At 43.1% G+C, this 144,179-nt stretch overlaps 3 protein-coding genes across 4 annotated transcripts; 2 read left to right on the forward strand and 1 right to left on the reverse strand.

Annotated features, from left to right (window-relative positions):
* Positions 1-10,477: 10,477 nt before the first annotated feature.
* LOC309542735 (uncharacterized protein C9orf85 homolog) lies at positions 10,478-32,759 on the reverse strand. Its single transcript, XM_082241668.1, has 4 exons — positions 32,439-32,759; positions 16,338-16,444; positions 14,180-14,293; positions 10,478-10,838 (listed from the first exon to the last, which is right to left on the reverse strand). Exons 1-4 carry the CDS (start codon positions 32,742-32,744, stop codon positions 10,667-10,669), a joined length of 699 nt encoding a protein of 232 aa, XP_082097794.1. The 5' UTR covers positions 32,745-32,759; the 3' UTR covers positions 10,478-10,666.
* A 25-nt stretch (positions 32,760-32,784) lies between these two features.
* ABHD17B (abhydrolase domain containing 17B, depalmitoylase) lies at positions 32,785-48,882 on the forward strand. The gene is made up of 4 exons (XM_082241663.1): positions 32,785-32,904; positions 38,390-38,864; positions 43,498-43,677; positions 44,245-48,882. Exons 2-4 carry the CDS (start codon positions 38,398-38,400, stop codon positions 44,462-44,464), a joined length of 867 nt encoding a protein of 288 aa, XP_082097789.1. The 5' UTR covers positions 32,785-32,904; positions 38,390-38,397; the 3' UTR covers positions 44,465-48,882.
* An 11,153-nt stretch (positions 48,883-60,035) lies between these two features.
* Positions 60,036-120,270, forward strand: CEMIP2 (cell migration inducing hyaluronidase 2). 2 transcript variants are annotated; one of them, XM_082241499.1, is made up of 25 exons: positions 60,036-60,159; positions 60,601-60,716; positions 73,794-74,136; positions 78,005-78,145; positions 80,270-80,831; positions 87,312-87,481; positions 90,005-90,193; positions 92,946-93,115; positions 93,679-93,888; positions 94,979-95,184; positions 96,185-96,254; positions 98,562-98,690; positions 100,979-101,067; positions 101,850-101,981; positions 102,195-102,230; positions 106,497-106,652; positions 108,045-108,222; positions 108,366-108,581; positions 110,946-111,157; positions 111,929-112,108; positions 114,021-114,240; positions 115,485-115,583; positions 117,831-117,979; positions 119,556-119,659; positions 119,872-120,270. In XM_082241499.1, exons 3-25 carry the CDS (start codon positions 73,806-73,808, stop codon positions 120,066-120,068), a joined length of 4,146 nt encoding a protein of 1,381 aa, XP_082097625.1. In that variant the 5' UTR covers positions 60,036-60,159; positions 60,601-60,716; positions 73,794-73,805; the 3' UTR covers positions 120,069-120,270. The 2 variants fall into 2 exon arrangements, with proteins under 2 accessions (XP_082097625.1, XP_082097626.1); XM_082241500.1 differs by lacking the exon at positions 60,601-60,716 and having other exon boundaries at positions 60,051-60,159.
* Positions 120,271-144,179: the final 23,909 nt, after the last annotated feature.

Below are 144,179 nucleotides of genomic sequence, written 5' to 3' on the forward strand. Positions count from 1 at the left end.
CTCCCAAAGAATTCCCAGCTGCACAACTCCTCTCTGGCTGTTTTGCTGCTACGCCATGCTGAGCTTCGTGTGTCATTTGAACCCTGGCTTGTGGTTTAGCTCTCTGTTGTTTACAGCTCATGGTTTTTCTGGGAGAACTAAACCACAAACCAGAGTTTGGACAGCACACTTAGCTCAGTGCAGCAGCAAAAGAAGTGGATAGAAATGTGGCTAGGAGCCTCTCTCCAGAAGCCAGAGTAGTTTGGCTAAGTGTGGTGCGTAAACTAGGCCTGTCTGAATTTCAGTGGCCACTCATAGCAGCCTCATCTGAAAGGACAACATCTACTTTTCACTTGCTTTAATGTACATTTTTATATGCTTTAATAAATTGTATTTTATGCATGATAGTTTTTGCTGCCCAGGGGCTCCATCCAAGTGCCTAAAGATTAATGAGTTGGAGACAGAGGCCTGATTGACAGCCCTGTAAGATACTGAGGAGCAGTAGCTGCTTCTTGCTGAATTGTGCAAATTGACTGGTGCTGTTTAAATGAGATGGTGTGCAAATGCAATTTTTGCCATTGTGAAGTGTGCTAAGGATAGTGTTCATTTTTAAAAGAGAGAGAAACTTGAAGCTTCACTGTTGCCAGGCCTAAACTGAGGACTGTGTTCAGCTTAGCAAATCTAGGCAGAGGCTTTTTCTTCCTGAAGCTGCACAGAGCAGCCATTAAAATCAATGAGACATTTTGCTTGGAACAAAGGAGCAATGTGTACCTTTGTTTTTAACAGCGTCTTGCATGGCACACTGAGGGTGACAAGAATGCCTGCATTTCTCAATTGATATTATTGAAAATGGCTGCATTTATGAGTGCCGTTTCTTTGGCCTGGATGGGAGCAGATGGCCCTCCAGATGTTGTCAGACTCCAGCTCAGCTCCACCCCAGCCAGCCTGGCCAATGGTCAGGGATCCTGGGAGCTAAAGCACAGTCAGGTGAAGGCAACACAGCCTAGCAGCCGATTTGGAGTGTCTGGTGACTTTAACTATGTCGATGCAGATGGCTTGTGTTGTTGTGCTTAAAAGCTGTGCACAGGAAGCCCCATACATGAACAGCTCACCATGTAAAGCTGCTTCTACATTTCGAACAAGCACCCACACCTCTGTTACCTAATTGTGCCACATTTATTAGGCATTCCAACGGCTGTGCTGGTGCCCACTGAAAATGAACCACATTCGCAACCTGTTTGCATATGCATCTCCCTAAAGGGTTTGGGCAAATTTTAATTACTGCTAGTTTGCGGTCTAGATTTGGGACCAAACCAGCCTTGGTTGCCCTGATTAATTACCTTTATCAAGAGGAGGACAAATGTGGGTGTTGGTGCAACTCTGCTCCCTTTGCTCTCTCGGCAGCTTTTGATACCACGGTATCCTTTGACTCCTGCGGGTGGGTATTGGTGGCGCTGAGCTTGGGTGGCTCTGTTCCCACCATTTTGTCCCCGGTATATGAAGTGACTGGGAGTGGTCACCAGGAGTTCTGGGGCAAAAAACCATGAATATTCTGATGACAGTCAGCTCTATTTCTCCATTATGTTTGAGTCAGCAGACACTGTGCAAGTCCTGGAGCGATGTCTGGATGCAGTGGTAGACTGGATACAGCTCAATAAACTGAGTTTGGGTTTTTTAAAAAAGATATTTATTAAAATTTTCAAAGTATTACAAACAAAATAGAAGTAAAAAAAAAAGAAAAATACAAAATAAAAATAGTTAAAAACAATTCAATCTTTCATTCAAATTCTCCACTTTCATTACCTTCTTTCTATGACCTCCTCCTCCTCCCTTTTCTTGTATCTTGATTAATAGTTGCCACAGCAAATCCTTTCCATAATTCATAGTATTATGTCATTACATTACCTTACTCTATTTTCATCTTATCTTATAAAAAACCTTAAAACTTAAATCTTATTTTTACCAACTTCTCATAACCATTACCTTTTTACCTAATTCTTTAAGCATTTTTACAAGAGCCAAATAATTTCATTTCAACATTTTTCTAACATTCATCCATTTTATAAAACATTCCTAATGATAAAAAAAGGAATAAGAACAATCCAATCTTCTTCCAGCGTCCCTTCCTCCTGGTCCCGGGTTTGTCAGTCCTTTTTATCCCATTAGTCTGGCACATTAACCTGGTGATCTTATATCCGAGGCCTTCAAGTCTCTTCCATGCCGCTTCTGCAGCTCTTCTTCATATTTTCCTTTCACTCGTGGGAACCCCAGCTTGGTAGTGTTTTTGACCCCTTTCAACAAATCAGCCCCTTTCCCATAGTCCAGACTAGACTCCATGTGGTATTTTAAGACATGTTTCAAATTCCCTCCAAAATTTGGAGCCCCCACAGCTCCAAACATCTGACGGCCCATTGCCAGACTCGGAAAGTCCAAACATCTCTGCATAGGGGGGTCAGTCCAACCCCCCATTTCCAAATCAATCCAAACTTTATCTTTCCAAATCTGGTTTTTTCCAAGTTCATTTGTCAAATCCAAAGGCTCATTTTCCTGCAGGGCCAAAAGTTCCTTCCCTTCTGGCACCCAAGATTCAGCAACATCCTCTTCTCTCAACTGTTCTGTCATGGCACACTCCTGTTTGAGTTCCTGGGTGGGCTCCATATAGTTTCCCACTACCTGTTCAAATTTTCTAGCCGCATTAGTCATCAAATCCGTCTTCTGACTTAACTGATCCAATAGGGCATTTATTTTACAGAAAGCACCCAACAGTGCTTCTGAAAACATTGTCCTGCAATGTCACAAGTCCTTTCCCACGGTTGTAATCTGACAGCTGCAAGCTCCCTAGAATTAGTTACAGTTTCACCATCCCCCACAAGGGGAAAAACTTCTGGTTGTTCTTTCTTTTAAGGACAATAGCAACAAAGTTTCTTTTTTAAGATATTTTGTCAATATTTGTTCCTTTAAAATGCGAAAGGAAACAGTGGAATCACAATATTGCTCTTCTTTTAACTGTCAAAAACATTTATCTCTGGTCAATGAGCTCAAACGTCAATTCTGACACCCCGCTCCAGGGTCAGGATGGTGGAAAGTTACTTTACTTTAAACTCACTTCTGCAGGTTTAAACAGTCCAAAAAAGATCCCCCTTCTTCTCCTGCTACCGAAGGGGGTTCAACGGTTTTAAATGGTGAAAACCAATCCTTTGAAAGTAATTTTCTAAGCTCTAGTTTACGTTGTCTTTGCTTTCTTCTGACGGAAGGAAATGGAAGGCTGACTTCCTGTTTAGACCTTCCCGTTTCAGTACCAAATTAAGGTGAATTTTTAAGTCCAATTCCTTTCTAATCGCCAGTTCTTATTTGAAGTCCAATTGTTCAATGTTTAAGTACTCACGGGTGATTATTTTAGATGCCAAATTGTCCCAGGGAAAAGGCAGCGCTCTCCGGCAACGGCTATGCGGCTTCGCTCCACGGAAAAAGCAACTGACTCACAGCACCGTGCCACTTCCCCCTCTTCGCTTCGGAGCCTGTTAGTGGGTTCCTTTGCGGGTTGGGGGAGGCGCTAAGGGTGCCTGCCGAGTCCCACGGTCACAGGCTTCATCCGCCTGTGATTTCTAAAAGGGTCCCTGCTTCGCCGCAGCGGAAAAGACCCGTTTCGCGCCGAGCTGGTCCCTCCGGTTCAGAGGGTGTCCGCCATTGCCGATGGCGCCACCCCGGAAGTCCTCAATAAACTGAGTTTGAATCCTGGAAAGGCAGAAGCCTTGTTGGGTGGGTGGTTCCCGTGTCTGGGACATGGGTCAGCTGCCTGTTCCGGGCAGGGTTGCATTCTGAAGGAGCAAGTATGTGGTTTGGAGGTAGTCCTTGATCCATCTGAGACCCAAATGACCTCTGTGGCCAGCAGTACTGCAATGAGCTCCAACTGCTACACCAGCTGCAGGCATTCCAGGACTGTGACAGCCTAACCACAGTGCCCTCGTAACCTCAAGACGTACTTACAGTAATCAACATGCTTTATGTGGGGCTGCCTTTGTATCTGGTCTGGAGGTTCAGCTGGTGCAGATTGCCAGCAACATGCTATTCTGCTGCTGAAAACTGCACTAGTTGCTAATTTGCTACCGCACCAGGTTCAAAGTACGTACTTGTGTTAATTCACAAAGCCCTACACAACTTGTGAATAAAAGTGCCTTAAGGAATATCAGATCCCCTATCCTCCACTTCACTCACTGAGATCTTCTAATGGGGAACTAACAGAAGATGCCCAAAGTCCCCAAGGCTCAGTGGGCCTTTACTAGAGTGGCAGGCCCTGCCCTGTGGAAGTCACTGCCAGAAGAAGTTTGGCAGGCATCTTCCATGCTGTCTTTTATACTACTTCTAAAAACAGTATTGTTTAGACAGACCTTTGCAATATGGTTTTATTTTTCATTTTAACCAACCAGTATTTACTGCTGTTTTTACTGCAGCATTTACTGATTTCATTATAATCTTTTGTATGTTGCATACTGCCTTGATGTACTTTTATGAAAGTGTGCATTATAAATACTACAATAAATAAAAAATAAGCACAATGCTGCAAACAACTTTAAAAAAGGATGACATGATTTAAATAAGCCGCATATGGAACAACTCCACATGGTTACTTTTTAAATGGGTGTTCACAAGGCTGTATGAAAATTTGATTTGGGGCTATGCCAAAGAAATGGTGCAAGACTCTGCAGCCAGCATTTTGGTAATGTTTCTAGATAGATAATATTTTATATTTACGTATCCATTAGGTTTATGGCAGATATAGATAAAGGGTGTAACAGAAAAGTCACATTGTAGGAAGAACTAAATGTCGTCTTTCCTCCACTCCCAATTCCTGTTTTGGCGTTTGGGGCATGCCATCTGCTTGCTATGCTTTGCCAGCTGTACTAATAGGCTTAGTCACTATTACAGCAAAAAACCCGCACTTTAATTCTCAGAGACTGGCAGTTCTATGATGTGTTTTCCTACCATAGCAGGATTTCCTCTCACCTTTGGGTGTAATGGGCTGCATCATTAGCAGTTTTTTCCAACAATATTACATGGAAAGGATGCTTGTCATATGTATATTACTCTCTTGAGTAAAAAACTGGTTGCATTTGACAGTCAGGATTCTAGTTTCTGAGTTCCATGTCAACATTTCCAAGCAGGTGCAGTTATTTTTCGATACGCTAGTACCTGCACTGATGTAGAGACTGTAGGAAGGTAGGCAATACCTGCTGCAGCCCACGTCAGGAGGACCCCATGGGAGAATTTCTTTAGATAATAGTGAAATTTGTTCTTCAGTGTCAGAGTCCAAATTTCCACTTCCTATTTGACCAGACAGTCCAAGCCATAAAGTGCTGAGTTGTTGTTTATCCTAGAAATGGTTTTAAAAGTCTTTGAACAAATTGTTCCACATTGAAGCAAACTTTCATTTGCTTTTTATCCATAAAAAATATCGTCACCATTTTTTATCAGTTGCCTTCTATACAATCTCAATTAAAAACAGCAAAAAAATTAAAACACAAAAAGCAGATACATACATTTAAAGCAAAACTAAGACCAAACAAAATAGACACTTGAGGCAAAGACCCATTTAGCCAGCTGGGAAAGCCAGCTGAAACAAAAATGTCTCCAGTCATTTCCAGAAAGTGCAAATTAGCGGGGTGGAAGAGCTGGAAAAAATTCAATTTTCTTTCATGTTTGATGCTGTTAAATTGAATGAGGGGGTGAAGGTTTATGATCATTTTGGGGGGGACCAGATGGCCTTTGGGGTCCCTTCCAACTCTATAATTCTATGGTTCTATTATATTGGGGGGGGCAGCTAATCCTGATGTATATTTTGCTCTAGGTGGCTTAGTTTGGTCAGAATCGAGAATTCACTTCCAGAGTTAATGCTAAATACTCACCTGCCGGAGGGCCGTGGACATGTGTCCTGAACTTTTTAGACTCATCTGCCCATGTACTACCTTGGCTGTCAGGTGTGAAATATATTGGCATTATTTTCAGCTCTCTCGCCCCACTAGATAGTGGGTACCTTTTGTATCTGAACAGAAATGCCATTCCACAGAACAAGGACAGCCACACTAGAAGCCCTGGTTAATGTTGCTTCTGAGATCTTTGGAACTTGCAGGATAAACTCTCCTGCAGACTACACATACATGCATTTATTTCCACTGTTTCAAATACTGGAATTAGTTATTTTATATTTTAATGTACATTCTGCACCATAAATGGGTAACTTATGTTCTGAGGCGAACCGGTCCTAAAGACAATTTTAACTCAGCTCTAATGTTTCCTTAAGGGAGGTGGCTGTAAAACTCTCCTTGGAACCACAAGATTACGGCTAGAGGCTTGTTGCCATTGTTCTTTTTCCTGGGCATGTTGCCCAAGTGGTTGCCATGCAACTCCAAACCTCCTGGATTAATTTCCTCCCCACCCTCCCTCTCCCTGGACTCCTTTCAATTAGGCTTTAGGCCAAATATTGGCACAAAAACTGTTTTGCTCAGCCTGGGAAGATAAGGGGAGTGCAAACCTGGTACTTCTTCCTCTTATCAGCTTCTGATACCTGCAATCAAGTGATCTTTCTGGACCAAGGATAAGGAATCTGCAGCCCTCCAGACATGGTTGTACTACTGGTCTCATAATCCCTGACCATTAGTCTGGTTGGCTGAGGCTACTGGGAGTTGGAGTGGCAGCATCATCGGGGGGGGGGGCAAGTTCCCCATCCCTGTTCTAGATTGACAGGTTGTGCTGGGATAGAGGGCACTTGATTATGGTGGTTCTAAGACAACCATTTCCAGAATGTGCAGCTGGGGGACTCCAGGTTCACTCCGTGGATTCAACATGGGGACCAACGTGGCTCACCTTGCCTGCAGGCTTTTTAGCTTCTATATCAGGGTTGGGTGACACACGGCCCCCACGGTGTGCAACAACTCCACTATCGTTGACCCATTAGTCACATTAGATGGGGCTGATGGAGGGGCACAGACACCTGTTAAGGAATGGCACCTAGAGGGTTGCAGTAAGGTACTGTCATTTATATAAATGTTTGGATCAGTAATTTCATTCTTAACATCTTCCTGATCCAGGTAAAAGGCATAACAACTGAACTTCAAATTTGTGCTGTTGCCATATTGGTTGGAGCAACCCTGTCACACCAACACCCCTGGAGTTCTGTATTTCTGTATTATGGAAACATTATTAATTTTCTAACTGTACACATACAAAAGCACACCTTCAAAGTAAATTAAGAAGTCTGGTCTGGATAAGATATAAGGACCTACTTGAAAATAAAACCCCAATGTGGTTGTCACTGATGGAAGCGAAGGCTCAGAAAAAGCTCAATATGGAGGCCAAATGGCCGAAATATTGGGAAATTTTGGAACAAGAAGGAGACATATTGAAATTGCAGAGTTTCAAGAAATTAAAAAACAAAGTGAGAGATTGGTTTCATTATTATCAGATAATGGAGGCATATAATTTGGATAAGAAAATTGGCTTCCAGGTGGAAAAATCAAAACTAGAAACAGAACTGCTAGAACCCAAAACTAAGAATTTGTCAAAAATGTATAACTTGCTGTTGAAATGGAATACTCAGGATGAAACGGTGAAATCTGCTATGATTAAATGGGCACAAGACGTTGGACATAATATTATGTTTGCTGACTGGGAACAGTTATGGACCACAGGTATGAAGTTTACGGCATGTAATGCCTTAAGAGAGAATATTATGAAAATGATATACAGGTGGTACATGACCCCAGTCAAGCTTGCAAAAATTTATCATTTGCCCGATAATAAATGCTGGAAATGTAAAGAAACGGAAGGTACATTCTTTCACCTTTGGTGGACGTGCCCAAGGATTAAGGCTTTCTGGGAAATGATATATAATGAATTGAAAAAGGTATTTACATATACCTTCTTGAAGAAACCAGAGGCCTTTCTTCTGGGCATTGTCGGCCAATTGGTGCCAAAGAAGGACAGAACTCTCTTTATGTACGCCACAACAGCAGCAAGAATACTTATTGCAAAGTATTGGAAGACACAAGATCTACCCACTTTGGAAGAATGGCAGATGAAGGTGATGGACTATATGGAATTGGCAGAAATGACTGGCAGAATCCGAGACCAGGGAGAAGAGTCGGTGGAAGAAGACTGGAAGAAATTTAAAGACTATCTACAGAAATATTGTAAAATTAATGAATGATAGAATGATGTTGGATAGTAACTAAGGGGTTTCCAGCTGTAATGATTTAAGAGAATATGAAGAAAGGGTTATAAATGGGTTAAAATCTAATGGTAAGGATTTGCTGAACCAATAAATTGAAGTGGAATACAAAAAAGGGAGGTATGAGGAGGTCTGGGAAATAAGCTAAAAGAAAATAAGTAAAAGAAAAAATGTATGTTTTTAACTGTTTTTATTTTGTATTTTTCTTTTTTCTTTTTCATTTTTACTGTTATATTTCAAAAAAAATTAATAAATATTTTATAAAAAAACAACAAAGTAAATTAAGAAGTCTGAATATTTTAATTCAAACTGTGAAAATAGAAATTAAAGCAATTACAGAAACTGATCACTAGGTGATGCTCTCACTTTCTCCTTTGTAAGAACATAAGCTGTCAGTGAAGTGATAAGAGGCAATGTCTAGGTAAGTCAGTAATTATTTCAGGTAACCAAAAAAATGTATTTTTGAAATAATCTGCTTTAAAAGGAAAGCTGAATTTAACATGCTTAAAGCCTATGCTTTAATGATTGTCTATCAAACACCGTATTAAAGAGCAGTAGTAAAGGCTGCTCTTCTACACAAGATAAAATGCTATTAGTAATAAAATACAGAACATCAAAATGCTTGACCTATGATGTTATTTCTGAGATATACGTCACAAAGAATAATTGCTTATGAAGGTCAATCAAAAACAGGGCTTTCAAGCTCACAGCACCGTGCAAGCCAACAGAAAGTGGCTCCACAATCCTCTCCAGTTTTCCCCCTGCACATTCCAACCAAGTGGCAGCTGGAGGACCATTTCTCATTTGGCAGCTTCTACTGTGAGAGTGAATAGAAGAATGGTGGTCAGGACAGTGTTGGATGGAGGGACAAGTGGTGTGTTGAAGGACAGTTGAGAGACAGTGAGGGACAGAATGAAAGCAGAGGCAAAAAGAGCGAGGAGAGTCATGTTATTAGATATTAATAATTACCAGAAAAGTCCTTTCTAATGTTTCCCTTTCATCAGGATTAGAAACATTCTTTCCACAGTGGTCCCAAAATGCTGATGACAGGAAGCCTGCTATTCTAACAGGCTTTGGCACTACGGCTTTCAATGGGGTCACCAGCCTTTTTGCATTAGTGGAGACATTTGCAAGCCAGAGAAAACTGCCATGGGCACCCCACACACCATTTGATTTGCTACAACCAATGGCTGCTTTCAAACCCCATCTCCCCAGGGGCAGGAGCCCGTGGGGCCATGTTGGTGAACTCTGTTTTACATCCTCAGCACCAGAGATCTATCTATCTTCCACTTCACTCACTGAGATCTTCCGATAATAAGAAGACAGGTAGGAAAACGAGACAGACAGGGAGGTCAGTAGGAAGCCGGGTCTGTTTCTTTCAGGCTGTTTGTGAGATTCCCAGAAGCATACTTTTGTCATTGTTGGAAGGAGGATGCTGCACTAGCTTAACGTTTGGTTCAATCCTGTGGAGTTACTGTTACAGTCTTATGGCAGGCCTTGATTTTTTAAAAGTAGTGATTATTGGGCAGAGAAAGGGTTGCTAATGACAAAGATATACAAAGATGGAACAACAATGATTCAGACAAGGCCTTGTTGATTTAGTCAGAACAGAGAAGAAAGCTGAAGGAGCAGTGAAGTCCCTTGACTTACCAGGCATGTTTCGCTCCAGGTGCAGGCCCAATTGTGACTGCGTAGAGATTTCTGGGTGTCAAGTTGGCAACTGACATCTCCACTGAGCGAGCCACTCATGGGCAGCAAAAGACACCTGCCTTGTGCCTCTGTGCTGCCACACGAATCATGCACCCCTTGTTGGGCATCTGAGTCCTCCATCATCAAGGAAAGTAAGTGGAGGGCTGAGTATATTTGACTGTGCTGCAGCCTTTCCATAGACCACTCAAATGGAGCTCATAGACCACCGTTAAAAAAACTCTGCCTTAGTCCATTGTCAATACCATTTCCCTTCCTACTGTGTGCGCTTCTCCTCCTTGCATACTGGGACAAGTGATTTGTTGTAAAAGCAGACTATAGTCAAGCAATGTGGTTGAGATTGTGGAATCGTAGCATTGGAAGGGACCTCAAGGGACATCCAGTGAATAGACATTCCATTGTAGCGACTGTAACCGAGGTTTCAGGTGTCTTTGGTGCCTAGCTTATCTATCTGAGCTTCTTCCACTGTCACCTACAGTATGTTTTGGGAAAGGCGAAGGGGCAGGCGCCCGGGGGAATCAACAAGCAATGAAGACACTCATTTGAATGCACAAAATTACTCTAATCCATTTTTAAAGAAAAGTTTATTAAATGGTAGTATTCTCTAACAAATTTTAAGAAAATGCAAGCATAAGGTTTGTGCCAACTATTCCCGATACCATGAACCTTAAACTGCAAAAGTGTCCAATAATAAGCAATCTCCTGGCTGGAAATGGAATTTGTACCCAAATCTTCTCCCTGGAGAGATAATTAGACTCAGGTCTTTTCAGGCTTTAAGTTTATAATTTTCTTCACCAGTAAATCCAGATCTTCATCTTCCTCGCCACTTAAGTCCAATTCATGGCTTTCCTCAAATTCAACATTTCTGTTTCTTGTTTGATCGTTTTTGGAAGGTTCATGCTCAGTGTTCTCTAGACTTGTCTGAATCCTATGACAAAATACACAAAGTATCATTTCTCCAGCTTTCATCACTGAATTTTGAAACTGGGATGTGATGCAGGAGGAGAAGAGACTTTTCATACAAATATTTCATACAAATATTTTTATTTACTTACGTATTTACTTACGTATTTAATTACTTACTTAATATACCGCCCTATACCCGCAGGTCTCAGGGCAGTTCACAGAATAAAATCAAAATATAAAACCACAAAATACAATATCAAAATAAAAACAACCACCACCCAATAACCTCCCCCCCCCTTAAAAAAACCCACATTTTGATATCAACCAAATCAACCAAAGGCCTGGTTAAAATGGAACATTTTTGCCTGGCACCTAAAGGTGTACAATGAAGGTGCCAGGCGAACTTCCCTGAGAAGAGCATTCCACAGACGGGGAGCCACTGCAGAGAAGGCCCCGCTCTCGTGTTGCCACCCTCTGGACCTCTTGAGGAGGCAGCACGCAAAGGAGGGCCTGGGAGATGATCTCAGGGTCCGGGTAGGTCCCTATGGCATAGATTAGGGCAGGCATGTCCAACTTGGAGTAGCCTGTGGTCTACGATCCACTATAAAAACTGGCAGTTATCTACCACCCAGGGATGGGTGCAGGGTGGGTGGGCGCGCACCGCCGGCTGCTTCTCCTGAGGAGGCAGGGATGGGTGGGCGCTGACTGTTTCCCAAGGGGACAGAGATGGGTACAGGGTGGGTGGGCGCTGGCTGCTTCGCCTGTTGCCAGATGCTCCCCCCGCCCTTGTCAAAGGGAGCCGTGCAGGCGATCCTGATCCCGCCTCCCCCCTCAAAGCAGATGGGCTGCGGAGCTCTGGGCGATGCTTCTCCTCTCCCCCACCCCACCCCCCAACCAGCGCGCGCTCTCTCTCTCTCTCTCTCTCTCTCTCACACACACACACACACAGAATGCCTTTCCGTCTGCGTGTGCCTCCTCCGCCCTCTTCCTCCTCCTGCCGGCTTCTCCTTCTGCCTTTGTTGTGCGCATGCATCTTTCACGCCCAGCTCTGGCTGCCTCGGCCGCGATCAACCCCGCAATGGACCAGTCAACTGCGGTCGGCAGGTCCGACATGTCTGATCCGGGGCAACCATGAGGGCAATGCAGCCTCAACCCGTCAGTCATGCTGGCCAGAACAGCACAGTAGTGCTTCATGGGAAGCGAGGAGAAACTGCTGGTGTGGGAGTCAGAAAGAGAGCTGTTCTGCTCTCTGTAGGTCCGGTTTCTCTTTTCTGTTTAATGTATTAACTATGAAGCCTCATTTGGCACATCTAAGGCATTTGTCATCCATTTTTTATCTGTCTCAGGATCGCAGTACCTCAAGGACCACCTCTCCCCATGGGAACCAACCTGCAAGAGGTCTGGAGGGTGGCAACATGAGAACGGGCCTTTTCTGTGGTGGCTCCCCCCTTGTGGAATGCTCTCCCTGGTGAGGCACATTTCTCTTTTCCCAGGTCTTTGGCTAATTAAACAATCTATGGCTTTTTAGTCTGGGGGGAGGTAACTGTTTTTGTTTGTTACCATGTTATTCATTTGGGGTTTTTTATACTGTTAATTGTCCTGTGATCCTTGGCAGGAGGGCAGCAGAAAAATTTACTAAATGAAATGAATAAAGAAATAAAATTTTGTTTAGTGTTTGCATGTGGGCAACAGTTTTAATCATAGGCAGTTGACCAAAATGGGAAGGTATTTTTTTGTTATTAAAAAAAAAATGAGCTGTGCTCTCAAATGCCATTAAAGGAGAGTGCCCACAATTCACACAGCATATCACTGAATACCAGTATCTCCTCCTGGTTTATTTTTTAATGCCTAGATAAGTGCTGACCCTGCTGTAATATTACTGGAAACAATTAGCCTCCAGAACTGGAAGCATTTAAGAACATAGGAGTTCCTGAAATGACCCAGATATTATGTGTTTTGAGTGAGAGAGAAGAGATTGCTCACTACAAGTGAGGTCAGCATCCAGGTAGTTATCAGTCATATAACCAATTTCTGTAAAAATGCTATAGATATGCTAGTTAGGAAGAAAACAGCATTTTTCCAGTAACACATTGTTGTCTGACTGTTGCAAAATTGATGCATATCAGAACAACTATACTGAAAAAACTCATAGCACGTTTTAAAAGCTATTGTGCTAAAAATCAACATTTGGTGAGGTGCTTAAAAATAATTTCCACAAACAGCTCAATTAGGTTAACTCTGGTAGTTCCAGCCTAGGCATGTATATAAATAGATGCAGCCAAGGTGTGAGCATTTGCATTGCTAATGGAACTCCTTTATGTAACCAAACTCGTACAGTTTCATCAGTGTGCCCCATTTTGTTGTAGCAAATTACCATTTGGCCACTTTACTGGAAAAGGGAAGGGTCCAAGCCTGTGGTTAAGATGGCAAACCTAGGCATCCTCATGTGGAAGCACTGAAGTTGATGACTCCTCCTCTCCCACAACTGTCTAGCAACAATCATTCCATCAGGATACAAAGACCTAGGAAGCAAGGCCACTCGGTTGGCTCTACTAAGAGACCAGATTCCTCTGGTTCCCTCACTCTCCTCAAACAGTTTCCATTCATGCTGGTTATTATGAGACTTTGGTGACTTCAATAGCTGGTGCCTGACTTTGTTAGTTTTCCTCTTCCTTGCTCTTCCTGCCTTTTGGATTGAAAGCCCTAGGGGAGGGGATGCCTTGTTCATTACTGATCTTTTGTACATTGCTCTTGGCGCCTATAGGGGTGAAGAGCAGGGTAAAGATGCTTTAAATACTAAATTTAGTGTCATCATTACTGAAAAGCTGAGGAGGAGGAACAGGAGGCGTAAGAGGCCACACTTAGTTCTCCAACCAGCACTGCAACACATCTGCCCAAAGAGAGATGGAGACGCTTCACATGCAGGAACAGCATTTGCACGGCACAAGGAGACCGTGCCAAAAGACACAAGAGCTGCATTTAGGCCGTGATAAACAAGACACATGGAGCATGGCAGATGCTTGCGTTTCCTTCCCCTTCCATCTCACATTCAAAGCTACTCCAAGACCAGTTAAGATGATTATTACACACATCAAATCTAAGGTACAGATCACAAAATAATCCATAGCATAAGCAGGGCTGGACAATTTAACTTTCACTGCCACTGTGAGGAGGAACCTGATACTTCCTCCCAGCTCTGGAGCCTGGTCCAAGCCTGGGTTCTGATGTGGCTTTGAACTTGCTCCTGCCTGCCCATTAGGCAAGGAAGGTCCAGGCATCAGAATGTTTCTGGCTGGACACCAAAGTTTGCCAACACCTGTGTGAAATAAATTGGGATACACAAATGTTAAGTGAAATGCTTACGGAATCACAATTTCTTCTTTCTTTCCACATTTAGCACATAGCTCTAATTCATGAGCACACAGTTTGCAGATGATGTGGTAAGAATCCTTTACAGTCTTCTTCAGACATTTGACACTATTAAAAGGAACACAAAAGTTGAATTAAAATGGTTAACCAGACTGTTTGTTACAAAAGATCGCTGCATATCTTTCAAATTTCAGATAGCCAAGTAAGAGAGATGTTTGAATGATTTTCAGAACCTTTGAAATCCTGTGAGAATGAGAGGGTTTTGCTTGTTTCTTTCTTCTTCATTTTGCAACATGTAATACCCCCTTTCTTCCCAAAGGGCTAGAGAAGGTTCCCCTCTCCTGCACTACATTCTACATCCCTGGCACAAGGCTTCTTCAAAGCAGATTTCCCAGCTGCACATATCCCCCAGATGCACAAAATGTTAAAAAGACAAACCAACACAAAGAACGCTTTGCTCGTTGCTTATACCCTGTATCAGTGGCACTTTCTTCAGGAGTCAGTAGTTCTCATCTTCTCTACAGTAAGGTAACAGTCCAGTATAAATCCCAACTCAGTGACACTGAGCAAGGGCCACTGGCTTACTCTGAAAGTAATCTATCAAATTCTGCTACCGTATTTTCCACCCTATAGGACGCACTTTTCCCCCTCCAAAAATGAAGGGGAAATCTGGGTGCGTCCTATGGGGCGAATGCAGGCTTTCGCTGAAGCCTGGAGAGCAAGAGGGGTCGCTGCGCACCGACCCCTCTCACTCTCCAGGCTTCAGGAAGCTATCCACAAGGCTTGCAAGCCCGGAGGGATGTCCCGCCGGCTCGCAAGGCTTGTGGGCAGCAGCCTGCAGCCCCACAAGCTTGGGGGCTAGGGGGATGGCGGAGCGCCGCCACCCCGCTATTCCCCGACCTCATTTGGAGGCTGGCGGGGGGGAGAAGCAAGCTTGCTTCTCCCCCCCAGCCCCACAAACTCGGGGGATAGCGGGCCAAGCTGTCCCTGAAGGCAGAAGAGGGAGGCGGAGCGCTGCGTCTCCCTCTTCTAGCTTGGGGATGGCTGCGCAAACCTGGGGGGGGGGAATAAATTTCCCCCCCTTGATTTCCCCCCCAAAAAACTAGGTGCGTCCTATGGGCCGGTGCATCCTATAGGGCGAAAAATACGGTACTTCATCAAACTTGGGCCACCAAAACATAGCCCTTACTTCTAAACATAAAATTGCCTTGTACGTCCCAGTGAGTTTGGCAGGACTCACTCCTATGGAAGTGTACACAAGAAAGCAGCCTTAGTCACAAAGGTCGTTTCAAACACACCCTTTCCTCCTCACAATAGAGACTTGGAGTGATACAACACTTTCAAAAACAAAGGCAAGCCCAAAGATTGTTTATAACTGCAAGGCGTTCCTCTGTATGAATCACCTAGTTATGCAAAGTTACAGATAGGTAGCCGTGTTGGTCTGCCATAGTCAAAATAAAAAAATTCCTTCCAGTAGCACCTGTGTTGGTCTTTAAGGTGCTACTGGAAGGAATTTTTTTATTTTGACTAGTTATGCAAAGGTATTACTCCTTCTGAGAAGCAAATGACACATTGAGCAAAAAACAAGTCACCAAGCCCAGATTTTTGTTTTGTATTAATGAAAAGCAGACAGGCTTGATTGTAAGTGAATGGAAAGGGAGTGCTTAAATCTCTGCCTCTCAAAACGGTTTCCTCCCCATGCAGGGTCCTGAATACCCTATCATTGCCCTGCTCAAAACTGCAGACTCCTGAGGCTGCTTCTCATTTAAAAATGAAGCTTATTTACATGCATGCCTGCATACATCATTTGTCTCTGAATGTATGGAAGAGCAACTAATGATTATTCAAGCGATGGAGGTCTAAGATAGTTCAAAGTCCACTGAAGACTATTCACCTAGATTAATTTTAAGGAAGTGTTCCATAGCTCCAATTTAATGACAGTCTTTACTTTGCATGGCTTTTGTATCAGCATTTCTTCAGCATGCCTCACTACTCACAAATTTATTTCATGAAATCACAAGACTGTGGCTGTGTCCACACCTTGGGTCATCTTGACATCTGAATACAGTCAAGTATCTTCAGTACATACTGGTCTGCACTGAGCACATGTAATAACAGCAAAGTGGTAAGCTATGGAACAATATTTACTTACCATTTTTTAGGTTGCGTTAGTGGCTTGTATTTGTTGAATTTTACACGCCATTCCAGGACTTCCTTACAATGCTGACATAGCCCTTCATGGATTTTTGCATTAATTTTCTAAAAGGAATATGAAGAGTTTGCATTTACTTAGTTGAACTTGAAATACAAAATCTCACAAATCAGTGACAACTTCATTATTTCTAGTTTTGAAAACTTTAAGAAACCATATGCGATGTAATGTGTATGATCTATGAAAAGCTGTTCAAAATTTTGTCAGCATTAATTACACTGTTTTCTGGATTGCTTGAGGAAAGGCACATGCTATGATTTTTATGGAAAGAACGAACCAATCTACTTATTGTCTGATTGCAGACTTAGTTGGGTACATTCAAAAAAGCTTTCTGGATTGCAGCCAAAAGCCTTAGAAATACCTGGTGAGATTTCTCACGTCACTCTTTTAACCAAACACACAGTTCCATATTAAACAGCTTTTGAAAATCCCATCAGCTGTGAGTCAGACACATGTTGTCAGACACAGACAGCTGAAGAAAAGAACTAGCAATATTATAACACCACCAAGGGCTCCAAATAAAATCACAACCATTCTCGGCTTGGCCTCCGTCACTGCAAGGCAGAGAGTTGCAAGGATGAAGGGAAGCATTTACAAATGTTCTCTCTAATCAGTCAAAATTAACACTGCTAGCAACTTTCTTATTAGAGATGTTTACAGTAGTGTTAAGCATCATGTATTAGCATGTGAACATCACCATGCTAGGCTAGTTTGACACTCTGGCTAAACATCAGTGCATAGAAAATTTCCCCTTGTACCTACTGAGAGAGAGAGGTGACTCAGCTCTTCCAACAGTGAGCAGGAAGCTACTCATCCTACTATCGCAACATTATCTCCGCAAGAACTCGACTCCTTGTTGACTAATCAGATTTAACTACAGAAGCCTCACTACATATGCCTCATATATTCCAGTATCCTGTTCTCACAATGGCCAACCAGATGCATGTGGGAAATCTGCAAGCAGGATTTGAGCACAAGAGCAGACTTAGGGTTGCCACCTGTATAACACAGGACTGTCCTGTATTTCAATGTAAAATGTAAAATTCAATGTAAAATCCATTGTGTGTCTGTGCATGTGACAAATTCCAGAGGTGCAATCCAGTTAGGTTGCAATAGATTGTAATGGGTTGCTTTCAAGTCACTTCAACACCAGATTTTTTTTAAAAATTGTCCCCCAACCGCACCACCCTACTCTGTCCTGTATTTTGCCAGAACAAAGGTGGGAAGCCTAAGCTCACTCGTCTCCTGTGGCTTCTAGCAACTGGTATTCAGATGTATGCTGGTGTAGTGGTTAAGAGCAGTGGAGTCGTAATGCTCCTCCACATGCAGCTGCTGGGTGACCTTGGGCCAGTCACACTTCTTTGAAGTCTCTCAGCCCCACTCACCTCACAGAGTGTTTGTTGTGGGGGAGGAAGGGAGAGGAGATTGTTAGCCGCTTTGAGACTCATTCAGGTAGTGATAAAGCGGGATATCAAATCCAAACTCTCCTTCTTCCAGCTTTGGAGGCACATCATAGTAAGCTCCTCCGTGAGGAGGATCCTATAGTCCTACAGGTTGGTGGCCATCACTGCTGCCTGTGGGTGCTGTGTGAAGAAGTATTTATTTTTATCTTCCCTGAACCTTCCAACATTCAATTAAATTGGATGTCCATGAGTTGTACTGTTAAGAGATGGATAAAAACTCTTCCCTATCCACTTTTCCATGCCATGGATAATTTTATAAACTTCTCTAATGTCAGCTTATACACAAATTCAGAATTCAAAATGACCATAACAGATTGGAGAACTGGGCCCAAAGTAAGTTTCAATAGGTACAAACAATAGGAGTCAACCTTACAAGAAAGAAGATTCCGACTAAACATCAGGAAGAACTTTCGGACAGTAAGAGCTGTTTGACAGTGGACCGGACTCCCTCAGGACCTTGTGAGCTCTCCTTCCTTAGAGGTTTTTATGCAGAGGTTGGATAGCCATCTGTAAGGGGGTTGTGCTAGATGACCCTTGGGGTCCCTTTCTAACTCAACACAATTCTGATTCTATGAACATTTGGGAATCACATGTGCAGCTGATGGTCCCAAACTGCCAAGCGAAGGCTCTGATGAGTATTAAGATGGCCTTTGCTGATGTATTGCAGAAACAACAGTGAAAATTATATTTCATTAGGTACATGCACAATTCCTTTAGCCCTGTCCTCGGACCGTTAGGACAGCGTGGAGTTAAGACTGGCACTATGCTCTCAAGTTTATTTTTCACAGCCATAAGAACCAGAAACACAGTTTAAGAAACAAAGCAACAACTACTGGTAAATGTGAAAGCTGAGCTTTCACAATTATGAATTCCACATCTGCTACGGTTACCCAAATGATATTCAGTACAATACAGCAGCCCCTTCATGGATCACTGCCTTGCCATGGCGAAGGGGCTTGAATAAGTCGGAGAAGCTATGAGCATGCAGGGCCACCCAAGATGGACAGGTCATAGTGGAGAGTTTTGACCAAACGTGATCCACCTGGAGCAGGAACCGGCAAGCCACTCCAGTATCCCTGCCAAGAAAACTCCATGGACAAAGACAACAGGCATATAAAAGCTATGACGCTGGAAGATGAGCCCCTCAGGTCAGAAGGCGTCCAACATACTACTGGGGAAGAGCGGAGGACAAGTATAAGTAGATTCAGAGCTGATGAAGCGGCTGGGCCAAAGCCGAAAGGACGCTCAGTTGCGGATATGCCTGGAAGCGAAAAGAAAGCCCAATGCTGTAAATAAAAATATTGCATAGGAACCTGGAATGTAAGAACCATGAACCTTGGTAAGTTGGATGTGGTCAAAAATGAGATGGCAAGAATAAATATTGACATCCTGGGCATCAGTGAACTAAAATGGACGGGAATGGGCAAATTCAGTTCGGATGACCATCATATCTACTACTGTGGACAAGAATCCCGTAAAAGAAATGGAGTGGCCCTCATAGTCAACAAAAGAGTGGCGAAAGCTGTACTGGGGTGCAATCTCAAAAATGATAGAATGATCTCGATACGAATCCAAGGCAGCCCTTTTAACATCACAGTAATCCACGTTTATGCACCAACCACTGGTGCTGAAGAAACTGAAATTGACCAATTCTATGAAGACTTACAACACCTTATAGAATTGACACAAAAGAAGGATGTTCTTCTCATTATAGGGGATTGGAATGCTAAAGTAGGGAGTCAAGAGATAAAAGGAACAACTGGCAAGTTTGGCCTTGGAGTTCAAAATGAAGCAGGGCAAGCTGGTCATCACAAACACTCTTTTCCAACAACACAAGAGACGACTCTACACATGGACATCACCAGATGGGCAGCATCGAAATCAGATTGATTATATATATTCTCTGCAGCCAAAGATGGAGAAGCTCTATACAAGTCAGCAAAAACAAGACCTGGAGCGGATTGTGGCTCAGATCATCAGCTTCTTATAGCAAAATTCAAGCTTAAACTGAAGAAAGTAGGAAAAACCACTGGGCCGGTAAGATACAATCTAAGTCAAATCCCTTATGAATACACAGTGGAAGTGAGGAACAGGTTTAAGGATTTAGATTTGGTGGACAGAGTACCTGAAGAACTATGGATGGAGGCTCGCAACATTATATAGGAGGCAGCAACGAAAACCATCCCAATGAAAAGGAAATGCAAGAAAGCAAAGTGGCTGTCCAACGAGGCCTTACAAATAGCGGAGGAGAGAAGGCAAGCAAAATGTGAGGGAGATAGTGAAAGATACAGGAAATTGAATGCAGATTTCCAAAAAATAGCAAGGAGAGAAAAGAAGGCTTTCTTAAACGAGCAATGCAAAGAAATTGAGGAAGACAACAGAATGGGAAAAACCAGAGATCTGTTCAAGAAAATTGGAGATATGAAAGGAACATTTCGTACAAAGATTACCATAATAAAGGGCAAAAGTGGAAAGGACCTAACAGAAGCAGAAGACATCAAGAAGAGGTGGCAAGAATACACAGAGGAATTATACCAGAAAGATACGGATGGCTCGTACACCCCAGGTAGTGTGGTTGCTGACCTTGAGCCAGTCATCCTGGAGAGTGAAGTCAAATGGGCCTTAGAAAGCACTGCAAATAACAAGGCCAGTGGAAGTGATGGTATTCCAGCTGAACTACTTAAAATTTTAAAAGATGATGCTGTTAAGGTGCTACACTCAATATGCCAGCAAGTTTGGAAAACTCAGCAGTGGCCAGAGGATTGGAGAAGATCAGTCTACATCCCAATCCCAAAGAAGGGCAGTGCCAAAGAATGCTCCAACTACCACATAATTGCGCTCATTTCACATGCTAGCAAGGTTATGCTTAAAATTCTACAAGGAAGGCTCAAGTAGTATGTGGACCGAGTTAACTCCCAGAAGTGCAAGCTGGATTTCAAAGGGGCAGAGGAACCAGAGACCAAATTGCAAACATGCGCTGGATTATGGAGAAAGCTAGAGAGTTCCAGAAAGACATCTACTTCTGCTTTATTGACTATGCAAAAGCCTTTGACTGTGTCGACCACAGCAAACTATGGCAAGTTCTTAAAGAAATGGGAGTGCCTGATCACCTCATCTGTCTCCTGAGAAATCTCTATGTGGGACAAGAAGCTACAGTTAGAACTGGATATGGAACAACTGATTGGTTCAAAATTGAGAAAGGAGTACGGCAAGGCTGTATATTGTCTCCCTGCTTATTTAACTTATATGCAGAATTCATCATGCGAAAGGCTGGGCTGGATGAATCCCAAGCCGGAATTAAGATTGCCGGAAGAAATATCAACAACCTCAGATATGCAGATGACACAACCTTGATGGCAGAAAGTGAGGAGGAATTAAAGAACCTTTTAATGAGGGTGAAAGAGGAGAGCGCAAAATATGGTCTGAAGCTCAACATCAAAAAAACGAAGATCATGGCCACTGGGCCCATCACCTCCTGGCAAATAGAAGGGGAAGAAATGGAGGCAGTGAGAGATTTTACTTTCTTGGGCTGATCACTGATCAGCCCATGATCACTGCAGATGGTGACAGCAGTCACGAAATTAAAAGACGCCTGCTCCTTGGGAGAAAGGCGATGGCAAACCTAGACAGCATCTTAAAAAGCAGAGACATCACCTTGCCAACAAAGGTCCGCATAGTTAAAGCCATGGTTTTCCCAGTGGTGATGTATGGAAGTGAGAGCTGGACCATCAAGAAGGCGGATCGCCGAAGAATTGATGCTTTTGGTGCTGGAGGAGACTCTTGAGAGTCCCATGGACTGCAAGAAGATCAAGCCTATCCGTTCTTAAGGAAATTAGCCCTGGGTGCTCACTGGAAGGACAGATCGTGAAGCTGAGGCTCCAATACTTTGGCCACCTCATGAGAAGAGAAGACTCCCTGGAAAAGACCCTGATGTTGGGAAAGATTGAGGGCACAAGGAGAAGGGGACGACAGAGGACGAGATAGTTGGATAGTGTTCTTGAAGCTACAAACATTAGTCTGACCGAACTGCGGGAGGCAGTGGAAGACAGAAGTGCCTGGCGTGCTCTGGTCCATGGGGTCACGAAGAGTCGGACACGACTAAACGACTAAACAACAACAACAACACAATACAGCAGATCAGGAGAAAGTAAAGTAAAATAGATAATAAATAAGAAAAAGTCAATGAAAAATAACTGCTTTAGAATGCAAACAGTTTGTTTCTGTTTGTAAGGGTGGTTTAAATTGCCTGTATTCATCCCATTAAAGTTTCTTCATGGAAACAGTGTAAGCACTGAGAAAACTAAGATGACTCAGACTTCAAGGTCAAGTGTTGGCAGGAAAAACAAAGCAATTTTTAAAAAGAAAAAAATACTTTGCATATTACAAATGTATGCAGTTAAAATTACAAACAAGTCACATCACAGAAAACACAAAGCAAAGAAGAATTTGCAGGGGCATGATAATAGCATCAGTAGAGATATAATGTGGAAAAGAGCTTTTGTTTTTTGCAAAGGCAAAAGAAAAACTTGGATAAGCCCAGTTCAAAAGCTAAGGTTGTAAGGCTTGGAGTGGGAAAGATTAACTGTAAGCTAATTTATTGCAAAGGCCATTGTGGCAATCATGATGGGTACAAAGATTTTAGACTACAAGAGGAAAAGAGAAGTTAGCTTTTAAGTCATTTAATTCACACTTCCTGAATATATTAGCTAGAATTGTGAGGTTTTTATAAGGCACTTAGCTAATTTTAACTGCACAATCCAAAGAAAGATGCTACACAATGAAAACTGTCTAATTCCTTCCTACAAGAAGCCTTCAGTATTTTGTTATATGGTTGTTTCAATTGAACTAATTACAATCCAATAGATGTATTTATGTGATTGCAATCACAATTTGTTATAACAAAATGCAATTTTAAAAAATATGAATTGTCAACATTCTGAGGATTGTAGTCTATACATTTGAGAATTCTACCATGATCCCCATCACTTGATTCAAATGTTGTCACTATGTATTATTACATATTAAGAAAAGATAAAAGCGCTATTCAGTTTGTTAATGGTTCAGAAACTTGAAGGCAGAAGGTAAATGTGGAAAGACTAGAAGCAGGGACCCAAAAATGAGATGCTTAAGGGACACTTGACTAAATGAAGAGAATTGTAATGTCAGCATTTTTGTTGCATTGTTGTCACAGCTCGTGAGAAATGGGGAAAGGGCTGTGCTACCACAAAGCGTGCTGGTAGTCACATTACAGCCTTCAACTTATGCGAGACAATAGAATCAGAAATATTTATTTACCTGATCTACTTAGTGACATTTGCTTGTCTAGCCTTCCAAGTTCTATTATCAAACAAGAATTACAGCGGTAACGCAACTACTGAAGAGCCACTGTATTGCGGTTAAGGCTTACAGTCATACCTCGGGTTACAGACGCTTCAGGTTGCGTTTTTTCGAGTTGCGGACCGCCAAAACCTGGAAGTACCGGAATGGGTTCCTTCCGGGTTTCGGTGGTCACGCATGTGCAGAAGCGCTAAATTGCGCTTTGCACATGTGCAGACGCGTCAAATCGCAACCCGCGCATGCGAATGTGCATTCCACACAGATCATGTTCGCAACCCGAGTGTCCACTGTACAGGGAAATGATACATACAGTGGTACCTCGGGTTAAGTACTTAATTCGTTCCAGAGGTCCGTTCTTAACCTGAGGTACCACTTTAACTAATGGGGCCTCCTGCCCCCGCCGCCAGAGCACGATTTCTGTTCTCATCCTGAAGCAAAGTTCTTAATCCGAACTACTATTTCTGGGTTAGCGGAGTCTGTAACCTGAAGCATATGTAACCTGAAGCGTATGTAACCTGAGGTACCACCGTAATGAAATGAAAAAGATGTTTAAAATAACGTTCGTAAAAAACCCAGAAGCTTTTCTCTTGGGAATTACAGGGACAAAACTACCTAAACTGTACAGAAACTTATTCATGTATGCGACTACAGTAGTAAGAATGTTTTGTTGTTGTTTAGTCGTTTAGTCGTGTCCGCCTCTTTGTGACCCCATGGGCCAGAGCACGCCAGGCCCTCCTGTCTTCCACTGCCTCCCGCAGTTTGGTCAGACTCATGTTCGTAACTTCGAGAACACTGTCCAACCATCTCGTCCTCTGTCGTCCCCTTCTCCTTGTGCCCTCCATCTTTCCCAACATCAGGGTCTTTCCCAGGGAGTCTTCTCTTCTCATGAGGTGGCCAAAGTATGTTAGAATGTTACTTGTATGTAAGAATGTTACTTGCCCCAAAATGGAAAGAAGTAGTTTTCCCAGCAAAGGAAGAATGAATACAAAAATGGAATATGTAGAAATGGCAAAACTTACTGGAAGAAAAAGAAATCAAGATAACCTTTTTATAAAAAAGATAACCTTTTTATAAAAGAATGGAAATGGTTTATTGAATATTTAGATAAATTGTAAGAGTATATTTTTAAAGAACGCTCTATCTCATGAGACCAGGGCCTTGCGGGATCTGATTTCTTTCCGCAGGGCCTGTAAGACAGAGTTGTTCCACCTGGCCTTTGGCTTGGAGTCAATTGATTCCCTCCCCCTCTTTCTTTTTTCCTTTCTCCTCCTGTGATGAGGCTGCATTTTAATGTTTCAATGTTGTATTTTAATCTTGTTTTTAAGTTGTATTCATTCAACTTGTTTTTATTATTGCTTGTTAGCCGCCCTGAGCTGGGGAGGGCAGGGTATAAATAAAATTTATTATTATTATTATTATTAATTATTGTTGTTGTTGTTGTAATAAAATCATCATCGTCAAGGTTGTGGAAGGTGTTTCAACTACAGCTATTAGTAAGCTTCATTCTTTTTTAAAAAGATGCATATCCCCTTTTGTAGGGCATATGTTAAAGACAGCAGGACAAGCCATAAATTCCCCAGTTTTAGCAAGATTGCCAGTCTTCTGAATAAACATATAAGCAGAACACTATGAGAAATAGTTTTAAAATTCACAGCTAACTTCTACTTACTCTTCCTCACATTTCTGGTTTGTATTCATTAGTATGCAAAAGCAAACAAATGAAAAGATACCGTATATTGTATTCCTGAGAGCATTCTGGCATCTTTAACCATTTTAATAGTTTGGGGAGGCACCAGGCAAACTTCAAAACTGTTCTAGGCTTTAGCACAGAAAGAAAACTTGATGTTGCTAAGCAATGTCCTCTTTGAGGGGGGAGAGCTTTCCTTCCAAATACTTTGCTATTCCATTAAGGGAGTATGACATCACAACTGGAAAGGGAAATGTTTCAAGGATAAAGGCAGGCCAGAAACGTTAATGTACTTGGAATGCAAGCAGGCATGGCCAGAAGTGCTCTGTCTGAGCAGCTCTGAGAGGAGTGCAGACATTTCCCAAGGGCTACGTAAAGTCATTCATTACCTACAGCTTGTCAAACAGGAATCTATGATAAAGCAAGAGGATCATTATTTTAATGGTAATGAAGCATGAAATACTGTAATTATGAAACCGAGGCACAACACCCACTTCCTGTTTGACCTATGCTTCCTACTCTAGACCTCTCTCTCTCTCTCTCTCTAGCAATCACTGGATACATGCGTTGCTTTACATTAATAAGGAAGTATGTTTAATTTTCTTTTTAAAAATCAGCAGTATGTTTTTCTTTCTGTAACTCTTCCGTTCATGCTAAGGCTATTCTAAATCTTTATATTTGTAAATTACAGTGGTGCCTCGCAAGACGAAAAGAATCCGTTCTGTGATTCTCTTCGACTAGCGGTTTTTTCATCTTGCGAAGCAAGCCCATTGAAGGATTAGCGGATTAGCGCTATTAGCGGCTTTTAGCGGCTTATCTGCTGATCGGATCAGCTGATAAGCGGCTTAGCGGATTAGAAAAAGGGGGGGAGGGGGAAAAAACCAGCAGGAACTCGCAAGACATTGTTGTCTTGCGAAGCAAGCCCATAGGAAATTCGTTTTGCAAAGCACCTCCAAAACAGAAAACTCTTTCGTCTAGCGGGTTTTCCGTCTTGCGAGGCATTCGTCTTGCGGGGCACCACTGTACAGGAAGAGTAGAACTTCACCCTCCACTTTCTTTTTTTAAAAAAACCCACACACAGAGACACAAAGACAGGAAGATGGATGAAAATGTACAGATTTATTGCAGTTAACACTACAAGTCTGAGAAAGAATATATATTTGAAGATCACACATCATTTCAGACAAGGACTACAATCTCTAGACTCTAGGGCAGTGTTTTCCCCTTTGAGAGTCTTGTCTTCCTGGTGTAACACTTCTCTGGGGGTAGTTTTAATAATACTATTTTATCCTTGAATTGTTTTCTTTAGCTAAAAAACTAGGAAAAATTACAGAGTGTACCATCCAAAACCCTTTCAAATGGTACCACACTGTGGAATGGCATTCTTTTATTTCACACACAGCGAATACTGTAAGACACTTTTCAGACAAGCATCATCACAAACTTGGTATATCTTGCAATTGACTTGAATGTCATACATAATCCTTTTTCTTATGTTAACCCTGCTGTGTTCCTTATATTACCTTACTTACTTACTGCTATATTCATATTCCGTACTAGGGGCTGCCATTCACAACACATCTTGCCCTGCATGTGGCCAACCCCTTTCCCTTTTACATGCATGCGTGACCAAGGCAGACAATGCCTAGTACCAAAAGGATGACAAAAATAGTACTAGGTGGGTATGTCTAGGGAGGGTGTCCTACAATTTGGGAAACACCACAGAAAAGGTTCTTTCTCCAGTAGCCACCAGCATAACCTCTGAAGAAGTTACAATGCTCTTGTAAGCCAATGCAGCTTTCAGAAAAGTAGAACCAAAATTCTAAAGTCAGGTGCAACGGTAAGGATGAAGACAAAAAGTACTGAACACCTGAATGGGGCTATTTTAGAAGCACTTGATTCTCGCCGCCCCATGCCCTGCATGTGCCCAGTAAAGACCAAACCCGGTCTATCTGCACAGCAGAAGTGATGGTTATGGAGCCATGCCAAACACCTGCTCTAATCACATAAGATGAAGTCAGCATAGCTTCTTCTATGCAACAATCCTCCTTATTTGGGCCATTTCTCTTGTACTTCAAGTTTGGTGCCAGCATGTCAAGCCTGGAATGAAAGATGTTCCTGAGCAGATGCAGCCAGGGCCACTGAAGAGACTGCCTGCTATACTGTTCTCATGCCCTGCTTTGTGCAGTAGTGCTGAAAAGTGAAAGTGACTCAAGTCTCAGCAGAGCTCAACTGCAGGATAAACAAGAACTGTAAAGGATTGGTAGGTAAGATATGTGCACATGATAAGACACATGCTTATTAAGCATACAGTAAGTCATATGACAAAAGCGGTTTCTTACCTGATGACATTTGCAATAGAACATCTCAGTTTCTGAGTACAAACAGAAAACTGCCTTGTTCTTTTTTTAAAAGTAATACTATAGTTCAGAGTAAGTCTTAAACTTGCCTCACGGCTACATTTTTGCTTTCAAGAAAGCCAGGTGTACAGCATTAAAACTCAGATTCAAAAGGGGAGTGTACTAAAAGAGGAAACACTAAGATATTGTGCACTGGTGCTCTATCAGTCATGGAATCATAGCAAGAAACTGAGGCATACGCAGAAAAGAGAACTTGGTTGTATTCATCTATTTTAACATGTCCTCTCTCACTACTATATCACAAATCCATTATATGTTCTTTTGGATTATTCGAATTGTGAAGTACAGGCGCAATATTATATTTTCGTTGGAAAATTAAAAACAGAAGCAAAAATAAATAAAAATTAATTACAACCAAATGGCTTATACCAGGGGTCAGCAAACTAAGGTCCGTGGGCTGGACAAGGTCCGAGGGGCTCCTTAATACAGCCTGAGGACCCTGCTGCCCGCCTGGTCAGTCCCCACACTAAATTGGCATTGCGCAGCGACGCCTCACTGCACGGGGACTAACTTCCGCGACAGGCACACAGGCAGCTTCGGATTGGCTCCAGGAAGTTCCCACAGCCAATCCAAAGCCATGGATGCCAACGGTGGCCAATCCGAAGCTGTGCCAGGTTTCCTCAGCACGCGGGCGGCAAGGCTTCGGATTGGCCAGCATCGCAGCCATGGGCAGAGAGGCTGGTGGGTGTGTCGCGGGGCTTCGGCTGGAGGTTGGAACACCTGCTGACCCCACGCCGGGTGCCCAGGAAAGCTCTCCCAGAAACAAGAGGCACCACCACCATCGTCGGCTCCCAACCACTGCCGGAGGAGGTAGGAAAGCAGGAGGAGGGGCTGGGGGAGAGAGAGCAGCCCCCCTCCGTCCGTGTGTGTGCACATGCATGCATGTGTGGTCCGGCCCGCCAGAAGATTTGAGGGACAGTAAGCTGGCCTGCTGGTAGAAAAGTTTGCTGATCCCTGGCATATACCAATTCATACCCAATGAAAGAGTAGCAGTGGTGATGCCCAAATTTACAGAATTTATATGGTTGTTGTTGTTGTTTAGTCGTTTAGTCGTGTCCGACTCTTCGTGACCCCATGGACCAGAGCACGCCAGGCACTTCTGTCTTCCACTGCCTCCCGCAGTTTGATCAAACTCATGCTGGTAGCTTCAAGAACACCATCCAACCATCTCATTCTCTGTCGTCCCCTTCTCCTTGTGCCCTCCATCTTTCCCAACATCAGGGTCTTTTCCAGGGAGTCTTCTCTTCTCATGAGGTGGCCAAAGTATTGGAGCCTCAGCTTCACGATCTGTCCTTCCAGTGAGCGCTCAGGGCCGATTTCCTTCAGAATGGAGAGGTTTGATCTTCTTGCAGTCCATGGGACTCTCAAGAGTCTCCTCCAGCACCATAATTCAAAAGCATCAATTCTTCGGCGATCAGCCTTCTTTATGGTTTATATGGTTAAGTGATGGTAAAAGAGAAGACAGCCATTTGAAATGCTTTAGTCTCCCTATGCTATACTAGATTCAGTACGTAACCGTGTTGGTCTGACACAGTCAAAATAAAAATTAAAAAATTGTCTAGTAGCACCTTATAGACCAGGGACGCGGGTGGCACTATGGGTTAAACCAGTGTTTCCCAAACGTTTTTGGGCAACGGCACACCTGTTTACCGGAAAAAAATCTCGCGGCACACCACCATTAAAGCCCCGCCCCGTGACGTCAGCGCGCAGCGTCACGCCGGGAGGGACGCACGAAAGTGAACGTTTTTTCCCTTCCCCTTGCCGGGGTGGGAGGAGGCAACAGAGCGAGGGACTGAGGGACGGCGGCAGCTGAGGCGGCGGCGGCTGTTGTGGTGGTGGCGGCGATAGCGGGCGGAGGAGGAGCCGTCGCCGGGAGTTGCTGCTGCTGCTGTTGCTGCTGCTGCCCGGACATGCCGGCCTCCTCCTCCTCCGCTGTCTCGCGCTCCTCCCTTTTGCGCGCGCTGCCCCGCCGCTCGGCACCACCACCGCGGAGCCGCCCCCGGCTCGACGCGGATCCTCGCCGCCGCCGCCTCTCGCCGCCCGACTCGCCCGCCTCCCTCCCACGGCACACCAGCCGGTGTCTCACGGCACACTAGTGTGCCGCGGAACACCGGTTGGGAAACACTGGGTTAAACCACAGAGCCTAGGACTTGCTGATCAGAAGGTCGGCAGTTCGAATCCCCGCGACAGGGTGAGCTCCCGTTACTCAGTCCCTGCTCCTGCCAACCTAGCAGTTCAAAAGCACGTCCAAGTGCAAGTAGATAAATAGGTACTGCTCCAATGGGAAGGTAAATGGCGTTTCTGTGCGCTGCTCTGGTTCGCCAGAAGCGGCTTAGTCCTGCTGGCCACATGACCTGGAAGCTGTACGCCGGCTCCCTCGGCCAATAAAGCGAGATGAGCGCTGCAACCCCAGAGTTGGCCACGACTGGACCTAATGGTCAGGGGTCCCTTTACCTTATAGACCAACTAAGTTTGTTCTGGTATAAGCTTTGCATGCACAGGAAAGCTTATACCAGAACAAACTTAGTCTATAAGGTGTTCCTAAACAATTTTTTACTTTTTTATTTTTATTTATACTATACTAGTTATATAAAGCCCCCCCCCATGGAATTGTTCAGAGCTTTATGCTCTGCAGAAATAAATGAAAAATACTTTTAACATGTTTTAAAATCTGCTCCATCTGTGGCCTTTGCGCACGCATGCGCGCACACCCACACACCCCGTGTTTCAACTTTAGTTAAATATCAATGGTGCTCTTTCTTCTTTATTTGAGATATGTAGATTGGATTGCATCCAACAAAGGTGCCCATTAGCACCAGGTGTTCCACCTGCACAAACAGGACCTCCTCTTCCTCTCCTCTATCCCAATTTTTATTTTCACCACCGGCTAAAACACTCCACCTTTCTCATTAAATGCCAATGCCAGAAACTGACCTTTCCCGTAGAATTGTGGTTTAGGTGTGTGATCAAACTGGACTACTGTCTGCAGTGTACAAATGTTTCTCTTTCAAGCCCTGCCATTAAAGTATGCAGCTATAGACCAATGACATAACACTATCCCGCATGGAATGTCATAATACAAGAACACCCCTACAACTGCATCTATTCATGGTCAAAAACATAGTTGCCCAATAAGTAAATAACTTCAGAGGGTGGAATCAGCAACAGACTAACACATTTCCAGAGCAGCAAATGTCAGAAAGTAGAATGTCCACCATTTATAAAGACTCTCTACATATCTTCAACGTGAATGTAGAAATTATTGGGAAGCTGCCCTCATGCAATTGTAGAAACAACAGTTCTATAGTAAAAAGTACTATTAAAACTGTTAAATAAAAATATTACTCATTTAATGTTTGCAGGCTTAGGCAATTCTAAATCTTATTGAAAGCACTGGTATTAATATGAACAGTTAAAGGCCTTAGGCTACATTTCCAAGGACATATATTTCAAAGTACCGGTAAATGCCAACAGGTCACACTATCAAACAAATATAATCACAACAGGAGGATCAGTCATGATGACCACGATACACATCAGGCACACACAAAGAAAAGAGAATTCAGATGACAACAAAGCTATTTATTCAACAGTACACCCATACCACCCTGCTTGTACCTTAAGCTCTGCTTTGGAGGTTCTCTTTGTGTGCCCACCCATTACGTCAGAAAGTTGTGTGGCCATGACGGAGAGATCTTTCTATAGGGTGGCTCCACCGCTGTGGAATTCCCTTCCACTGGACCTGCACCCAATCTCTTTGCTGCAAGCTTTTTGGAAGGCCCTGAAAAATTTTCTTCAATTGATTTTCCAGGCATGATGCCCATTCATTGGGTAAGGTTTTTTTATGTCTAGTGTTATGAATTTGGTGTGTTTTAAATATTCTAGTGTTTCTATCATTTGTTTTTATTACAGTAATAATTGCTTGGAGAAATTGTTTGCTCAGAAAAGAAGCCTAAAATATTTGCATTGTTATCATCTTGCAGTATCCTGAAGTTCATTGCTCAATGAGTATTTGAGGCTATTTAGTTGAGAAAAAAGGTAAATAAAAAGAGCTTGAGACAGACGTTCATGAAATATCACATGATATTATATCACATGCATAGCAGCTTCTTGTGCTTGTAACTGGTTACTCCGATTCTGCCAACTGGGAAACTCAGGTACCAGAGACAGTAGGAATGAAATTAAACCCAGGAATTTGGGCCTGTGCTGCAGTCCCTACTGAAACTCATCCACCCATAGGTGGCATATTGGGAGAAGCAAGGTAGAGGGCCTGACATGAATTTAACCAGAGAGGGCTTTCTCATTTCTGGCACCTAGCTTATGTGCTGCCTTCCCCATTAAGGCTCACCTGGCATCGAAACAGATGCTCTTCCAGTGCAGGTAGAAACTTGATTTACCTAGGCTTTTCAGCATCTGATTATTTTTATAGGCTGCTACTGGCTTTTATTTGTTCTGCCATTATTAATTTACATTACATTTATTACCATTGCAAGCTAGTTTTGTTTAACCATGTAAACAAACTCAGAACTCTGCTTGTTTAAAAAATCCTCCTTGTTTTCAAAATAAAATTGGTAAGGCTCATCATTCCTTAGTCCACACCCAAACAAGAACTTCCACCTTAAACTCCATCACAGGTGCATCTTCAGGCAGCCAACACTTCATAAGGGATGGTTACAGTGATGAGTATTTAAATTACACTTGAAAGATGCTGCTTTCTATGCATTGTGGGTCCTGCCTGACTAGAGAGATCAGCCCCATTCAGCCATGCAGAACAGGAACAGCAACCTGGGGCTGCAGTTCTATGGTCACACACTTGGAAGCCAGTTCCACGGAACCCAAACATGGACAGGCCTGGATTACATTGCATTTTAAATAGTTTGTTGGAATCTGCCCAGAGTGGCGGGGTGTAAATAAATCATGATGACATGCCAGACCATTATTAGCCACTCTTCCTACCGCACCCCTTCAGTCACACTTTCTCAGCTCTGGCCCTCGGGCTGCTGGGGGCTCCAGCTTCTGTCCGCCTGGTTCCACCCAGGCCAGGCCCGGACCACCTGGAGGGCCAGAGGCTGCCCCGGAGCCCTGAGGGGGAGACGCGCCAGGCGCGCCTGCGGTGCTTCCGAGGGGCCCCTACCTTGCGCCGGGCGCTGGCGTCGTGCCTGTCGTTGCGGAAGGCCTGCGCGTTCCGGTGCCGCTGCGGCCTCGTGCGCGCCACGTTCCCCCGCTGGCAGCTCATCCTCCGGCCCGGAAGTGACGCTGGCCGGCTTCCGCCGCTCGGCGCCCCGCGACGCCGAATGGGCCGCGCGCCGCAGTGTCTCCTGAGCGCCCGCATTGGCCCGGGGACGCCGGCGCGAGGCCGCGGATTGGCTGCGCCCGCGCAGAGCCCGCCCTCCCCTCGCCATCCCGCGAGGGCGACGCGGAGGCGACGGCGCCGCTCCATTGGTCGCTGCTCGGGCTGCCTCGCTCGCCCCGCCGCTCCGGCCCGAGTCCAGCCTCGCCTCGCCCCGGCCCGGCCGCCTCCTCATCCCCACGCCGGGCTGCCCTGAGGGAGCGAGCGCCGCGGCGCCCCGCCGGAGAGGCCCCTGAGGCGGAGCTGCCTGGTGAGAGTCGGGCGGGGGGGTCTCGGGCCTGGCGGGGGGGGAGGTGCGCGCGCAGCCGAGACCCCCGCCGCCCCCCCTCAGCCCCTCGGAGGAGCCCCGGAGCCCACAAGGAGCGGCGCCCGCGCTCTCCCGGGGGGGGGGTCGTCGAGTCCGTGAGAGGCCGAAGCGGGCCGGGGCCTCGTTAGCCCGCCAGGCGGCCGGTCTCGGCTTCCCCCTCGGGGCGGGCGCAGGGAGGGCCGCCTCCCTTGCTGCTGGGAGCTGGCCTTCCTGGCCCCTCTCCGCTCCAGGTCCCTCCTTCTCTGCCCCGAGGGCTCTCAAGACTCGGCAGCCCGGAGCGGAGTGGGAATGAGGGCAGACTTGTAAACAAGCATCTTTTGCTGCTTCCACGTCTCCGCTAAAAGGGGCTGGAAAACATGTTAGTGTGTCCTTGCTGCTGCCGAGGCTGTGAGAGTCCCCAAGTCTTGTGATGGTGCGAAGAGGTACCAGTCTGGGATGGTAAAAGGCGCACAATGTAGGATTTCAGCTCTTATGAATGGGCAGATTGTGTGCTCCTTTTTTCTTTTTTTAAACAGAAAGTGCAATAGTGTAGTTCTTTGGCATGTGAAAATGTTGAGTTAGAATTAGTTGCAGTATCATTCCGTTTCATTGATTTTTCTTGGTAACTTCATTCTTTTCGTGGGGAGAAAAACTTTGCTTACTTGAAACAGATCAGGTGTTCTTTAGGACTTTGAGCTAGACTTCTTGTGACACAAATCAGGAAAATGTTTCTTAATATTACTTGCCGTTAATTTCTACAGGAAGCATGTGTGTTAGTTCCCAGTTGCAATATACAGTGGTACCTCGGGTTAAGTACTTCATTCGTTCCGGAGGTCCGTTCTTAACCTGAAACTGTTCAGCCAGATAGTGGAGATGTCAGTTGCCAAATGTGAAAACAAGACATCTTCACTTGGTCACAGTCGTGAAACGCACCTGGTGCCTGGGGAATTTCAAACACTGTGCCTGGTACCTTCCCATCAGTGAGCATTTGTGGATTCTTTTTTTAAAAAGAATAATAGTTTTTTATTAGTTTTACGTAAAGTTATACACAATAACCGTAACCATTCCAAAACATGAAAATAAAAAAGGTTCTTTTGAACCTTCAGACCTCCTTCCCTCCCTTCCATGGATTCCATTTCAAAAGGTTTATTCTTTTTTTCCTGCATCTTTTACCGTTATCCATCTATTACATAATCATAGTAACCAAAGTTCATTTCACTTTACAAGTGTCATTGTATTCCTGCCAATGATTTCAACTGTCTACAGTGGTCTTTTAAATATATTTAAAAATTATTCCAGTCTTTTAAGAATACTTGGTCTTCCTTGTTTCTGATTTTCCCCGTCAGTCTTGCTATTTCTGCGTATTCCATCAGTTTGGTCTGCCACTCTTCTCTGGTCGGTACTTCTCCTTCTTTCAATCTCTGGGCTAGAAGCATCCTTGCTGCTGTTGTTGCATACATGAACGGTCTTTTATTTTGTTTTGGTAGTTCCTCACCTATTATACCTATCAAAAAAGCCTCTTTTTTTAACAAAAGTTTTCTTAAACATTTTCTTTTACTCATTATACAGTGGTGCCCCGCAAGACGAAATTAATTCGTTCCACAAGTTTTGTCGTCTAGCGAATTTTTCGTCTTGCGAATCACGAAATCCCATAGGAATGCATTGAAAATCAATTAATGCGTTCCTATGGTCAAAAAAACAAGGGACGCGGGTGGCGCTGTGGGTAAAAGCCTCAGCGCCTAGGGCTTGCCGATCAAAAGGTCGGCGGTTCGAATCCCCGCGGCGGGGTGCGCTCCCGCTGCTCGGTCCCAGCGCCTGCCAACCTAGCAGTTCGAAAGCACCCCCGGGTGCAAGTAGATAAACAGGTACCGCTTACCAGCGGGAAGGTAAACGGCGTTCCGTGTGCTGCGCTGGCTCGCCAGATGCAGCTTTGTCACGCTGGCCACGTGACCCGGAAGTGTCTCCGGACAGCGCTGGCCCCCCGCCAATAGATGTGAGATGGGCGCACAAACCCCAGAGTCTGTCAAGACTGGCCCGTTCGGGCAGGGGTACCTTTACCTTTACCTATGGTCAAAAAAAGTCCAAACAAAGCCAAATTTGGTACAACAACAGTTTATTAACTGCTCTTTAAAGTCACACATACTGTAAAGAGCAGTTCAAAAATTGAAGGGAAAATAAATTAACTTTATAAACAAAACATGTCTTTGTTTTTAGACAAAGGAAACAAAGTCGTGAGACGTTTTCGTCTTGCGAAGCAAGCCCATAGGTGAAATTCGTCTTGCGAGGCAAATCGAAAACGGAAAAACCTTTCGTCTAGCGAGTTTTTTGTCTTGCGAGGCATTCGTCTTGCGAGGTACCACTGTATATCATTCCCCAGAACACCTTTACCATTCCACAGGACCACCACATATGATAAAAGGTACCTTCTTTTCTTTTACATTTCCAGCACAAATTTGAGCTGGTTCTATACATTTTCGCAATTTTAATTGGAGTCAGATACCAACGGTACAGCATTTTCATATAGTTTTCTTTCAACGAACAGCAAGCTGTAAACTTCAATCCTCTTTCCATAACTTTTCCCATGATGAAAGTTGTAGATTATAACCAAAATCTCTTGCCCAATGTATCATCACTGATTTAACTTCTTCATCTTTAGTAAACCATTCCAAAAGTAATTTATACATTTTTGAAAATAATTTCACATTATTTTCTAACAGATCCCTTTCAAACCTTGACATCTCTGTCAAAACCCTTTTTTATCTACAGTGGTACCTCAGGTTAAGAACTTTGCTTCAGGATGAGAACAAAAATTGTGCGGCGGCAGCAGGAGACACCATTAGCTAAAGTGGTACCTCAGGTTAATAATTGTTTCAGGTTAAGCACGGACCTCCGAAACGAATTAAGTACTTAACCCGAGTTACCACTGTAATTTGAAAACATCATTTAATTGATGATATTGTAACCAATATGCTAATAACTTTCTAATGTCTTCCAAAAATTTCAATTTTAATTGGTCTTCCACTTCTATTAGCAATTCTTTGTAAGTTGCCTAATCACCTCTCATATTTAATTTTTTAACCGATATTGTTTCTAATGGGAAGAGCCACCATGGTGTCCTCCACTCTAATAGATTTTTATACCTCTCCCATACCTCGTAGATTGATTTTCTTATCAAGTTCAGGAATCCCTTATGCACTCTTGTTTTTCCATACCATCAATATGCGTGCCACCCATACCTGTTATCATGACCTAACAGGTCTAATATATCTGTATTTTTAACACTATCCAATCCCAAAGCCAGCATAGGCAGGACGCTTCATAATATAACTTCAAGTCTTGCAGGGAGAAGCCACCTCTTTTTTTAGAGTCTATCAACAACTTATATTTAATCCTTGGTTTTTCCCTATGCCAGATAAATTTAGATATCATTTTTTTGCCATTCTTTAAAGTGGCCTGCCCTACTGGTCACAGGTATTGATTGAAACAGAAATAACATTTTTGGTAGCACATTCATTTTTATAACCGATATCCTTCCCCAGAATGATAAATTCATCCTTCCCCACGGCTCTATTATTTATTTGTTTATTTCCATGTAGGTATGTAATTGTCCTTAAAGATATTTATATTTTTTGTGGTTAACCACACCCCTAGGTATTTGACCTTTTTTACACTTAATTCTGTGATCTGTTGTAGTAATTCTTTAGATTATACTGTCATATTTTTCACCAAAATTTTGTTTTTTATTTTATTAAGCTTAAAACCAGCAACTTGTCCAAACTCCTGAATCTTTTCTAATACCTTTGGTACACTTACCAAAGGTTCCTCCACTGTTATTACAAGGTCATCTGCAAAGCTTTCAGTTTGTATTCTCTATTCCCCACCGTAATTCCTTTTACTCTATCATCTGCTCTTATGTTCCTTGCCAGGATTTGTGGATTCAAATAGTAATCAAGCACTGGCATTGGAAGAAGTTGGTATTGTTAGTGGTTCTTGTAAGCCCTTTTAGGCTGAAGAGCTGGATAGAAAGTTTGCATCAATACAAAGAAACGTCTCGTTCTGAGCTTTCCCCAAATCAGGTTTGTGGCGTTTGATCATGTCATGAATCCAAAGTGAGTGTCTTCTGTTATTTTTGTGGCCATTGAACACACTCATTTGTTGACAGGTGGCACCCCTTTAAAAATGGTTTAATATGTTAATTATCCCGTTTTGCATCTATAGCATAACTTACATATTGTATGGGTTTTCAATTTGAGCTTATTAATTTGGTTTTCAAATTATCAAGATAAGGTGTTTTTGGGTGTGTGTTTTGAGACTCTTACTTGAAAAAGTGTATAGTTCCTTCCAGATGCGTTATCATCTCCAAACTTGATTTACTATGCTCCATTCTTGACTGTTCATCAGTTAAAATAATTCTTGGAAAAGCCGAATTGTACTGTATGCAGAAGAGCCACCTGGGCTGTGAAACAGCAATATCTTTAGAGCAGGGACAGGGAATTTGTGGCCTTCCAGGTGTTGTCTGATTACCACTCTCTTGACCAATGTCCATGCTGTCTGGTAATGATGGGAGTTAGAGTACAACATCTGGAAAGCCGCAGGTTCCCCATTTCCTGCTTCAGAGAGAGAGAAGATCTGTTAGGAAGTTGCCTAAGTGGTTTCAACCTGACTATTTTTTCTTAACTTGGATGCAACAAACAGAGCTGCTTAACAGATGCCTAAAACCATCTTGAATTATTTATCCTAATATTGCTTTTGAAATAACTAAAATATCTCACTTAGAATTTGAACTGCTTTAAAAATTACCAACTTAAGAGTTCATAGGAAGCACTGTTAATAGTAGGTAAGCCCTTTATTTAACATGCTCCTATTTCTTAATATAATCAGAAAGAGGGTAATTTCTGCATTAAAATTCTCTTTCCGGACAAATTATCCTGGCATTGACATTCCTTCCAACGTGTATGCTGATGTTACTCTATATGCTTTCTTTTCTTACCTGACTTGTATGTTGGCTTTTTATTTTGGTAAACAGCTTTCAATAAAACTTTAAGTTGAAGAAATGTGTATACATTTCTTAAATAAGTATCTAGTTTTGTTTGATATTACTGGCTTCTCAGAAAGATATAAGCACTGACCAAGTACTAACCTATAACAACCTAACATTTGCCTAACATTGAAAAAGAAAAATAGAATGACAAGTCTTTAAACGAGAATCAGTTGGGTGATAGCATACTTCACAATGGACCCATTGAAAAATGGACTTAAATTAGTAATGTTTGCTGATTTTGGTGACTAATTCTTGGTTTGATGGAACTTAGCATGTTTAGCTTAGATGTGAAAAGTTTTTTTGTTCTGCAAATGTAGACAGGCAAAAGAATCCCTGGTCTGTTAGTGTTTGATAACATGCATGTATGGGAATCTTGCTAGAAGCTCACACTTTTCTCTCTTATTTCAGATTGGAAGATGAATAATCTTTCGTTTAGTGAACTGTGCTGCCTATTCTGTTGTCCACCATGTCCAGGAAAGATTGCTTCCAAACTGGCATTTTTGCCCCCAGATCCTACATACACACTGATGTGTGATGAAAGTGGGAGTCGCTGGACACTACATCTTTCTGAACGAGCAGACTGGCAATATTCCTCTAGAGAAAAAGATGCCATTGAATGTTTTATGACTAGAACCAGCAAAGGTAACAGGATTGCCTGCATGTTTGTGCGTTGTTCCCCTAATGCCAAGTATACTTTGCTCTTCTCACATGGGAATGCTGTTGACCTGGGCCAAATGAGCAGCTTCTACATAGGACTTGGTTCACGGATTAACTGCAACATATTTTCATATGATTATTCTGGATATGGAGCAAGTTCTGGAAAACCAACCGAGAAGAATTTATATGCTGACATCGATGCTGCTTGGGTAGCTCTTAGAACAAGGTAAATAGAAATGCATTATTTGTATGTGTATATGCATATGTATTTATGTTTAATTTGGATAAATGTTTCCATTTAATCAGGTGAGCTTTGTACATCAGTAGTCTGTCCCATATTTTGCCCTTTCGCCTATCAGGAAGAGAGAGAGAATAATACTAATTCATTAAATAGCAAAGAAAAATAACAGTTTATATTGGCAGAGCCCATAGCAAATGGATTAGTTATTTCGTAATTTTACATCAGGAAGGAGAGCCAAGTGAGAGTCTTCTTGCTCGAATTCTTACTGCTGATTCATCTGTTTAGAAAATATATATTTCTGTTCTGTAACGGAACCATTTCAGTCCAGTGGAGATTGAGTGTTTGAATGTTTCCTTATTTCAGAAAAGAATCTGCAGATATGTAGAGTCTGCATATTAAGAATTGGAATTCTAGCCAGCCTTCTTTCTGGCTTGCATACCTATAGCCATTCATTTGTGTTTACCAACACTGGGGGTCCTTTTCTAAACAAATGGCTCTGAATTCTTAAAAGGCAACCTTTCAGTCCAGCTGACTTTAAGCAAGTCTTGCAAATCTTAGGTTTCCTGTTCGCCGCCATCTTTCCATTCACTTACATTTACATACATCTGTGTATACATTCAGACACAAGCACACCTACTAATTTTCTGATAAATTCCAATTTATCAACTCCCCACTTTCTTCTTGTAATTGTGGTTGTCGCTCCTCACTCTTCAAGGATGGAAGAGACACTTGTTTCTCCATGATGTTTTTGACCCAAAGAATGAGCACTCTGCAGCTGTGTGTACAGCTTCTCTGACCAGTAAGGATTAAGCTGTGCGTGTGTCACACGTTCCAGGCTGGAAACAGCACTGTAGTGCTAATTACTCTTTGAGAGACAAAATAGAGTTTGTGGAGACTAGAACATGTTACTTACCTTGGACCAATTGCTATTGGCCCTAGTAAGTAGTGAAGTGCTTCTTCAACTGTCACTGCAAGAAACAGGCAACATTTGTGAAAACCTGAAACTCAAATCTCTCAAATGTCTACTGAAGTTAGATATTGTTAAAAGTTGAACAACTAAGGGTGCTTTCTGATCAAATAGTTAAGATTTCTTTAATATGAGGAGGCTGTTATTTGTCCTTCATTTAAAGGAAATATACATTTAGACTGGTTGATATTTCTGAGGCATTGTGCAGAGATTAACTACTTTCTGCATTCATTATCTACAGGTGAATTTTTAAGACCTTTCTACTGCCAGGTATTTATCCTCTGCAGTGATCTAACATTTTAATTACTTGAAAATAAATCTAAGAGTAGGAAGAAGCTTTTAGGCTTGGTTCTGCTCTACCTTCTAACCTTTTTTCCACCTGGTAGAACATCTGCATTTTAAATACTTGCATATATATAGATTTATGAGTAAAAATAGAGCTATATTTTTATTGTATAGGTTTCTGCATAAAATAGTGTAGAAAAAAATGTGCAAATTGTATATTTTGCTAAGATTTGTGCAGCTTTTTTGTGTTCTGATATTTATTAGGAACTGGTCATGCACGTATTGACTAGAAGTGTGCAGGTAACACTGGATGTTAAGTGAAAGGATCTGGTAGTTGCACAGATACTGCAAAGCATTCCCTGTCCTACAAGTTCCTGGGAGTCTTTCTCAGAAACCTTTTGAATTCACATGGCTCCAAACATTTAGGGAGTGATTCAGTGTCGTGTGAGTCGGTGTCAGCTCCTCTATTGAGACTTCTCCTGTCTGCCTTTCCCTGTCCCCGTGGGACCATCCATAACAGATTGGGGAGGGCTTGAGGGGGAGAAGAAGCTGAACGTCTGGTTGTACAAGTAGATTTCCTTTGCACAAGATAATGAACATCATTGAATGTCATCTTAAGAGATTTATTTTATAGCAATAAGGGCTAGTTTTTGATAGTCATGAGTAACACATATATGGTAGTTGAGTGGTGGTATTAAAACAACTTGATAATGAGGCAAGACAGGCATTTTTTGGGAGGGTTTCCTATCATTGGTAAATTCAAATTTGGAAGTGAGACTTAAATTTGAACAGAGAAAGTGATAGTTGTGGTGTAGAACATTATTGAGGATTCTGCGTTGTGGTAGACAAAGATCCTAAGCTTAAAAGCTGCATATTGAAAGCTTTGGGTTCCAAAGTTACAAGCCTGCCTCCCCAACCCCACCATTATTCACCTTCTGTTTTTCTTTTTACCCTAAGATTTATATACCTGCCAAAATAAGTATACCAAAGAACATTCACAATATGCACTCATATAGTTTGTGAGGCTAACACCAACATTTTCTTTATTGTTTCCTCCTTTCTAATATGGAGCTAGGAAACAGAAGAGAGAATGGAAAAAATCTTTTCATCCTAAAATTGTTTCCTAAACATTTTTAATGATTCATTATCTACAGTCTGGCTGCCCATAAGGTAAAGGTACCCCTGCCCGTACGGGCCAGTCGTGTGCGACTCTAGGGTTGTGTGCCCATCTCACTTAAGAGGCCGGGGGCCAGCGCTGTCCGGAGACACTTACGGGTCACGTGGCCAGCGTGACGAAACTGCTCTGGTGAGCCGGCACCAGCACAGCACACAGAAACGCCGTTTACCTTCCCGCTATAAAGCGGTACCTATTTATCTACTTGCACTTAGGGATGCTTTTGAACTGCTAGGTGGGCAGGAGCTGGGACTGAAAGATGGGAGCTCACCCCGCCGCGGGGATTTGAACCGCCGACCATGCGATCGGCAAGTCCTAGGCACTGAGGTTTTACCCACAGCACCACCCGCGTCCCCTGGCTGGCCATAACTTTTATAATAAATGGTATTGTCAATATACTGTAGGCAGTGCCATGAGCCCCTTGATTATAGAAGTCTGCCATTTTAGCCAGTCGACATTAAATTAGTATCGCTCTTTCAAAGACCTAAGCACAGGCTATTCAAAATCATTGCTGTAATTTAACTGGTGTGTACTCTGCACCAACTGCCGTGTTCTAATTTTAATTTTATGTAATAATCATTCTCTCCATATTGTGTATGTTCAGGCATGAGTACTCTTGCATAAAACAGCACCTCTCATTCATACAAGGGGGTATTGGTAGCCTTGGGGTACCCCAGGGTTTGCCAAAGTACAATTTCTTGCCTTTGGAGAAAATTAGTTGATGCTGTAAAACACCCACACACACCCTCCCTCACCCTTGCTGCTGTATTTTATTAATGATTGGTTTTAAGTATTGTACCGTATTGGCCTGAATATAAGACACACCTGCAAATAAGCCCCACCTTTAAAAATCAAGGCTTATTTGCGGGTGTGGCCTGCCTCCCAGCACTACCGCCCTGAACGGGGGGTAGCTGGCGCTGAGCGCCCCGCTCCCCAAGCCAGCACCGATGCTCGATTTTGAGTGTCCTGTGCACCCACCTCCTGGCACTACCGCCCTGGGCAGAGGGGGGAGCAGCTGGCGCCGGCACTTGCTTCCGAGTGCGCTGCATGCCTGCCTCCCGGCTCTACCACCCTGAAAACTTAGTGTTCTATGGCCAGTGAACAGTTAGTTTGCAGGTGGTGATGCAATAGAAAACTGGGTGGATAGGAGAATGAAGTACCACGCAGAAGGGATGACTGGCATGGCTAGTGAACAAGATATGGCCAGTGAAACTGCCATATTTTGCTGCCGATCCCACCAGTGTATCCTGCTTTCTAGCTTTGTTTCATGTTTGATACAATGAGTGCCTGTTGGGTTTGAGTTGGTTGCAGTATGAAGGAAAAATGTTTTCTGTGTCTAAAAGGAGCAATTGGAGAGTAACTGGAAGGTTTGAGTCCCTCTTAGTTTGCTTGTCCAACTTCACAAGAGACACCACGCTAACAATAAGTTGCGCCGGTCTCCCGAGGGTTGCGCAGAGCTGCCTGCATTCTGAAGCCTGGGGTGCCCAGGCTTCGCGTAGCTCTCGGATAGCAGGCTGTTCTCGGAGCTGGGATTGGAGGAAGCTCGGGCTTCCCCTGCGCCAGCCCCGCGCCTGGGGGTGAAATAATTTTTCCCCCTTTATTTCCCCCCCCCCAAGAAAAAAACTAGGTGCGTCCTATGGGGTGAAAAATGCGGTATTTGAGGTGTTCTCTGTAGCCTGGACGCAGCCACTTGTAATATTTCTCCATAGAAATGTATTTGCCTGCCTTTTTATTACCTTCCCCTTCTGGCACACCCTCCAAGGTAGGCAATAAGGCTTGGATATGGTTTTGGTTGCCCTTTTTAGACTAGTTTAGAAAATGTGTGCTTGTAAATTTATTCCTGAATTTGAGAAAGAAATACAGACCCTTCTGCCATGCAAATAGTGGGTGCCACTTTCATGCAGAACGCGCAGGCTGTTTTCAAGAAGGAGCAGGCATCTGCTGCATTGATTGGGTCTCAGAAGTAGAACGTGTTACCTACACCTTAAAAAAAACCCTATTTTTTAAAAGCAATTAATTTTATCACAAATTGCAGTATTTGCAGAAATCAAGTTATTTCCTGCCAAGTTTGTTACACTTGATGAAAGAAGGAAAAATGATTTATGCTTTGGAGTTTGTATGAGTTTTCTGAAGTGAACATTTGTATATTCAGTAATTTTACTCATGGAATGACATGCTACTTACTTTTTCAGGTACGGAATCCGCCCTGAAAATGTGATTATATATGGACAAAGTATAGGAACGGTGCCATCTGTGGATCTTGCTGCTCGTTATGAAAGTGCTGCTGTAATTCTTCATTCTCCTCTGACCTCTGGAATGCGTGTAGCTTTTCCTGATACCAAGAAGACCTACTGCTTTGATGCATTTCCAAAGTAAGCTGTAGTATTTTCATACAGTTAGATGAACCACCTAGTAGGCACTTCGTAAACAATGAGTAGGGAAGTCACTAAGCTTAAAATAAAGAAGCCTTAATCAGTTCAAAGCTGCTTGATTTTGAATTTTGCTGTGAATGAGACTGTTGAAAATGTCGTGGTCAAAACAATTCCCCCCCCCCCCCGGTCGTCAAACTGGTAACTTCCATATGAATACTTACTACTTTCTAGTATGCCTCAACAGTCTCCCTGTTGGCATTGTGTCAGTTAAATAAGGCACACTTCAGATAAACAAAGAATTCAAAGCTAACAGGTAGGGTGGAGGGGCTTACCCTTCCTCTCAAGACCCTGCACTCCCCACATCTGCTCTGGATCAGATTTGGCAGGCATACAGGCAGCTGCCAGGGGGCTTGGAAGGGGCACCTCAGTCTTCTCACCAAAGCCCACCCCCCTCACAGGCAGGCCCAGCTGGATATTGCCCAGGGTGCATCAACAAATGTTCCAAGGATGGCTATTTGTGAAGTTGTATACCTTTGCATACTGATTTGTTTTTTTGTGTTCCTATAGCATTGACAAGATCTCTAAAATTACATCCCCGGTGTTAATAATCCATGGGACGGAAGATGAAGTGATTGACTTTTCACATGGCCTAGCATTATTTGAGCGCTGCCAAAGACCCGTTGAGCCACTGTGGGTAGAAGGGGCAGGACACAATGATGTTGAGCTTTATGGACAGTACCTTGAAAGATTAAAACAGTTTGTATCACAGGAACTGGTGAATTTGTAAATTGCTTTATATATTATTTGCTGTTGAATTTCATGGCAGAACTGTAGATCTTTATAGCCACAGCATAAAACCTGATGGTTTTGTTTTCAAATTGGGTCAGTTGCCTTCAAGCGTGTACAGGTAATGATTTGTAAACCTAATTAATGAAGATTTTAATACCAGTATTAGCTGGAACAGTGGATGTTGGGGACAAGCTTGTGTAGTTCATCTATTTTTTGCAAGTTTTCTTAGACTAATACATAAGTCAATTTGAAAGTTTTTCTTAAGATGTACAAAAACCATAGAAAAGAAGGAAAATTTTAATTATGTAAAATCAAATGCTGTAAAAGTGTTGCCAAATGCTTTAGCATATCAAACAAGTTTATATACAATATTTTTAAAACATCTCAAACTGTACTGTGATCTACTCTGTTGCACAGGTATAATTGAAGCAGTTGTAAAGTATAAATAGCCATTATATTTGAAGGAATAGGAAAAAGGAAAAACAACCACTGGAATTTACAGGCCCTATTATATAGGGAGCAAGTCAAAACATGTGTTTTATTATCTTTCATGTCTTGTTCTCAATGTTTTCCTCTTTTCCTGAATGACTAATGGCCAAAAAACTTATTTAGTCATTTGTGTTGCTCTGCAAAACAAAGGCACAAAATTGTGATTTTTAGAACTACCCCTGTTAACAGGGTACATAATAAGCAACTAAATGCGGTGGTTTCTCTTAAATTGGTATGAAATACGAATATCATTGTAAATGGCCATTTTGGAAATCATCATGTAAAGAAACAGAACTTGGATAATAATAAACTAATATTTCTCTAACTTTTTTGTACTGGCAAACATGCAAAGTTGCAGTTGTCATTTCAGATTTGATTTGAATGTTTGTAAGTGTAGGATTAATTGTTTCAATTATTATGAAAAACCTACTAATGTACTCCTATATAGTGAAATGAATGTTGACAACTCATAGTAAAATAAGTTGCCTTTCCCTTGAAATTTTTTGCTTGAATAAAATATAAAATAGACCTAAAATGTAGCCTAATTTGTAAACAAAGTAATATTCAAATACACACTGTGCTTCTCATTTTAAAGCCTTACATAGTTTACTTGTTCGGCTCATTTTTGTGATTGTCTGGGGGAAATGTATTTTGTATTGTGAATGCCTAGATTCTGATATGTTTAACTCAAATAATAGAAATTCCACACACTTGATACTGAGCTTTTCCTGCAAAGCATAAACAGCAAAGTTCCTGACATAGCACAATTCCCTGTGTGACTAAAACATCTTGCCAAAATCTGCTGCTTCCATTATCTTGACCTCTTTCTCCAGTTCTTTGCTATTTTCATAATCCATTTCTGCTTGAGAGAGTCAGCTTGTCTCAGTATACACTTTGCTTAAATGAAGTCATGCTAGCTTCTAATTAAAGCTTAGAGTAGCTTTAATGTTTTCATAAATGAAGGAGTGGACCTATTAAGCATACAGGGTAAATGATTTATGGTTGTCACAGTGCGTAGCAAATATGCTGAAGTTACTGGTTGGATTCAGAGGTGTATCCTATTGGTCCGTTCCACTGTATATAAACAAACATCATGCAGTATAGTAACTCATTTTGTGCCCCTCCCCAATAAACAGAACAAATTATGCCATGATCTCTGTCCTTGTTGCAGGCAGTCCCCCTGTTCCACCTGCATCACACTGAAGTTGTCCCTTGACTATGTGGAGGAGAGTCAGTTGCAGCAGGTGGGGGGGGGATAAACAAGCAGACAGCATCTATGAACTGACCTGGAGTTGTGCTAGTTGAGTTAAAAACTTTCTGCTGTTGCTAATTGAAAGAACACACACTCTGTGCTTAAGACTTTATAGATGCCATTATGATTCTGTTTGTTAAATAAGTTGAGACCACAAATTAGAAATGTATGCACTAGCGTAGCATCATACTCTTTGAGGTCGTTTGACTCGACATAATGTTAAGTGCCTATGTAAATTTTGGCTTACAATACTGCAAAATATGCATACATTCATATTAGTTTGGCCTTTGAAAGAGTCACTGAACTTACTGGAGCTGTTGTATACTGTGAAAGTTGAGTTTTTGTAGCTTGATAAGGAACTATAAGGTACGCGGGTGGCGCTGTGGGTTAAACCACAGAGCCTAGGGCTTGCTGATCAGAAGGTCGGCGGTTCAAATCCCCACGACGGGGTGAGCTCCCGTTGCTCGGTCCCAGCTCCTGCCCACCTAGCAGTTCAAAAGCACGTCAAAGTGCAAGTAGATAAATAGGTACCACTCTGGCGGGAAGGTAAACGGCGTTTCCGTGCGCTGCTCTGGTTCGCCAGAAGCGGCTTAGTCATGCTGGCCACATGACCCGGAAGCTGTATGCCGGCTCCCTTGGCCTATAGAGCAAGATCAGCACACAATCCCAGAGTCGTCTGCGACTGGACCTAACGGTCAAGGTACCTTTACCTTTTTAACTTCACAGGTATCTCTTTACTCCTCTGCACTAGTGAAATCAAAATGTTTAGTTGTTATACTTTGCTGAAAGCAGAAATCTATTTAGTCATCAAACTCCAGCTTCACTCCTGTGTATTGTTTAAACATTCAGTAGTTCTAGAGAAGCTCTGCTAAATTTTCCTCTGTCTGGTCACTCAAACATCATTCCTCAAATTGTTTTTATCCAGATGGCCTGTTTTGACATGAGGGGGCAATTGGCTCAGGTAATTGCTGAGAGAAAGCTTAACAGTTGACTTTCACCTCATATTAGTACAAGACATATAAGACTGTGTTCTTTGTTGTCTGTTCTGTATGATTCAAAACCTTAATAGTTTTTCACATGAAAAGCTGCTCCAATAAAACTCAACTTAATTCCAAAGTACACCATCACAGAAACTTACATTTATTCTAGGGGTTGTTTTATTTTTTTTAATGACGTAAAATCAGGGCAGCGATATAGGTGGCCATATAATAGCTGTTAGAGCTATCCGGGGTTGGTAACTTAAATTAGTTAGTCTACATGTGAAATCCACATTTGTCTTTGGGTAAAGCAGCTTGTAAATTCATGGTAGGATTACAGTTGTATTATTAATATATAACTTATAGTTGTGTAGGAAGCTAACTTTTATTATGTCCACACTATCCCACATTTCTGATTGTAGCTGCGAAGAATGTGGGAGAATTTACCTCACTGTATAGCTTGATGCTACAGCCAGCCACCACCCCCCCCCCCGGATGGCGCTGCCTTACAGTGACTTGACAAGTGGCTGCTATGTGCCATTGTCTTCTCCTGTCCATCCTGGAGGGTGTTGTGGGCAAAATGATCCATTTTTATCAGCTAGTAAAGAGGCAGGCTGCAGCCTCTGGATGTGGTTGGCAAGAAGATAGTAATTATTAGTGTGAAAAAGCATTAATATACTCCCCCCTTTTATATTTAGAGAAGTATGATGTGCTTTGCCATGCCAGGACTAATTCCTAATGATTTAACAAACTTGGGTCATGCCCAACATATTAGCTGTGGAAACATTGATGCAACCTAGTAATCTCGACATAGACTACCATAATATACCTTTTGAAAATACTGGAAAAAAGTTCAAATTTGCTTATGCTTAGGTAGAATCAAATTACACTACTCAAAACACATTTTGCACGAGGCATTGGGGTTGGGCTTTTGGTCAAGAGCGGTAAGTATGGCTTCTAAAAATGTATTACAGTAGAGCTTTGCATGGGCATTAAAGCCAAGCCCTGTCACCCAGCATACACTCCATAGTTCCAAGTAAGGCTTGATGCTCATTCTGTACTGATACTTTTTAAATATATACAGTATAGGGCTGATAGTGGCAACTGGGATAACTTTTGCAAATGATCACTGCATCTTTTCACTGTCAAGTGAAAGGGTAGTGGCCAGAAAAAGCTTGTCATCTTTATTTTAGAAAAAGCAGTATGAACTACAGACTAGAAGATTCATTTCATTCCTGTGCGTTATAAGCTTGGCAACTCTTGATGTTCATGATTTTGGGGGAATGAAGGTGGTTGAGTTGGATCCTATAGCCTGAGAGCAAAATGGGCACATGATGTGTAACTTCAGGCTGAGCACTACCTCAAACTGGTCTGGTTACTTAGGGATATTTGAGACCCTCACAATTGAAAGTGTGCTTCGAATACAATTATGGAAGTGTTGCTTTGGTAAAGAGGTTAATTAATGTTTCTACAGGCAATGCAAGGAATTATCTGAAATGGAAACTATTTGCATTGACTTAAATCTAAACCACGTTAATGCTACTAATGTTTTGCTTGTGTTATTTCTCTTCTCTTAAAATTCGGTTTATCTAAAGTTGGGTCTAAGCTTTACCCACTGTTAACTGTTTAAACATTCTGCTGATTATTGTACATGAAGACAACTCAAAGATAACACAAATAAAGCCTATCTTTTGACTATTTCATTGTTTCAACATTTTTGTTGTGATTCTTTACAGCTTTACAGAAACTGATTGGAGCAATTGTTCATGAGATCATACATTTATTGTATATGAGCCAGTGGATGCTAAAGGTGTATTAGTACAAACATTATTTAGAATATGAAGATGGATTTGGTTGTTGCTACCTAGGAATTAGCAAATCATTTCCTACCTGTAATATATAAAGTCTATACAAAAAAATACCCTTTCCCCCTCTGTCGTAGAAGCATATTAGTATAGTATAAGTGCCCTACTCCATGGCTGATATAAGGTACCAGTATATGTCAGAGATGAGTGGTCTCTGGCCCTCCAGACAACAGACTATGATTTGCATAATCAGTGATCGTTTGCCACATGGGCTGGGGCTGAGGAGCACTGAGGAGTCCAACAGTATAGGGAGGACCACAGGTTTCTTATTCCTATTATCTGTAGTTGAAATCTATTTTTGCAGGAATTAGCTCACTTGCAACATAGAAACGCAGGTGACGCTGTGGTCTAAACCACCGAGCCTCTTGGGCTTGCCAATCACAAGATCAGCAGTTTGAATCCACGTGACGGGGTGAGCTCCCGTTGCTGTGTCCCAGCTTCTGCCAACCTAGCAGTTCAAAAGTATACTAGTTCAAGTAGATAGGTACTGCTGCAGCAGGAAGGTAAACGGTGTTTCTGTGCACTCTGGCACTCATCATGGTGTCCTGTTGTGCCAGAAGTGGGTTAGTCCTGCTGGCCACCTGACCCGGAAGGCTGTCTGTGGACAAATGCCAGCTCCCTTGGCCTGAAAGCAGAGATGAGCGCCACCCCGCATAGTCGAATTTGACTGGACTTACCGTACTTTTCCGTGTATAAGACAAGGTTATTTTATTTAAAAATTATGTTAAAAATTTGGGGTCATTTTATACACGAATAGTGCATGGGAGGGATGTGGGATTGGTTGCTGCCCGTGAGCCGTAGATTGTCAGCCGGTATTTGGCGTGTTATTGGTGGCTGCAGCAAGTGCTGATGTTGATTGACTGTCGCTGCGGCACTAGGACGGGCGAATGGCAGCTTCTGCTGGCGCGGGGACAGACGCTAGGTGTGTTTTGGGAAGCGTGTGAGTGGCACCGTAGGTCAGGTGGGTGAGCTATTTTCGCCAATCCCCCCTAAAATCTCAACAACCCTGGGGCACCCCCCCCTCAAAAAGCTCAACAACTCAGGGAAATCTCCCCCCATTTTAAAAATTTGGTGTCTCCCAAAATAGGGGGCATGTTATACACAGAAAAATACAGTAACTGTCCAGGGGTCCTTTACCTTGCAACATCCACTTGTTTTTTAGCCAATGATCCCCACCCACCATGGCTAACAAATAAGAACTCTGGGAATTGTAGTTTAGTGAGTTGCAGTCTAGCAGCATCCGGAGGGCTCCAGGTTCACTATGCCTAAGCTGCCCCAAGCACAGGATGTAGAAGCAAGGTGATCTGGGAGAATATACTGAAGATCACATGTATACAAGATCGGTTGTATTCTATTTTTTTTTTAATGATATTTATTAAAAGTTTAACAATTACAGAAAAAAGAGAAAAAAAGAAAACAACACAAAATTTAACAAGACATACATTACAATACATAAAAAGGAAACCATAAAAAACAATACAACAATATAAAAAAGAACAATAACACTAAAAATCCAATATTCCATATCTTTATCTTTCATTTACTTGTTTCATCGACCTCCTCACACCTCCCTTTTTGTATTCTAGTTCAATTAATTGTTTCAGCAAATTCTTTCCATCTTTCTCAATTTTTGTTTTATAATTTATCTTAACAGTCTAACCTGTTTATTAACTCAGCAAATCCTTTCCATCTTTAACTGTATTCTGTCATTAAATTACCTTAATTTATTTTAACCTTATCTTACCATAAAAAGCCTTAAAACTTAAAACTTTATACTTATTTATACATAACTCCTTATATCATTTCTACTAAAGCCAAGTAGTTTCATTCCAACATTTTTCCTAACACTCATTAATTTTACACTAATTCTCAAAATGAATTTTTAAAAACTTTCTTCCAATCTTCATCCAACGTCTCTTCTTCCTGGTCTTGGGTTATGTCAGTCCTTTCTATCCATTCCATCTAGTCCATCAACCTGGTGATCTTCTGTCCGAGGCTCTTAAGTCTTTTCCATGTCCCTTCTGCAGATCTTCTTCTTGTTTATACCTGCACTTTACTTTGTCTTTTGCTGATCTTATTCTTAATTTCCTTCCTTTCTCATTGAGGAGTAGGTCTCGGGGAGACTCCAGTCCAACCATGTCTCCATCCCCCCTCGGCAAGTCAGCCCATTCTCCACAGTCAGCACTGTAATCCAAAAAGTATTTGTAGGCATGTTGCAATGTCCCTCCAAAGTTAAGAACCCCCACAACTCCAGACTCCCCCTGGCCCAAAACCATATCCCAAAAGCCGAGACATCCCTGCATAGGGGGGTCCATCCAACTTCCCATCTCCAAACCAAACAGTACTCCATCTCTCCAAATCTGACTTTCTCCAGATTCAGTTGTCAAAGACAGCAGCTTATGTTCCAACAAGGGCTCAGGTCTCTCCATTTGTGTTACTTGAGGTTCAACAACAACCTCCTCTATTATCTTCTGCAAAAGCAGATTCCTGGGTTGATTCCTGAGTGGTTTCTATATGAGTATTCACTGTTTGTCCAACATTACTGACTGCAACAGTCATCAAATCCATCTTCTCATGCAGCTGCTCCAACAAAGCACTTGTCTTGCAAAAAGCAAGCACCAAAACTTCTTCTAAGCACATTCTTATCCAAGGTCAAAGTCTGGTCTCACGATCCTTAATCTCCACAGCTGTGGAATTCCCCAGATCGACTCCAGCAACAGTTTAACAAGCTCCCTCTAGAGGAGACAATTTCTATTTGTATCCATCTTTTGAAAGCAGGTCCAGCAAGAAAGAAAAAAAATACTTTCGTTTTTCAAATGTTTTGTTTCTTTTAAATGCAAAAGGCACATTGGAATCAATGTTTCTCTTTTTTAACTATCTGTCAAAAGACGTTTCATTCACAGTCTATGAACTTCCCCAAAACGTCTGTCTCTGACACCCCATTCCCAGGTTCAAGACAGTGGAAATTTATCTTTCTTTACTCTCTCTCCTGCAGGTTTAAACAATCTAAGATTCCCGCCTCTTCTCCTGCTTCCAAGAGGGGTTTTGGTAATTTTAACTGAAGGAAATTTAGTCCTTTATATACGACTTTCCAGACTTTAGCTTGCAAACTTTTTGCTTCAGTCTATTTACAAAAGCGGAAGGCGGACTTCCTGTTTAGAACCTTCCCGCTTCGGTGCCAAATTAAAATGTTTCGTAGTCCAATTTTCCGTTCTACTCACGGGTAGTTGTTTAGAGTCCAATTGTCCACAGGAAAAAGTCAGCGCTCTCCGGCAACGGCTATGCGGCTTCACTCCGTAAAAGTAGCGGTTGATTCAAAACACTGTGCCACTCACCCCACTTTGCTTCGGATCCCCTAAAAAGGGTTTCCCCGCGAGTAGGGGAGGCGCTCTTGGTGTCAGCCGAATCCCACGTTCCCAGGCTTCCTCCGCCTGGGATTTTTGAAGGGTCTCCGCCTTCGCCGCGGCGGCAAGACCCGATTTTCACGGAGCGGGTTCCTCTCGGTCAGAGGAACTCCACCACTGCCGATGGCGCTAACCCGGAAGTCCAAGATTGGTTGTATTCTAATCCATCTTCCCTCATGCTGCCAAGAGTGGTGAATTAAAGTTTACAGTATTTTTATTCCATGAGTTTTCACATCAGCTGCTTTCTGAACTGAGAGGTGATTTGGGCACCTGAAAAATAATATTTGCAAGCTGAGTAAGAAATGCATGACAAAAGACACCTGAGTGGGGTGCTAGGTTTATTGGGCCTCTAATGGGGGGGCTTTGTTACTATGCTTAACCCATAAGCTACTCTTCTGGTGGGCTAAAAATGGCAGTTTCATAATGGACATCTGTGAATGGATTGTTGCAGACAAAACACTGCACTTAGGTGCCAGCCATGACGGGTGTCAGGGGTTCAGGAGCAGAGGCGAGGGCAAGGGAGGAAACAGAGAGCGAGGGGGAGGAGTCCGAAGGAAAGATGAGCGATGACGACGACCCGAGATCTCCGAGTCTTTCCAGTGAATCGGAAGATTCACAGAAAGGAGCGCCAGTGACCAGAGCAAGGGGGGAGCTTAGGGGGACACCCCAGGAGGAAGGGACAAAAGGGGGTTCAGAGAGCAGCAGTTGGAAATCGGGGCCAACGTCCCCAACAGAGCGCAGTGGGGAGGAAGGGCGCCAGGCATCGGGATCTGGCGGCTCGCCGCAGGGGGGAGGGCATGAGTCAGGAGTGGCCACACCTCCATCGGAGAGCGAAGCAACGGTCAAGCAGAAAGGGGAAGGTTGGGCGCGCGCGCCAAGTTCAAATGCACAGGAAGGCGGCACAGTAAGCAGCCCGGAAAGGGAGCCAGGTCCTAAAGCCCGCCGCAAGGAGACAGAAGGGTCCGGGGGGTCAGCGTCAGAAGAGTCCCGGAAGGAAGAGACCACGGGGGGCAGAGGGACCCAGAGAAGAACGGTCAGGCGGAAAAGGTGGAGTAAGGCTAGGATATTAAGTTGGTGTACAGGAGGCGGGGACTCAGACAGAGCTTCGCCGGTCTAGCTTATAAGACGTAGGGCTGCACGCTGCAGCTTGGAATTGGAAACTGTAACTCAATAAAGACTTTTATAAAGTGAACGCTGGCTAGCGTGATCCTCTGTGAGCTGGGATCTGGAAGCAGCCCTGACAACGGGCATAAGAGTCTAATGTGGGCTGCTTCAGTAATGTGAGCACCAAGCTCAACCAGACCTTCTGGGCAAATAAATGTTCAGAGCTGAGGCAGGTTTTTATCCTCGTCCTGTGCCCACTTCACTTACATTGTTCAGGAGCAAGGGTTGCAATGTCTGTAAAATAACACTCCCAGTAAGACTTCCCTCCTTGTATTTGGTATCCTAAGGGCTGCTTAGACTAAAGGAAATACTTCGTTAAACTATGGAATTCACTGCCACAAGAAACAGAGAGGGCTGTCCAACTTGATCAGCGTGAAAAGGACAACTTCATGGAGAATAAGTCTGTCTATGACATGTTTATAAATTACCTCTGGGAGAGGCATGTTGCACCCAAATCTGGTGAGCTTCCTATAGGCATTGGATTGATCCCTGTGGGAACAGAATTCTAGACTAAGATGAGCTTTTGGTCTGATCTAGCGGGGCTGTTAGATTCTAGCATCTGTTGTGGCACAACCTTGCTTGCACTGGAGTCATTGAAAAGCTCATGTGATGACAAATCTTGCAGCTGTTAAGGCGCCCCAAGATTCATTCTTTTTGCTGCAACAGTCTAACAGCTACCATGAAAAATGACACTGCGCTTCAGAAAGATGGCAAAGCTAGAACTCTTCTCTCTGACTTCTAAGTTTGAGGGATTAACATTTTTTTTCTGAAGCACCTCAGTGAAAATACAGTGTTTTGAAGTGTAGCTTAAATCAAACCTGTTGGGCTTTGTTAGAATGAATATGCGTGCCCTCTGCTGACATATTGCTGGAATGACTAATAATAGTTAACTCTCCTAGAAGTGTTTGTAACCAACCATAAGCTCATGTAATGCATACATGTAATGCATGAAAACTCAAAAACCCAGTTTGAGTCTTACAAATTTAAAACTCGAGAGGGGGAAACTACCCTGTTTAAACAAATTACCAAAAATCCCCACTTTAAATCCCATATATAACTTGTCAACTTTATGTATTTAAAACCAATAAGATTATTTTACATTTTTGTGTTACTATATTTATGGATTTTATAAATTGATTTTTATTCTAAATTGAGGCAAATAGAAGAGAGAGAAAGTATCAATATATCACCCTTATAGCTGCTGTTACAGTAATTTATTTTTTTAAAAAATACCATCTTTCAGTAAATCTTGACTTCCAAAGTAATTTTTCAAGCTAATTTCTTTGCATATAACATATAATTTGCTTATTGGTTGAAGTAATTAAAACTTTCAAATTCACATTTTGTTCTTAAGTAAAAATATTTGCACATCAATTTATTTATGCACTATCTTATGTGAAAACTGTAATCATGCATCCATATTGTTTTTCACTGCTACATAGAATTACATCTAGTTACCCCCTACTACAGTAATTCCTGCATAGCAGTTAATGATTTTAGCTTCATAAGAGAGAGATAGCCCAGATTCCATGTGCTGGTACCATGGGTGTAGTCAAGGGGGTAGTGCAGGGGGGAAACTACCCCCCAGTCAATAAAAATACTTAACTGAGGTTCTGTCTCCCCTAACAAAAGCCTGCCCCCCCACAAAAATCCTGGCTACGCCCATGGCTGGTACACTGTTCATTTTTTAAAAAAGCCAGAAACTGCTTTTTATGCTGATCACCTCCACCTGTCTGCTGCTTAGTTAGATTAGAGGAGTTTGTCACCTGTCATAATGGTTTTGAAGATGATAAGGAGCTGGCTAAAAAGTTCAATAAATAAATGGTTATCTTATCCCCATGAAGTGAGGATCTTTTACTTTACTGAAGTAATATGGTGTCTGTGCTTAAAACCCTTGAGATTGAGGCTAGCCTGGGTTCTATGCAGTGACTGATCACGTAACATATTGGAACTCACAACAGGGCAGCAAATTCACAGCTTAAAGTGGTTTTTATTTGAGAGCCAGGAAGAGAACGAGTATTCTGAAAGAAGCCCATGTACAGTAAGGGGACACAGATCAGTGGGAATTAGATAAATATTCCAGGCAAAGTCATGTGTGTCTTCTAATTAACCAAACAGAGTGGAAGATGAGGAGTCACAGGGGTTGGGAGTGAATATGTATGAATTCAACAGTGCTTACGGTACTTTATTTTTTGGTTGCTGTTAATATTGTTTAAAGGTTATGAATGCTGTAGTACTTTGTGAATCCTGTAATATAACTTTTGTTGAATTGAGCCATTTAGCTTATTTTTTCAGTTGTTTTTCTAATAGTTTTATAAATTGTAATTGTCTAACTGAGAGCCAGTGTTGTGTAGTGGTTAAGAGCGGTAGTCTCGTAATCTGGGGAACCGGGTTCGCGTCTCCGCTCCTCCACATGCAGCTGCTGGGTGACCTTGGGCCAGTCACACTTCTGTGAAGTCTCTCAGCCCCACTCACCTCACAGAGTGTTTGTTGTGGGGGAGGAAGGGAAAGGAGAATGTTAGCCGCTTTGAGACTCCTGAAGGGGAGTGAAAGGCGGGATATCAAATCCAAACTCTTCTTCTTCTTCTTCTAATGATTCGTAATTGCTTAGCCAATTATTTGTTAATTTTTCTATATAATTTCTGTTGTATTTATGATGTTCTATTATGTTATTGTTATATGCTGTTTGTAAGTTGCTTGGCCATTCCGTTGAATGAAAAGCAGCATAGAAATATAATAAATCAAACAAATCCAATCTGTCATTTGTATAACTGCTCTAAAAGGCAAAAATGTTGAGCTGCTAAATAATGTACACCCCTTTCTTTCTGTGTTGTTACCGTAATGAAGGTAGCAGGAGCAAAAACAGTTGAGTATTTTTGTCTTGACATAAAACCACTGGAAGTGGCTAAATGAAATTGAACTGAAACTTATAACCTGACCTGATTCCTGTCAAATTTGGATGTTCAGTCTTTCCCCTTTTGCATATCAAAATGTTTCAGACTGGAGATTTGATAGAAATAGCATTGATCAACATGTGCGCAGATTTCAAGGCCTACTGTGAGATCTGGCTGCCACCAATGTCTGTGATGATGATATAATTTTATTATTTGTACCCCACCCATCTGACTGGGGTGCCAGTAAGCACATTCTGTGGGGGAGGAGGAGGCAAGCTTCTTTGCCTTCTAAAGCAGCAACAGCTCCTGACTTTGCATGTTTCCTAGAGCCGCTGTGGTGTAGTGGTTAGCATGCCAGGCTAGCACCTGGGAGACCAGAGTTCAAATCCCTACCTGACCATAAAGCTCACCTTGGACCTCTCAGGGTTGTTGTGGGGGTTAAATGAAGGAAAGAAGCTTGAGTTCCCTGGAGAAAAGGGTGAGCTGTAAATGCAACAAATAAATAAATACTAGACAAAGCCCTTGCATTTATTAAGTAATTAAGGCTCTATCCCATCATCTCACATGGTGCTCCCATGGAAACCGGCTTGTGGCTAATAGGCATTCTGAATCAGTGGATGTAATCATATGTATTGAGATGGACGATCCTCTCCCCAATCTATTTTTATTGTTGCCAAAACAGCAACAAAAGCTCATAGCTACTGTGCCAAGAAGTACAACACGGAGGACCCACCCTGCTCAACTTCCCGCTTGCTTGCCCACTGCTGCCACTGCGGACTGGAGTGACATCTGGAGCTCCTGTCCTCTCTTCTGGTAAGTGACTGCCAAAGAGATGACTGCTAATCAGCTCGCTGGGGAGACGGGGGTTGCTTTAGCTTTTTACTATTATGTTATGTGTCTTGTGTTTTTATGTTCTAAACAGCCACGAGATCTTTGGAAGCAGGGCGGTGTGTGTGTGTGTGAGGGAGACGGGAATGTGCTCTCCAGCATTTCAGCCTGGACTCTTTCCCCGTTCCATCAGGAGATGCTAGTGACTGACCTTATGCATACAAGGCAGATGATCTACTTCTTAGCTATGTATGGCCTTAATCCCAAATTAGCTCTAATCATGACCATATATTTTCAAGTCATAATAGCCTTTTTAAGAAAAAGAGGAGGAAAATGTCTTTTATGTACATCTTGCATTGCTGTCAAAGAATCCCTGCTTATGAGATTTTTATTAGAAGCAGGAACAGCAGCAAATAATAATATTTTATTGGTTTTGGCATTCTTCTGCATGGCCCAGTGAGTTTTATGGGAGGTAGGAGCTGAAGTTGGTCCATCTGGCTTGTTTTGTTAGTGCATTTTTGTAGCATTAAAACAAGGGATATTAAATCTAGAAATATGAAATGAAAGTTTTTGTAAATGAGAAAACATTGGTTGAAACTGCAAGGAAAAAAAAGCACAACCCACCCGTAGTTAACTTCAAATGCCACTGACTGCATCAGCACAGTGTAGTGGTTAAGAGCGATAGACTCGCAATCTGGGGAACCGGGTTCGCGTCTCCGCTCCTCCACATGCAGCTGCTGGGTGACCTTGGGCCAGCCACACTTCTCTGAAGTCTCTCAGCCCCACTCACCTCACAGAGTGTTTGTTGTGGGGGAAGAAGGGAATGGAGAATGTGAGCCGCTTTAAGACTCCTTAAAGGGAGTGAAAGGCGAGATATCAAATCCAAACTCTCTCTCTCTCTTAAAATCAGTGGGATTTTAAAGTGCTGAACTTTGGCTGAATCATCCACAAAGCAATTATGAAGAGGCCATGAAATTAGTTGCTTTCCTCCATGTTATCTCATCCTAATGAAATTCAGTATTATGCATACCCCCAAAAATAAATTTGAGATTCCAGTTACAAATTATAGCATGCCTCTTTATGATTTTTTTCATATGTCATGTATATCATGAGGCAGCTTTCCTGGGTTTTATTTTTCCGGTAGCTTTACACTCCTCCTTCAAGAATTAAAGGCTAATGTCATGTATCATTAAAAGGTTTGCACATATGTGCAGCTGTATTCAGAGAAGTTCTCTAGGGACTCATGAATCATACTGCATCACAAACATTTTAGCTTTCCAGTAATTGTTGGCATAGTTGCCAGGGACAAGATCACATCAGCAATTATATTCAAACCCTATTTGACTTTTCCAGTTTTATTTGTGGAAGAAAACAACTTATTGTGAAAGAGGCATATAGGTAAAATTGAACAGGTGTGAAGTAACCCGAGTTTATTTCTGGACTGTTGGAGGCGGCATTACCTAATTAAAATATCCCATCCAATGTAGTCAGTACATTCAAATGATATACTGTATGTGAAATTGCAAGAACTGGTTTAAGCACCGTTGCATTGTGATCTTATGTGTGTTTACATAAGTGCAAGGGTCACTGGAACTTTGCAAAGGATTGCTGACTTAGCCTTAATCCGTTTAAAAGAGAGATGGGGAGCCTGTGCCCAGATGCTGCTAGACTGCAACTCCCTTCATTATTGGCAATTGACCACACTGGTTGGAGCTGATGGAATTTGGAGTCCAACATCATCTGCAGGACCAGACTCCTCATGCCTGGAGGGTTCTCTAAATGAGGGGAAGTAGTTGTGTTTATCATTGTGCATATATAAAATTTGCTTTATCACAGTTACCAGATTAATTCAATGAGGTACTGAAGTGTAAAATACTAAAAAGAGGTGCCAGATGTCACGATTCAGATCCTCACAGTAGCCTATAGACTTAATGCTATGTCAAAAAAGAGAACTTTGTGAAGTAGGCATGCATCAAACCCTGAGTTAGAGTCTGCAGATTGCAACATTTAAAATATATCAAGAATCGGTATTTTGTTTGGTTTGAATTTTCATAAACCAGTTTTCAATAAAATAAAATAAAATTACAGTGAAGATAAAACTTAAACTAATGTACTTAAAACGGTTGTTCCCTAAAAGAAATGTTACCATCAGTATCTCCATGCCAACCCAGTGATTTCATTATTTCAGTTTTACACATGGGAAAGTGAGATAGTGATTATCCTGTGAATCCGTGACCTAGCTTGGATTTGAGCCTTAGTCCATGTACAACCTTCTGCCCAATGGTTCTGCATCCATTGTTCTGATGCTGAGCAATTGCATCTCTCTAGACAAAGAGGGATCTATTCATAATCAGCAATACCAAATATATTAGCTCAAGTAAGGGATAAAGTCTTTGCATTTAAGGCAGCAATTGCCCTAGGAGCAAGCCCCACTTTATCGGGGCTACTTCTGCCTAGGACCGTGATTCAATTCATTTTACACTGAAAAGTATCACCGGTAGTAATAAACCATTGGATTTGAAATGGTTGCACAATCCCTTGACCAACAATATTTGGCTTGCATGGATGTGTCACATGAGACAATTCCTGTTTTTGTAAGTCAGAAAAATAAGAATCTGCCGTGACATCCTGAACAGAGGGGATGATAGATAATGCTTTTCCTGTTAGCAGCGTCAAGCCTTTATATTCATTCCCTGAAAGCTTAGATTGTTTGCTCATTTGTTGACTGTCCATATAGACAGAAAACTGCAACTATTGTGTGAGAGAAAAGGATTTCTAGTTCTTTGCAGATCATTAAGTGTTTTGTATACTCCTAACCAGGTAAGTGTAAAAAGTATTTTATTCTGCAATGTTATTTTGAAAGTTATAATGAGGTACTCAGATATTCTATTAAAATATTTCCACCACTGTTGTATCAGAATGTGCAGGATTGTGACAACTGAAAGCTCAAGTGAGCTGCACTTTACTTTTCAATAAATATTTGTGTCTCAGGACCTCTAATTCTCGCTTATGTTTTATTTTTGTTGCATTCTGTTTCCAATTTTGCCTATTTCGCCAACACTTTACTCCCTACCTGAAGTGCCCATATTTGTCATGGTTACTGAACCTTACTATGTTTTCAGTGAAACAAACAATGCTGTTTAAGGATATATGCATCCTCTCACAGGAAGTTAACTGACTGCAAAATCCAGATTTCCACTGACCCAATAGCTACTAGTTGTCAATAATTAAAAAGAGAAATTACACCTTTTTGTATAACAGTTTCCATTGAATTGATGCTGCAAACCTGTGCTCAGGTAAAGGGACCCCTGACCGACTCTGGGGTTGCGGTGCTCATCTCGCTTTATTGGCCGAGGGAGCCGGCGTACAGCTTCCAGGTCATGTGGCCAGCATGACTAAGCCGCTTCTGGCGAACCAGAGCAGCGCACGGAAACACCATTTACCTTCCCGCCGGAGTGGTACCTATTTATCTACTTGCACTTTGACGTGTTTTTGAACTGCTAGGTTGGCAGGAGCTGGGACCGAGCAACGGGAGCTCACCCCGTTGCAGGGAGTCAAACCGCCAACCTTCTGATTGGCAAACCCTAGGCTCTGTGGTTTAACCCACAGCGCCACCTGCGTCCCTTTTACCAGTTGCCTGGTAGTAACTTTTAAATGGGTTTACTTCTGAATACACACAGGATTCCACTGAAAACATGTAAACATATTAAACAATAGCTTTCTCCAACTTTGTAGTGAAGCTCTTTTTAAAATAGTGTTTAATCCACTACATTATAATTGTGGTGCAATTACTGTAACTTCTTATGTTCTAATTTTCAGAAAGAACTCTACTTTTTTGTTTTTCTTGGATCCAGAAGATAATTTTCTGACATGGCATCAGTTCAAACTGTAAATACCAATTGCATACAAAATGGCATTTTGCCATAAGGTCATATAACCTTCAGGAAGAAAAAGTTGAATTCCATGCTGCTTATTTAAGCAGAATGCATATCTGTGCAAATCCTTCTTTATTTGCTTTGGATAAATAAATAGTATGTAGTGAATACTTTGATAATGGCACAGCAGCAGAAAAATGTCAAACAAATATACATGGAAATAGAAGAAAACAGAAACAGGGACGGCTTCTCAGATGGTAATCCCAACACCTGCTTTTCTGAGCACCTGGTGGCAGTTTTAACTTCTACATTTTCAGCCACAGAGCTGTACAAGCTGGCATGTGAAAACAATGAAACAATTATTTGCTTTTACTGGGGTGAGTGTTTTAGGAAAACTTGCACACAATGATCCTGTTCTCTACTTTATCCATGCTGAGCAAGATGTGGCCCTGAAATAGCACAGCATGGCAATGTCCACTGGGGTAATGCTACTCTTGCACCAGAAGCAAGGTACCTTGGCCAGTGGTGAAAGGGGGGGGGGAAATAGTGCTGAGGCGTTTTTCACGAGGAATCCCTTGCTTGGCTGTGTGCCTCGGGAGTCGCTCTGTTTGGGTTCCAGCCTGATGTCTTCCCTGCACCTTTGGAAGCCCAAGCCATTCTTGCCGGCAGACCATCCAACAGGTAAGCTTTGCAGCGTGGGGGGACTCAGCCCCACATCTGGCTGGGCCAGAGGGCCCTTTTCCCAACCGAGCCGGGCTGCTCCTGCTTTCCCACTGCAATGCTGCAGCTGATCCCTGTCACCTTTCTGTGGCGGTTTCTGCTCTTGTGGTCGCAGCCTTTTCCCTAACGCGAGTCCTTGCATGTGCTGGGCGCTGTTCTGAAGGGTGTTTGGGGCGGGGCCAAGTCCCAAGGGAAGCCCGGCCTGGCTGGCTCGCGTGGCCTGGAGGCCGCTTTCCTCTCTGGCCCTCGGGCCGAAGGAGCAGCCCCGCCCCGCCCGCGCTCCGAACAGGCCCCGCCCCGCCCCGCGCGCTCCTTCTGGCCTGGCGCTGCGCTCTTCGCCTTCCGGAGCCGCGCGGGGGATCCTGGAGGGCAGCGCCGCCTCGGGGAGAGCAAGGCGCCAAGCGCGCCGGCCTGCTCTGTTCCCCGGGCGGCCCTGGGAGGACGCCAAGCGAGGAGGCTCCTCCTCCCGGAGGGCGGGGCGGAGCGGGGCCGGGCGGCGAGGCGAGGCGAGGCGGCTGCGGCGGGGGAGCGTGAGGAGGGAGCCCGCCATGCCTCAGCCCCCGCCGCCCTGAGCGCGCCTCCGTCGCCGCCTCTTCCGCGCTCGAGGCCTCGGTGAGTGCCCCCCGCCGCCGCCGCCGGGCTCCAGGCCCCCTTCCTGGCCCGGCCTCCGCGCTCCCCGCCCCCTTGGCCGCCTCCTCCCGCAGCTCCCTCCCGGGCTGCTCGCGCCCCTCGCCCGCCCCGGCCTCCCCGCTCGGCGGCAGCCAGACTTGGCCGGGACTTCTCCCTCTGCTTGGCTGCTGCTTCCTGCCTTTTCTCCTGCTCAGAACTCCTTCAGATCAGTTGGGCAAGAGCCGGGCATTCATCTCCCAGTAATCCATATGGAAAGGAGGAGGGAAGGCAAAGGGGGCGGCCTGGTTCTCTAAGCCCCCCCCCGCCCGCCCCCCGCCCGCGGAAGGAGCATCTTCTTCCTGGAGGTCGGAGGGTGTGAGCCATTGGGTGAGCATTTGATTCCTGTGCAGAGGGGTTAGGTGACATTGCATCCCACCCTTTTCTGTCATCTCCCTCGTCACTTTCCTCATTGCTAACAAAAAGAGTGGAATTGGATTATTGAGCAACACGTCCTAATCAACTGTAATGGCACAGCATGACTTTTAATGAGGTTGAATCCCACCTGAAAGTACAGGCAATGATCATTTTCTGTGTGTTTAAAGCACTTGCGACCATGCACATGCACAGTGCCACAAACCCAGAAGTGGCAGGAAAAGGGGGCAGGGCACGCTAATGTGCATTTATTTTTATACGTGCTCTGCCATCATGCACAATGACCCAGAATGCAACCCCCCTCCTGCAAATTCCCTGTATCAACAGTTCCCACATTCCTCAGCAGTTTCTCATCTCAAACAGTAGGGACACTCCCCCCCCCCCCAAAAAAAAATCTTCCACACTTCACTCTGAATCTGATCTGCTCTCTTGGGGGAGGGACTGTAGAAGTTTGGTAGTAGAGCATATGTGTTGTATGTAAAAGATCCAAGGTTTAATGCCTGTACCAATCACTGGTCTGATATCTGCTGCCAGTTAGTGTAGAAAATACTGGGCCAGTTAGACTTTCTGTCCATATCTGTACAAGACGGGTTCCTAGGTTCCTGACCTTTCCCAGCCCTCTTGGCACTGCAAGAAGGAAGTAATTTACAAGTTGCCTTGTTAAACTGAGAGGGAAGGAACCTGGCATCCTATACTATGTTGCCCATAGGAAGCCCACAGGAAGTTGACTTGCACTGAGTGGGAAGGGGCAGCTAGTCCAGCTCCAACAGTGCAGGAATCACAGCTACATGGATCAGCCTAGTTCAGTATTGTCTTCTCTGACTGGCAGCAACTATCCATGGTTTCCCAGCCTTTACCCAGAGATGCTGGAGTTTGAATCTGGGATCTGCTGCTGCTCAGCTACAGTTCTTCCTTTGTTGGAAGTGGTGATGCAAAAACAAAAACCAGTCACTACAGTAAGGAAGAGACTTCTCCCATCTCTCCAGTTATCCTACCTATGCACACTCCTACGTTTGCTTGAGACTTGGCAGTCAAACTGAAAACTCCCTCCAAAGGTGAGAGCTGGATGGAATAAGCCAGCAGTCACTTACACTTGAACGCAAGTGTGCAAGGATTCTTGGCTTCTCATACATATATGAAAATTCTTGCATGTTTGGCAGTGTCCCTATTGCCATTGCTTGCTGCTCATTTCATGAATTGTCTGAGATGCTGCCAAAAGTACTGATTTTGTTGCTGAAGCCCATTCTTCACCCCACGTTCTCTGGTACCCCCAGACAAAAGTAACTTGCTTGCACTTAATCTGCATTCCCTTCATCAGATGTAAGTTACTAGCTTTCATCTTGTTTTGATCATACTGTTTGATCAAGTATGAAGAATTACATTGTCAGCAAGTATGTTGATGATGTCCTCTTCTGCTAACAGTACAGAATAAAACTTAGTTGGTGTTGTATGGTTCACGTTATTTGAGCCACATCGCATGCATTTATACTTTCGTGAAGCCATATGAAAGCATGCAATGCAAAAGGCATTTCCTATCACCTTGTAGATAACCTTTATGGTATGTGCCAGTTGGGGCAGTGGATATCTCTGATATCTCTAAACGTAGTGCTTTTTCTCAGGAAAAAGTAAAAGATGAATGCCAGGTAACCGATGCAACCACTTACAGGCAAAGTATGTGCAAGTGCACATAACAGTTTGGCTAGTTTGGTTAGTAGTCATAGACCACATGAAATTTAATATTTTAATGAAGTTCATGCTATGCAGCAGTTGCTGATGTAGTAGAACCTCACGTTGAAACTACACTGTAGGTATGATAAAACTGCTTCTTTACTGTGCCATTTGTTCTGGTGTAGTTGTGTCCAGAGTTGTGTACATGCTAGTAAATCTAGAAAGTGCAACTTGGCATCTAACAGACCTCATATGAAATGGTTTGGACACTTGTTAAATTTATTGGTCTCCATTAGCTCTCAATGTAAATAATTGTGGCAGGGCTGAAATAGATTGTTGTTTCTAGGGATGGTTGGACCACAGCAAGCTTTCCTCCTGTATAGCTTTTTCAAAACAATAGAGAAGAGCTACAACAATTATGGCTAAGTAGGAATTAACCAGTGTGCTGGTGCACAGTTAGAAAATCTTGGCCACTTCCCTCCACCCCTGCTCCCAGTAGTGCAGCCGAAGGAGGGGAGGAGAGGAGCAGCCGTGAAGATCTAACTGCACCAGCACACGGGTTAATTCCTACTTAGCCATGGTTTGGTTTGGTTTGGCTTAGCATTGCATTCAAGCCATTTCAAGGTTTAAAAGAATGTTTTTCTTAATACTGAAGTTGTGTCCAGTGGTACATCAAATAACCCATCAAATGTGCCATGGACCTTGTAGTATGAGATTCCTTGTTTTGAAAAGAACTTGATATGGAAAATCAAAATATTCCATTAGGTTGCATCTTTGTGCCCACAGAGTAGCATCACTCCCCCAACTCTCTCTCTCCCTCTTGATGCTACCCTAACACCCCCCCCCCCACTTCTCCATCTCTGATGTTCTTTGTTACAAGTGAAATGTCATTTATTTATCTGGGGTATTTTAAGTCTGCCATTCATCCAAAGGTCCCAGGAAAGAATTAAAAATATCACAATTAATATTTAAGATTTAAACAAAACAACAGTATAATAGCAGAAGAAAAATATTGCCATGTACTTATTCCCTCCCCGTCCCCCACTGCCTGCGAAAGGATGGGGAAATGAGACTAACTGTACCACTTTGAATGAAAAATGTTTTTTTAAAAAACCTACTCTCTTAATTGAGGTTAATGTTAATTGGCAGGAAAATATGTACTGTTGGCTCCCAGTCTCTGGGAATGCCCTTCTCTATATGTCTAGTTCATGTTGTTTTTGAGTGTTCGGTGCCAGCTTAAAAAATATTATTTGCCCAGGCCTCTTAATTCAGCTGTTGCTGTTTTCTTGCTACTGATTCGTATGTTTACGGCATTACTTTCTTTTTTAATTGTGGTTTTTATATTCTAAAGTCTCATTGGAAGTTGTTTTGAGGTGACAAGGATGTAGTAACTTCTTGGCCAGAAATGAATCAGCTGTCAAAGCAGCTGCACAAGGACACTGAGGTCTGTGCCTGGCTGCTGACTTAGAACTTATACTGGTATATAAATATCACAGTGTATTGATTGACATGAAAACGTAATTGTAAGTACAGCTAGATGGCAGATAGATAAAGACATCTATTCTAAAAACCCAACCGTATGCACCTCTGTTTACTCCCAGGTAAATGTAGGATTGCAGCCAAGTAGTCTGTTCCCCAGCCCTATTTTAGGGTACTTAAAATAGGGTACTTTATCTACAGTGATACAAATGTCACATACTGTACTTAAGGAGTGCAGGTGTCTGTACTTTGCTTCCCCTTGGGGAGTGGGTAACTTAAAGGCCAACAAAGGTGCTTGGCAGAAAAAGTCTATAGCAATGGCCTTTAATTTCTGAGGGCCTTCATTTCAAGCTGACCTGCACCAGAGGACCACTTAAAACAAAGTCACAGAGCAAATCTATGCATGAGCTCAGAAGGTGGTAGACTCTTCTTCATTGGAGAACAAAGGCTGGATGGCCATCTTTCAGGGATGCTTTAGTTGTGATTCCTGCATTACAGAGGCTTGAACTAGATGATGATGATGATGATGATGATAATAATTAATAATAATTTTATTTATATCCCGCCTTCCCCAGCCAAGACCGGGCTCAGGACGGCTAACAACCAATAATAAAAACAAGTTGATTAAAAGAAAATTTAAAAGATTAAGACACAACATTAAAACATTAGGATGCAGCCTCTTCACAGGAGGAGAAAAGAAAAAGAAAGAGGGGGAAGGAATCAAACTGATTCTAAGCCAAAGGCCAGGTGGAACAACTCTGTCTTACAGGCCCTGCAGAAAGAAATCAGATCCCGCAGGGCCCTGGTCTCATGAGACAGAGTGTTCCACCAGGCTGGAGCCAGTGTTGAATAGGCTCTGGCTCTGATTGAGGCTAATCTAACTTCCTTAGGGCCCGGGACCTCTAGGGTGTTGCTATATATGGACCGTAACGTCCTCTGTGGGGCATACCGGGAGAGGCGGTCCCGTAGGTACGAGGGTCCTAGGCCGTGAAGGGCTTTAAAGGTCAAAAGCAGCACCTTAAATCTGACCCTGTACTCCACCGGGAGCCAGTGCAGCTGGAAAAGCACTGGGTGAATATGCCCCCATGGCAGAGACCCTGTGAGGAGCCTCGCTGCAGCATTCTGCACCCTCTGGAGTTTCTGGGACAGCTTCAAGGGCAGCCCCGCGTAGAGCGAATTACAGTAGCCTGGAGGTGACTGTGGCCAGGTCGGGGCGGGAAAGGTCCAACTGCTTGATACGGTGAAGGTGCAAAAATGTCGCCTTGGCTGTTGTTGTAACCTGTGCCTCCATGGAAAGGGAGGCGTCAAGGATTATACCCAAACTCTTAATGGAAGGCAATGGCACTAATTGGACCCCCGCAAGAGAAGGGAGTTGGTCCCTCATCCCTATGCCATCCTGACCTGGCCAGAGGACCTCTGTCTTTGAAGGATTTAGTTTCAATCGGCTCCCACAAAATCATCCAGCCACAGCTTCCAAACATCTGGTCAGTGTGTCCGGGATCAAGTCGGTATGGCCATCCATCAGCAGATAGAGCTGAGTGTCATCAGCATATTGGTGACAGCCCAGATAATCTGGGCAAGGGGGCACATAAAGATGTCAAAAAGCATTGGGGAGAGGATTGTGCCCTGCGGCACTCCACACACCAAGGGGTGGCGATACGACATCTCCCTCCCTAGTGCCACCCTCTGTCCTCGACCAGAAATAAAAGAGCACAGCCATTTATGGGCTATGCCCTGTATCCCCACATCGACGAGGCGGTGGTCCAAAAGATCGTGATCGACCATGACCATGTCATGGCTGCTGACAAATCTAAAAGGATCAGCAGTCCTGACTCGCCTCGATCCAGTTGTCTGCGGAGATCTTCTTTTAGGGCGACCAGAGCCGTCCCGGTCCCAAAACCAGGACGGAATCCAGACTGAAATGGATCTAAAGCTGATGTTTCCTCCAGAAACCTACCAAGCTGTTCAGCAACTGCTCTCTCAATTACCTTACCCAGATATGGGAGATTTGAAACTGGGCGGTAATTGGATAGATCTAAAGGATCTAGTGAAGTTTTCTTTAAGAGCGGACACACCACTGCTTCCTTCAGCTCCCCTGGGAATATCCCCGTGCCAAGGGACAAGTTGATAATTTCAACCAGGGGGGTCCGCGTGATATCTGGGCACGCCCTAATCAGCCAAGACGGGCATGGATCGAGGAGGCAGGTGGTGGGCCTACCAGCTTGGAGGAGTCTGTCCACATCAGCAGGGAGTATCCGATCGAAATGGTCTAACACTGGACCCGATGATGACCCCTTAGATCAGGCATAGGCAAACTCGGCGCTCCAGATGTTTTGGGATAACAACTCCCATCATCCCTGACCACTGGTCCTGTTAGCTAGGGATGATGGGAGTTGTAGTCCCAAAACATCTGGAGGGCTGAGTTTGCTAATGCCTGGCTTAGATCCTTTCCAGCTGCTATTGAATACACCTATAGTACATAGCATAAATGTGAACTTTGTGGTATGACATTCCTACAAACTCCTAGGCAATTCTTCCAAACGAGTAATCCCAGATCCTTTCTAGCTAGATAGATGTTGACCTTCATGGGGCACAAGCCTGGGCAGTGTACAGTCATACCTTGTGTTGCGTTAGGTTCATGTTGCATCTTTTCGACTTGTGAATGCGGCAAACCTGGAAGTGTATACTTCCAGGTTTCGCCGCGTGCACAGAAGCGTTCGGCGCACTTTGTGCTCTGTGCTTGCGCAGAAGCCCCGCTCTAGTTGTGGACTTTTTGGGGTGCGAACAGCACCTTGGAACGGATCGTGTCCGCAACTAGAGGTAGCACTGTATCTGGAGGTCCTGGGCCGCTTGGATGACAAAACTCTCCTCTTGGACTCAATGATGTGGTCCAAAGGAAAGCAGAGCAAGACGTTTGGCACCAGCTGGGCTGCAGGAGTTGCCGGAAGGAGGTGTACCAGGCGCCATCTGACCATCTTAGGGATTCCACTCCTGATTTGTGTAGGGTTTACTCCTTAGACTTTTCTTCCCCCAAACATACCCCACAAGGCAGCAGAGGTTTAGGATCAGAGTTGTCCTTCTCAATGATGGGCTGTTTTCCCAGGTTGATGAGCCCGATCTGCCCCTCACTTTTCTCTACGGCACGTGCACAAACTCTTATTGACGGTTAAACCCTCTTTTGGGCTATTCTGCTCAGTCTGCTGGTGTCTGTCTTTGCATGCATGGAAAGTCCCTAACTCACCAAGGGCATGAGACCCATTGGCTACCTTCACCTGGTTTAGCTGGGATGTGACTGCTGTCTCATGCTGACAGCTTCTAGGAGCCACAGGCCTGGAAAAGAGACACCAGGATTTATTTATTTATTTGCAGGGGACAATGATCAGAAACTAACACACACACACACCCCGCCGCCCAAAATAAAAGATTAAAAGGAGAAAGACATTTCTCTGAAATTTTCTGGCTTTTTTCTGGGCCTTCCTGTCTGTTTCTAATAGGTCATTGCCTTCCTTCCTCTAGTCACCTTTCTCTTGCCAAATCAAACTTGAACCTGTAATAGGACCTGAAAAACCTGATAAATTCATTCATTGAAAAGGCACATTCTCTCAGTGGATTTGGAGACTAAGATAATAATCTCTGGGTCAAAAATCAAGCAGATAATATGGTCCCTCAGCCTTTGGATATAATTCCAGTGAATTTTAGTGGCTGAGTCTTATTTTAGACTTTAGCCCATAGATCTTTGGCCTGATTCTGCCGTTATCTGGACAAATAGCAAAAAGTTGGAAGTTTTGGTGGGGATCCTATTGGTATGTTATACTGTCATTTACTTCCTACTGGATACATTTGTCATCTTGTTTGTTTTAATCAAACTATCATTTTAGTAACTGCTGCTCATTTGCACTGCACAAGTTATTAAGAGGCATTAATGTATTCAGGTGTCAGCAAAGTTTTGAAAGCAATGGAGTCCTGCAGATATTTTAATCTCCTGCTCAGTGATCACCTCCCTGTGACTTTACAGTTTTATAAATGTTTCTGATTCTGCATTCATTTGAAAGAGGAAGGAAATACTGAATACTTTATATTCTGAAGTTTCAAAATTAGAATAGCTGAAGGAAGAGAGAATACGTACTCTACAAATAAGTAATCTGGCATAAAAATTCTTTTGTTACTGCTTCAAATTAGGGGGTATGGGTGGGGATTTGGCTGAAATTTATACTGTTTTTTGTCAGGCTCCAGAACAGCACCAACACTTGTGCTGAAAGAGGACTCTCAGAAAATGGCCCCAGAACATAATTTGTATTATAGGTTCTTACTGTTATGAGCATTTGCCACACTTGGAAATGTGCATGCTGAGGCCTGGGCTGTTCAGAGAATTTACTTGACTGTCCTGTGATTTGTGTCTGCTTTGTTTCTTGTTTAGAACAAAGGAAATGGGTTAAACACACCATGTCCAACTCCTTGGTTTTTATACTGGGCTGACCATTTTGACTGAAGCCTTGGTGACACAGGGAACAGGTGCAAGAAACATGAAGGACTTCTGTACCCTGTACTCCTTTTAATGTTTTGATCCTGTCTGGCAGGGCATTGTCTCCACTGAAAGCATTGGGCACAATGATCTTATCGCAGTGATGAATTGGACTCTGCAGCTTTGACATTACAAAGAAAGAGTTCTTGCTATGTTTCTGCATAAGATTTGAGATTAGCTGCTATATTTCATTTGTTTTTATTGTTGGCCCGTTTCAGTCCTTCTTAGCATGCCATGTATAGTTGAGCACACCAGGCGTCAGTTGGCATACGCTGTACTTTCTTTTTTTACAGGAATTAGAGCTTCATAGAAAGGTATATGGGTTTAGGGTTAATCTTGCTTATTCAAGTTAAAGGCATCAAGATTCCATCTAAGGAAATGAGAGACCCACAGTGATTATCCGCAGTTACAGGGAATATTTAAAACCTGCTAATACTTAGGAGGGTGGTTTACCCCTGGTTGGAGGGAGCAGGAAACAAGGCCATGTTCTCTTATTTGCAAGCTTCCAGGGGCCTCAACCCATAGTTGAGTGGGGGGCAGGTGCTGGTTTTCTCTGAAACAGGAGATGCTGCACTAGGTGGACTTTGGATCTGATCCAGCAGGGCTCTCCACGTTTTTATATGGATCATATCCTGGTAATAGAGGAAATAAATTATCACATTAGCCTGTGTGTACAATTGGGAAACTGATCTGCAAGTGGAACTGAAAGTGGAAGACTGGCATAACATTTGAGAGAGCTGTTCATCTTTTATTATGTGACAGTTTTAAATAGCTGTCTTAAAAATCCAGATGGTAGGTGGCTCATGATCTCTCTCTAGCTCATTTTTAAACCACTGTTGGGGCAGGTCAGTGCTTGGGAGGAGGTATTTCAAATAGCAGATTTTCAACATGTGGTGGTGTGGGATAAACAGGTCAGAAAAGCTTAGCAGGAATGACCATGCCTTGCTGTAACTGCTTGCATGGCAAAGAAAGAGGAAACTTGTGATAAAACATTAAGAAATCACTGAGAGTAGCCAAAAGGTAATGCCTTATAAGGTATTAGGACGGTTTGTGGGTGATTCAAAACCACAAGGGAAAAAGGAGGAAAACAGTTAGAAAGCTATTGCACTTGCTTAAAAGGGCTGTGAATATTAGTCAAGCCGCCCCTGGTGGAGCTAACGCTAATCAGCATGAAGAAGGGGGGTATGTAACGGTGGGGGTACATATCGAGGGGAAAACATGAAATAGGTGGACCAGGAAGTTGGTAAACTGCAATTTCCTAAACAATAGGAGATTGTAGGAGGGAAATTTGGACGGGCTTTAGCGTATAAAGTACCTTTGATGTGCCCTCTTTGCAGCATGAGGCTGGGGAGTTGCTCGCGCAGCGCTGTCTCAGGAATAAGCAACCTTTGGTTTTGCCTGATCTCAGTGTCTGACTCCTTCTTCTCACAGAGCAATTGACTCCCTTTAGGGAAGATTCCTGGGGCAAATTAGTCCAACAGGTGGGGATCTGAAATTTGTATAGGACTTTTGGTTTGAACAGCAGCCAATTTCTCTGCTCCCCGTCACTTGTCTTTTTCTTTTAACCATCTAGCCTGCTGAAGAGTTCTGGGGACCTTGAAAGCTTGCACACTATTTTCTGGCATCTTGGTTAGCCTAATAAAGATGTTTTCTTAATATATATTGGACTTGATTGACACATCAGAAGCTCCAGCCTATATCTTGCTGTATTTTAATGCCCTGGGGATGATACCATCACCAGTCCACCAATTGTTTCTTATTTAATGCTGGTAGCTCAGCCAGAGTTAGCTTAAAGTGGAATTCTTCAAAGGTAAAGTGTAGAATTCTTCACCGCTGAGATGTTGCGGACAGTGTGTTTACTTTCCTTGAATCTATTCATTGAATATTCGAGATATCCTGAAAAACAGAAAATTGTATAATTTTTTTCGGCAGGAGGAAGGAGGTCAGTTGCTAAAACTAATTCAGTTTTATTATCCTAATAGTTTACTTGTGATTGCAGTTTATGATAGTCCTGTTAGCATGGCATGAAATGGAGTAATGGTTTTTAACAGTGCTATAGATTTTGAAGCAAACTTCTTCAAAGGTTATTCTAATGGCTATAAAGACAAATCTTTTGTGTGTGATCTTGTGCAAATGTGGCAGAACCTGGATGAAAACTGGCATATGCTTTTGAGCTCTGTTTTTTGCAGAAAAATTCCTCTAAATATTTGGGACTGGCCAGATGCTGACAACCCAGGGCAGGGTGAAGGGGTGCTGCAGACTGGGGGGGCGGGGCAGCACTGGTCTGTAGGGACCTGTACTAGCCAAGAGGCAAGAGTCAGAATCAGAGGAAGCTTCAGAGCTGGAGGAAGAGGCAGAGCAGGCAAGTGAAGGAGAGGGAGCCTCTCCACCCTCCCCTGAGCCACTGTCTCCAAGAACCAGGAGAGAGCAGAGTGAGCGCAGCCCGTTAGGGAAGGTGCATCAACTGGTGGAAGGGGGCTGGTCCCCAGTTGCTGCAACAGCGCCATAGAGTTCAGACCTAGGAATAGCTGGCTAGCCAATACAGTGATGCGCACAGGTTTCCAGAGCTGTTATCTTGGATAATAAAAAGTTAACTTTCTGCTGTGTCCTTGGCTAGGAAGCACCATTGGCACTACATTAGCTTTGGAGTAACCTGGTGGAATACATAAAAAGGTAAAGGACCCCTGACAATTAAGTCCAGTTGCAGGCGACTTTGGGGTTGCGGCGCTCATTTCGCTTCACAGGCTGAGGGAGCCGGCGTTTGTCTGCAGTTTTTCCAGGTAACGTGGCCAGCATGATTAAGCCGCTTCCGGCTCAACGGAACACCAAAACCAGAGCAGTGCAAAGAAACACCGTTTACCTTCCCGCTGGAGTGGTACCTATGAATCTACTTGCACTTTTGGGTGTGCTTTCGAACTGCTAGGTTGGCAGGAGCTGGAACCGAGCAATGGGAGCTCACCCCGTCGCGGGGATTCAAACCGCTGACCTTCTGATTGGCAAGCCCAAGAGGCTCAGTGATTTAGACCATAGCTCCACCCGCGTCCCTGGTGGAATACATACTCCCACATAAATAATTTCAGGGCATAACTAAAACGACTCCTCTCACACTTCAACATTAATCTTTTCCCCACCTTTTGTTTTTAATCTAGTGATTGCATAACATGCAAGCCGCTGATCCCAGAGGGAGGACTCCTGCCTTCCTTCAGCCTCAGAATGGAAGCAGCCATAAATCTTCTGGCTATTTCCCTGGAAGAATTGTCCCATTTCGTCCTCCTCCTCCTCCAAAGAACCAAGCTTCAGCCAAATTTACCTCTGGAAGACAGGAAGCTCGTGCAACAGTAGCCTCCTCAGCAGATGGGCAGCGCAGTCAAGCGGAAGCGAGCAGAAAGAAAAGACACAAAAACACACTCATCTGCTTTGCTATGTCTAGCTTTTCATTTTTTATTGCACTTGGCATTATTTTGGGGATAGCATCAAAATATGCTCCTGATGGTGAGTTTCCATTTCCACTACTTAGTACCACTACTAAGTGCCAATAGAAAAATCCAAATATTTGTACTGCTGTTTTGGAAGAAGATTGATAGTTTTTAAAACTAGTTTTTGTATAATTTATAATTGTATAATTTAAAACACACATAATTATTCCTCTGTTGAAAAAGCAAAAGAAAGGGACCTTTCTCTATTGTTGACACTAGTGACTGTGATAAAGGCCCATTGGCTTTATCTGTTCTCACGTTCTGTGCTTCCACATCAAAGTTACATAACGTAGCAGTAGAGAACTATTTGTCAGCATCCATATAGTCCCGCTCAAGGTGGCATTTTCCAGAAAAGTGTGCACCGTATTTTTTGCTCCATAAGACACACTTTTTCCCTCCTAGAAAGTAAGGGGAAATGTGTGTGTGTCTTATGGAGCGAATGCAGGGGGGAGGCAGGCAGGAAAAGCCCCCCCAAAGCCGCACACAAACTCCGTGCGGCTCTTGCGGGCTTTTCCTCAGGAGGGAGAAGGGACTGACGCAGCCAGTCAGTCCCTTCTCCCTCCCCGTAGAAAAGCCCGCAGGAGCTGCACGCTCCTTAAAGGGTGCGCGGCTCTTGTGGGCTTTTGCGGGAGGTGGGGGTATTGCCATAGCCGCACACAGCTATGGCTCTTTGCTCTTTGGGGCTGGGGGGGGGGCCCGGGCTTCCCCGGCAGCCCCAAGAAGCTCGTGGAGCAGCGGGAAGGCCACGCGCCTTTCCGGTACTACCCAACCTGCTCTTTGGGGCTGTCGGTGGGCTTCCCCCCGCCAGCCCCAAAGAGCAGGTCGAAATGAACTCTCGCCGCACTCTGGAGGCTTCGGGTTGCCTTCACTGAAGCCTAGAGAGCGAGAGGGGTCGGTGCGCACCAACCCCTCTCGCTCTCCAGGCTTCCAAGGTAGCCGCCTGAAGGCGACTGAACGCACCTTGAACGGCACATTGTTTTAGAGGGGGAGAACAAGAGGGGGAAAATTCTCCCCCCTCTGCGCAGCGCCTCCTGCCGCTTTGCTGAAGGGGCGCTGGGCAGAGGGGGAGATTATTTTTTTCTTGTTCTCCCCGTCTAAAACAAGGTGCGTCCTATGGTTGGGTGCGTCCTATAAAGCGAAAAATACGGTAAATGTCTCCTAGTCTCATTACATGGACAGTGTTTTCTGAACAAAATACAGGACTGCATTGTACACACTGCAGTAGCAGCATGTCTGTCAAGAACACTGGCAGGAACAGCAAAGAACCAGAGCAGAGTTTCTCCAGGTGACAAGGATTCTTGTGCAGCGTCATCACAGCTGATATTCCTTCACCCCACGTGCCCAACAGCTAGATGTCATCATGCATTTAGGGTTGGATTCCCATAATGAGCCCCTTCAGCGGAAGCCCTGCACAAGGACTTTTGCTTGCACAGCGAGACTTCCTGCCCCACCTCTTCCCCCTCTGTGCCCCACCCACACTTCCTGAGGTTGGGGGGAGAAATCATTCCATCTGAACATAAAATTCCTCACGTAAACCAATTATTTATGTATTTATTGCATTTATAGCCCAGCCTCCCAGGAGCCCAAGGTGGTGTACATAGTTCTCTTGCCCATTTTATCCTCACAAGAACCCTGTGAGGTAGTGAGGCTCAGAGTGAGTGACTGGCCCAAGTCATGCAGTGAATTTCATGGCTGGGTGGGAATTTGAACCCTGGTCCTGCTCCTACACTCTAACCATGCTGCTTATTTGACTAACCCTGCAGTTCTTGCTTGGTGGTAATTAAAGTAACTCCTCTCCTTATTAGTTCTGAGATTCACTCCTAGAATGTAAATCAATTACAATGAAGGGAGAAAGAGCTTCTAACCCATTTGAATCCCATGTTTATTTCTACACTGTTATTGGGCTGTATCTCTTATGTTAACGTGATAGAGTTGACTCCAGAGGAGAGACTGGATTAGAATTGTTTAAAAAATGCATCTCCCCTCCTCTTCAAACACATCCAATTATTTCTTCTTCTTTTAGCCTTCCCTTGGTCATTTAATGATCCCACAGTGGGTTACAATGTATAAATAAAACAGATCCAATCAGAGATCCCAACCACATAAAAATACAAAAAATAACCTGCACTCAGTAGGGGGCCATATTAAATCAAACTCCTGCAAAAACCTTGAGCGAAGAGATGGAGTTTAGACAGTGCATTTAAAACTAAGTCTCTCATAAAAATTACTACAGTGTCAAATAACATTTATCAAGTGTTTCTGATAACTGAAATAGTCAACAAGAATTGTCTAATTACTAAAATTCATTAATATAGTTTTAACCATCGTTAGCATTTGCATTGATAATTGGCACAGATGGTTTGAAGAAGTTTGCTTAAGATGAGTGATGGGGAGAAATTCCGAATCTCAGATAACCGGGAAAGGGCAAAAGGGGAGGGATCACAAATGCAAGATCACACTGCAATATTGCTGAGAACCAGTAGCACTACAGGTTGATTTATCCATGGTCTTTGACTGGCGGGTCATGGTCCTATCAGAGGTTAGTCGTAACAGAATACGACCGCCATGCAAGTATAGGGTGAAAGATTGAGGAATGAAGTTCCCAAAGCATGTTTGGTTAAAAGTGAGTCCTTGGTCTGAAAAGGTTGAAGATGAGAGGATTGAAAAAAAGACGGGCCTTCCAGAACTGGACCAGACGTCCACCTAAGATTGTATTAAGTTTACAGCAATTGGTTTGTCACAAATGACTCATCCTCATGTCTAAAATTGTGTGGTTGCTTTGTTAAAACATTTATTTTGCAATTTAAGCTGCTCCTGGGAATCTCTATAGTGAAAAGGGGGGTGTTGCATATTTTAAATAAAAAGCACAGTCATTTTTTTTCATTTCAAACTGCATTCGGAAGGGTTTGGGTTTTTTGGCAGGGGAACTCCACATGGACATGCAAGTGAGCATAACATGGCCAAAGTAACAAGAAGCTAAAGAATAATAAGAAATCTATTGTAATTAAGGGGGAAAGCGCTAAGCAAGAGAGGGAATCCAAAGTAATTATGTTTCATCAGCATGAGCCAAATAAGTTTAATAGCAGGAAGCAACTCCTAATACTCAAGTGAAACTTACTGTAAAGCTTTCTCTAAAAGGAAACAGGAGCAACATGAGTGTAATTTTCACAATTTTATTGCATCCAAGTAAAGTATTGTATCAGGAAATGTTGAATCACTGGTAAGGAAGAATAGAGAGAAGGGAAATGAGTAGTTTGGCTGAATGAGTCAGTAACTTGTTGATATTGTACATGACTCATTGCAGTACATGGGGGCAGAATGGAGCTAATGGCTCCCTTTTTTCACAGAAGGGCTGAAAAGGAGGCCATTGCAGGCTGTGATTAAAACAAAACAGAAAATGGGTATCTTAAACAGTAAAAAATGGCAATTGGATGAAGATGCCCTGTAAACACTGGGACACATATAAAAATGGTCTTAAGGTGGGCCAAAACTCATAAGCTGAAGAGCAATGGTATTTCCTAATGTGAAATGTATACCCAAATGAATTATGGGAACAGCTGAACAGAGAGAAGAACTGAACAAAAACCCCAGGCATTTTGCATTGCCCTCTGAAACTCAAAGAGGGCATGCTCCTTTTCAGGGGCTATAAAATGAAAAGGTAAGAAAGACTGCTGAGTATTGATTGGCTAATGTGAAAGTGCAGATCACTTTACTTGAACTTCATTCAGATTCAGAGGATTTTTCTAATTCTCATGGGTAGAATGGGGAGCTTTTTACTGTGTCTTTATTCAAATCTGATACCAACAGAGTTGGATAAAAATGCTTGAAGCATGAGTTGGCTGCCTTGATACTTCAGTTATAAGTGTTTCTTGCTTCTGTTGCAGAAAATTGTCCAGATCAAAATCCTCGCCTTAAGAACTGGAATCCTGGACATGATCGAGAAAACAGAGTTGTACTCAAACAGGGAGATTTGTTTCGCCTCAGTGTGGATGCTACAGTGCACTCTATAGTGATACAGGATGGAGGTATGTAAAGTGACATCCCAGCTTCAACATAGCTTAGGGCCAAACTGACAAGATGAAGGAGCTGTGTTTACTTATTCCTATGTTTTTTCCATTTACAAGGAAAAAGGAGTGTGTGTGTATAGCCTAAATTTTAGAATGGTATAATAATATAAGTCTAGAATACGTAATTTTAATAAAATACTTTTATAATTACAATGTTTTATATTTTATTTATTATAAAGTTACGATCACACACACACAGTTTTGTGTGTGAATATAAAAAGGTGTAAAGTGTTGGACTAGGACCTGGGGGGCTCAGGGATGAAGCTCGCTGGGGGGCCCTGGGTGCTAGTCACTGCCTCTTGGCCTAACCTGCCTGACAGGGCGGCTGTGGGATTTCAGTGAAGGAGAGAGAGACCCATAGGCTTTACACTGTGCTCCTTTGGGGGGAAAGGTGGGGTCTTGATGTCCTCACTCCTCTTGGTTGTGCTTGGTCACCAAGACATTTTCCTCCTCAGCCCAGTTCTCTTCTGGTATCAGATCTGGGCCTTCAGGAGGAGATGGACGGGATTCTGCTCCCCTCGTAGGCACAAACTTTCTGTTGTAAAGAAAGATCTCCATCCCTACTTCCCCTCATCTTTTGTTCTGATAGTTTTGGGGAGGTGTACTAACACATTGAAAGGATATCCTGGGTAAACAGTGTGAGGAAAAACTAACACTTTATTTTTCTCAATATTTCTTCCTATCTAAGGCATTTTCTGTCGCAGCACTATATAAAATAATGTTGCACATAATTGGTCCATTTTTGAAATTGTTTTTTAGAATATAGCATTTGAAAAGATAGGGAACAATTAAGATTGGAATCATGCAGTATTTCCAAATCTCGCAAGATTACATTATGAAAAGGGCAGGGGCAAAGTTCATAAAGTGGTGTCGTGAATTAGCTCGTTGCTAAGGTAATTACTCGGTAATTGTTTCAGTCATTTCTTTTACTGAAAATGCTATTTGGCGTGAGGGGAAAAACATATGTCCCTAAAACGTAACTTGTATTGTTATATTTGTGGAGATTAACAGATCTCCAAGAAATGACTATCATACTGCAAATGACATAAATTTTTACTGTTTACATTCAGTACAAGTTATATTGGAACAGGGAGCAGGCAGAGCTGAATAACAGAGCAGCTTCAGAACAGGCATTTGAACCCAATCCATCCAAAAGGAAGTTTCCTCCCAGTTTACTTCCTGTGCAGTGGAGAAAGAAACCTTCTCTTCATAGCAGTTAACTTAGAGCATTTGTCGGAAAAAGCAATGGGAGAAGTTTACACTGAGCTCTGCTACCTCTCCCTCCCTTACCTGGGTTGCTCCTGTGGGGCAAGTGGGGCGCTCATTGGGGCCTCTTTGGTTTCCGCTGCCTGAGGCAGCTGCCTCACCCCATGCCATGGGTGGACCGCCTCTGACTTCAGATGTTTTGGCCTACAACTTCCATCAGCCTCATGGTGTAGTCCAAAATATCTGGACACCTGGTTGGTGGTTTCTGTTCTAGCCATCCTTATCCTGCTAAATCCTCAGAGGAAAGTAGGCACGGCCATGTTACTTTTACAACTGTTTTCACTTAATTTGCTTCTTCCTTTTAATATCCTTTCCAAGTTTATACACCTGCATATCTTCCCCATCTAGCTACTTCTTTGTTATTATGTTGTTGTTCTAGTCTGTTTTCAACATTTATTACTCCTGACTTCCTTTGGTACATTTTTTGCAGCTGTGCCAGGCATATCTAATACCTGCAGATTAAACATACTGCTTGGTCATCAGTGTTTAAGAGCCTTACGCAGCAAGATTTGTTTGGTAACTTTGCAAGGGCAAGATCCGGCTCGTAGGATGCAGTGCAGAATGTTTTGTTCAGCTGCTTTTGGTTCTTTGTACTTTTCCTTCCTCTGATAACTCCTTGACAAACTGAGTGATGCAGTTTTCCTTTTGAAAACTGCTTTGTGTATTGAAATATAATGCTCACTAATTTTTTAAAGCTTTGTTATTAATGCAGTGATTAGTGGTTTTTTCTATACCACAGCAAATTTGTATTCATCAAAAAATAGTTGGTTAATACTTACTTTATTGGTTGCTTACCAAAAACATTGTTCCCTATAGGATTGCTTGTCTTTGGAGATGATGAAAAAGGATCCAGAAATATAACACTACGAACACGGTTTATCCTGATAAAGGATGGTGGAGCGCTTCATATTGGAGCAGAGAAATGTCGTTATAAATCCAAAGCAACTATCACCTTATATGGCAAAATGGATGAAGGTGATTATGTGCCAACATTTGGCAAAAAGTTTGTGGGTGTCGGCCCTGGTGGAACACTGGAATTGCATGGAACTCAGAAGTTATCATGGACTTCTCTGTCAAAGACTCTGTATTCTTCAGGATTGGCCTCTGGCTCATATACTTTTGAAAAGGATTTTTCCCGAGGCCTCAATGTGAGAGTTATTGATCAAGACACTGCACAAGTTTTGGCAATGGACAGATTTGATACTTATGAATCTCAGAACGATAGCAGGAGACTTCAGGATTTCCTAAAAGGCCAAGATTTTGGTCGCATTGTTGCTATTGCTGTGGGAGATTCAGCTGCTAAAAACCTACTAGATGAAACCAGAACAACAATACAGAATCTTCTGGGAAGTAAGCTTGTCAAAGGATTGAGTTACAGGTAAAAAATAAAAAAAATGTATTCTGTGCTCTTGTGGGGGAAAAGAAACTAATTTAAATTTCCTTTGGAGTTCAACCTGTATGTTCTAGCTCATGTTTTGACTTCTGCAAATGTATGAATATGATAGGTTGTGCTTCAGAATATATCTTTGGAGGCAGCACAAGGAAGATGGTTAGTGTAATATTTTAAAGTTATAAACCCTTGTGAATTATAACAACTCAGCTTGGAGTTGTAACTGTATACCCTTCCTCCCTCGAATTAGGGTATTTCAGTAATATGGCCATGCAACACTCCAAAATTTCATGCATATATTTTCCTTTGGGTATTCATCATGCTGCACCCCTATATTCAAATTTACATTGCACCAGAGCCTTCCCCCTCTGTTATTTTGGTTTTCATTGCAAGAATTAATACTAGCTATACAGACAAGTACCACAACACTGCTTCTCTTCGTTGTTTTTGAATGTCTGTGTGCCAGTATTTGAAACTGTAAACTTGGTACACAAATTTTTACAAATTTTGATTTTAAAATTGAGCTTAAATATTTATTTTCTTACATTTCTTCTATCATGGACACCAAAGCCCATGGTCCCTGGGCATTGACCATCCAGGCATTGACCACACCTACCTAGCCTTCAGGACACGCTCTAGGAATATTGGAGGTTTGGGGCTGGGGGAGAGCCAGAAGTTGCTAGTTGAAACCATATACATATTTATTGTTGATCGTTTGGTATAATAAAAGTAAATTCTTTTTTTTTTTTTTAAATTTTTATTGGGTTTTCACATTTTATATAGACAAAAACAAAAACACAAAAAACAAGTAAACACATAAACAAAGAAAAAAAAAAGAAAACAACAACAAACATATATACTTTCCCGAAAATGTTATTTCCTAACCCTGGTCATTGACTTCCCCCTACCCCCTCTCTTGCATCCCCATTTCCAAATTTATGTCAGCAAATTGGCATTTCCCTGTCTTAATATTAGTCCTTTTATAAAAGCAAACAAAATTAATTTTTTCTAAGTTGGACCTCAATTCCCTTCCATCGATTTCCCATTTTGTCTTGAATAATGATCTTTTTAACCAAATCCCATAATCATGAGTGTTGTTAGAACTTAATTTTTCCCTCCCTCCCATCCCCGGTTTGCGTCCCTTCCCAAAGCATGTCCAAAATAACAGTTATTAGCCCGGGTTCCTCACGTCCGAGGCCCTCCAGTCTCTTTAGTCCCTCTCCGCCGGTCTTGTTGGTAATCCTTTATGCCAGTCGTCACATCTCGAAAGAGTTCTTTCACCATCAATCCAAAGTCTCTTCCCATATTTGCAAACAGCTGCTGAAGAGTTTCCACAAGGCATGAATCTTGAAGGTAATCAAAGTCAGAGTCTATGTGGAGGCCCCGATTATATTTCTTTATTTTAAATTCCTTAATTTCATAGACTCCCAGGGCCTCCACTTTCGTCTTCTGCATCTTTCGTGGATTTATAGTAGATTTACTCCAATAATCTCCTTGTTTGTATTCCACAGGCGTCAGCTTCTGCTCAGTATTTTCCCACATCACTTCTTCTCTTTCTTGTTTTGTCTTCTCCTCTTCTTTTATTATCATTTCTGGTTCAGCTGTGGATTCTTTCTCATTGAGGTCCTCGTTACATTCAGCAGGACTACTTGTTTCAGAAGTCAAGGTCATCAATTGTTCACTCATAGCCGTAGTCTGCTCTTGTAAGATTCCAACCAAATAAAACATCCTTTCGATTTCTCCCAGTATCTTTCCATCCACAGCCATTGTAGTTCCACAGAATTCCCTCTAGAGGGAATCTGGTTACTTAGTATTCTTTTCCCCAACAGTCCTCTGTCTTGTTATTGTTTCTTTATTTCCAACAATTTTAGATCAATTGTAACTCTTTTTAATCCAGAGGTAACTTAGGTAGCAATTTTCCACTATTAACAGTCCGTTTGACAGCTTTGACAGCTGTCAAACTCTGCACTTCTTAAACCAGCTCCAAAGCAGGACGCTCCCGGGCCCGGGAGGGGGGGTTGTTTACAACAGAGCATAAAACATCCAACACTCCTCTCTCCTGCTCAAAATTTCCAAATCTTGGAAGTCACTGTCTTTTTTAAAACTCACCCTTTACAGGGTAGGCACTCCAGCTTAGTTCTTTTTTCGTTGCTCTAGATCGTCTGCAAGGTAGGGGGTGCGGACTTCCTTTTAGCACATCCCCCGATCGTCTCAAATTCAGTGGATAAATTTCTTAAAAGCCAAGTCCAAATTACTCACGGGTTGTTTTTTCAGCCGAATTTCAAGGAAGGAAGTCAGCGCTCTCCGGTCATGGCTCGCGGCTTCGCTCAGCAGAGGTAGCGATGGACTCTCAGTGCCGCGCCACCCCCCGTATCCCCTCCGCAGCCTTTAAAAAGGCTCTTCGCGAATCAGGGGGGGCGCTTAAGGCACCCGCCGAGTCTTCAGTCCGCAGGCACCGCGCCTGCGGTTTTAAGGGTCCCCGTGTCGCCGGCACGGCAAGACTCGTCCCCTGCTGAGCCGATTCCCTCCGGAGCTCGGAGGGAATCCGCCATTCCCAGATCGCGTCAACCCCGGAAGTCTAAAAGTAAATTCTTTTATTCAGTTCTTTGATTTGTATATTTAACAACTGATAGTATGAAAACAAAGTCTTTCCTTCGCACATGAGTCAGCTGGTTGTGTTGTAATTAGTGGTTAATCCACCCCTGCCTACATGCACTGCAAACATGACACATGCATTTATTACATGGTACATGTAACGTACCTACAGTTTTCCCACATACAAATACTATATGTGCAGGAAAATCATCTTCTAAGAAGCAGCCATAAGACTCACTTTGAATTATGTCCCTTTTGTGAAAGATCTTGAAAGCAGGCCCATCCTGTAAAATTCCCTGGTGTGCTTTTACTCTGCCCTGAAATGGCATCTAAAAGTCATGAGGAGGAAGGGAGGAAGGGAAGGGATTCCAAGTATAATGATGAAACATGTTGTGATTGGTTTACCTTCAGCTCTTGTAGTCCTGAAATTGTTTAAAAGAAAAATGTGGAAAGTTTATTTCATTTCTCTAGCTAACCTCTGTGCAAGATTCCTCTGACTGTCCAATTGTTTTAGAAGACAGATAAAATCCTTTTTCATTTTTCAAAACATTTTCTTTTATTGTTTGCTTTAATTTTTTTATCTGATATTTCTGGATTGTATAAAAGGGTACTACTGCTTTATTTCAGTGTGGATTCATTTCAGATTGTTTTTATAGTTCGTTGTAGGCCACCGTGATGACACTTATTGTGAAAAGACAGGGTAGAATTGTTTAAGCCTGTGCCAGTCCAGTGTATTTGAAATAATAGAGGAGACAGATTCATCTCACTACTGTGTGCAGCCGTTCTTTCATTTCACGTGAGAGGTGTCTCACTCTAATAAACTTGGTGCTGTAATGGCATTAGAGGAAAGGTTAAGGAGTAGATTGCTTTCCAGTGTTGTTTCCTAAGTGAAGTGGTGATTCATGCTGAGCATGAATTAAGAAATGGGGGATATTTCTGATGGATTAGAGAGAGAATGTCTTGTTGCATGGCCTCCCTAGTAAATGTAAATTTGACTACTACTTTAACTTGGTGTGTTTTAGCAGGCTCTTTTACTTCAGACTTGCACTTCTTTGCCTCATGGGGTGACTGGGCTATTCAGAACCAGAGCTTTGGTCATCTTTATGTGTCACCTGAAGATACAGGCATTGGAATTTGAGCTAGGAATTTCCTTCTCATTCTGTTTGTCCCCCTTTTAATTTTTTTTTAAAAAGCATGTTCATCTTAGCAACTTGGCTGCTGGCTTGGTAGCTGGCTGAGAACAGGCCTGAGATGGGCAGCTGACTTTGGCCAGAGGGATTTGTCCCCCGGGGGCACTGCACCACATTGGCTCTCATATGCTGGCTAAAATTCTAGCCCTGCGAGGGCCTGTACTTGACAGTTGCACCACGTGGGTCTGGCTCCAACAATACTGAGCTTTTCCTTGCGCTTGAAAGGCAGAAGCTACAACTGCTGCAGAGCCAAGGTCACAAGCAAGCCGACTGCTGCTCATTGCTGTTTCATACTTAACTCCTTGCTGAAGGCCCCCTACTACACTCATTGAACTTTCCACCTAGTGGGAGGGTTGCATTTGCAGTGCCGCTTGAATCACGCCCCGTGCTTATACTAGAGAAACGCTATAGAGTTGTATCCATGGGTGTTCCTCACACGGACATCAGGGTCTTTGATCCAGTGGAGGCTTCCCTCAATGGCATAGGGTTGGGAGGAAAGTTTCACAGTTTTCCTATTTTCTCAGGAGCCGCCCAGCTCGGAAGCAAATTTTGGGGCATGTGGGGACTGATGGGGGTGATGAGGATTTTGCAGATACTGCCTTTCTCTTATCTACAGCCAGAAACTTCTACTGGATCAAACAACCTTCCATTATCATGAATGCACCATTGGATGCAACGTAACCCAGTATCTTATATTCTTAAATAGAGTTGTAAGGAAACTATTCCATTGAGTTGAAATTCTTGGATAATTTGAAATGCAGCATCAGCAGACTTATGTGCCCAGCAAATGTATTCTGTAGTTCATAACCATGTTATATGAATGATGTAACATAGAGTGCACCCTCGATGCAGTGTTGCCACTTTTGTATTCTGTGCTAGGTTCTTTGGTAATGCTCAGTTTGTGTCTTGCCTCACAAATGCTGCCTGTGGTTCTCTATCAAGTTCAGCTGGCGAATCTTCCTTAGCATTCTTGTGTCTTGGCAGGGAGGGGAAGGGGTGTCCCTCAGCGATGGAGCATTTGCAGAATGCCCTAGGATATCTAGGTATAGGCCTGTTTGAAAGCCCTAGAGAGCCACTGCCTGTCAATGTCAAAAATACTGAGCTAGTCTGATCTGATACAAGGCAGTTTTTAAAGTTTCTATGAGGAGCTTATAATGTGGAAGCTGGAGGGACCTGGAAGCTCCTTTTAAGAGACACCTTCTCTCTCCCCCCCCTCTCCCTCCGCCCCCCTCATTTGCATATGAGATGGGGAATGTGTGTGCTCTTATGGTGTTTGCAGAGCAGTTCATGGTTTTGGAGCGCAGTCTTGCAGAGTCCTCACTGCTCTGATTTTGAAAGGGAAGCAGTCTGCTATTGCCACTCCCTTGTCCCCTTTAAATCCATAACCTGCAACATTGCAGAGGTTCATAGTACAGTCTATGCTTTTTCACTGTAATGGTGTCAGCCCTCTCAGCAGGCATCCTAGCCAATTCAAACGAGAGTGGATAACATCCATATCTGAGGTGCCTGGACTTGCAGTTGGACTGTTATGTTTAAGACTGGTGACTGTACAAGCTTTTCATAAAGAACACTGAGCTAAAAATATCACACAACAGTTTTCTTGAGCAGTTGTGTGCTGTTTAAATTTAGCTCTCCACTTGTGGAGGTTCTAAATGTAAGAATTGCTGGAAATGTTGATACCAGCTGGCATGCAACTTGAAGGAAAAGAGGGATGGTTGGAAGAAAACGAAATCCCTTGGCTTTGGTGCTGCCAAGTCAGAGCTGGCTTAAGATTAAAGCTAATAGGAAAATCAGGAGTAACTAGAGGCATGGACGTAATGCTGGGGCAGTATAGCTTTTCAAAGCTGGGGTTAGAGAAGAGAGTCTGGAGGAGGCTCTTGGCTTGCCTTCTGCTCTTGAACACGTAATTTATGGGGTGTCTACAATGAGGGCTCCATGCCCGCCTACTCAAATGTCCAGCTGCAGCGCTGGCAATCTTTTATCAGCAAGGCTCCAGAAAATATAGGCATGGAAACGTTTTTCCATTATTGGTCTTCAGCATGGACCTACCAAAGAGTTATGGCAAGGCACACAGTTAGTTCCACTGTGGTTCAAAATGCCAATCCTGCTTGGCTCTTTATCAGTGAGGCATAACACCCTCTCCATCCCCACCAGTTGTTTCAACACAATAGAAAATGTAATGAATTTCACAGAGTTAGGGATGTAATATCTTTTACTGTTTTATGATTTTCCTTTTTATTGGATAATATACAAATATATGTCATTGGTTTCCATTTAGAGGAGAAAGTACTCCTTTCCAGACAATTATGGGATTTAATTAAAATCTAATATTTCCATCTCCCACACTGAGAGCTGGGCTTGCACTACTTCTTCACAAGCAGTTGTGAGTAGGACACAGCAGTCTATATACATCCTCAGGGTTTTTTGTGGGGGGAGGGATATGGCAAGTGTTGCAAATTTTTGTGACTTCTGACAAGGGAGATGATAGCAGTAGTACTTACAGCCTTATGCCCCAAAGTTATAAAATTATTTCTCCTTTTTTTAAAAACGGATTTTGAAGAATGTTACAGAAAACTAAGAATAACAGTTTCTAATACATTTGTACATGCTGCATTCTTGCTCCTTGTAAACACCTGCACTAAGGAAGAGTTTTGTACTTAAACATGTATTTTATTTTTTCCAGGCAGGCCTGGGCTTTAGTTGGTGTAATTGGTGATGGAGATTCATCGTGTAGTGAGTCTGTGAGAAACTCTGAAAACCACAGCACGGGAGGGAAAGCTATCGCACAAAGAGAATTTTTTACTGTGGACGGTCAGAAGTTTGCTGTGAGAGCTTTCAGTGAATGGGATGATGGTATGAATATACTTTATTCTTTTTTAAAAAAGCAATACAGGTGATGCAATAATTGAAAACAGTCTTGTATAGCTGGAACTACTTAACTCTGAACGCACCTTCCTTCCACGCACCTGTGCTGTCCACTGTCTGCTCTGATCCTGCTGGAAACCAGAAGTGTCTGTTCCAAAGCAAAAATCCAAAAGGGAATGTAGTTTATATTATTCTGTTCATGGAATCAAAGAATTGTAGAGTTGGAAGGGACCCTTAGGATCATCTAGTCGAACCCGCTGCAGTGCAGGGATATGCAGCTGCTCCATATGGGAATTGAACTTACAACCTTGGCATTATCAGCAGTCCTGTGGTTATAGCCAAAATAATAGAATACAGCAAGATGGAAGGATAGATCAACCTGCTGCCAATAATAATATTAATAAAGTTAAACTTATTTGCAGATGTTGAATATTATTATAATTATTTGTTTCTATATATATTGAGTTGTTGTTTTGGAAAACTGTCAGAAATGTGCAAAAGAAAAAGCGTCCCAAAGCGCCAAAATCCTGACACACTTTTTCCACACAAAAGGTGGCAAACATATACCATCAGTGCTGGAAGTGCTAAATCCCTAGCACAGCTATTATGTGGGGCTCAGATCTGGACTGGCACTTACCTTGTATCTACGGAAGCTGTCCAATCAAAGTTTCTAAGGCAAATTATTTCTGTGCCACCCTGTGTCCCAAACCCATCATTGCGCTTAGAGGCCAATCTCCCTTCGGAAGAATTACGGATCTGGCGCAGGACATTTGACTTCTGGCTTCGCCTAAAATCCCCCCAGTCTAATATCACTAGTGCCTCAAGACTGTTACAAGAGTGCCTGATCTAAAATAGTCTATCAAAAACTGCACAACCCCACAACAGCTACTCACCGTGGATTATAGTAAAGCAAACAGTCTAATTTGTCAACGCCTAAATGATATCGATCGTCAGAACAATAAGGCCACAATAAGGAAATTTTGCCCATGGTATGACCACTTTCCACTTTCCCACTTTGATTCTCTGGCACCCTGTCTGCATAACCTAGCAATTCCAAAATACAGACACGCTTTTGCTCTCGCAAGATTGAATGTCTTGCCCTCGGCTGGACTTGGGGGACGATTCCAACAGATTCCATACAAAAACCACTTATGTCACTGTGGAGATGGCAGCACCGAATCAGTGGTGCATGCTCTCCTGGCTTGCACTTTTTACAAAGACATTATGACATTATCACCCCTCTTTTATTGTCCATTCCGGGTCGCCCAGCCCCTGCCACAGTGTCTTGTCTCCTGGCAGATCAAGAGGCGCAGATGACAGCAAAGGCGGCAAGGTTTCTAGCTGGGGCAGTCAGAACAAGGTCCGCCATTTGACTGCTGATTCAGCAGCGTGTGTTATATAATTGACTGCTTATTTTTTTCTGTGCATGCCACAATGGTTTTTTGTTGCTATGGCTGATGGCTGACGCAAAAAAAGTTTCATTCATTCATTCATTCATTGATATGCACACTTACTGTTTAATAAAAGGTCAACAACTTTGGGACACCCCCCTCAAAACAAAGCTCAAGAACTTTGACCTGCCCCCAACCCCCCCCCATGGGTAGATCACTGCCACCCCCCCCCCGAGTAGATCACAGTCTCTTGGGAGTTGAACGTCCCTGAGATAGATGGTTCACTCTTTTTTCATTGGTCTTTTCCTTTGTCTTTAGTTCCCCACCATTCCATTCTCCTTCCTACCTCGTTTTCAGTTTGTTTCCTCTTAATCGGAATTGTGTGGTTATTGAGTCTCTATTTAGGCTGGTGTTTTGCAGGGTGTTTACCCCTTAGGATTGTTGTTGTTTAGTTGTTTAGTCGTGTCCGACTCTTCGTGACCCCATGGAACAGAGCACGCCAGGCGCTCCTGTCTTCCACTGCCTCCCGCAGTTTTGTCAAACTCATGCTGGTAGCTTCGAGAACACTGTCCCACCATCTCGTCCTCTGCTGTCCCCTTCTCCTTGTGCCCTCCATCTTTCCCAACATCAGGGTCTTTTCCAGGGAGTCTTCTCTTCTCATGAGGTGGCCAAAGTATTGGAGCCTCAGCTTCGGGATCTGTCCTTCCAGTGAGCACCCAGGGCTGATTTCCTTCAGAATGGATAGGCTTGATCTTCCTGCAGTCCATGGGACTCTCAAGAGTCTCCTCCTTTTCTACTAAAGACTTTTTGTTTTGCATTTCTGTGAATTTTTAAGTAAACCACAAGTCTGCTGACACCTTCCTCTGAAGCATGGATGGTGCAGTGTTGTCTTTGCTTCAGTAAGCATGGGAATATTTTGGGGGGTGGGGGGAGTGGATAAGGAATCACATGAGAGAATAAGCAATTGATAATTTCCTCTTAGCTGCTGTACAATGTTTTTAATCTTGTTTATTGGTTTTAATATGTAAATGTTTGAGCATTTGCGGAAATGGTATTCATATGTTTTTAAAATAAATTAATATGTTTTGTTTTATTTAATTTATTTATTTATTTGTTTAAGGTGTTCCAAAGTCAGGTTTCCAGGTGGAAGCAGTGCATGGTGTGATACTGGATCTGTCAGAAGATGTTAGTACCTGGAAGCCTGAAGACCAGATTGTTGTTGCAAGCACTGATTATTCTATGTACCAGGCAGAAGAATTCACCCTCCTTCCTTGTTCAGAATGCAATAGATATCAAATCAAAGTTAAAGGTATGGTGCAAGCTTTTGCTTTCCATGTGTTTGTGGTCCCGATGCCTAGTATAAATGCAGTCACATTGACTTTCCGGCATTGATAAACTTTTCCAGCTGCTTAACATTCACTGCAGTCTAAGATCCTCATTTGACCCTGACATGACACATACACACACCATTGTACGTATCAGCACAAAGGAAGGGAAGTTTCATATCTGAAGTGTAGCATATGTCAGTGCTAAATTGTGTTTTGCTCTGGACATGATTGAAATGCAGCTTGCCCTTTTGTGCAAAACAGCTTCCCTTTTTACTGATTAATGTCCTATGCGCTTTCCTTTCGCTCAGTTGTTTTGGGCTGCTCTCTTAACCACACAGGCATTTATCATTCTTTGCTGTGTCACTGCTCTTTCTTCCTTCAGTGTTTGTGCCATATCTGCAACATTAACAGCTGGAGATCTCTTGTATGGAGTTAGGAGATCAGCATAGTAGTTCCCCTCCCTCCCTAGATCATTTATTCTGTTATCACCAGGTTGGGCATCGCTTTCTCTTGGGTGAAGACAGAGGCAAAGTTCCGCCTTTTCTCTGTCACCCAGTAGCATTTCTCCATCTTCCCCATGCAGAGGACCTACCACTTGCTTCTTTGAGCTCCAGCTGGGAAAAGCAAGCTAATCTGTGCAGCTTGGAGCTGTGGTGAGACTGGGAGTTATGGTTAGGTGATCACGGTAGAGATGGTTGGTGGTGTATATTTGGGGTTTCAAGGCTTGGATGTGGGGTGGCAGGAAGAGTTGGAACCATCCATACCTGGACCTCGTAACTGTAGGGGGAAGGGAGAGGTAATTCAAGCCAAGTGATGCAGGTAGCATTTGGATACACATTTAGCTGTGTGCAAAGGTAAATAGCCTAAAGTTCTAGGAAGTGCTGTCTTAGAAATTTTTATTTCCTCTTGTGGTCTGTGCAAGTGTCATATGATTTCTGAGGATTCTCTGGGGCAAAACTTTTCTGGTGTGCCCAGCTGCCCCTTTTGCTTGAAATACATATCTCAGCATCTTACTAGTGAAATTTTATTTCTGCTTCTCTTAATCCTTGGACTTCAGCATCTGCAGATGCTCTCTCAGATGAATGAGGAAAGGCAAGCAAATTACTCCCATATGGAAGCAGTTCTTCAGCTTTGTGTTCATTTAATATCCAGTTTCCTTCAGTGTTCCAAAAATGTGTCAAGAGCCTCATCCCTTCCTACTTTTCAAACGTGTACAGTCTTGCTAGGTTTTGATGGAAGAAATAAACTTAATTTGAGCTGTTAACATCTGGAGGTGTACATTAAGTTATTTTCTTTGTTACTTTTTGTAGTTCGCATGCTAACGAGTTTGATTTGAAACTGCATCTATGCTATGTGCGTTTAGAAAAAAATATGTTCCCTACATGGTTATGAAAGAGCTGTTGCACAGGTGGTCAATAAAAGTTTTACAGAACTTGCATAGCTAGACTGAAGTGTTAGCTGGACACTTTCAGAAAAGTGTAATTTGGAACTTAAAGCTTTTATTGAAGTGAGACCAAGATACATGATAGTTTAGCTTTTTTCCATTTTGGTGCTTTGTTATTGTTCTACTCTATGCCATGAAACCAGCCCACTTAGTAAAGAGAATTTTCACTATGGCAAAAGTGGATTTGGTAAAAATACTGGATTCTGCTAGATAAAAGGCCACTTTTAAGCAGGAGAATTTTGATTTTGGGTTGTTTTTCAAAGGCAAAGTAAAGGAATTTGTGATAAAACATTGGAAAGAGAGAGAGAGAGAAATTAAATATTATATTTATTTGTAAAATTATTCCTAACTGTATCTATGAGACCTGTGAAGCCATATCATATTTTCAGCTTCTGAAGCTACAGTGGTGCCCCACAAGACGAATGCCTCGCAAGATGGAAAATTCGCTAGACGAAAGAGTTTTCCGTTTTGGAGGTGCTTCGCAAAACGAATTTCCTATGGGCTTGCTTCGCAAGACGACAATGCCTTGCGAGTTCCTGCTGGTTTTTTTCCCCTCCCCCCCTTTTTCTAAGCCGCTAAGCCGCTTATCAGCTGATCTGATCAGCAGATAAGCCGCTAAAAGTGCTAATCCGCTAATCCGTCAATGGGCTTGCTTCGCAAGACGAAAAAACTGCTAGACAAAGAGAATCACAGAACGGATTCTTTTCGTCTTGTGAGGCACCACTGTATTAAAGTAGCTCACTCACTTTCCTTGTCTAATGTAAGTGTCCTACCCTAAATTTTGGTGTGAATGTTAAAACTACATAAATTCAGCATGATAAAGGATTTGGAAGAAAGTAATTCTTGACTGCCACATCAACCGTCTCTCATCTCCCATTTATGTTTTTGGTCATCTATCTGCACATGGCCATTTTCGACCACTTTTCATTCCAGATAGTGCTCTTAGAAATAATTTGTGTGGCAGAATCATCTGTGAACAAAAGAATGAACGCTTGTGTGGGCTTCATTCCTCAAATTTGTACAGATCCTAGGAAGGTTTTCATAAGATCAAACCATATGTGGAAACTTCAGCATACCTGTTCATTTTCTTTCTGACACATGGCAGGCATAGGACTAGATCACATGAACTCCAAGGTGGGACAAGATTCATCTTCCACTCCATAGCTCTGCCTTTCCAGGAATGAAGCTTAACTGTGTTAGCAGGTTGCATACATTCACAACAGATAAGAATCAGAGACCTCCATTTTTCACTTGCTTTGCCTTTGAACATGAACTTCTCTTTCAAACAGAAATCCCTCAGTTCCTTCATATAGGAGAAATTGTTGATGGAGTGGACATGAGGGCTGAGGTCGGAGTTCTCACTCGGAACATCTTAATAAAGGGAGAGATGGAAGATTCCTGTTACACTGGCAAAGAGTGCCAGTTCTTCCATTTTGATACTTTTGGTGGACATATCCAGGTATGGACGGGGGGGGGCATGCATGTGGGGGAGCTAAATTGCTACCTGTCATTGCCCCAGTAACTTTTGCTGATGCAGACTTTCCATGGTGATTATTCCCTTCCTGTTTTGAGATATAATATTTAAGTTGCCATATTTCAAAAAGTAAAGACCAGGACACTCCAAAGTTGTTGATCCAGGAGAAAGCACTGGCCCGGACAGGAATTCTGCTTTTGAAATCCCGGTAGTGTCCAGGAAAATCCAGATGTATGGCAGTCCTATTACATGTACTAGTAAGGCTTTACACTGAATACAACTATGGCAGTCTTGCCTATAGCAGGGGTAGCCAATGTGGTGCCACTGGGGACATGACCTGGAGCCTTACTTGTTTCAAAACTGTGCTCTGTTTATTACCCTTCAGTGTAATTGGATTTCCAGTGAAATAGTTTTGATGCCGTTCTGTATTGTTGTGTGTTTATCTGGGGGAAATGGGTGCTTTAAAGGTTGTAAATCAATGAACTGTTGTTGATCTGGGGGAAAAAATGAATTGGTAAACAATGAGATTATTTTTTGTGCTCTTCCAGATTCTGAAGAATTTCACCTCTGTTCACCTCTCTTACGTGGAACTCAGACAAATGGGTCAGCAGGTCCATGGAGCTTACCCTGTTCACTTCCACCGCTGTGAAGATGTGGATGAGAAAGGAGGGTACAACTACAGGACTTATGTAGAAGGCCTCTCAATTCACCACTGCTTCTCTAGATGTGTGACTGTTCATGCAACTAATGGCTTGCTGGTAATAGCAGTGCTCCTTTGCCTTCCCCTCTACTTCAAACTTCCTCTGTTATTGACCTCTTTGGATCATGCCAGGCTAACCCCAGTTGCAAACTTCTATTTGCAACTGGGGTTAGAAATGGTGTTGCAAACTGCCAGTGGTGCAGGCATAACACGAATCAAGGTTACAGCTGCAAAGGAAAGGGAGGAGAGTCTCTGGGGCACTCAGGATCACATGGTCATGGTTAGGAGATCGGGCAGTATTTTCATCTGCACAAATCTCTGGATGTGGGTTTTTGGATTTATTACTTTCTCTTTCAGTCCCTATGGGTATTAGCGTTTGTGAGGAGGTTTCGCCTTAACTGTAGGATCTGATAAACATGAATTGGGCAGTTTGTAATCGTTTACTTTTCTTCAGCAAAGAGGGTGCACAGGTGTATGGAAGACACATCATCGCTTGGCCTAAGCGTCAGCATCATCTAGAAGCATTTTAAATTTGATTGACTGGTCTAAGTTTTGATGATAACACTAAGACCCACTTCAGTGTTCTTGGCCCTGGGAACCTGGAATCATGAGATTGCCTTTCCATGTTATCAGTTGCTTGTATGAAGTGTTGGCTAGATGATTTGATCAAGTGCTAACCATGTCATGGAAATAATATTGGGGAGTGGGACAGGGCTTTCCTAGCACATCAACCGAATAACATGCCACTGGCTTATGTGTCCCTATGAATACATGTGAAAATAGGGTTTAATGTTTTCATAAGTTTTTGTTTTCTTTTGGGAGTATGCTAGAATATTTTTTTTATAATTTTTGAAATCTGCATTTTGCTCCTGAACCTCATGATTATTGTCAGCTATCTATCACCACATCTGGATAAAGTGATGTATGAGACATAGTATATAAACATATCTGGCAAGAACTTGAAGCCTAAGTTCATCCTAAAGTTCTGCATTGGTGGGCAGAAAATGTGTGTGGTTCATTATTCTGATTTAACTATTACATTGCTAACAGTAAAGTGTCTGTCCTACTGCAGCTGTGTCAAAATAGTGGAGATGTAATGCAGTTCTCAATATAGGATTTGGGAATGACATAAACTTTTATTTCTGCAGATAAAAGACACCATTGGATATGACACACTAGGTCATTGTTTTTTCCTGGAGGATGGCATTGAGCAGAGGAATACACTGTATCATAACTTAGGGCTAGTCACCAAGCCAGGCACACTCCTTCCCACTGACAGGAACAGCACCATGTGCCTGGCCATGAAGGATCATGTCTATGGAGCCTATGAGCCAGTTCCAACCACAGACTGCATGTGAGTGACTGGCTAAATGGTTGGGAGGTGGGGCTGGAATTTCAGGTGCTGATTATTTGATTGGTATTCTATACAGATTGGTGTTCTATATTGATTGGTATTCTATATTCTTCTTTTCAATAAACTACCCACAGTCTGTGTATGTGGCTTAAGTGCTGGTATGTTGAAGGAGGCGCTGTCGTACAGTGGCTAGCTCTCTATGCTGAGCCATTGAAGACTTGGATTCAAATCAGTGCTGAGCAGTGTAATTCATTAGGCAACTTTAGGCTAGCCAAAGAGATTGATTTGACAGGTTTGTTGAAATATGAGCTTAGCTGAATATATATTGCAACATTTAGCCTGTCTGAAGTCCGTGGAATGCAGCAGGAAAGGTAGTGGGATAAGACTTAGTGGCTTGGATCCAGAGCTGCCATGCTCCAATTCTCAGGGCTCTCTTCCATTCACGGAATGGCTTTAATCCAGTGGAGGTTTCCACTGGTGGAGAGGAAGGTGATTTTCGTTGATTTCCCTTTTTCCTTGTAGCCATTTCCCATGCTGCTCCAGAGGGTCCCCCACTCTCCAGAGCACATTTGGAGAAACTGTGGGGAGAATTGGTGAAAATCATTCTCCTCTACCTTTTCCCACCAGTAGGTGCATTCTGTGAGAGGCATTCCACTCCTGAGATCTCAAGATCCAAGCCAAATATTCCTGTTTTAGGAAACAAAATGCATAGCGTTCCAAATGACAAAAGGCTATTAATGAAGAGATTGTGTTAAATACATCCTCTCTTCCACAGATGATTCAGATAGTATGTGATTTTACTTCAGGGCCTTAAGTTTCAGTATAGGAAAGCTATATTTGAATTGTTTGTTTATCTACTCTTTTAAGCATTGTTGCTCAATCTGCAGAGATCCCTCACCCCAGTAAAAATGAACGCTGCAAGTTTGCGCTCTTACTGTGAGACATATGAGTATCTGTAGGACCTGCTGCTTACACTCTTTCCATTTGTGTCACTTTGCAGGGCTGTTTCCACATTTTGGATTGCTCATCCCAACAATCACCTTATAAACAATGTGGCTGCCGGCTCCCAGGTGAGGCTCTTGGAGCACTGGGTTAACTAATTCTACAAAATGGAAGCATACTGGAAGCATATAACATTCATTCATCTCCCTTTGTTTTCTTATCACAATGTCCTCATTTTTATATTTAATATGCATAAATGATGCACTGTTCAGAAAAGCTCATAAAACCTATATTATAAATCACAGGTTGGACTTGAACTAAGTTAGTTGAACCCAATTAGCTTCAGTGGTAATTAACCGGGCAATCCTAACCCATTTCTTATTAAATTCAGTGGGGCATATTTCTAGGTAATTGGGATTAAGTTTGCAGCCTAAATTCAGTGAATTTAGCCTGGATCCATTCCCATGTATTTTGCTGAATAATATTTTTCACTTTGCAGACCTTTTCCTTCATGAACAAAGATGTTTAAAGAAGATTTGTTTTTATCTTTTACAAGCCAGTAAAACTGTGTTACTTCAAATGCATTGAAAAATCTCCCTATTCCAAAGAAAAAAAGTTACTTTTTGTAAATGAGAGGTTGTTAATTTAAGCATAAATCTCTGTGGTCCAACTGGTTGGATGTCTGTTTATTTTAAATGGTAGCTTAGTTTTAGTGCTGCTGAGATCTAAATTGGTTAGATTTTATTTGAAAACTCATTTGACTCAATATTTTACTTACACAGGTAGAGTGCTGTACTATTCACTATGCAGTAAGAAACAATGAAATTTACATTTTCTATTCTTACGGTATTCGTTAGTGGGTTTTGTAATGAAGTTGGAGATTAGGGCCTAAGACTAATCTTGACTCAGAAAAAGGCCCATTGAATCCATTGGAGCCTACAGACAGGGGTTGATGGGGAGTTAGGGGAGGGGTAGTGCCTCTGCTTGTGGTCCTTCTGGGGTAGTTGGTCCACTTTGTACGCCGCTTTCTGGCAGCTCCTGCAGCCCAGCTACTTTCCTCTGAAGGAGAAAACCTGTCAACAATCCTTTAAGAACTGAAAAGGTTTTTTTAATAGCATTGCTTTCCTTGGCAACCCCAGGAAGAACAGTAGGAAATGAAATTTATAACAACAGCATGATACGAATGATATAAAAGTAGTTATTGTTAGTGTTTTAAGATAAGACCATGAGAAGAGTCCTGCTGAGCCCTGCTTGTCCAACTTAGTCCAGCAGGAGTTTGTTGAATTAGGGGCCATCCCCGTATCCTGGGGTCGGCATTCAACAATGTGCTGTGTGAAGAATTAATTCTTTTTGTCTGCCCTGAATTATTTCTCTGGTTGGAACAGAAAGACCCCTCTCTCTACATCCTGTACAGTTCTATAAAGCTTTTATAATGTTCCTCCTTACTCACCTTTTTTTCTAAACCTGAAAGCCCTGATAGTTGTCACTTTCTGTAAAGGGAAGGTGATTCAGCCCCCTGATCATTTTTGATGCCTCTTTCTGCACTTCCCCAGCTCTTCATGGTGGTTTTTGAGGGGTAGTTAACAGAACTTTAAGCTGCATTCCAGGTGTGTGTAAAAGTATTACTATACTAACTTTTTTAAAAAATCAATCTCTGGCATGGAATTCATTTTACTCAGTGAGCAACAGCTTAAGAGAACATTTTTACTGAGCTGTTCACCACATTCTTAAGAGTTTTCTTAGCTAGTAACCACCAGTTTTTTATTTTTTTATTTATAAAATTTTCAAATATAACAATAAAAGAAAAACATTCCATTTGAATTATATATCCAATTCTAATCTTTCCAATTTCAGACTTCCTTCAGTCTATCTGGGAATTTTCATGTTTTCACAGTTATTCACATTTCTTGCATCTGTATTGTATTGTTGTTGTTTTTTAACCCAATTAATCTTAGCAATTATTATAAAACAATATTTCTTTCCATTATTATCACAGAGCTTCTTGAAAACCTACAAACGTTAATTGACCTTCGCTAGTAACCACCAGTTGACACCCCATTAATGTGAAGTTGGGGGGAGGTTGTCCCAGTGTTCAACACTTGTTGTTTTGTTGCCCATTCACCTATTTTGGAGAGATACTTTTTGAACTCATTGCACTATATTTTGGGTTTTACTACCCTAAATAATTTGCTAGCATCTGTAGCTTGGGTCCCCTTGTTGCTCACCCCTAATGCCAGAAAATTTATGAACAAGTTTAAAAACATTCACTTGTCCTTATACAGATCCTTGGAGGACTGTAATTAGCTGGGAGTAAGAAGCATAATGTGCTTTCTAGGATTAGAAAGCACATTATGTAGTAGTAATTATGATTGTGTTGCTGTGTTCCTATCCAAACGGATCCATGACTAAGTTTATTTATCACCTCTTGTTTCCAGGATGCTGGCATATGGTACATATTTCACAAAGTGCCTACAGGAGAGTCTCACGGGTTGTTTCCTGAAACCAAAGCTGAACTAACACCACTAGGAATTTTCTATAACAACAAGGTGCACTCCAACTTTAAGGTAAATAATTCTTCAAATGAACTGAAAAATTATGTATGACTTCTAGTCTAAAGTAATATATTTTTCTCTCTATAAGGCGCACCTAGTTTTTAGAGGAGGAAAACAAGAAAAAAAGAATATTCTGAATCAAATGTTGTTGCAGAGGAGTTTTAGGTAGGGAGGGAAGAAAAAACACTGAAGGGACAAGAAGCACACGTGGGGTGTATGGAGAAGGAGGTGGCTAACGATGCAGGAGAGGGGTTTAAGGGGAGGGAGGAAAGGAAGGCAAAACTTCTCCCCCCCCCCAGCCAGCCCTCTCTCTCTCTCCCCCCCTCACCTGCATGTTTTCTGGCACCTGCGCGTCCATGGCATGCTTCCCTGGATGCAGCACCGGAGCACAGAGAGGAGGAGGCGGCGACAGCTGTCATTTGCACTCCTAGCCGCCGGAAGCTGAGCTGGGTGGGCTGGAGCCTGCGCACCGTCACCTCGCAGCAAGCAGACACGCTGAATAAGGGGAATGGGCCATCACTGGCCCGATCCGAGCAAACACAGCAACCGAAAACACAAGAGGGTGGGCAGTAAGACCCTGAGGCAGAGGGCAGGAAAGAAATTCACTGCATCTGTGCGCTCCCTGCCAGAAAGGTACAAGAGCAGCAGCTGACTTTAACTGCCCAGTTAAAACCGTACACAGTGGGGAGGGCAAAACAAAATAGGAGTCGCAATTGAATCCTTAGGAAGGTGCTACAATAATTAGACAAGGGAAACAGGGCTGATGAACAAACGGTAGTCTTGGGATGCCGTACAGATCGAGAGGCGCCACACACAAGGACACTCCAACGCCCTCTTTAACCACGCACTCTCCCGTGCAGCAACACGACTCACACTCCTCCACACACACACCAAAATATGCCCGATACAGGAACCCCAGCAGCCTCCTCTCTGCAGCCTTCCCTCCTCCATGACACACGATCCGATTTTCGCCCCTGCACCCTGCCGATTCAGCTCCAGGGACCACACATTCGCTCCATAAGACGCCCAGACATTTCCCCTTACTTTTTAGGAGGAAAAAAGTGTGTCTTATGGATTGAAAAATACGGTAATTGCAAATGATGATGATGATGAATATCATTTACCGTACTTTTCCATGTATAGCATGCCCCTGTGTATAACACACACACACCCCGTCAATTTTGGAGGACCAAAATTAAGAAAAGGGGGGATTCACCAAGTTCTTGAGCTTTTGGGTGGGCATAGTTGTTGGGCTTTTTTATGGGGAAATGCAAAATGTCACTCACCTGTCAGACTGACAATGCTGCTTGCACACGTAGACAAAGCAACCTATCCTCTTTCCCATTGCTGAAAAAGCCAATTGCCAGTCAACAACAGCCCTTTCAGCAGCCACCAATAACAATCTCCAACTCGTGGCAGCAACCAATCCCATGCCCCACAATGCACTACCCATGTATAGAAGACCCCTAATTTTGAGCATGATTTTTAAATTTAAAAAAATAGGCTTATACATGGAAAAGTATGATAATTTTTTACATTTCTGTACTGTCCTTCATCTGAGGATCACAGGGTGGTTTACAATATAAAAACACAAAAATGCGTACCATAGTAACAAACAAAACCAATAACCTCCTCCCTGACACCCTCTCCCCAAATTGCAGACAGACCCATCTTTTCTCAGGATTTGTGGCCAGATAGACATTCTGAGCATCTCCAAAGAGCCCAGCAAAATCATACTACTTGACTACATTCAGAAATTGACTATGACGAATTGCCTCATTGGAATGAACTTGACATTGCCATAATTTTTCATATTCTTGTCATCTTTCCCATTGGTTTTTGATGTCCTTCCAACATTTTCTTGGTGTTCTTCCAACACCAGCCAAGCCAAAGGAAAGGCTTCATATTATTGTGGACATGCTAGGTAGGTTCTGCAAATAGAAAGAATGCATGCTGGCATTGTCCAGTTCATTGTCCTGGAGTCCTAGAATTTTAGCTGAAAACACATTCCAAGTCTTAGGTGTGGTAACACGAACTCTTCACATCCGTGAGATGGCTGCTTGAGAAGAAGATGGCATTTTACTGGCTGTGACCTAGGATAGTATAGTGGGTGGAATATTCTGAAATGTTCAGTTTCTAATGCAAGAGACAAGACTCCTGATTTCTTTCAGTCTGTGAAAACTTCAAGAATATGTTCCCAGGCACTTTTTCCTTCTCATATTAGCTGTTGTAATTAAGAACTGCAAGACTATAAACACCATACTGGTTATAAAGTTATTTGTATCTTTTTATTATTGCAGGCTGGATTGTTCATTGATAAAAGTGTGAAAACTACCAATGCAAGTGCTGATGATAAAAGGGAGTATCTGTGTTTGGACAATAACGCAAGGTAGAACATACTATGTGGAAGGAAATGATTGAGGATTAAATACAGGAGTGTTGTTTTTCTTGTCCAGAATTTGCAAACCCTAGCTTAATGCACATGGAATGCCTTAATGTAGTTGTGCACATGTTTTGGCTGTTGAATCCACAATTTTTGCAGCCTTATTAATCATCTGGATAGTGAAACACTTCCAGTTGTTACTCCCCCACCCCCCAGAGGCTGCCACTGAAGTGCAAGCATGTTGTTGCTACCTCACTGTTTCATTCAGTTCTGCCTGTTCCTGTTTGTTGAATTGCGGTCCATGGGCACACTCACTATTGGGGTGTATAGAGAAGGGTTGGTCAGTCTCCCAATTACCATTACCTGTGCACAGCCCTCTGTGTAGATAGAAGCATTCCAAACACCACTCGATTTTGTGTTCTAGAATTAGGTAGCCATTAAGTACTTGCAGCATTTTTTTTACTTTTTTCCACACTCTCATAAATAAAAGGGAGGAAAGCTTCAGCAATAAATTCCCTCCAGGACTGAAGCATCTGCATCTGTGGGTATGTTGTCCTTTTCCAGTATCAGATTACTGGGGATTGCTTTATGCTATGGGAATTAGGTTTTGCTTAGTGACAAAGACCCTTGGAGTTCAAAAGTAAAACCTGTTTCTTTTTTGCAGTATGCGTGTTGTGCTTGAGCTGGTTTTTTGTAAGCATTTGTGTGAGGTGCTGTCATTTTTATACTGATGTACGCAGACTTGCAGGTGTGCAGGTCCATTCACATCCCCTCCCTTCTTTTCCAAGGTTTCGACCACATCAAGATGCAGACCCTGCAAAGCCCCGAGTTGCTGCTCTCATAGACAGGCTAATAGCTTATAAAAATAATGACCATGGAGCTTGGGTCAGAGGAGGGGAAATCATTATTCAGAACTCTGGGTAGGTTGCCCTTCAGCAAATACCTGCACATTGTTAAAGTAAATAAAACAGCTGTCTTGAACAGACCTGCACAAGGTGACTGTACAGGTAAAACTTTGTCCTGCCAATTTCTGGAAATGTAAACTATCGTCATTTTCACCTATCTGGATTGGGGCTTTAGGTTTAGGTTATTGGTGTTTTTCCTGAAATAATTGGTTGTTTTTTCTCTTCTAGCTTTGCTGACAATGGAATAGGCTTAACCTTTGCCAGGTTAGTGCTGTTTCCTTTTTACTACTTATGTATTAGTCTGTCTCCTTTGAAGTTTTAAATGTCAAATCAGAAAACAGATCCTAACAAGTCTGTGCCTAAGTTATTGTTGGACTCCAGGTCAGAGGCAACGCTGCCCTGCTGGCTTTTGCAGATAGCTTCAGTAGTTTTTAGCTGCTGTGTTGCACAGGTAGAGAATATTCTGTTCACAAAGTATTGGAAGACACAAGATCTACCCACTCTGGAAGAATGGCAGACGAAGGTGATAGACTATATGGGACTGGCTGAAATGACTGGCAGAATCCGAGACCAAGGGAAAGAGACGGTGGAAGAAGATTGGAAGAAATTTAAAATCTATCTTAAGAAATATTGTAAAATCAATGAATGCTAAAATGTCGAGGGTATAGAAAAGGGGATTACAGCTGTAAAAGGTTAAGGAAAAGAAAAGAACAAGGGAGAATTAGATAAATTTAAGGGGGAGAATTTGCTGAAATTAATTTGGAAATTGGGATGCAGAAAGGGGAGGTATGGGGAAGTCGGGGAAGTAAGGTTTAAGAAATAAACCCCGACCAAACCCAAGAGGAGGCGTGTAGTGGTGATAGGGGATTCCCTACTGAGGGGAACAGAAGCAGTGATCTGTGGGCCTGACAAGATGTCTCGGGAAGTGTGCTGTCTCCCCGGGGCTAAGATCCAAGATGTAACTGAACGACTGCAAGGAATCATAAAACCCACTGACAAATACCCCTTCCTCTTGGTTCATGTGGGAACCAATGACACTGCAAGCAATAGCCTCCAGAAGATCAAAAGAGACTACGAGGCTCTCGGCAGGAAATTGAAGCAACTAAATGCACAAATTGTCATCTCGTCTGTCCTCCCAGTTGAACGACGTGGCCCAGGGAGAGAGGGGAAAATAGTGGAAGTGAACAGCTGGCTTCGCAAATGGTGTAAACAGGAACGGTTTGGATTCTTAGATCACGGACTGCAGTTTCTTGAAGATGGACTTCTGGCAAGTGATGGGCTGCACCTCACAACGGTTGGGAGAAATGTTTTTGCCAAAAATCTCAGAAACCTCATCAGGAGGGCTTTAAACTGACTAATGTGGGGGAGGGAGACAGTGCTCCTGAAGGTAGGAGCCTATCAATTAATGATCATCCAAATGTCATAGACCAAATGGAGAAAACAGCACACGGACCTAGTGGTGGGAGGAAAAAATCCTTAAATAAGAGACACGGGGGAATGATTAATGGACTTCAATGTCTGTACACTAATGCGCAAAGCATGGGAAATAAACAAGATGAGCTTGAGCTCTTGGTACAGCAAACTAAATATGACATAATAGGCATCACTGAAACCTGGTGGGATAAGTCCCACGATTGGAATGTAATAATGGGGGGATACAATCTATTTCAGAGAAACAGACCAGACAAGAAAGGAGGAGGAGTGGCGTTATATGTCAGGGATGTGTATACCTGTGAAGAGATCCAAGATTTAGATCCTCAAAGCCAAAGTGAGAGCATTTGGGTCAAAATTAAGGGAGAGAAGAATAACAGAGACCTCATTGTGGGAGTTTACTATAGATCCCCAAGCCAAACGGAGGACATAGATGATGCCTTCCTGGAACAGATGGCCAAGCATGCAAAAGGAAGGGAGATAGTAGTAATGGGGGACTTCAATTACCCGGATATTTGTTGGACGTCAAACTCAGCCAAGAGCATAAGGTCAAACAGATTCCTCACTGGCCTTGCAGACAACTTCATTGTCCAGAAAGTGGGAGAAGCAACAAGAGGAACAGCCATTTTAGATCTGGTCCTAACCAATGTTGATGACCTGGTTAGTGGGGTAGAAGTGGAAGGATCATTAGGCGCGAGTGATCATGCTCTTCTGAAGTTTACTATACAGCGGAAAGGAGCAGCCAAGCATACTAGGACTCAATTTCTTGACTTTAAGAAAGCCGACTTCATAAAACTTAGGGAAGTGCTGGGTGAGATCCCATGGACAACAATACTAAAAGGAAAGGGAGTTCATGATGGCTGGGAGTTTGTTGAGGGAGATACTAAAAGCACAACGTCAGGCAATACCAATGAGACGGAAACATGGAAGGTGCCTAAAGAAGCCAGGGTGGCTATCTAAAGAACTTTTAACTGAATTAAGATTAAAAAAGGATGTGTACAAAAAATGGAAAAGGGGGGAAACCACCAAAGAGGAATTCAAACAAAAAGCCAGCACATGTAGACACAAAGTCAGAAAAGCTAAAGCACAGAATGAACTCAGGCTTGCTAGAGAGGTTAAAAGCAACAAAAAAGGCTTTTATGGGTATGTTCGTAGCAAAAGGAAGAACAAAGAAACTGTGGGGTCACTCAGAGGAGAAGATGGTGAAATGCAAACGGGACACAGAAAGGGCTGAACTACTCAATGCCTTCTTTACCTCAGTCTTCTCCGATAAAGAAAACAATGCCCGACCTGAAGAATTTGGAGCAAATGATTCAGCAAAGGAAACACAGCCCAGAATAACTAAGGAGATAGTACAAGAATATTTGGCTAGTTTAGATGTATTCAAGTCTCCAGGGCCAGATGAACTGCATCCAAGAGTATTAAAAGAACTGGCAGATGTGATCTCAGAACCACTGGCAGTCATCTTTGAGAATTCCTGGAGAACAGGCGAAGTCCCGGCAGACTGGAGGAGGGCAAATGTTGTCCCTATTTTCAAAAAGGGGGAAAGAGAGGACCCAAATAATTACCGCCCAGTCAGTCTGACATCAATAGCAGGGAAGATTCTGGAGCAGATCATTAGGCAAACAGTCTGTGAGCACCTAGAAAGGAATGCTGTGATCACCAATAGTCAGCATGGATTTCTGAAAAATAAGTCATGTCAGACTAACCTGATCTCGTTTTTTGACAGAATTACAAGCCTGGTAGATGAAGGGAACGCAGTGGATGTAGCCTACCTTGATTTCAGCAAGGCATTTGACAAGGTGCCCCATGATATTCTTGTAAAGAAGCTGGTAAAATGCGGTCTTGACTATGCTACCACTCAGTGGATTTGTAACTGGCTGACTGACCGAACCCAAAGGGTGCTCATCAATGGTTCCTCTTCATCCTGGAGAAGAGTGACTAGTGGGGTGCCACAGGGTTCTGTCTTGGGCCCGGTCTTATTCAACATCTTTATCAACGACTTGGATGATGGACTCAAGGGCATCCTGATCAAATTTGCAGATGACACCAAACTGGGAGGGGTGGCTAACACCCCAGAGGACAGGATCACACTTCAAAACGACCTTGACAGATTAGAGAACTGGGCAAAAATAAACAAGATGAATTTTAACAGGGAGAAATGTAAAGTATTGCACTTGGGCAAAAAAAATGAGAGGCACAAATACAAGATGGGTGACACCTGGCTTGAGAGCAGTACATGTGAAAAGGATCTAGGAGTCTTGGTTGACCACAAACTTGACATGAGCCAACAGTGTGACGCGGCAGCTAAAAAAGCCAATGCAATTCTGGGCTGCATCAATAGGAGTATAGCATCTAGATCAAGGGAAGTAATAGTGCCACTGTATTCTGCTCTGGTCAGACCACACCTGGAGTACTGTGTCCAGTTCTGGGCACCACAATTCAAGAAGGACACTGAGAAACTGGAACGTGTCCAGAGGAGGGCAACCAAAATGGTCAAAGGCCTGGAAACGATGCCTTATGAGGAACGGCTAAGGGAGCTGGGCATGTTTAGCCTGGAGAAGAGGAGGTTAAGGGGTGATATGATAGCCATGTTCAAATATATAAAAGGATGTCACATAGAGGAGGGAGAAAGATTGTTTTCTGCTGCTCCAGAGAAGCGGACACGGAGCAATGGATCCAAACTACAAGAAAGAAGATTCCACCTAAACATTAGGAAGAACTTCCTGACAGTAAGAGCTGTTCGACAGTGGAATTTGCTGCCAAGGAGTGTGGTGGAGTCTCCTACTTTGGAGGTCTTTAAGCAGAGGCTTGACAACCATATGTCAGGAGTGCTCTGATGGTGTTTCCTGCTTGGCAGGGGGTTGGACTCGATGGCCCTTGTGGTCTCTTCCAACTCTATGATTCTATGAAATAAGGATTTGAAATTATACATGTTTATGTGTTTGTGTGTTTGTATTGTGTATTGTTTGTGTTTATATAAATTGTGGAAAACCAATAAAAAAATTATATATATAAAAAAGAGAATATTCTGTTCAGGTTCTTAAATAAGCAAGGTTGTAGTTGAAAGTATTATTATTATTATTATTTTATTTGTAGTGATGGAAGCTTCCCAAGTGATGAAGGCTCCAGCCAGGATGTATCAGACTCTCTGTTTGTTGGTGAAAGCAATAATTATGGCAATTCAGGCGGCCAAAACAAATACTGGGGCACTGGAGGAATAAACAATAAAAATCGTACTTTGCCTAGAAACCGGTAAGCATACAGTGCCTGAAACAGAGTGACCTTTCCAGGGGCGCAGCTCTCGTCACCCTCCCTGTGAGAAACTCTACAAATATCTTACTATAAATTTCTGACTTGAAGTCAGGTTTCTCCAGCTCTCTTCTTTTTATTTTTGGCACATGCCAGCTCCCCTTGCACTCTTAGTAACACAGGCCTGTCCAAGCACATTCATCCTGTCCAAGCACATTCATGTCTTGAGAGAGCCTTCTGGATCCCATCTTCTTCCCATTGACTTGCTCCTGAACCTTCTTGCTAGAGCCGACATGCACTTACGCACTGGGACATTCATGTGGGCAGGCCTCCAAGTAATGCTCTTTTAAATTACCTTTTTGTGTTTCACAACTCCTGCAGTTTTTCTTACACAGTGTTTGCATTTCTGTTAAAGGAGATGAAAGAGCTCTAGTGGCCTTTTAGGGAAAATGTCTGTTCAGCTTTGGGAATGCCAGTTTGACTCCGCTTCGCATTCCTGTCAGTAAAAGAGTCTGGATCTCTTGCTGACCTTGCCAGGAGACCTGCTTGCTTAAAAAAAGAATATTTGCTGTCTCCTAGAATGATAGCTTCATGTCAAGGTGCAAGTAGAACCACATACACGAGAGAGTTGATGTGGAGGGAGTCAGTTTAAGTCTGCTAGCAGCTGTCAGTGGCGTTGGACAATGAGCATTTGTGACCAGTTTCCTGAAGCTGCTTGCAAATACAGTCCTTTGGAGGTTTGGACACTATTAACAAGTTTTAGGCTTACCATGCTAGTCTGAATGATAGGCTAGAAATGAGCAAGATCAAAGTGCAAAAGTTGGACTATTGCACAACATCTACCTGCTAATTGGTACCTCTTCAATACTTTCCTCCACTTTCCTGTTTAACCAGCTGCAGGGGATTCAGCTGTCTGCAGATGCCCTTAGGATAATTAGGGTAGAAAGAATAAGGTTAGAGTTCATAAATTCCTATATTTAAATAAGGATCATTAGAGATACACTCACTTTAAAAAAAGGCTGAGTCCTGAGCCCTTGAGATAGAGTAGAAATAGGAGTTATATTAATTGGGTGTGGATATGGCCAGAATAAGCATGCATTGCTTGCAATTAGAACCTAAAAAAAACACAAATACTGTCTCAGCATTGCATTTAAATTCAAAAAATTGTTACAATTTTAAGGCTATGTTAGTATCTTTTAGCCATGAATATTTTATATATACAGCTTAATCCTATGCATGTTTACTCAGAAGTAACTCTCACTGTGTTGGGTGGAGCTTACATCCTTGTAAGTGCCATGGATATTGTCTGCCTAGTCCATATCTAAGTAAAGAAGTGTACTTGGCTGCTGCAGGCAAAAAGGGGTCTCTAAATATGTACCTATCTACTTTTAACAGGACGTATCCCATCAGAGGCTTTCAGATTTATGATGGACCTATACGTCTCTCCAAGTGCACATTCAACAATTTTGTGCCAACTCCAGATAGATTCACTAGTGCCATTGGGTTCCTGATGAAAAACACCTGGCAAATTACCCCCCAAAACAATATTTCTCTTGTGAAGTTTGGTGAACAGGTAAATTTTCAGATTGAAGCTGTTTTTCCCAAATGGGTAAAGGATGACTGAGCAATGTTTGGTGGAAATGCAGGGTACAACAAACAAATATTTATTGATAAAAGATTATTGCCATAAAATTAATGTTGCTCTTGTCTTTTAAGGTTTCTCTGAAAGTCTTTTTTGGTAAACCTGGGCCTTGGTTTGAAGAGGCTGATCTGGATGGCGACAAGAACTCAATATTTCACGATGTTGATGGATCTGTGACTGGCTACAAGGACACCTATGTTGGCAGAATGGATAACTACCTGATTCGACATCCTGACTGTGTTAATCTCACCAGGTGGAACGGTGTGCTCTGCAGCGGGACCTTTGCTCAGGTTAAAGAGAAGCCATTGTTAATATGCATAAAACTTGAGTAGCTGATGTTACTGTTTACCCATTTCTTCCAAGTTTTATAAAAGTTATAGTAGAATTCTTTATGTCAAGGGATGGGCAGTCTCTCCCCCCCCCCTTTGTCTTTGTATACTGTCTTAGTTTCATGATGTTAGCTGCCCTGAGCCCGGCTCCGGCTGGGGAGGGGAGGGTACAAATTAAAAGATTGATTGATTTATTGATTGATTCATTGAGTTGTCTGTCTGTCAGAGAGGTGGGCCAGACCAGAAGCAAAAGTGGCTGAGGGCTGTGTCCCCTGTTTCTGTCTCTCTTTCTGCCCCTGCCCTTTCCCTTCTTTTCCTTTTGTTGCTTATATGTGCATTAAATTAGACCAAGGGTCACATGACATCAGACTGAGGGCAGCCTGTGGTACTTCGGCCCCAGCTTGTCATTTCTGATTTACATCCTTATTTATATTCAGAGCTCAGCCTACTGAATGGGTTCTCTCTTTCACACTCATATACCATCTCCCTGCTCCCAAATTGTCCGCTATTTTTAAAACAATGAATAGGAAGAGGGTAAACACTTTCATCAAGTGCAGGATTAGATGTATAAAGACAGAACCAGCACTCACAGAGAAAAAAGACTTCCTTTATCATATTTGCACAGCTTAGAGGCGGGAACCTCAGAACTCCATTCTCTGTTATCATTTCACACAAATACTGAAAAAGGCATTGGGCAAGTCATTTATTTTATTTTTTTACTTTAGCTCTTGGTCTGTGATAAAGTACTTCCTTTATTAAAAAAAACTGTAGAACTACTATGGTTCCATATAAAGAGTACAGTGTTGTTGTTTATGGTTCCATATAAAGAGTACAGTGTTGTTGTTTAGTCATTTAGTCGTGTCCGACTCTTCATGACCCCATGAACCAGAGCATGCCAGGCACTCCTGTCTTCCACTGCCTTCCACTCCCTTCTCCTTGTGCCCTCAATCTTTCCCAACATCAGGGTCTTTTCCAGGGACTCCTCTCTTCTCATGAGGTGGCCAAAGTATTGGAGCCTCAGCTTCAGCTTCACGATCTGTCCTTCCAGTGAGCACTCAGGGCTGATTTCCTTAAGAACGGATAGGTTTGATCTTCTTGCAGTCCATGGGACTCTCAAGAGTCTCCTCCAGCACCATAATTCAAAAGCATCAATTCTTTGGCGATCACCCTTCTTGATGGTCCAGCTCTCACTTTCATACATTACTACCATAGCTTTAACTATATGGACCTTTGTTGGCAAGGTGATGTCTCTGCTTTTTAAGATGCTGTCTAGGTTTGTCGTTGCTTTTCTCCCAAGGAGCAGGCATCTTTTAATTTCGTGACTGCTGTCACCATCTGCAGTGATCATGGAGCCCAAAAAAGTAAAGTCTCTCACTGCCTCCATTTCTTCCCCATCTATTTGCCAGGAGGTGATGGGACCAGTGGCCATGATCTTGGGTTTTTTGATGTTGAGCTTCAGACCATATTTTGCACTCTCCTCTTTCACCCTTAATAAAAGGTTCTTTAATTCCTCCTCACTTTCTGTCATCAAGGTTGTGTCATCTGCATATCCGAGGTTGTTGATACTTCTTCCGGCGATCTTAATTCCGGCTTGGGATTCATCCAGCCCAGCCTTTCACATGATGAATTCTGCATATAAGTTAAATAAGCAGGGAGACAATATACAGCCTTGTTGTACTCCTTTCCCAATTTTGAACCAATCAGTTGTTCCATATCCAGTTCTAACTGTAGCTTCTTGTCCCACATAGAGATTTCATAGGAGACAGATGAGATGATCAGGCACTCCCATTTCTTTAAGAACTTGCCATAGTTTGCTGTGGTCAACACAGTCAAAGGCTTTTGCAGTCAATGAAGCAGAAGTAGATGTCTTCCCCCCAATTCCTGGAAGAGGTTTTGTTTCTACCTGCTCTGTCCAGGCAGTCATGTCTTGGGGGATCCAGCAAGTCTCTTCCTCTCTCCTATGTGGCCCCTTTCTCCACTTCGTATTTAACACTAGCCATAGCTTGTCATCATATCAAAATTTTATTACTATTATTGAAGGGGATGGTGTAACAGCAGCTAATACCACCAAACGATGGTTTCTGATCTTGGTTTCCAACTGAGGTCTCGTATGAGCAGAGGGACTTTATCAAAACTTTCCATTAAGTATGTCATGTAATCCAGTGGTAAACAACCATTTTTTTTCTTAATTCAAAGTTTTTGTTATCCAAATATATTTAGATATCCTCTAGGCAATCCAGACAACTGAAAGCTGGACTGTTTGCAACTGATGTGGTATAATCTATCCTAGTTTTTACATATTTATTCTGTTTTGATAACTGTTAGGTGTACATTCAGACACGCAATCCACAGAATCTTACCATGACTATGGTGCGAGATGAATACCCTTCCAGTCCTATGATACTGAGAGGGATTAATAATCAGAAAGCTGACTACCAGCAATACCAGCCTGTGGTGATGCTTCAGAAGGGCTACACAATACATTGGAATGGACAAGCCCCACAAACAACATTTCTGTACCTCATTAACTTCAACAAGTAGGTTGCCTTTCAATGTCCAGTTTTGTTTAAAAATGCAGATATATTCCATGAACTCTCATCTACCTCATAAAGCAATGTGAAGCATGTATTTCTTTGTTAGTTTTTGAAGTAATATAGTGTATTATTACAAACTGAGCAAAACTCTTATCAGCTGTAGACAAACAGCAATGACAACAAAAGGAAGAACACATGGTTTATATCATAGCATAATCCTCATTGACAGCACTAACAATGCAAATTGGCTAGCTTGATTTAATAAATGATTTAAACTTCCTCTCAGATGAGAAAACCAAGTTCTGTGGCACAGGTCATCAGCTGTCCTCATGTGCAAGCCACATTGAATGTTCCTGTGTCCTTATCGAAAGAACATTGTGCAGCAGAAGATTTTTCTCTTTTGTTCTAATTTTCCCAGCAGTCCTTTCAACCTTTCAGTAGTATTATGTTGTGAAAAAATATGCTCAGTATACAGACAAAATGAGTATGGCATGGGGGACAGAACTTTGGAAGGTCTTGGTTTAAAATTATAGCTAAAATAGTTCCCAAAGAACTTTGTTCATTCTGCTGCAGCTAATTTTACTTCCACATATGTAAACTAGGAATTACAGTTGAAACTAGGAATTGTCTTGTTGCTGTGGTAAGGATACTTCTAAACAGTATTAGAAATCATTTTAGTACTATGTGGTCATGCTGAATGATAACCATCGCAAGCAGCAAATGAAAAAGCTTTTATAAGCATATGGTAATGTTTTTGTCACTTTCTGTTTTCAGGAATGACTGGATTCAGGTGGGCCTCTGTTACCCACCAGACACTACTTTTCAAGTAACTTCTGATGCATTCCGAAGGCCTGCACCTCCCAATAGCGTGGAAGATTATGTGTCTGTATCTTCAATGGCGGAATTGCAGAAGAGTCGAATGGAGAGAAAGTTTTATTTTGATAACAGCACTGGGTAGATATTTGCCACAAAACCATAATTTGTAGTATAATTAAATGTTCAGTTTTTCAGTATCTATAAGAACTGGATGACTTGGTTTTTTGTCAGTGGAGAGCTATAGCATGAATGTAATTCTAAGGGGAATCATCAGGATTTGTGGTTATGTATGCAGTAGTTTATCAAACTGTCAATTCCCCAAAGGTCACTGCAGTGTAGGCTGTTCTGAGTACACAGAAAAATATGGAGTTTACATTCAACAAATGCTTTTGTTATCCATCTCAGGCCATTCTGGGTAGGGCTTTCCCCCACCCACCCAAGATTTGAATGCATTCTTTCAGAGCACCAGGCTTCCCAGCAATCTGTGCAAACAGTGCACTCTGCACAGAGGAAGAATTGCAGAATACATCTTACTTCTTTCCTCCCCTTCCTCTCTATGTGGTTATACACTAAAGATGCAACATACAGTGAGGGGGGAAAGTATTTGATCCCCTGCTAAATTTGCCTGTTTGCCCTCTGATGAAGAAATGACCAGTCCATAATTTTAATCGTAGGTTTATTGTAGCTGTGAGAGACAGAATAACAACAGGGAAAACCCAGAAGACAAAAGCCAGAGATTGATGTGCATTATAATGAGTGAAATAAGTATTTGATCCCTTTGCAAAAGATGACTTAGTACTTGGTGGCAAAACCCTTGTTGGCAATTACAGAGGTCAGACGTTTCTTGTAGGTGGCCACCAGGTCTCCACACATCTCACGAGATATTTTGTCTCACTCCTCTTTGCAGATCCTCTCCAAGTCAGTAAGATTTCGAGGCTGATGTGTAGCTACTCGAACCTTCACAGATTTTTGATGGGATTAAGGTCTGGAGACTGACTAGGCTACTCCAGGACCTTCATGTGCTTCTTCTTGAGCTGCTCCTTTGTTGCCTTGGCCGTGTGTTTTGGATCATTGTCATGCTGGAATAACCATCCTCGACCCATTTTCATTGCCCTGACTGAGGGAACGAGGTGCTCACCCAAGATTTGACGATACATGGTCCTGTCCACCATCCCTTCGATGCGGTGAAGGTGTCCTGTCCCCTTAGCAGAAAAACACCTTCAAAGTGTCCCCCTCCATGTTTGATCGTGGGGATGGTGTTCTTGGGGTCATAGGTAGCATTCCTCCTCCTCCAAACACGGCGAGTTGAATTGATGCCAAAAAGCTCGATTTTGGTCTCATCTGACCACAACACACTCACCCAGTTCTCCTCTGGGTCATTCAGATGTGCATTGGCAAACTGCAGACAGGCCTGTACATGTGCTGTCTTGAGCAAGGGGACCTTGTGGGCTCTGCAAGATCTCAGTCCTTCATGGCGTAGTGTGTTACCAACTGTTTTCCTGGTGACTATGGTCCCAGGTGCCCTGAGATCATTGACAAGTCCCCCCCCCCCATGTAGTTCTGGGCTGCTTCATCACCGTTCTGATCATTGCAACTCCACGAGATGAGATCTTGTATGGAGCCCCAGACCAAAGGAGGTTGACAGTTATTTTGTGTTTCTTCCATTTGCGAATTATTGCACCAACTGTTGTCACCTTCTCACCAAGCTGCTTGGCAATAGTCTTGTAGCCCAGTCCAGCCTTGTCCCTGACATCCTTGGATAGCTCTTTGATCTTGGTCATGGTTGCTAGTTTGGAATCTGCTGGATTGATTGCTTCTGTTGACAGGTGTCTTTTGTACAGGTATTGTAACGAGCTGGGATTACAGGTAAGACCTCTTCCTTACAGCAGGTGCTTCTAATCTCAGCTCATTACATACAGTGAAGATACCAGGTAGCCTGACTTCTGGCAAATGGCCTCATGGGAGCCATGTGAAATAAGGAATAGTGCCAGCACTGCTGGTTTTGTAATAAAGTGTGATCTGTTCTTTGTTTTTGTGTGTTCATGTACAGGCTGCTGTTTTTGTTTCTTCAAGCCAAATACCACAGGGATGGCCACAGTTACTGTTCCTTTCGGGGATGTGAAAGAGTCAAGATTCAGGCCAGCTTTCGGCCAAAGTCTGTCAGTAACTGCTTGACAAAAGCTTACCCAAAGTACTTCCAGAAGCCAACTGTGGTGAAAAGAATGCCCACAAAGACTACGGGCTCCTGTCAGAAATGTGGCTCCACTCAGGTGGGAAAAGGGCACAGCATCAAGAGCGATATGGTTGATTAGCGCATAACCTCTTGCAGTTTCTCCCAGGGTTTTCAACCGTGTTGACAGGACACTCGCAGTCATGAGTAAATGGGGCAGGATTTGAATGTAAGAAGAATGAGGTGGCCTGATGGATCAAAGCAGAGACGGAAGGATGGGATGGATAGAGATGAGATGAGATGAGATAAGATGAGAAGTTTTAGGAAATCACATTGCTGAACAGCATCATGTTTAAAATCTCAGCAAAACTTGAAATCAATTGGAAATGACTGCATCTGCATGATATGTATATTTTGAAAGAATAAGAATAGAAAGCCCTTCTAAATTAGGCCAGTCGTCCATCTAGTCCAGCACCCTGTTCTCACAGTGGCCAACCACATGCCCATTATGGGAAACCCTCAAGCGGCAGCCAAGCAGGGCTCCATTATACAGGAAGTGGATAGACAACAGTTTCTCTCCCTCTCCCTCTCTCTCTCTCTCTCTCTCTCTCTCTCTCTCTCTCACACACACACACACACACACACACAGGAGGGCTTTTGCCCTCACATTCTGTTCATGGGTTTCCCATAGGCATTTGAATCACCATGGTCAGAAATGGGATCCTAGGATAGATTGACCTTGGTCTTGTCCAGCAAAATTCTTCCTAATAGCCCTGCATCTCAGTGCTGGCTGCTAGACAGATACAGAGGGTGGTGAATGTGCCTGACCAGAAACTGCACAGCTGGACACTATTTGTAAGGGAATCCTAAGTGGGATTGGGGAAGAGCAAAGCAGCAGATCCAGCCCTGCATCCCAACCCTTCCTCGGGGGCAGGGGTAGCTGAGGATCCTAAGGATCTAACTGGGGGAAAGTTGAGGAAAATAAGCCAAACAGAATCACTTTAATCTCGCCTTTCCATTATGCTTTTGAGGCTTTTGTTTTTTCTTTCTTTCACGTTTCTCTGTGCTGTGCTGTTTTTTCCTGCGGTGTGTTTTTGAAGCTTTCCTTTTACAGGAAAAAAAGGCTTTTAATGAACTGAACAACTTTTTAAAGCTTCAACAGGAATATAAGGTTTTCCATCTTTTATTGTATGATGCTGTACTTGTGAATATACTTTTTCTAGTCCTCACCCAAATCTCAACACAGTAGGCTTCTGCTGCCTGACATTCCTGTTCTAAGGGAAAAATTATACACTATACACTCATATAATGGCTACTTTTAAACATTAATTGTATTCTATTCAGATGGCATTTACCAGTGATCCTCATAAAACCTACCTCCTTGTGAAAATTCAGTCTCCGGACACAGTTGAATTGCAAAGGAACGAAGAATCTTATGTCTCAGTAAGTATTCTTGCAATCTTTATTAACATCATGCAGGTATGCCATTACCTGTGTAGGTGTTTGAAAATGGATCATTTAGGAACAAACCATATCAGCATAAGCTTGGGGGAAAAGAATAAGAGAATAATTTGGCATCCTCAACATTCCTGTTATTTGCTGCATCTTTGCATATTGATTTGTTTTCAAAATACCATTGGTAAAATTTAAATTTAAAGTGTATAATAGTGATTTAGAATACGATACACTCAGGTTTCTTGAGACGTATCCCAAGTTCAGTCAAGTATGAGACAATGTGTGCAGAACTAGGTTTACACATGATTGAATATTGGTTGTGGGCCGGCACTATAAAATACTGGTTCCATTGCCATTGCCATTGCCAACCTTCGAGTCTGCTTCTTTCTTACTTAAGGACTCTTATAAATCCAGAGGGTTTCAACTCAGATCTTTTGGTATTGCCTTGGAACTCTTGTATAATTCAGGTGATCAATATATTTATGGCAATATTTAAGCCAGATTAAGGGACATTGAAAAACAAAACATCGAGTCAGGTGTAAATAAAATTTGGTTCCCCAAGTTCTATGATCCAACAGATAACAGGGTCACTTATATTTCAAAAATAATAATTCCAGTCCAACGGAAGGCCTTTATGTTAGCCCAACTGAACATTTTCCCCTCAGCTTTTGTCAAGGGCAGATATTTAAACATACCCAGAAATTATAGATATTGCGGATGTATTTTGAATGTGCCGGACACTGTAGAACATATTCTTTTCTGCTGTCCATTGTACAACCAGCTATGCAAATGCGAGCTGTCCCCGTCTTTGGGTAGTCTGACATCGTGGCACAGTGAAAACATCAGATTCTAATCTGTCTGACATAACCAGGAAGCAACTGCAAGGGGGCTGAGTTTTTGTCAATACAGTGGTACCTCGGTTTAAGGACAGCCCTGTTTACGAACAATTCAGTTTACGAACTCTACAAAACCGGAAGTAGTGTCCCGGTTTGCGAACTTTACCTTGGTCTAAGAACGGAAGTCGAACGGTGGGAGGGCACTGGCAGCGGGAGGCCTCATTAGGGAAGGCATGCCCCGGTTTAAGAACGGACTTCCGGAATGGATTAAGTTTGTAAACTGAGGTACCACTGCACTATTTCTTAAAGTGATGAATGTCAGTAGTGCACTGGGCTTGTCACAATTACATGTTCAGAGGGGTGTGGAACCTGTGGTCCTCCAGAAGTTGCTTTATCTTTATTTATTAATTACCCACCCTTCACTCTTAAGGTCCCCAGGAAGTTGCAACACTTAAAGCACAATATTGCTGCAACTCCCACCATCCCTGACCATTGGCTGGGCGGATGAGGTTTGTGGCCCTCCAGGTGTTGTGGGACTCCACCTCTGCCTCAAAACTATGATTCAATTAGAGGATAGAGAGCTGTCAGTGGCTGCAAGCCATGAAGGCTGTGGGTGGCCCTCATGAGGGGAGAGCTGCTCCTGAGCTCAAGTCCTGAGTGCAGTGTCTGGCTGGGCACTGAGAAGAGGAGACTGGACTTTGGCAGGATCCAGCAGGGCTGCTCTTAGGTTCTTAGACGGCTGAGATGGGGATATTTACTTCAGCTCTAAGGGGTTAAATGTAGTGATGAAAAATTAGTTCTGGTTTGGGGCCAAATGTGCGGCTGGGAAATGAAGGTCTACAGGCACCAGAGTTTGAAGGTTAGAACTGAATCAGTGGGCAGGTAATGCACTTGAATCTTTCAGAGAAATCGGAGAAAAATAGAGTTGCAGCATTAGCATTTTTAATTGCCTTAACATGGCAAACTGAAGCTTCTGAGAATGGTTCTCATCTGATTTTTAAAAGGGGCTTTGAACAACTCTTTCCCTGATGACAGAGATGGCCTTCCTAAGACTAAGCAAATGAATAATTGGAGCTCTGCAATCACTGGATCAGAAGCCCTTATTACAGGGCCCAAAGGGGGTTTGTTGAAAGGACATGGATATGTGTCAGTGGCTTCAGTTACACAAAGAAAACAGGAAAGCCCTAACCTGAGGGCCATAGAAATCTTATCAGCAAAGATTTTGAAGAAAAAGACTAATGCATAGGAAGTTGTTCACTGCCAGGAATACACTATTGCCATCTGTAAGCCAAATGATGATAAATGCAGTTGAACTGTGAATTTACAGCAGATTATTGTATTTACAAATTACTGGTTTGGGGAAAGGGGGGAGTGTGATTTATGAGGTCTGTAATTTCAGGTCAGTGGCATTAAGTTTCCCTTGAGTGCTGTGGGTGTTCTTACCGTAGTCATTGATGCCTGCACTGGCAAAGTAACAAAAGAGAGATTTTTCTCTGAAGCAAACGTAAGGAATCTAGAAGAATATGTCAAAACTGGAATTCCTCAAAGGTATGTGATACAGAATAAACACAAGCTTGCAAATAGCATTTTTGTGGGAGTGGCATTTAAGCTATTTTGCATATCCTTTTAAAAATGCACAGAGGTGCTTCTTTTCATAATACTTAAATGTTTTTCAGAGAATGGTGCTTAAGGTACCTGTGTTACTGCTATGAATTGTTCATATCACCTTACTTTCTGTGTTTGAAATTAAGGAAAGAACTCTTGTACTCTGTTACAGTGGTACCTGATGCGAACGGGATCCATTCCGGAGCCCCGTTCGCATCCTGAAGCAAACGCAACCCGCGTCTCTGAGTCGCGATTTGCCGCTTCCACGCATGTGGGGGCAGTGAAACCCAGAAGTAATGCGCTCTGTTACTGCTGGGTCGCCGCAGAGCGCAACCCGAAAACGCTCAACCCAAAGCTACTTCACCCCAAAGTACGACTGTACTTAAAAAGCGGGTGGGGTAGTAGGAGTTGTATTCCAGGGCACATCTTGCATATGCTAGAAAGAAATCTAAATTCTGTGTCCATAAAAGCTTGATTCTGTAACTTTTGCAACTAAGGCATGTGATTTGTGTTCACCTAATTCTGTTTTTGTTAGCCATATAAGAGGACCAATTCAATAAACATCACTGAATCCTCATCTCCACAAGGCTTCTGAGACTTCTTCAGGAACTGCCCATATGTTTCCAAGATGACCTTTGCCAGCCCCAAAAATTAGAAATTTGCTTTTTTAGGAAAGTAGAAAGTTCCACTCCTATGCAGGTCTACTCAGAAGTAAGCCCCACTGGTTTTGGTGGGCTTACTCTCAAATAAGTATTCAGAGGATGTTTCTGGTACAGTCAGACAAATAAAGCTACTGTTCTGGAAAGCAAGTGAAAACAATCCCTTCCTAACTTCAGTGTGATTCCTTCCTTCCTTCCTTCCTTCCTTCCTTCCTTCCTTCCTTCCTTCCTCTCTCTCTCTCTCTCTCTCTCTCTCTCTCACACACACACACATGGCAGAAACGTATCATTACCCTCCCCCCCCCGTCCATCTGGGAAGAAAAAATAGCATTTTCCTCAAGCAATACAACCAGGAAAATGTAAATGGAAAATTATTATATTTTTATCAAATGAAAAAGAAGTAAGAAGGAGATTGTGATTGCTTAAATTGTGTCACAAATGTGTTAGGCATTATGGATATTATAATTCAGTATAAATTCATACAAATTGATTGTTAGAGGTCTTGTTTTTTGTTACCATGTTTAACAAAATGTAGGTATAATGTGCTACACCTGATTAATTTGTTATGAATATGCAAATTTCGACACTTGCAAAGTAAGCATGATTTTTATTTCTAAAAAAGTTTGCTTTCTCCAGATGGCAATTTATTATAGAAAAGTGTGTTAGTCATATTGACGTTCCACATTTACGGCTCTATGAATATGATGTCACCAATTTTAACAATTTTATATGCTGCCTTTCCAAAGCAGCTTACAACAGATATCTACTTTTTTAGTGGCAGATATGATACTTTTTTAGTGGCAGTAAATCAATGTTATTCTCTCCCCTTCAACCTTATCCCTTCATTTTCTTTCTCTCAGGTCTATAGTTGTACTAAGCACCAGAGGGAATATAAAAAACCTTAACATTTCTCAAGCTTTAATGACCCTGGGAGCAGCAAAACCAGCAAATCTTCACAACAAGGGTGTGTTCTTCTTTTTACATATTGAAATGTGCCTTTTCCTTTTCTAGAAATGGAATGCAAAAGACGCTGTGCAAGTTGCTGTTTCATATTCAGTGTTGATAAATTTTCAAAGTTTGCTATGATATTGGAACAGAACATTTTAAATGTTCAATCCGTTGCCCATTATTGATGATGTGTATTCTGTTCTGAAACATACATTTTTCCTCTTTCAGGGAGCATAGGCTTCTTTGGGTTCAGAGGGAACTTCAAACCATCTTGGATCAAGCTATTGACCAGTCCTGCAAGGCAGGGCCTGGGCCAGATGGAAAAGTATATCCCTCTGCAGCTGGAAGAGTACAGTTGTGCCAGAGCAAATACCAGCCGACGGAAAGATTTGGAACTTCTAAAGCAGGCTACAAGAACACAGTAGAAATTAAGGTGCATATGAACACTGAAGACAATGTGAACTAATTTATTTATTTTATGGAATTTTAACGTGTACTATTACCCAAGTACATCACTTTGCTGTTTTTGATATGGACATTTGCCTACGCTGAATGCTTGAATGCCCATCTGTGCACCTTTTGGATTGTACAAAATATTAAAGAATTAAAGTATTTGTTTAAAAAACAGTTTTTGTAAGGGGGTGTTATTTCAATGTTTGTCCTTTATTATAAAAAGCCTTTTGTCTTCTACTCATTTTATATATATATATATATATATTTGCATTTTCAAAAGGAGAACATTGGAAGTGTCAGTCATCTTGAAGGATGGATCAGAAAACATAAAATCTTACCTTTAGATTGGCTGAAATTTTTCAAAAACATACATATATGTTTGCAGTGTGGGTGCCAGTTTATACGTCACAATTTGTCACTTATTTTCTTTCTTTCTTTCCAACTGAACCGTGTGGTTTGCATATATGTACAGTGAACATAAGAGCCTAGGAGCTGATGGAACAGGCTATGAGATTTTCTGTTCTTTTTTATTATTTAAAAGTTTATATCCCACTTTTCAACATGCAGGTCTAATAGTGGTTTACAACAATAAAACATAAACTTAAAACATAAATTAAACCTCCAGAATTTAACAATCCCAAACGCACAAAAATATAAAACTCATGAAAAGCAATCGGCATGCAAAGGTCTCCTGAAATAAAGTTTTGACCTGGCATCTGAAACTTTGTAGGGACAGTGCCTGTTTAACTTCTTGTGGGGCAGAGATATATAGAGTTGGGCCTATAACACTGAACCCACAACTCCTCATTGGCCCATAGAGGCCCATAGAGAAGCAGAGATTTCCCTGTTTCCACGACATTCTCTATTCACATGGTAAATGAAATGAAATGAAATTTATTATTACGGTCAGAGACCAGCTCGTAAAACACAAATGGAACTACAATCCCAAGAGCAAAACAAGCATTTAAAACAATATAGAACAATGGATTTTAAGTTTTAAAATGTGGTAGGCATATAACACACTAAAACTTTAAGATAGACTACCATAGAGAAATGACCCAGAGTCGCCCGTGGGAATTTTCTTAACAAACTAGTTAGTCACATGGTATGTATGAGTAAGAGCCGTCTGATGAGGTGGGCAGAAAGCTATCTATTACAATGCATGAATTTACCCCAAGGTTGAACAGTTAGCCAGACCTTGGTTAGCTTCATCCAGTTATAGTTCATGTCTACTAAACAAATTTTAATGAATACATTTGTTTTCCCCTTCACTAGATGAAGGAGCATTAAGAAAGTTTAAGTGAAAATATTTAGTAGCCTCTTCAAAAGTTCCCATATGGTGACTCACATGGCTCCCACTCACATGGTTGGGTTAGAAGAAGTGAAGGCAGGTCTGAAGAGGAAACAGACCACAGCACAAGAGGCCTTCTGTGTGGAGAGTGGGAAAGAAGACCCAGGTAACTACCATCCAGTGAGCTTGTACCAGGAAAGGTCCTAGAACAGATAGTTCAAGCTGGTCTGTGAGCATTTAGAAAAGGGTGCTGTGATTTCTAAGACCCAGCATGGGCTTCTCAAAAATAAGTCATGGCAGATGGATCTCCTTTTCTTTTTTGATGGAGTTACAAGCTTGATGGCTAAAAGGAATGCTGCGGACATAGTGTATCTTGATTTCAGTATGGCTTTTGACAAAGTCCCCCATGGTAAGATGTGGGTTGAGCAAGGGAAGTATTAGGTGGATTTGCAGCTAGCTGACGTGACAAAATCCAAAGAGTACATATCATTGGTTCCTCTTCATCCTGGTCAAAAGTGACAAATGGGGTGCCACAGGGTTCTGTCCTGGGCTCATTGTTGTTCAACATCTCTAAAAACGACTTTGACGAAGGAATTGAGAGGATGCTCATCAAATTTGCAGATGACACCAAACTGGGAGGGGTAACTAATGCTGCAGAAGACACAATCAGGATTCAAAATGACCTTAACAGATTGGAGAACTGAGCCCAAGCTAAGAAAATGAATTTTAATAGGGACAAATGTAAGGTGCAATGGGACTTGCTTCCAGGTAAGTGGGGTTAGGACTGCAGGTTTAGCCACTTCTCTTTTACATTGTTCCATAAGAGCTAGTAGTGCGAATCTCACCTGAGATGCATTGTACGCACACTCCCCTCCTTCAAGAAATGTTTGCCCTTCTATAAGACATCACAACCTCTTGGTGATACTACATCAGTCATCAGTTTTTTAACGTTTGTTTAAAGACTGCATGGTGTGTCCCCTTTTCTCAGTGACGCCCGTGCCCTCTGCAAAAAGCCAGTTGGCACCAGACCTCTCAGGAGCAGCTGGCACAGAAGCACTTTGGACAATCAAAAGACTGGGAATAGGGACTGTTGCATCCAAAACTAGACACCCCCACCTAACAAAGCTCAGTTCCTGATCCTTACTAAGCTTTGTATGAATCTGCATACAATGTCATCATAAGTAGTAGCAGAACTTTGATTTTTTGCTAAGGAGGGGAAATGAGTGAGCCAAAAACTCAAATTCAAGAAACAGAAGAACAAGTATATAAGAAGAGTCCTGCTGGATTCATCTAGTTCAGCATCTGTTTTCCACAATGGCTAGCCAGATGCCTCCAAGAAGCCCCCCAAAGGCACCAACTCTTAGCCTACTCCCAATCATTAATCTTCAGTATGTACTATCTCTGAATCTGGAATCTTTGCTTAGCTGTCATAGCTAATAGCTTTTAACAGACTCATCATACATTAATTCTTCTTTTCAAACATTGTGAGTTTGGTTGCAGCCAGTGCTTTTTTTTCTGGGGGTATGCAGATCCCTAAACATTTTGTGATTCTAAGTTTGGCCTCATTGAAGGGCAGTATTTCAATATGAGTAGGAAAATAAGAGGACCCCTAAACATTTTGTTTGGGAAAAAAGCCCTGGTTGCAGCCACTGCAATAGGACCTTCATTATACAGTACTACATGCAGCACAATGAGAGATCAAAAGTTCAGTTAAACATCAGCTCAGGTTAATTATCAGTGGGTGCACCATGCTGAAATATTTTCTTCTTCCATAACTGGGAAGGGGTGTTTTATAAAATCTTCAATCACGTTTGCTCCCTTCACTTCCAGAAGGATGAAATTATGGACAGAAGCATCTAGAGCAGAGTTTCAGCGCAGAAAGCTACTGACATAATACTAACAAAGTCTGGTCTATCTAACTGACCAGTGTGCCTTTTTCTGCTTGTGCTCCTCTTTGTTTAGGATATCCTTAAGCTTCCCCCTGCTGATAAACTTTGGCTTCCTCTCAGGAAGTTCCATAACTTGCTCCAGTTACTATCTTTTCCTTACTTCCTCTTTATCCCCTCCCTTCTCTGCAAACCAACCACTCTGTTTCAAAAGCAAAGAATAAGATGGTGTCACATAAGTGTAGTGCTCATATTTGAAATGTTTTAAATTGCTGTTTTAAATCATTGTTAAGATTGGGGAGACCTTGGGAGGGCTTTGCCCTAAAGGTCAGTCCATAAAAAGTTGAAATAAGTACTGATTAATCTGATTTCTTCATCATATTTTTGCTGGCCATCTCATATTATGTAAGTGGCACTTTTAAAGTTTTCCCTCTGCACTTCCCCTTTTCAAAATATTTAAATTACCTAGGGTAAAAGGGTTTTAAGCTAGTTTTGTGATTTATGCATTACCTGATAAAGAACGCATACCAACTGTTTGCTTGAAACAATTAAAACTAACACCATAGTTTGTTGCAATGAAACAGACCACTCAGGAGCTCAATCCAAAACCCTGATCAAGCAGCTCATGTGCTTTTGCCATGTATCTCCTCAGCAACAAAGGGGTATTTGTGAAGTTATGGAAGGTGTGAGGAAGCTTTGGCACCCCCAATGTTGCCCAGCTCATGCTCCCTCCAGCCAGCATGGCCAATGGACAGGGACGATGGGAGCTGCACTTCAGCAAAATCTGGAGGACCAAAAGTCCCCCCCCCCCCAGGTTACAAGATTCACTTTGGCTGGTCCCCTCCTACACATGAAAGGAAGGTCAGTGGCTCTGTCTGAAGACAGACTTCCAATCCTGTGCCCCCTTCCCTAGGAGTAAGTTTCCTTGACCCCAGTAGGACTTACATACATCTGAGAAGACATACCTATGAGTGTGCTGGATTGTGAAATAAGTGCCCAGAACTTTATGGGAGCAAAGCCTGGTAGTTACTGTGCAGAATGTTTCTTCATGAAGTGGGACGTATCCATGCTATTTCCTTGATATAAATATTGAAATAAACCCACTATGTGAGCTCTTGTGGCATATTTAAGGTTAATGTCAAAAACATTTTATTCTCCACAATGTGATATTTTACATAGAAAGGCACACATTAGGTCTTTGTGTTACCATGTCATGAATTCAGTTTTAAGAGTTTATGTGAAGCTAAACAAATTCCACATTAAACTCCACTTTAAACCAGACTATTTTAAAGTAAATAAAATATACTTACTACCTCTGCATTTTCTTTTTTTAAAATATAGTGATTTTTATCCACTCTTACAGCTTTTTTTTTACCTTTGGGCATTGCAAATTTATGTGCCCAAGTTATATACTAAAGAAGCTCAAGTGGAATGTGGAAGATCCATTTTCCATCATTCTTGCATGTGTGCAGGAGCACACATGCACACTCTGACTATGCACCCATTACATGCAGTCACAGCATCCTCAAGGGAGGCTGTAATGAAAAGCGTGAATAGTAAATGCCAGAAATTTATCCCACACTCCTCCAGAGCCAATTAACACAATAAAGCAATCTAATGTTGTAGATGTTGAGCTTCCTGTCAGAGCCAGGAGACAAGCCTGTTAGCGTTTTCTGTCTTGAATAGGGAGTTTGTTAAGTGTCACATTAGGCTTGATTTGATGGCAGCTAGGCAATAAGAATAAATAGCACTATTGATTTCAGAAAACATTGATTCCTTGGTCTTGCTTTCAATGGTCTTGCAGTGTGCTACACATTTGCCTGCCAGACCTACATAATTAATGTGAACCATTTAAAAGTAAGCACAGGAGATTTCATGACACCTTTGTTAAAAGTTACACATGAGTCTCCTTCAAAACCAAGGTTAGTAAGTTAAACAAACATTAATGAGCACGTGCTAACAGATGCTGTTTATGGGGTGCAATAAAATCTAGAGCAGAACAAAGTATTCAAGTGACTGCTGGTGAGTGCAGGATTCTATAGATACCCACATTGTTTCCCACTTACCCTGTGAGGGCTTACAAGGCAGAGCTGTTTGTTTTGGAGCAAAACCACTTACACTTAGCTATGGGTTAGAGTAATTCCCTTTCCTGCTTATCCCATCCTCTTTTCTTGCTTAGCAAAATGAGACTGACCTATGCCTAATACAAGTACAGTGGTGCCTCGCAAGACGAAAATAATCCGTTCCGCGAATCTCTTCGTCTAGCGGTTTTTTCGTCTTGTGAAGCAACCCTATTAGCGGATTAGCGGATTAGCGCTATTAGCGGTTTAGCGGCTATTAGTTGTTAGAAACAACATTCATTGTTCCTGGCCAGACCTTGCTGCTTCTTGTGACCTTGGACCCTCGCTCGGATCATCTGACTACATGAGATACTCCTGACCTTAGGACTAAGCTGGACCTTGCATAGGGACTCTGCCTCCTGAGAATTGGCTGGTTAGCTGGCTTCTTCCTCCACTGAGCTCCGCTGTGGCTGGCAGCACAGGTCTGCAGCAATGCCTTTCCCCCTATACACAAACAATTCTCCTTTTAAACGCCAATGGGCAGCTTGCTTTTGGGCAGTTTGCTTTTATCAACACTGTTTGGAAGCCTGTCACTCAGGTTGCGCCTGGTGCAGCCAGAAAGGGGGACAAGGGGAGTACTGACAGTTTCAGCTGGGCCAGTATAATTTTATTGAAATGATGGTCCTCCCAAGTTCAGGAGCAAGCTTTCTTTTTAAATATGTAACACCCCTAAAATGTGTTTGCCTGTGATTTGACTCCTGCAGTTTGGCAGACATAAATGGGTGCTTCTCAGGGTTGAAGATGGGCAGGCTAGTCCCATGTGCCCTAGGAAGAGCAAGGCAGGTGGCTGGGGTCTGCTTTGTGTCCTGTCCATTACTTTGCCTGTTTGTTTTACAGAATGGAAGTAATTGTGGGTAAGTGGGAAGTGGCAGAGTTTGGTGGTTAGATGCCCTGGAGCACCAAACAAGATGGTGTTTCATCTTTATATTATTTTTGTAAGGGCCTCAAAATCCGTGTTAACTGGGATGGTATTCTCTGGGAGGTTGCCAGTGGATTGTCCTTTCCTCAGGAAGTCAGTAGTATCTACAAGTAACTTGGAGTATTGGAGGCATACTCATACATCAGTCCAGTTAATGTTCTTGATACTGCTTGCCTTTGGGGAATATTCAGGGCAAAGGAAGGAGAACCAGAACCCGTTGCGGGCTGTCGGGGGCGGGGCATGTGCATGCGTCATATGTACACTGCATGCGCAAAGCTGCTACGTACAGTGCATGCGTGTGCACCGCTGTATACGGTGCATGCATGCGCTGCTACGTACGGCACATGTGCACCATACATAGTCCAGTTTGCCAACGGTGCCGTACGGTGTCGTACGGATGATGGCGGGATCCCTCCACCACCGCTGCAGCCGCAAGCAGAGGATCCTCCGCACGCGGCTGCAGCGGTGCGATGGCAGCGGGGCAAGCCCCCCACGGGGAGCCTTGTCACCCCCCTCAGAGATGGCACCTGGGACGGCCCGCCTCCCTCCCACCCACCCCTTCCTCCGCCACATCAGTTGCATCAGTTTTCCTATGTTCCTTTCACGCTGCAGTACCTGCTATGTTATGGCACTATGGTTTTTTGACCACTCTATGAACAGGTCATGCTAACCTTCATTCATACCAGTGGGCCTGGTGTGACACAACAAATGCAATTGGTCAGCTTCCCGTCCCCCACTTCTTCCCTGTGTGAGTGCCTGAGGGCCCTGCTCCTTCCTGCCACTCACCACCTGGTCCAGGGCGGGGCCTGAGAGGCCTCACAAGGACTGCTCCTGCCACTTACTATCTGGCCCAGGGTGGGGCCTCACAAGGACGGTTGTTGCCACTGATGCTGCTACTGCCCAGGAGGACCCGAAGGGGTGCAGAGTTATTTTTAACATGTTTTAACATGTTTTAAAATTTCCCTTTCCCTTTAGATTTTTTATATATGGGGGTGGGAGGGATGTTTGGGTGGGCTTGGGAATTTGTTAGATTTTGATGAATTTGTAATTTTTGTAGTTTTTTTTTGTATTTTTTATTGTTTTTCTGGATTGTTTTTGTTTTTATTGTTTTAAGGTTTTATTGTTTTAGGCTGTGAAAGAATAACATTAATTGCCATCAATGGAGGTTACTATGAGGCTTGGGATTGCTACCGTGGAGGGGCGAGGGAGGTATGGCGGTGGGGGCAGATGTTATAGGCGAAGAGGATCGAGATATGGATATGCTTGTACCCCTTCCAATCTGCACCCCATCCCGAGAGACGAGGGTAGGGTGAGCAAGGATTACTCACCTCCGTCACTGGTGTTGTGCAATGCCAGGTCTATAGGCAACAAAACCGCCACCCTGCGAGATTTCTTCACCTCGCAGGGGGTTGACCTGGCTTGTGTGACGGAGACCTGGGTGCGCGAAGGGGAAACTGTTACCTTACGAGAGAAGGCGCCCCCGGGTTTCTCTGTCCTCCACCAGTTGCGGACTGTTAGCCGGGGGGGAGGGGTGGCATTATTAATCCGGGAAGATTGTCCTTTCAGGGCTCTACCATCGCCATCGATCCCCGGCATTGAATGTGTTGGCCTAGTGTGGGGCTCTGAAGAGACCTTGGCTGTCTGGCTGGTGTACTGGCCACCTAGCGCACCAGCAGCCACCCTGTCAGGCCTATTGGAGGCGGTGGCCGGCTGGGCCTTGGAGTTCCCTAACCTATTGGTATTGGGGGACTTCAACATCCATGCTGATGCCACTCCCTCCTCACAGGCTCTGGACCTGGTGTCTTCCATGGCGACACTAGGGCTCTCCCAGTTTGTTTCGGGCCCCACACATCAAGCAGGCCACACGCTGGATTTGATCTTTGGCGTAGGTATAGATGTGATCATGTCTCCTTCGATGAAGGTGCCATGGTCTGATCACTATGCTATGAAAGCCAGGATTGATGTTCCACCCCCACCCTGCTTAGGTGGTGAGCCGATTTGGGCTCGCCCGCAGAGGCTGATGGACCCTGATAGATTCCATCAAGCCTTGTGGGACCTTGCTCCCCCTAGCGACTCATTGACTGAGCTTGTTGAGGGCTGGAATACCCAGCTCCTGGCAGCCATCAATGAGATCGCACCTAAGCGCCCTCTGCGACCCCGCAGAAACCGGGCTCCCTGGTTTACCGAGGAGCTCCGGAAAATGAAGCAGGACCTCAGACGGCTAGAGCGAGTATGGCGGGGTGCCCGTGACGGAGCCTCAAGAACATCTTATAGGGCTTTTATGAAAACCTATGAGATGGCGGTGAAGTCTTACTTCTCGGCCTCCATTGCATCCGCTACCTCTCGTCCGGCGCAATTATTTAGTATAATCAGGTCTTTAACGTCCCTTGAAGGACAGCCAAATTTAAATAACAATTTGGCACACAGCTGTGAGGCATTTGCGAGCTTTTTTGCGGAGAAGGTCTTGTTGCTCCACCATGACCTCCCTGCCAATTTGGATACAATAAAGGAACTGGAGGCCCCTCGACTGTCCTCGGGTCCAGTATTGGACCACTTCGACCGGATATCCCCAGCCGATGTGGACAGACTCCTCCGAGCTGGAAAGCCCACCACCTGCCCTCTCGACTTGTGCCCGTCTTGGCTGATTAGAGCGTGTCCAGACGAGGTGCGGGCCCTCCTGGGGGATATCATCAATTTGTCCCTTGGCACGGGGACATTCCCAGGGGAACTGAAGGAGGCAGTGGTGCGCCTGCTCTTAAAGAAAACATCATTAGATCCTTTAGATCTATCCAATTACCGCCCGGTTTCGAATCTTCCGTTCCTGGGTGATTGAGAGAGCGGTTGCTGAACAGCTTGGTGGGTTTCTGGATGAAACATCGGCTCTGGTTCCATTCCAGTCCGGCTTCCGCGCTGGTCATGGGACCGAGATGGCTCTGGTTGCCCTAACAGATGATCTTCGTAGACAGCTGGATCGAGGCGGGTCGGGGCTTCTGATTCTTCTAGATCTGTCAGCAGCTTTCGACATGGTCGATCACGAACTCCTGGACCACCGCCTTGCCAACGTGGGGATCCAGTGCACAGTCATTCAATGGCTGCGCTCATTTCTCTCTGGTCGGAGACAGAGGGTGGCGCTTGGGGGGGGAATTGTCATCGTGCCACTCCTTGGTGTGTGGAGTACCTCAGGGTGCGATACTCTTCCTGATGCTTTTCAACATCTTTATGCGGCCCCTCGCCCAGCTTGTCCAGAGTTTTGGGCTGGGTTGCCATCAGTATGCCGATGACCCCCAACTCTATCTGTTGATGGACGGCCATCCTGACTCGGCCCCAGACACACTGACCAGATGTTTGGAAGCTGTGGCTGGATGGTTACGTGGGAGCCGGTTGAAGCTAAATCCTTTGAAGACAGAGGTCCTATGGCTGGGACGGGACGATATGGGATTGGGGGGGGCAACTCCCATCTCTTGCAGGGGCGCAATTAGTGCCATCACCGTCCGTTAAGAGTTTGGGTGTAATCTTCGACACCTCCCTTTCCATGGAGGCGCAGATTGCAGCTATAACAAAGGCGGCATTTTTCCATCTCCGCCAAGCTAAGCAGCTGGCTCCTTACCTCTCTCGCCCTGACCTAGCCACTGTGATCCACGCGATGGTCACCTCCAGACTGGATTATTGTAACTCGCTCTACATGGGGCTGCCCTTGAGACTGACCCAGAAACTCCAGCGGGTGCAGAATGCTGCAGCGAGACTCCTTACGAGGTCTTCGCTGCGAGATCACATTCACCCGGTGCTATACCAGCTGCACTGGCTCCCGGTGGAGTACAGGATCAGGTTTAAGGTGCTGGTTTTAACCTTTAAAGCCCTATACGGCCTAGGACCCTCGTACCTACGGGACCGCCTCTCCTGGTATGCCCCACTGAGGACCTTACAGTCTGCAAATAATAACTTCTTGGAGGTCCCAGGCCACAGAGAAGTTAGGCTGGCCTCAACTAGAGCCAGGGCTTTTTCGGCTGTGGCTCCGATCTGGTGGAACACTCTGTCACAAGAGACCAGGGCCCTGCGGGACTTGACATCTTTCCGCAGGGCCTGCAAGACAGAGCTGCTCCACCAGGCCTTTGGCCAGGGCACAGCCTGACTCCCTCCCTCGGCAATCTTCACGGAGCTCTGGCCCAATGGTTGCCAGTGGCCTGATTTGAATTAATTTTATAATGAATGATTTTAGAGTGTTGTTTATGCTGTACTTTTGTACTGTTTTATTGTTGTTAGCAGCCCTGAGCCCGGCTTCGGCTGGGGAGGGCGGGATATAAATAAAATTTATTATTATTATTATTATTCCACACATATAGCCTCCTGTTCCCCCATGAAAACAGCAGGCCCTGAATTTTATCACTTTACTCCCACGGTTTTGAGGGTTAAGGGGGCTGTAAATTGATTTTTTGTGGAATCGAATAACACGGAGATGAGTGTTGTATTCCATTAGTTTTCCTGAAGTGGCTTTTATGTCTTGTGAAAGTTCAAATATAATACAGAAATTAAAAGTTAGGGAAATGCTGAGGAAATGGAATAAACTGCTGTGTGAACGCAGCCTTTGTTAGAGTGTGTGTGTAAGCGCATGTGCATGTGCATGCAAAAGAGAGAATAAATATAGTGGACAGAGTAAGGACTCGGCAAATACATAAACTCTTGAGACAAAGGCGAGTGTCTGCAAAGGTCACTTACACTCCAGGAGGCAAGAGTCTTTTCCTGGCAAAGTTTCCCACCTATCCTGAGTGCTCAACAGTGAATTAACTGTTGCATGCCCTGTTGAATCCAACCTCCAGCCTCCCCATTCTCTGTTCCCTTTGCCTGGGCAGGGATGGAAAGCCTGCAGCTCTCCTGATCTTGTTGGGCTACAGCTCCCATCATCCTTGCCCGTTGGCTGAGACTGATGGGAGTTGGAGTTCAGCAACACCTGAGGGCAACAGGCTCCTCATCCCTGGCCTAGGAGGAATCCTGCTGCAGGTCTTCACAGAAGCCTGTTATTAAAGCAGTTGTTTACCATCATCTGTGTGTGGTCCAAATCAAATACTTATTTAGTGTACCTATTATTACATTTCTGTCCCACATTTCCCCGAAGGAGCTCAATGTGGCATACATTTCCTCTCCCTCGTCTTACAACAGTTCTGTGCGGCAGGTTTGGCTGAGTGACAGTGACTGATTCAAAGTTACCCAGAAAGCTTCATGGCTGAGTCAGGATTTGAGCTCTGGTCTCTCAGGTGTTAGTCCGAGTCCAGCACCCTAGGCACTACGTGACACTGGCTCTTTATTTATAGTTCAGCACACAGCCCCCAAAATTTGCTATTAACTCTTCCCTGCTCATGCATTGATTTATTTAAATGAATGTACATTTCTAAAGTGCCTAAGCTAAACAACAGATGGGTGTAAAAATTAATAGCTCAAAATTAAAATGCAAGCAACATCCATTCCCCAAAGATGCTGCAAAACTTCATTATTTCTTATGTCAGGCACAAAAATTGTGAACCACATGTAACCCATTGCCCCTTAAAGGAAATATTCAAGCATCATTAGAGTTCTGCACCATGATACCAGACAAACTGGATATAGGGAGCAAAATGTAGAAATTAATCCATTTTAAGGGATTAATCCATTTTATTTAGCCCAGCCAGCAGCAGAATGGAAATTATTCCTCAGAAAGGAACTGGTCTGAAGCTTGGTATCTGACTGGGCTCCTGCTAGTTTGTTTGCAGGCCAAGCTACAAGGTACAGTGCCAGATATCTCTAGCAATCCCAAGAACAGCCACACTGAGAACTGAAGCGAAGAGAAAGACCTTGGTAGCAGCAACCACAGGTTTACTCCGAGCGTTCTCTGTGAAGAAGGCAACATGGCAGTACAATCGCTTGTATGCAAAGCACTCCCTTGATGTTGCTGACTGTATTAACATAACCAAGGATTAGGCTATGCCAAGAGTTTACTGCATGCTCTGTGATACATGATTCAGCTGTAAACAATTCACATTATTATTATTATTATTATTATTATTATTATTATCATTATTAAAAATTTGTATACTGCCCTTCATCCAAAGACCTCAGAGTGCTTCACAGCATAAAAATACAATATAAAAGCATAAAATACATAATGAAAACAAGAAGCAAAACTACACAAACCAAAATAAAAAAATTCCTTCCAGTAGCACCTTAAAGACCAACTAAGTTAGTTCTTGGTATGAGCTTTCGTGTGCATGCACACTTCTTCTTTCGTGCATGCACACGAAAGCTCATACCAAGAACTAACTTAGTTGGTCTTTAAGGTGCTACTGGAAGGAATTTTTTTATTTTGACTATGGCAGACCAACACGGCTACCTATCTATACACAAACCAAGAATACCACAAACACATTTCACATAGAATGTTCATCAGCCAAAGGGCTGGCTGAAGAGGATTGTTTTCACCCAACACCTAAAGGCATAGGGAAGGGGCCAGGCAAGCCCCCCCCCCCCACAGAGAGCATTCCACAAACTTCATAAATGTGTGTAAGATGTCACTTTGTTGAGCACCCCAGTCTCTTGTACTTTTAAAAAAACAGAAACAAAACAGAATAAAATAAAATAAGAACAGCTTATTTGTCTTACCTTCCTAAGGGAACTTGAATAATATGTGTGCCTGCGAGATGGGAGAGAGACTACATGCACACCATATATTTAAAGGACATCTTCCTCCATATAAGCCTGGGAACTATAGTTTGTTAAATGTGTTGAGAATTGTAGCTCTGTGAGGGGCAAACACTTCCCAACACTTCTTGGGAGGGAGAGAGAAGGTGCTTTCAAAGTATGGTGTGTACACAGTCAGAGATTAGTTCCGCCATCCCCCGCAACTCCAGGAAGAAATGTTGAGATTGCAGTTAATGAAATCCTAATTCCTCCTGCTTTCAGAACCATATTTTGGCTCATCCTGGGATCTGAGCTGCACAGTTATGAAGCCTTAGCTGTTAATTTATCTATTTGTTTAAATAATAGATGAAACATAATATTTCATTTTATTTTGCAAGACCCCTGAAGCAAAGAGACATTGCAAGCTGCCTCCCTGGCCTCTCAATGGCCTCTGTGCTGAGAGTCAGCTGCGGACCTCACAGTTAAAGCTTCCTAAATCATTGCATTCCCAACAGTACCCTGATGAGTTTGTTACTGCCAATTAACTGCCAAGATTCTGTCAACAGTTTTAATGTGCTAAGACCCTTTGGGGACTTCACATTTTAGCCAATGGCTAAAAGGGGAACAGAGAAGGAAGAGAAGCTGCAATCTTGGACAAAAATTGCCAGTTGCAATAACAGCGACCAAACTTGTTGACAGCCAGGAAGCTTCCAAAGAATGAGTGTGATGGTGAAGTTAGGCTGAAACTCTTCTTTTCAAAGAGAGAGTGTGCAACAAACACAATGGATTCTTGTAAATGAAGAGGCTTTTGTAAACAGCGTCAAAGCACAAAGTGTATCACGATGTTGCAGGAACTTTGAAAGTGCAAGAATACTCAGGCAGTTACTGGTTTCTTCCTCTGTTTAACCACTATGTATCTTAATGTGAAATTGCTCTGAAACAACAGCCAGTGCATCTTTCAACACAGGCTGTGACAGATCAAGATGCTTTTAATTTGCTTCTTTGAGTGGCCAGATGAGTATCATCAGACAGAGACTATTCAAAGAGAAATGTGTTCCTGTGCAAGCAGAATCGTTTAAGGGAAACTACAGACCTGCTGTTTGGGGTGGGTGGGGGGCAGACAGCGCAGGCAGGCAATGGCCTTGATGTCCTGCCTGTGGGCTTCCTCTGGGCAGCGTCTGGTTGGCCTCTGTAGGAAACAGGATGGACTGCACCAGGGAGCCTGAGGGCCACTTTTCCTCCTGAGAAACCTTCATTGGGCCGCACACCACAGGGAAGTGAGGCCAAAGGTCTCAGTGGGTCCCTCTCTGTCGTCCATGAACCTTCAAGGGGGGTGCAAAGCCAGGCTGGTGAAGGGTGTGGCCTGAAGTGAGTCACAAGGGCCTGACTGGGAGCCCTGAAGGGCCACACTGGGCCCCTGGGTCTGACATTCCCCATCCCTAGATTAGATGGTCCGCAGGGTGCTTCTGATGTTAAGAGCAAACATGTAGCTCTTTCTTTTAAAAGCGACCTCAGAAGGGGCAATTGAGGCCCCAAATAAATATGTGGGCATTTATTTTTGTTTTGATAAAGTGAATAGCTGGTGCAGAGAAGCCAGAGCCAGATCAGGGCCAGTCTCTTGCGTCCCCGTCCCCCCACCTCACTATTTCAAAACAGCAAGGGCCAATAAAATAAAGTCGCATCTAGTTTGGCCTTGAGGGTGGCACAGCAACAGGCCTGTTCCCAACTGGCCACCCCAACTATCTCTTCCCTGGCCAGGCTTCCCCAAGATATGTTTGCAATGGCCAGACAGTTGCTGAGGAGAGCAGCATCTTCCCTCCTGAAGGAAATTACTAGGGGGAAATGGAAGGAGAGACAACAGGATGTGGCTGTTTCAAGAGAAAGGAAGCTGCTTTGTGGGCTCAATAGCTGTGCAAGCAAACAGGGCAGGAAGTACTAAGCATTTGGTTTAAAAAGGGAAATTTCAAAATCTGTTTACAGTAACTACTCAGAGGCGATGGGCAACCTCTCTAGCTTGCCTGGAGCCTGGTGGTCGTCTTTCTGTTTTTGTATAAGTAAAGGACACATTATGAACACACAGAGAAAAATATGTCTGAACAACTATGTAATATTATAGAGAACATCATATATTAATTTAGCTTATATGAGGAATATTTAAAATCATTAAGAAGAAATAAGAACAATACATATTATAGTAGTCTTTTTAATAATCAAGAGGACTTAATGCCAAGACGGATGGGATCTTTGAAAAAGATTGCCTCATTATGGGACATTTCCTGTCACCAAGGCACTAAAGGATTAGTGAATCCAATTTCCACATTAGTCACACAGCCCTAAACTCAGTTCATCCAAGTGCTTTTTAACTCACACTCTTGCACATATACAGAAAGATTGTTTGTTATATGTTACTGTCTTTTCAGAAGTATGGCTTCATGGTTCATTACTGAATTATAATAGCTGTGCCACTTTTAGATTCTGTGTGTGCGCGCACATGCATTTGTGTACAGAATGCATACAACTGTGTACATACACACACACACACACACACACACACACACACACACACACAATGGATTACACAGAATGGGTCCACAATACTTTCAGGCAGGAGTTAGATGTTGCATCACACTTTATTCTGAACTAGGCTATAGACAAGTTTCTGTCAGCCAGCTAAATTTTAGTTTTGTTTGTCATACTACATGATTTTATCCTGGATCTTTCCAAAGAATTTTGGAACAAAATGCACTGTCCCTAGTTAAACACAGATGCATAACTCTTGGAGATGTTTTCACAATGCAACAATACTGTAATAATCTGTTCATGATGTTCCATATCACCATGACCAGTAAGCCACAGTGGCCCTGCCATTCTTCCCAAGCCCTTGGTATTGTTTAGGATTGCATTGTTCAGGTTAGGCTACTTGGGTCATTTTTTAGTGAATGGGTCTGATATTAAATCTATTGATGCATATCAATGGAGGGGGAGGAACTGCTTGTCATTTGTCTCTGCTGGGAGGCTCAGTGCTGATATGCACAGCTTGGTCCTATAGGCAGAACACTCCCTGCTACAAGCATCATTTGTTGCAGCTGATCTTGGCATGTACCCAACAGAGGCTGGTGCCTGAACAAAAAATCTCCAGAGGACAAAGGGAACCAGGCGAAAGGAGTACCCATCATTCTAACTGATTAAGGTGAAGCCTTTCTCGCAAAAGGTCACTTTAATAATTAAAGTTAATGTATGCCACTAATTTGAAACTCTAATGAAGGAGGGTCTCAAAGTAACCTCTGGTTCAACCAAATTAACACTATTTGCAGAAGTTCGGTGTGAAGAAATACAAAGAGTTGTTGCTATGGATACCAGCGAAAAGTCTGGGTTGGAGGGTGGATTAAAACAGGCACCACGAATGACTTTGAATAAGAAGAGATTTTCCATTTCTGTAGCTTTTACTCTGGAGAATTAATTCACAGATGTAATTTCCATTGCAAAATATTCAGCAGATGTGGCTCATAAAAGGGAAGCTGTGCAGTGGATGCTTAATAAATGCTTAGAATCACCTGTCTCTGTATAATGGGTGAACAATGCCACTGTTTCACATCTTATTGTTGCGGGGAAACTTATGTAACCCGAAGAAAGTGAAGGCGTGGTAAGATTCTGGTGCCAGGCCCACGGCTTAGGAATGAAGTTGTTGTTGTTGTTGAAGCTTTGATGAGTCATGTTTTTAGATTAGTTTATTTACTTATTTAGGGTACTTCCCCTCCCCCACCCAACAGCCTTTGATTTTGAAATCCCCTGAGGTGACCTACAACACCAAAACACACATAAAACTGGGATCTGTGCTGATTCCTTCAGTCACCAACATAAATCAGTCAAAAGTCTATTATCTGGGTCATGTCTATTGCTATCTGGCAAACCTGTTTTCAGCTGATGAGCACCACTCAATGCATGGTACACAATGAGGGCACACACACTTGTATATATAACCCCCCCCCCAAAAAAAACCCCTGGATACAGTACCTAAATACCCTCCAAGTGTCCTGTTTTTCCAGGGACAGTACCGGAATTCCAAAAGCCATCCTGGCTTCTGATTTGATCCTGGACTGTCGCTGTTTCCCCCACCAGAGCCAAGCTTGGGGTGGAGGAGGAGGAGCCGGCACTTGTTCCGAGTGCGAGGGAGCATCCTGTTGTCTCTCTGTGGTTGTCGCTTCTGGTCTCCTCCCTTGGGCAGATTTTAGCAACTGCTGGTGAGCAGGAGAGGAGGAGATGCTGCCACAGCTGAGGCCCATACCCTGGCAGGGGCAACCCCCGTCCACACCAAAAATGGGGTGTTTCTACATCAGAAACAAGAGGCTAATAAAATCCTCATCGGGATCTGCTGCCCCTGTGGAACCTGCCACCCGAGGCAGTTGCCTCACGTGAGCCGGCCCTGCAGTCACGCAGTTAGGACTATGCCTGTATCACCTTATCAGATAATTGACTGCCAAGAGCACCAACAGGCTAGTGAGAAAGCTGGATTTAGTCCCAACGGCTCCTTTTTGTTGTTTGGTGCCCACAACATGTGCCCACATGTGCAGAGAAATTTGGTTATGAAAAGGCACAGACTATTTAGGCTTTTATATATGCACACAAAATACCAGAACAACAAATTATGCCCAGAAGCTCACCCAGCTGCCCAGCTGACAACCTTCACCATGCAGTTTTTCTTCTTTCTTTTCCACAGTTTGCTTGAGAAGAATACAAAAATGAAGAAAAGTTAGGTGATTGTCCAAAAGTTGGGAGGAACAAATATTTTTAATTTTCAAACAATTTTTATTTTAAATTTCCCAAACAACACAACAAGGCAAGGAAAACGTCAAAGGGGAAAATGCAGATAATATAATTTCAATGTCCAACACTTTTTTATTTTTATTCTTCTGTTATGGTAACAGAAATGAATGGTCTACCCAAGACTGTATTGACACAAATGAAGTGTGTGTGGAAATGCATGCGAGGCTTTTCGTAACTAGCATCTTCACCATGTATGTTTCTATTTGCAGAATGTAGTCTTAGCACTTAGCCTTAGTAGGCTGTTGATTAACATGGTGAACAAAAAACTACAGTATAGGAATGCAGAAATATTAGTGGGACCTAAATGCTGCAATGTAGAGAGCTCCTATTCAGGATCCCAGTCACTGAACCGTGCCTTTCCCAGGATACTCCATTCCGTTCCTCTCCCCCTTTTTTCATTCACCCGCCTCCAGTCAGTCTCAACTCCGTGCCTGTTAAATATGTTCAGCCATCATTTAGCTGTTTTAGCATCGTTTAAATCGTGCAGGTTCTCCCCCCCCCCCAACACCCCTTAAAGATTTTTTTCATGCTTCCTCAGAGCTTGGCCAAACACACATACACTTTGTTTGAGTTTTATGCTTTTCAGAGAGTTGCATTCACAATACTCTTCCTTGCTTAGAGCTCCTTATTTCAGCAGAGGTCGATGTAGCCATAAAACTGTCTGAAATCTGATTTCAGTGCTTAGGTTAGGTTCTTCACCCTCCACCCCCTGATGTATTCGCCTTCTGTGTACTGGGTAAGTTTAACAGGGAAAGGTTAATAATATGATAGAGGCTAACAGAATTGAAAATGGAGGAAAAGTGGATCTCCCTCCCTCCCCCCCAAACATGGATGAAAATGCAGTGGCCTCAGCAACAGGTTCACAAGCAGTTTGAAAAGCGATAAATACCAAGGGAAAGAACAGGACAGTGGTTTCCGTGCAAGTTCCTTTTTCCTGTTAACCAAGATATGAGCTACCATCAGTCATGTTTGCTTTTCACGTGTGCATCTCTCCCATTCCACAGATTTCAACGACACTCTTTTACCAGCACACTAGAGTTGTTTTTCCAGGAACTGTATTTAACAAAAGTTGCATCAGTGCAAGGAAACCATGACACACTGCCAACAAAGAGTCTTCTGTCACTTTAAAAGACTAACACATTTTATTACATCAGACGTTTTTGTGGGCTACATCCACTACACGCGGTGCGTAACGTGGGACATGGTGGTAGGGGGCAGCATGGTCTTATGAATTATAAGCAGTTAGGCCAGAGGGAATGAAAATGCAAAAGTACAGGCAGTGTCAATTGAGTTAGTGCTAGAATGTATGGCAAACTGGCAAGGGGGTGCTTTAAAATTAACCCAGCACGTCAGGCTGGTTATTTTATCACTTATCGCTGCTGTTGTAAAGCCCACGTCTGTTCACAACATGTAATGAAATAAAATTCCCAGTTCATATTACTATTATTATTATATTCAATCTTTTTTCCAAAGAACTTTGGCCCTATCCATTCAATTCTCACAACATCCATGTGAGGGATGTTAGGCTGAGAGACAGCGGCTGGCTGGGATTTAAGCCCTGGTCTCCCAGATCCTAGTCCAGCGCTCTAACCTCTACTCCACATTGGCTAGGATTAAATAGCGCTGTTTCATACCCGATTAACCTTATTCACAAATGGATGGGAACTTTATTGAAAAAGCCCTGCCTGCGGAACGAGCAGGCACTCCATCTGCTGGGTGGCAGCAAATATTGCTGTGAGTTGTCTGCTCCCTATCCCACCCAACCAGTTGTGTAAGGTTTCTGCATTCTCAAGTGATGCTTTAAAGCTGCTGTTGGCATCATTAGTTATGGCAATTCATCATGTTTTAAGGCTGCAGTTTGAATAATAAAGATTTCCTAAGTAGAGATGAACAGTCACATTTTTTTTGAGCTACCTTTTAGATCAGGCATAGTCAAACATGTGTTTTTAAAAACTAATTAACCCAGGCTAATTCCCTTGGAGTTGTTGGTCTGTGGGGTAATGAACCATTAGCACAGGTTTGCTCAATCTCGGCCCTCCAGATGTTTTGGGACTACAACTCCCATGATCCCTAGCTAACAGGACCAGTGGTCAGGGATGATGGGAACTGTAGTCCCAAAACATCTGGAGGGCCCAGTTTGCCTATGCCTGGTCTAAAAGGTCCCTTCCAACTCTGCAATTCTATGAAATTAAAATAATATTAAAAATACTTACGCCTGGATTCACAACTGTGGCACTTTATTTACAGGCAGAGGAGCTAGGGGTACATTTAACGGAATATCAAAATTATAAAAAATAAATAAATCAGAAGATTATTTTATGAGAAATTTGGACACAGTCCTTGAAACACTGTATTAGCTGTTTAATGAATAAGGAAGTGCAATAAGAAAGCTTTAATCCTAAAGAATTAACATTATTTTTGCCACAAGGTGGCAGCCGTGATTTAAGCTTGGACTACAATAATTAGAAAAAGTTTATGGATGTTCAGTAAGTGAAGTAGAAAATGGATGCCAAATAATATTTCTTCCACGGGGCATTGTTAGAATTTTTAAGGCCCAATGTGTGTGGATGGAGGTGAGACTGCTCATGGTCAAAATATACACAGTGCTTTTGCAGGAAACCTAACAATCCTGTGTCTGCCAATGGAAAGTCAGGCTATGTTGTATATTAACACAGCTTGCTCACTGCTGGCAGCTCTGCGAGATTATTAACTTCTCCAGCACACTGGAAACAAAAGCAATCCTGCTGAATAGATTTAATTACTTATAATAAAATGCCCTAATTATGCAGCTGATGCTTATGAAAGGGTAAAAACAACAACAACAAATCAGGGGAGAGGTTATTTGTCACCATGTGAAACTTTGGGGCTTTTAGTCAACAATCTAAGCAGGGCCTGCCTTTCATTAAATCAAAAGGTATATGTACTTATATGTGTATAAGAAACAGGAAAATACATTGGATGGCACTATATATTATACTGACTTCTTTACAAGGGGGAACGATATTCTCCAACATTTTCAGCTGTTATTTTACGTCAGAGAAATCAGTTTCCCCACTCACCCCAGCCGAACACTGTATATAATGTGGCAGAAATGTTCAGGTACTGCAGTAACAAAATCCTTCCATTTTGCCAGATTGGACTGAGAGAACAAACCACTAAAGTACAGACATTGTGAACTGAGCCACTAAGAGCAGAGGCAGCTCCCCCCACCTGGTCACACTAGAATAAGGGCAGGCAACCTTAGGCCCGGGGCCGGATCCGGCCCAATCACCTTCTCAATCCAGCCCATGGACGGTCCAGGAATCAGCATGTTTTTACATGAGTAGAATGTGCCCTTTTATTTAAAATGCATCTCTGGGGACATAGGAATTAGTTCATCCCCCCCCTCCAATATAGTCCAGCCCCGCACAAGGTCTGAGGGAAAGTGGACCGGCCTCCTGCTGAAAAGGTTTGCTGACCCCTGCACTCGAAGGTGCCAGGAGCCAGCCCCCCCCCCCGCAGACGCTTGAGTAGGGAGGAAAAAACAAAGCAATGAGATAGGAGCCTTCTCATGAGAACAAGAAGAAATTCTTTCCTATCTTTTTCTGAGCCACAGAAACATTACTCCTCCTTTCCAGTCTCGACAGAGCCCGTCTCCATTCCCTCGGTTTTGTCAGCCAACAGCTCACTTTAAGGGTACAACAATTTAAGGGGACAAAACCGTGCCCGGGTCATAACTGCAGCAAGGAGAAAGTTCGGAGAGATCATAACACTGTCAATCACTGTGACATCAACAGTGGGTCACTAGATTTGCTGAGATTTATCAATCCAAAAATACTGAACTGTAAATCTGTTTAAATTAAGTTGCCTGTAAAATGGCAGACTACTTTTATTGTTTTCATCCTTACCTTCTCAGACAGAAAAGACGTGTCTGGCAACAGGGAAAGAACGCATGTTTTACCTCAGGAGTTTTTACCAGGATGATTGTTGCTGCATGGTGGGCAACGGTCCAACAATTATACTGAGATATAATTTTTTAATTAATAGAAGCAGAAGGTACTGTATGAAAATGTCAGATTGTACCTGCAAAATCCGCCTTGCTAGAGTGAGTCAAGACTGAAATCTAGAGGGATCAACTGGTGAGTCTGCTGCAGCCACAACAAGGTGGGTTGAGATCCAAGTGGAAGTGGTGGGAGGTGTATCCAGTTTCAGCCAATTTCCCCCCAAGCTTCAGCCCTCCGTCTTGCTTCTTCATTTATGTGAGAGTAAAGCAACAACACTTTCATCAGGCTAAACCAGTGGGAGATGAAAGAAGGGCAACCTGTTGGGCCTCCTCGCCAATTGATTCCTTGTTGCTCAGTAACTCCTTGTTGGCGAAGCAGATCACTTCCTTCCAAGCTTCCCTCCCTTCCTGCTTCTCCTCCAAGCCTGGTCCATGGGAGTCAGCCAATGTTTACTTCTTGGCTCTGTCTTGGCCACATGGGAAACCTAAACTTAGAATGACATTGCCTTGAGTTTTCTTTAACTTCATATTTTCTTCATCCCTTCAACCAGCAGTCTTACCAGATTCTTACTTTCTGCACACAGCTGCAATATATTTACCAAACTGGCACCAAAAAGAGCACCTCACAGGAGCCAGGAAAGCCTCTCGGAAGAAGGTATCCAGAACTGGAAAGGTCCCTTGTTTATTAGTCACCCCCCCCCCAATTTGGCATCCAGAAAATGGCCTCGAAAGGGGAACCTAAGGTCCAAGTACCAATTGAAGCTAAAGAGTGTTGTGGCATCTTAAAGAGCAATAACTTGGTTGTGGGGTATGCTCTTGTGGGTTAAAGCCTACTTTTTCAGATGCATGAAGCATCTATGAAATTAACAGGTACATAAACAAATGTTTTGTTTCATTTTACTTTTTAATAACTCTCTACCCACGTATCTTGGTATCTGCTGGAATTATGTACAGTACTTCATGCATTTGAGGAAATGGGTTGTAAAGTCAAAGAGAACTTATGGCAGAGTAAATAAGTTAGTCTTGAATGCCCCATTGAGCTCCAGATTGTACATTGAATCCAATATGCACTCCTGGTATGATTATTTGCAAGTCTATTCCAAAGTTAACAACGGCAGAGTTTTAAAACACAGTCAGAAAGAACTGCAGCCACAAGGAACATTAGAGCCCTGCAGGATCAGGCCCAATGGCCACTTAGCCCAGCATCTTGTTCTCACAGGGGTCAGTCAGATGCAGCAGCCCTCTCCCCGGCAACAGGGATGTGCCTCCAACACACAAGGCAGATCAGAGCCATTGTGACTAGTAGCCGTGGAGAGCCTTGTTCTCCATTCATTCGTCTAATCCTCTTTTAAAGCCACCCACGTTGGTGGCAGTGGCATAGGACAAAATGCTGGCTGAACTCATCTCGACGCTGTCTCTGAATTTGTACTCGAGGCAAAGGAGGCGCCCAGGGCGGGGGGGGGGGTGGGCTGGGCACGGTCTGTGTGCGTGTGCATGTGCATGTTTGTGTGTGTGTGTTTGCGCGCACACGATTACCTCAAGGAACCGAGTGGGGTTGAGTTGCATTGCACCCCTTTCCCACCTCTGTGACCGGGCGCATGTCCCGCCCTGGCTTGGGTGCTGTGTGTGTCTGTGTGGCCGTGGTCGAAGCTGTGCTGCTCACTGGGCAAGGTGGGGTCCTTCTGGGGCTGGCGCGGACTCCTGAGAAGGGCATGGAGGCGAGAGGCTGTGGTTGCCTGCTTTCGCCTTTCATTTAAGGGCCAGGGCCACACGTTACATGTGGGGAAACCCGCATGGGGTTCCTCTCTGTGTAAAGTCTTCAAGCTGTGCCTGCATGTGCCTGCCTACACTCAGGTATTCATGGGATTCTTCTCCTGAGTAATGGGCTTTGTTTTTGAAGTTGTGAACAAATTAAGAGGGCGACACTTTCCTCCTCTCTCTCTCTCTCTCTCTCTCTGCCCCCTCCCACCTTTCCATATCTCCCCGCTTAACTGTTTCCTGCTTCACTTTAAATCCTTTCTGTTATATACTGAAGTTCTCACCCTGGGCCAGCAGGGGGATACTGTAGATAGTTATGCAAATGAAGGATCGAAAGTGACATTCAGTGATTGGATAGTTTGTATGCAAATGAAGGATCGAAAGTGACGTTCAGTGATTGGATAGTTTTAGAAACTGTTACATTGTTCTGGAGCTCTATATAAGCAGGCTGGCTGAGCTCCTCAGTTAGTTCTGTTCCAGCTTACAAATAAAGAGCTGCTTTGGAAGAATCGCTGTGTCGTCTGATCTGTTCACCCACAACTTAACACTTTCTCACGTGGAAAGACACCTTTGGGAAGCCATTTTGCCCTTTCAGCTCCTTTCCCCTAGAATTATAGTATTGTAGACCTGGAAGGGACCCGGTTGAGGCTCCAACCCT

Source organism: Podarcis vaucheri (genome assembly GCF_965113315.1).
Source record: "Podarcis vaucheri genome assembly, chromosome: 11".
Taxonomy (NCBI): Eukaryota; Metazoa; Chordata; class Lepidosauria; order Squamata; family Lacertidae; genus Podarcis; species Podarcis vaucheri.

What these genes read in the sequence shown, in the direction of transcription:
- LOC309542735 (XM_082241668.1), bottom strand. Translation starts at nt 32,744, where the DNA reads ATGGAGCGGCGCCGTCGCCTCCGCGTCGCCCTCGCGGGATGGCGAGGG. An exon ending in CTAACGCAACCTAAAAAATG is followed by an intron (nt 14,294 to 16,337) that starts GTAAGTAAATAT and finishes TCCTTTTAATAG; the next exon opens with TGTCAAATGTCTGAAGAAGA. An exon ending in AAAGAAGAAATTGTGATTCC is followed by an intron (nt 10,839 to 14,179) that starts GTAAGCATTTCA and finishes ATTTTGTCATAG; the next exon opens with GATTCAGACAAGTCTAGAGA.
- ABHD17B (XM_082241663.1), top strand. Translation starts at nt 38,398, where the DNA reads ATGAATAATCTTTCGTTTAGTGAACTGTGCTGCCTATTCTGTTGTCCA. An exon ending in TGGGTAGCTCTTAGAACAAG is followed by an intron (nt 38,865 to 43,497) that starts GTAAATAGAAAT and finishes TTACTTTTTCAG; the next exon opens with GTACGGAATCCGCCCTGAAA. An exon ending in TGCTTTGATGCATTTCCAAA is followed by an intron (nt 43,678 to 44,244) that starts GTAAGCTGTAGT and finishes GTGTTCCTATAG; the next exon opens with CATTGACAAGATCTCTAAAA.
- CEMIP2 (XM_082241499.1), top strand. Translation starts at nt 73,806, where the DNA reads ATGCAAGCCGCTGATCCCAGAGGGAGGACTCCTGCCTTCCTTCAGCCT. An exon ending in ATCAAAATATGCTCCTGATG is followed by an intron (nt 74,137 to 78,004) that starts GTGAGTTTCCAT and finishes CTTCTGTTGCAG; the next exon opens with AAAATTGTCCAGATCAAAAT. An exon ending in AGAAATGTGGCTCCACTCAG is followed by an intron (nt 114,241 to 115,484) that starts GTGGGAAAAGGG and finishes TATTCTATTCAG; the next exon opens with ATGGCATTTACCAGTGATCC.